Below are 144179 nucleotides of genomic sequence, written 5' to 3' on the forward strand. Positions count from 1 at the left end.
AACAATACTAGAGGCATCTTTTATGGAGACATATTATCTTATAAATTTATCGAATCATTAATTTAATGCATTAACTCCAAATCGAGATAGACAAAGAATATTATATACTCAAAATTATGAATTTATCAATATTTTACTATAAATTATAATAAGCTTTCCTCAAGCAAAATGAATAAATGAATTCATCATTATTAGCTCACGGGGGGTGACAATCATTCCTCGTAAACTGGTTCAAATTCTAATTATTTGAAATTAGAATTAGCAAACTTGCTTTATTTTGGGACCCGCTAGAGAATTTGTATGCGTCAAAGTTGAATGGATGGTGGAAACTTTACGTGAAACACGATCGAGACATTTTTGGCCATATCTAAAGAAAACATTTTCGAAAAATAAATCTCAGGCGAACTGTCTGAAGTCTGAACAGATCATATTCTAAATCCCACAACAATTTCGCAGTGATTGGATTCCTTTTCATAGTTGAAGGAATCCAACTTGGATTTTTTGTTCTTGTTCTTGAACGAGGAAGGTTGGTGGAACAAGGCAGCCATAATTTGGTTGAGCAGTGAGCTAATACTGTGTCCTTTGGCTTTCTTCTTTGACGGCTGTTAAAGCAAATTCAATGAGGTCTGAATTCTTCCAACCAAAGCTGAATCTTAGACTTAACAAGTCTTGGAATGTGGTCCATGGATAAGATGCTATTTCTTTGGACCCCATTCAATCAATCTTCTGTTCATTTCCTAGACCATCTTTCAAACTATTATATTTTAATAACTTTTTTTTAGTAATATTTAGAAAGGCAAATCATTTTTTTATTTCTTTACCTAATTGAATACCATAATATATTGACCTAAAAAAGTTGGTCTTCTTTGGCTAACTTTTAATTAGAACCCCTTTTTTTTCATTGCAATAGCGTGATTTATGGTTTTCTTGACAACTGTTTTCAAAAATAATTTTCTATTCTTTAAAACAAAAAGACAAGAAAACATGTTTAACATTCATAAATCGTTTTCTATTTTTTATTTTTAAAAAACAAAAAATTATATGTTTTTAGAAAACAATTTTTAGTCATGTTATGTTGTTTTTACTTGTTTTCAAATGACCATTTTAAAAAATTATACAAATATGTAGAATGGTTAAAAATAAAGTATTAGTTATAAAAATTATTTTTAAAATATATTTAAAAATATTAAAAATAAGTTAAAAATATTTTAGATTCTAAACAGATTTTTAATTTATAAAACATTAAAGAATAATTTTTAAAAATTGTTCTTAAAAATTATTTTTGAAAATGGTTACCTAATAGGATTTTACTGTTTAATACTCATATTTGATAATTCTATCCACATATTTTAAAAATTATATTTAATGTCTCAGAAGTGGCTTTATCCTTTAGGCAATTCAACACCAAAACCAAAGTTATACTTTGGTTAAATGTACAAGGACAATAAGATAAGCTATCATATTATTTAAATATTAGTAGATTAAAGTCATTGTATATTCTAAAATTATTATTAAATTATAAAAATTGTAACTTTTTTTAAAATTTATCACCCGTTTTTGTTGGTTTTGATGAACCCCACTTGGAAAGAAAGATTGACCCAAAAGGAGAAAATATATTCCCGTCAACCTTTTATATGTTACTTGAAACTTTGACATGTTTTATACTTTGCTACTTTTTTTTTAAAATTCAATACTTTACTCATCAAATTTGTTAAATTCCAACCCTTCTAATTATAAAGTCTTCATAAAATTGTAAAAAATATAACTTTCCTTTTTGCACTTTGATTCAAATGTAGGTAAAACCAACTTTCAATTGACAATTTTGAAATAGAATTTCCTAAACACTTTCACATAATTACTACATTTTTAATTTTTAATTTTAAAGAAATGTTCATATGACTATTTGTAATTTTGGCATGCAAGTGCAAAATGTGATAATTTTGAATTTGGACAAGAAATATTTTTCTTTGCATTTCAATTTTGTGTTTTTTTTTTTTTTTTGCATTTATCAAACTATTTATTAACTTTTTAACAAATTTAAAGGACAAAGCATAAAACACGTCAAATATTATTAAAAAGGTAAAGTAAATTAATATATATAAGAAAGCTTAAAATAAACAAAGAAAATCTTGTGTACCACAGGACAATTAGGTGACTTAAACCTAAATTTTTGCTATTAATTAATTTTATTAAAAGTATTAAAGAAAAATGGTAAAAAAAAATGAAAAAAATGTAAAAAAAAAAACTAATATTAATTAAAATTTTATACATTTTCATATCATTTAATCTTTATATAAAAAGATTAAATTAATAAATAAATAAAAAGTAAGTAACATATAAAAATAATTTATTGACTTTAAACCTATTATTTTTTTATTTTCTTTCTCTAATATTTTATTTCAAATTTTTCTAAAAACAAACATAGCCTTAAATCAAATGTTTAATTGGCTCACCAAACTTATGATTTTATGAGCCCCATAAATAAGTCTTACTAGAGTCAAGGAAGTTTTATGTTTAATTAACTCATTATGAAATCACATCACATCACATCATTGTTTGGTGGATGTTTATTGAATTAATGGCTATAAATTGAGTCAATGTTGTTGGGTAGTGATTGAAAGTTCAACTACTTCAAATTATTAAAAACAAAAAAACAAAAATTGTGTATTTTGTAAAATAATAATAATAATAATTGTGAATGTTTTATTGTTTTAAAAATTTTTAATTTTTAATTTGAAAAATTGAGGTTTTATGCCTTTTATGTAAAAATAATTATAAAATAAGAACCCTACAAAAACTATCAATTAAAGATAGTATTTAAGATGATCAAATATAGTACATGTATCATTACAAGTAATATATGAATTATTAAAGATAGTACATTTGATAAATAAAAAATATATAAAATGTTAATTATTTTTAAATAGTTATTTGAAATTTGTATTTTATAAATTTGAATTCTTATTTTTTGATTTTTTATTTTTATTTTTTATATGAGTGTATAAAAACATAAATTTTCCGATATCAAAGTCTTTTCCATGATTTAGTTATTTTATCAGAATCTTAGTATAATTGGTTAATTATTGTATTTTTGTATGCTATATTCACATTCTTATTTTCAAATAAAATTAAAAGATTAAATGAGACCATTTGGAAAATTGTTATTGGTTTAGAAAGATGACCCAAATGTATGACATGATTGGCTGGTCTCAAAGAAGAGTAAAAATAAAAAAAGAAAAAGGAAAAAGTAAAAAAATTGTATGCATGGAATAGCCGGCAGCGGCAGCCCGTGGTCAATGCTTGTCAAGTCTACCTCTCTCTCTCTCTCTCTCTCTCTCTCTCTCTTCCCCCCACCACAAAAAGCCTCTCCGAAAAATCTGAAAAAAAAATATATGAAAAAGAAAATAGAGAAAAAAATTGTAATAAATTTTTTTATATACAATTTCAAACTCATTTTATTTATTTTAATTTTTTAATCTAAAAATTAAATAATTTAAAAATATATAAATTTTTAATCAATTTTATTTATATTTGATTTTTTTCATATTATAATTAAACATGAAAATAAAAAATATTTTTTTATAATTTTTTAAATATTTTTTGGAACCAAACATAACTTTAATGAAAAGTTTTTTGATCTTTTTTATAACAAAAAATAATTTCCCTTTCATTCTTAATTTAGAATATAAAAAAAAAATATTATTATTATTATTATTATTATTATTATTATTATTATTATTATTATTTTACTTTGAGAACATGTTTTTTTTAGTTGTTTTTATAAAATTGCTTACGGATAGTTAAAAAAATAAAGAATACTTTATAAACTTTTGTATTATTAAATGTACATACTACTAATTACATGAGAGAGATTAAACATTGCACTCCTATTTAACTTCTAACTACACCAACAACTAAATGCCATGTGTGAATCTATTTTAACAACTATTTATAAGATATTTACAACTTAATCATTAGCCTTGTACCTTAGTAGCCCTCCTCCCAAGCTTAAGTAATCCTTTTGGACCATTTTAGAAGACAAATCTCAAAATACAATTTTGAAAATAATTATCAATTATTTTTAAAGAATAAAATTTTATTGAAGAATTCAAATTTTAAAAACAGTTTTCTCTGCTTATTCTCCATGAAATTATTGTATATATTATGGAAGTTTCTAAAATATTCATCTTTTCAATTATTGCTTAGAACAATCTATAACTATTACTTATATTTATTCTAAAAAAGAATCTATTTTCAGAATTAATTCTTAAAAAAAATATTATTTTGTCAAAATTTTATTAAACAAGCTTTCTAAGTTTAAAAAAAAAAATTGTTTTCAAATATTTAAGTAAAATGTTTTCAAGAACAATTATCAAATAGATCTTTCAAGTCTTTTACTTTGAGTTTGTTTCTCAACAAGGTAAACCTATAACCATAGGCAATTTAGTTGCAACTACCCTTAACTACCTAAATAAAGAAGTTAACCAAGTTAATTTTGTCACAATGTTGGCAAGACTTCTATATTTTAGCCTTTGTAGATGAACCGAAAATAGTATGTTGCTTCTTAGGAAATGAAGACATGAAATTTGAATCAAGAAACACACAATATCACAAAATCCCACTAAAATCAACTGTGATCTTCTAAGTTGTAAGCCATAACCCAAAATTCCATCCAAGTATCTTAGTTTCCTTTTAATTGACTTTCAATGAGATTTAAGTGGATCTTACATGGACTATATTCACATTATTAACACAATAGAAGATCTACAATCTAGTAATGGTTACATATTGCAAGACTCCTACTATGCTTTGATATAGTTATGCACTTTCCATAGGCTCACTTCAATAAGTGAAAAATCTGAGGCCTTTTATCATTATTAAAATAATGCTCTTGACAAACTGCATCTTAGTTTTGCAAAGCAAATCCTTGATGTAGTTAGTTTGAGGGAAAATGAAGTCCTTTAATTGTGTGTCTTACTTGAATGTCTAAGAAATAATCTATTTGACCAAGATCATTTCAGGCAAAATTCTTATTCATTTGATTAAAAACAATTTGAACTTCGATCTTCATTATTGCTTTCAATAACTAATATGTCATTAACATAGACTAAAACAAACATAGCATGAACAACAATAAAATAAATAAACAATGATTAACCTGATCTAGCTAAGATGAATCTAAAAACAAGGGATACATTATGTAGTTTCTCAAACCAAACTCTAGGGATTTGTTTTAATCCATATAAGGATTTGTGTAATTTGCATACCAAATTAGGCCACTTACAATCCAAAAATCTAGAAGGTTGTTTCATGAACAACTCTTCAAAGTCCCCATTTAAGAATGTATTGTTAATTTCCAATTGTTTAGCATCCTAGTTCCTTGCTATAGTTCACAACACTTCGATAATTGTTGGATTAATTGGTTGAAAGTTTCATTGAAATCAAAATCAACCACTTAACTACTAACTTAACATTATACTTGTTAATTGTCCATTCAAGATTTTCTCTAACCTGAAAAACCCACTTTTGGCATATTGTTGTTCTCTTATCTAAAAAGCTCATTCCTTGACCTAGTTGTCATCTTGTAAGAATTGCTACCAACTTAAACAGGAGTTCGAACATAATAATCTACCAAAACAATTTCATTAGTAGCAATAAGGCAATCAATATAAATAGTTTGTGGATCAAGATTCTTTTCCTTAGAGGTTGATAAATTGCAATCAATAGGTAACATAGAAGAAATAACATTTTGTAAATCAAAATGTGTTTGAGGCATTAATGTAGTGGAAGATAAAGTAGGATATATTTGAGTATGTGTTTGGGACTAAGCAAGGAGATCACAAAGAGAGAAAATAAGAAAGTAAAGGTGAAGAACTAGAAATCGATGAGAGATATGATGATTTTGAAACTAAAGATGTTTATGATAAAATTGAAACATAGAATAGGAAAAAATGTTCATAAAAAATAACATCCTTGAATGAAAATCTTGTCATTTTTGTGTAAGCATTTGTAGAAGGTCCACCTTCCCCTGGTGAGGGGTGAGCCACTAGGAATGCATGAGGGTATTGATTAGAGCCAAAATATGGGCTTCAATAGCTTATATATGATATGATTTTGCAATATAAAAAGCTCAAATCATCCAAGTTAACTCGAATTAATGCTAAGACCCTAGTAATGGATATATATATATAACTTCTATTTTGAGCCTAATCCCAAGCTTCATAGATGAAAAAAAAAATGGTAAGTGCAAAAGTTATTATCAACCAAGGAAGAAGCATACATAAATGAGTGACTTGGGATTTGTGAACCATGGAGAGTCCAAGAATGGTTGAAATGAGTGAGTCATGGGCATGAAATACTAGCAACGGATGTTATGAAGTGAGATAAAGGGCATGCAATCATAATAAAGGAGGTTTGAAGCAAATGAAATCAAGTTCATATAGAAATTTGGAATTTAAAATCTGACCACAACATGTATTATGACTTTGAGGTGAAATTTTGAGTACTTCCTGATATTATTTTTAGGTATACCATATATTGTTTCGAAGCTTAGGAAGTCAAGAGTCCAATGCTTTAAACGGTGTGCAAATTAAAGCTGAAACAAAAAAAGTTATGGTCATTTGAAGACAATCGTGTAGAGTTGAAGAACCATTTCAAAATGATTTTAAAATTCAAATTATGAATTTGAAATCCATTTGAAAATGACCCCAATTTCAAAATCGCACATTGCCACATTGATGTTTCGTCTCCTCTACTTCAAGAATTGCATCTTGGGCACCCCATCTACCTTAAGTGGACCCCACACAACTAGAAATCATCATTTTACTATTTTTTTAAAGTCATTTTTAGGTAATTATTTGTAATACGTGACCAATGAAAGTGTGTCACATATTAATTCATTGATGATACTATATAAACTATCATGGTTCTAAGGTTTAAGGATCTTTCGAAGAATTTGACATTGGAGGTAGAAGAAGATGAGAACTTTAGTTTGTTTGTTTTTTTTTTCCTTTATTTAGTATATTGATTTTAGTTTTTTTAATTCAAATTATGAAATTTTAGTATTTTACTCTTTTATGGATTATGATTGTAACATCACCCCTATGAGAGGCTAAAAACCAACTTGAGACTTGAAGTATGAAAACCTAAGGGCTTGAAAACGTATAGAAATAATGGGTAAATTATTATACCAATGAGATTAATTATTGATTGAGTTAGAATTTATCGATTTTGTTTTTACCCTATCTATTAGCCCAAGGGTTCTCCTAATCATGTTTTGATGATAACAAACCATGGTTAAGTTACTAATTGGTTTGAATTATAAAAAATTTTAGGTGTTAATTTAGAAATTCATCAAAAGATTTAATGGATGCAAGATCAATTCTTTTGGAAGATCTTTAATCATAGGAAACATATGTAAGATGAATACATGGGTGCACTTAGAATTTACATATCATTTCATGCATCTTTGAAAAACTCGGTTTATGCTTTACAGTTACATTTCCATCAAAATCCGAGATCTATCAAATGAACCTTAGGCAAAACGTTTCAAATTTGACATATAATTTTACTTAAAGACCTTGTATAAGTGCTAGAAGCAAAAATACCAAAAAAAGATAGGTTTTCGGGCCAAAAATGGTGAACTGGCCGAGGCACTAGTCAAACCGGCTCAACCAACTAGGGTACTGGTTGATCGATTACCCATTCCCAATCGAGGTCCAGTCGAGAGGTGCAAAACACACACACACACACACACACACTCTCTCTCTCTCTCTCTCTCTCTCTCTCTCTCTCTCTCTCTCTCTCTTCTAATAACATTTCTTTCCCTATAGAGGGATTTGCCTTCCCAGTCGAGAGTAACGGTCACTTGCCAAGCATTAAATCCTCCAATGGTTAGTGAACCGGTCGACCCCCAACTCGATCAGTCAAGGTTGTTTTTTGGTTTTTTGGCTCCCGAGGTTAAAAACCTATAAATAGAGAGCTCCACTTCATTTATGAGTAAAAGAACACCTGCATTTATTTGATTACCTACTTGTTCTTTCCTTAAAAGTTCTCATTCTTTTCTTGGTGCATTAAATCTCCATTTTCATATTCTTCGGTGCACATTTGTGATTCATCCTAACCTTGAGTTGTATTTGAGTCATTAATTGAGCTAGGTTGAGAGACTTAAACTTCTTATTTTAGTGATAAAGCCTTCAAGTGAATTGAGACTTGAAGAGATTGTGTAAGAGCCCATTAGAGCCGAAATCCAAGTGTAAAGGTGATTAGAAGCTTGGTTGAAACTTCAAGTTAGTGGAATCTTCACTCGGTTAGGAGCTTGAGGAGAGTGGACGTAGGCAAGGAAGTGTCAAACCAGTATAAAATCTGAGTTTGATTTCTCTAACCTTATCTCTTTACATTTGCTCCTCTTGTACTTAAATTTGTTGTGTTTAAAAAGATTTTTTAAATCCCAATTCACCTCCCCTCTTGGGTGTTTTCTCTTTTAAGATTAGTTTTTATTTTCTCACTATCCTTATGAGTAAGTTTAAGGATTCATACAGTAGGTTATTACCCAATACTAGTGATTCTTCGTAACTCTTGATTATTAGTTATCTTAGTATTCCTTTTTGTTATTTGTCTCATAATAAAGCTATAGGGGGTAGAAAGAGTTAAAAATTTAAATCTTATATTAGTAATCCATCTTATTTATTTGATGGTTTTAGGAGTCTGTTTTAAAAAGGAAAATTAGGTTTTAGATGCAATTTTGAGTTTTAAAGTTTGGGTTGATAGCGAGTGGTCAAGAATCCTAAAATCCTAAGATCATGTTACTTAAAAGACATTTGTTTCTCTAATTTCTATATCTTAAGTTGGATTGTGGAAAACCCTAAACTTAAATCAATCGAATTTAAACTCAATATTCGTTTTTTTATTAATTTAGTTTTTTTTGTTTTATTTCATAAAAGTTAATTCCCATATTGCTTTTCATTATAGAATTTAAATAAAAGTGATTCATTTACCTTAGTATTGACAAATTCCATAAGTCAATCATTGAGGACGATAATCGAAGTACTACAAAAGTCACAATGACTCTTTCTCTAGTTTTTCTTTATCATAGTTGTTACGTAAAAATGCTTAATATTTTGGAAAACATAGAATAGCAGTCAACAATGCAAAAGGAGGTTGAAGTTTTGCATAAGAACCAGACATGGAAACTTGTGCCATTACCACCTAAAAGAAAGCTATTAGAGACAAGTAGGTCTATAAGATCAAATGTGATAGCAATGACCAAGTAGAATGGTATCATGCAAGACTGGTGGTTAAAAGATATGCTAAAAAAGAATGTGTTGATTTCAACGAGATCTTTTCTCTAGTTTGAGTAGTCTTGGCTATGTGTGCTAAATTTGATTTACACCTTAAGCAATTAAATGTGAAAATTACATTTCTTCATGGAAAGCTTAAAGAAGAAATTTATATGCTCTAACCAAAAGGTTTTTTTAAAAAAAAAAATAGGAAAAAGAACTTGGTTTGCAGGTTAACCAAATCTTTGTACGGTCTAAAACATGCACCAAGATGTTGGTACAAGAAATATGATTCCTTCATATTGAGTCTTGGGTATAACAAACTTAATTTAAATCATTGTATATATTACAAGAGGTTCGAGGGTGATGATTTTATTATTTTGTTGTTGTAGATAGATAACATGTTAGTTGCAAGCTTCAACAAAGATTGACTCTAAGAATTAAAGGCACAATTGGCTAGACTATTTGAGATGAAAAATCTAGGACCAACAAACAAGATTCTAGGAATGCAAATTCATTGAGATAAACAAAAGAAGAAAATTTGACTCTCACAGAAAAACTATCTGAAGAAAATACACCGCTTCAACATTCATGATTGTAAGTCAATTTCCTACCTCACTTCCTGTGAATTATAAATTGTCCTCAAATATGAGTCCTAATAACGAAGTGAAGATGATAGAACTATCTCAAATATTATATGTATTAGTAGTAAGAAACTTAATATTTGTTATGATTTGTACAAGACCAAACATTGCACAAGTAGTGGGAGTGACAAGTTGGTTCATTACAAATCTGAGGAGAAAGCATTAAATATAGTTAAGAGGATCCTCAGATACATTAAAGAGACCACAAATGCTACATCATGTTTTGGAGGATCAGAATTTATCATCAAATACTATGTTGATTCAAACTTTGCAAGTGATCTTGATTATAAAATAAAAAATAAAATCTACTACAAGCTATGTGTTCACACTTACAAAAAAAGCTATGAGTTGTATTTCAAAACTCCAAACTATTGTGACTCTATCTATAATAGAAGCAAAGTACATGACAGTTATGCAAGCTTGCAAGAAAGTTATTTGGATTAAAAGGTTATTGGAAGAATTTGGGTACAAACAAAAGAAGATTACCTTATCCTATGACCGTTAAAGTTTCTTGCACATTGCAAGGAACCCGACCTTTCATTCCAAGACTAAGCACATAGGAGTTCAATAATACTTTGTTCGAGAAGTGGTGGAAGAAGAAACCATGAATATGTAAAAGATCCATAGATGCCTTAACAAAACCAATTAATACTGATAAATTTAAATAGTGTAGATCCTCTTGTAGCTTGGCAATTACGTAAGTAACATGTGATGGGGATATAGAAAAATAACTTTAAGTGAAAGAATGTTAAAATTGAAGTCATCCTACATTAGAATGAGACAAAAAGGGGAGCTTCCTTGACTTTTTTTCTCTTTTCACATTTTCCTTTTACTTTTTCTCACTCCAATTATTCCTAAATTTCCAAGACTCAAAAAAAATATAAATAAAAATAAATAAATAAATTTCAAATCAATAATTTCTTCACATATAACATTCTACAACTTTAATAAATAAATAATTTAAATATATATAATTTCTTTTTTTGTAATTTTCAAACAATTTTGTTAAAGGTTATGTTTGATTTTTGGAAAGTTATAAGGGGAAAATGATTTTCTCATATTCAGTTCTATTATAAAAAATACGAAAAAAAAATAAATATAATTAAAATTATTAAAAAAATTTATATATCTTTAAATTATTTAATATTAAATAAATAAATAAAATTAAAGTATTATATAATAATAATTTATTAACTTTAAATTTTTTTTTTTTTTTTTTTCTTTGTCTAATATTTTCCTTTAAATTTCCCTGAAACCAAACATACCGGATATATTTTTTTTGGGCGACATATCAATTTCATTGTTATTTTTTTCTACGTTTATCGTGAGAAAAGATGGTCTCATCCAATAGAAAGACTTTCCTACGTAATTATGTGGAAAATTTTCAAGCCCAACACCCATTGCGGGTATGATTTAGATTTCAACTGACAGCCGTTATCAAAATTTATACGCTTTGATGAGTCAAGGACTCAACGATCACCATCACTTATTGCAATGTTTCCAATAAAATTTCCTCCATAATATTATTTGGATTTCCCCCATAATACTTTTTTTTTTCTCTTTCTCCATACAAAATGATCCACCCACGTCCGAGGTTGAAACTTCCAAGTCCAACCTTCATTCCTATTTTTTTTTTCTTTTTTCCTCAATCCACAAACTTCCCAATTAATAATCTAGAATGTTATTTTATATTCCAAAGAAAGTATTATAATTAAAATTAATTAAAACCATATATATTTTAAAATTATTTAAGCTTTATATTAAAGAAATAAATTAAATTAAATGATTTTAAAATAGTATATAATCTAGTAGGAGTTGCTGAGTATTGATTTCTACATATTTCTATTCAATTTTTCCTTCAACGCCTAAGAATCATCTTTCAATTCAAAGACTTCTAAAAGCACTAGAAAGGTTACCTCCTTTCCACAAACATCTTGAAGGTGTTGGATTAGTTTGGTACTATCTTAATTTCGTTTTTTTTCTTTTTCTTTTTTTTTTTCTTACATTTTCCCTTGAAATTTTTTAAAATCAAACATAACATTAATGTTTTATTCATAACCCTATTTTGGTGAAAAGGGTACCTCTTTTAAATAACATATTTTGCTTTTATAGTTTTTCAAACTAGATACGAGTCCTTTCTTTGAAAATATATATGTTTGTAACAGAAAATATTCTTATATTTCATTTTGTATTTCAATGCAACTTTTCGTTTTCTCAAAAACTCGAAAAAATAATTTCGTTTTGACGAACACACTAACATTCGTACTCAAAACCTTTATCCGTTACAAACTTCATACAATTTTCTTTGACAAATGAATAAATTAAGCACAAAATTTATATAAATTAAAACAATATTTATAATATTTATTTCAAAGTTCGGCAAACTTCATTTGTCAGTAAAATTACATCTTTTAAATTTATAAAAAAAATATATATATTTCAACAATTATGGCAAAGTTAGATAAATTTCACTATCCTTGAATTCTCACGAACCCTATTATTAATATTTTTGGAAAAATAAATAAATAAATAGGGGTTATAGGGGAGTAGGAGCAAGAAAGTTGACTGGAGATTGAATTCATACCACGTGGTCAAGACTTTGTTTCCATTAAAGAAAGGAAGACCAAATAGGCAAACGTGTTGAAAGACCAATCTCGTTTGGATTATTTGGATATATTTATTTATTTATTCAATACTTTTAGTCAAACAAATACACCTATCTCAATTTTCAACAGCCCACTTGCCTGAGTTGCCTTCCTACCCACTCACTCTTCATTGTCTTCAAAGGCCTCTTATCCATTCAGTCCCTTTCTTCATTAATTCCTTCTACCATTACTCTACTTATTCCCCACTTCATCTAAAATTCCAATATTTGAATGGGATATTCCATGCCTTTTCTGAAATTTTGGTTGGAACTTGGTTCAAATAGATGTTAGTTATGGATTCATTACCCTTGCCCCTCCTAATTTGAAACATGTCTATTTAAGTAAAATCACTTGCTTCTTATAAGTGATAGAAAAAGTCTCAAAAATGTAAGAAATTTAATATAGGGACAAGGATTCAAATTTGGCTCTCTTGTCAAGCCTTTTCCCCTTTTGTTGTAGATGGGTTTTGGGTTCAAGCCCAACTATCCCTCGTATGCTTTGCTTCCAAAAAAGATTAAAAATTAAAATACGATAATTCAAAATCTGTTTTTAAATTTATGACACTCTTTTAAGTGTTCATAAAAAGTTATCTTTTAAAAAGATAATTCTAATTTTGAATTGCCTTTTTTAAAAAAAATTATATTAAAATCACTTTTCGAGAGATTATGCATATGCTAAAACCATATTAACATACACGCATTCATATATGTATGTGTGTGTATATATATATATATTCGGGCTATTTCCTTTTTGGTATTTTTCTTTAATTTTTTTCATCTGGGCCCGTCCCTGTTAGTTTCGATTTGGGCCGTACATTGGGCCCATGTATTTACAAGCATAGCCGCCTAAAAGGGCATCAACCATTTGAATAAGGAAAATTAGGATTGGAAGTCCAACCCACCCAACCCGTGCCTAACCTTAGGTTTGGATTAATATTATTAAAGAGCATGATATGTATATTGAACCTAAATCGTATAAACTTAAGTTTATGATATGACGAAAATCCTCATGTTCGAACCATATTTGTAAGTCCAAAAGCTTATGGGCCGAGTAACCCGTCTTAAAATATCAAACCATCTTTTAGTCCAGAAAAGCTTCCGCATCAGTATTAACAAATGAGGATACTATTATCTAAAATTAAATATTGTCACCTTCCAATCATTAAATAATGAAGCTCAACGTGGATTGTAAGCTTCTTATGAAAGGAGTAAAAAATGGGCAAAATGGAAAGAGCAAGGACAAAAGAAGCCCATTAAAAGAAAGTCAAGATAGTGGTATGAAGACTGAGAGGATTCATTGCAGCGGCCCCCAAATAGCAGGCCGCATATGGCACAGGTGGGTAGCAAAATGCGTTTTTTTCTGACTTTGAAGCAGTGGAAGCCTCTATATGGGTGTGCCGTGCGTCCTAGGCTACTGCTTCTGCTACCCATGAGACAAGAAATTTGAGCCAAAAGGGCCTCTCCACTGGGTATCTTCATCAGTTCACACTTGACATTCTTGTTAAGTATGCGCAAACAAGAGGAGGGTCAATGCCCAAAACCGCCAAAAAGCAACGGTGCCTACTCTCTCAAAATGGATGCACGAGAGCCCTTGATTTGAGCACTTTGTATTTGGGGAGTGTCTAAATTCTTAAATGGGATGTTTTCCTCTAATAAAAAATATTGTATAAAATATTAGGGTATTCAGTCATTTTCGAAAACAGTTTTCTCTTCTTAAAAACAAAAAACAAACGTGTTTTCAAAAAATATTTTTAATTGTTTTTACTTATTTTCTAAGATTGTTAATATAAAGTTTTCAAATGGACATTTGTTCTACAAAATATTAAAAGAAATTGTTTTCTATAACCGTTTTTGAAAACAGGACCTTCATAAAATAAGATAAATTAAATAAAAGTCATGAGATAAAGATAAGTTTATGAAAAATTACCAAATGATAAAAATTTAAGGAAGAATATAAGAGACTTGATAGAGCTAGAGAGCTCATTTCATCCTTAATATTCTTCTATAATATAATGGAATGAATTACTGAGGATAGAAATGCAAGAAAGAATAGAAGAGACTTGGTAGAGCGATAGCTCATTTCATCCTTAATGTTCTTCTATAATATGATGGAATGATCTTCTATAACATAATGGAATGATCTCATGGATGTAGGCACGGTTATTTTGTATATATTTGTGTGGATTATTTTATCTTTATATTCTTACACTAACATATTGACATCAAAGCTTCCGATGGCATAACGTTATGGTCCTCTAATCGGCTGAAAATTTGTTTATGTTCATCTCTTATCTGGGTCCCTAAAAATTAAAATACAACATGATAAAGAAGCTCAAAGAATGAAGGCTTGATACTAACAAAATGCCTCCCTTGATCCCAGAATCAGACCATACACCCTTTGAGAGTTCATTTTGTCAGCCATGGTCTTCATCCTCAATTCCATAGTAGAAGATGGCCCTGTGGCTGGCTTGAATATATGCATATGTTCGTTAAATTCTGTACATGGTTTTGGACTTTGATAGTGCCTTCCACAACAATGAGCTGCTAAATTACCATAAAATAGTTCCCAAAACATCATAGCCAAACCTCCAAGCTAATTATACTGGGCATTCATAGGATTAGTGATGGCAATGGAATGAAGTTGAGCCAAGGAATGGAAGTTATCAAGAATATTGCACAAGTACTTTTAACTAGAACTAAAATTCTGCATGACTTTAAAATTCATATATACATCAAATAGGTACTATCTAATCTGGGAATGAACCAAGCAGAATACATAAAATTTCCCCCCAAAATGTCTTGTTTTTTTTTTCACCATTTTTCTATCTGAGTTTGGTCTAAAATTCTTCCGGAAATGGCTGCTGCAAGGGCTGCAGTGAAACTGGGATCTCTTGTCAAGGAAGAAGCCATTTGTTCGACTAAGAACTGCTGGACTATTGGCTTTTCTTTAACGTCATGGACTGAATTTTTGGCAGTGTTGTTAGCTAATCCAGGTTGGATCAAGTCCAGAGTTACTGTTGGGCGTGGAGAGACCATGGAGGCTGGGCTGAGGACTGAAGCAGGAGTGGCAGCTCGGTTGAAGCCTAATGACACCTCAACTGGTGAAGGTTGCTGGTGGTTATGCTCCCCCTCATAAGTGGCTATCAGAAGAGACTGATCTTCAGCACTTCTTTGCACCTGAATATGAAAAAATAAAGTCCATTTGATCCCAAAACTACAAATTTTATTTTCTAGGTAAACAAACACCAGAGGGGTGGGGGGGGGGGGGGAGTTTTACCTTCTTTTTGACAGGGCAGGTTGGGGCAAAGGAGCACTTGAAGTAGGCTCTGGGAGAAGGGTTATCTCTGGTGACCTTCTGCCCATACTTTCTCCATTGGTATCCGTCCTTCAGAAGCTGCAAAAACCCAGGAAGAAAACAGGATCGTTCTTAGTACTAATTGATCAGAAATCATGGCAGAAGGAGTACTTCCACCAATTGTTCATAAATTTCTATGTCTAGGCCAGAACTTACCAGGCTATTGTCAGACTTCTCTGTCTTTACAACAACTCTAGAGACCTTTCCCTTGGTGCTTTCTCTTGGCTTCTTACTTGAATCTTCATCACTAGAGATACTCTCAGTATTATTTCCACTACTCCCATGAATATTATTGATATTATCCTCACTTTCAGCCTTCCTCTTCCTTGAATTAAAGAGCTGATGATCAGAGTTCTTTCTCATCAATTCCTTCAAGTGATTGTGCAAAGCATTGTAATTCTCACACATGATTGATAGCAATTCAGTTAGCTTCTTGTTCTCAGTGCTCATCCTACGCAACTCTTCTACCAAACCACCAGTCTGTTCACAAAAGCCACTGATTCAGTACAGAGTTTCAAGTCTTTTAGGCAAGAAAAAGCTAAATATCAGTGACCAGACATTCAAGTGGCGATGATGATCAAGGGATTCAACAATTTTAACACGGTAGTATTATAAATTAATTTGGGCGTATATGTATTAAAAAAGAAAGAAAGAAAGAATTCATAATAAGAAACCTCCCAACTTAAATGGGAATCAATCAGACCCAAAAAATCATGGCTTCATTATATACCCAGGAAGGCTTGATATGAATGTTTTCATCAGTAATTTCAAAACCCAACCACCAAAACACACAAAAAAGTGTAATCCAAGAAGATATTTGATTCACAATTTGCAGTAGAAGTAGTGAAAATTTGAGTGAGAAAGAAAACTCACGTCTTCTTTCAATACTGGAGAGGGTTTCCTTTCCACATCCACATCCACACAATCTCCTCTCTTCTGCAGAAATAACACAGACGAAGATACACCCATCTAAGTTTTAAGCTCCAAACACTTGAAAATTTAAGAATAATAATAAAATAAAATACATCTGGGTTTTTTTTTTTAAGTTTTTAAGCTTCAGACACTTGAAAAATTAAAAATAATAATAAAATAAAATACATCTGGGACTTTTTTTTTTTTTTTTTTTTTTGTGGGGGTGGTGGGTGGGGGCATAAGAATAGCTACTCACAGGAGAGAAGTCGCCAAGGCTGTTCGCAGGAGGATTAGGCTTGAGGTCCAAACCAAGAGAAGTATCAATAAATTCGAATTCCATTGCTGATGAGATGGATGCTAAGGTGGAAGAAGGTGGAAAGATTATCAGTTCTGAGAAAAGAAATCGAAGAGTAATGAAATATATATAGACAGATGAAAGGTCTTGGGTCGGTCTGCAAGGAAAGTGGGTGGAAGAAGAGGGCGAGAGTGTAGTCTCCAAGTTGGAAACTTGTAATCGTCACACTCAAGGCACCTATAATTTATTTGCATTCATGTGGGGGAGAGAGAGAGATAAGGAGGAAGAAGCATAAGAAAGTCATGTTGATTTTTGGCACTCGAAAAATTCCTTGAGATTTCAAATGGCCAGGTCCCCCACCCCACACCCATACCCATACCCCTACCCCTACCCCACCGTCCTTTCCTTGTATTTTATCCGTATTCATTACTTTTCCCATTACCCAACGCCTCATTCACCTCAGTCATTTTATTTTTTTACCCAAAAAAAAATGTGTATTTTTGTGCTTGACCCCATTATCTAGACGAGTCGAAAACACCAACACGGCTTTGAAATGAGATATTGTGTGCTGCCAAAAATTCAACCATTCTAGACTAGGGAGGAGGTGGTACTGGGAACATAATTTCTTCTGTTTCTGTCTTTCTTCTTCCCTTGCTTTTAAAAGGGTCATTGACTTTTGACTTCGCTGTAGGAACCCATCTCTCAGCTTCACTTCCTTCCTGGATGCTGGTGCCGAGCAGCTGATGGGTCCGAATCTTCCTCCGCAGTGATTCTACCCAATTGGGTGTCGCCACCTCATCGCCTCATCATCCGCGATTCAATCCTCAGCGCTGGAGCCGCGTTAAAAAGGGAGATTGAAATGTATGAAGCGTGTGAGACTAGGAACAAGGCCAAGAAATGTGGGGGAGATGGAAGACTATGCTGGCAAATTTGAAAAGGCAGTAGAAGCCTCTCCTCCACGCGGAATTTATAAAATTCAACCCCCAAGTCTACAAATATATGATTAATTTACGTTTCTAGATCCATCTCTTTTTCTTCTTATTTGTGTACGTTACGCGTGAGTTGGTAAATTCATTTTACTGGAACAGTAATTAGAGTCGGATTAAAGGAAAATATAAGGGAAAGAAAAAATATAAGAAATGAAAAAGTTAAAAAAAAAATAAAAAGATAGATTAAAAATTAATAAATTATTTTTTTTATTATTTTATACTCATTTTATTTATTTTAACTCATCGATATAATGATTAAATAATTTTTAAAATACATAAATTTTTAATTAATTTTAATTATATTTGATTTTCTTTTATATTTTTTATAGGATAACCAAATATGAAAAAATCATTTTTCTTTATATTTTTTTCTTTCCTTAATATTTTTCGGAACCAAACATAACCTAAATCAATTTTGTTGTAAGGATGGATTCTCAAGTATTGGTACTCCGTGTATGTAAAGATCCTATTGATTATTAAAACACATTAAAAATCATAAAATAAAAATTTAAGGTTATAAAATATAAATTATAAAGAATTACTTAAAAATAATTAATATTTCATATATTTTTTTGATTAAATATAAGTAATACATTTTAATAATATAGGTATTATATTTGATCATTTTTTTTAATAATATAGATGCTATATTTGATTAGTCTAAGTGTCATCTTTGATCGATGAATATCCAAAAAATTTTAAAGAATTTTTATTTTATAATTATTTTCATATAGTATATTTTCTTTTTATTCTTATCTTATTATTTTTTAAGATAATATTTATTTTAAAAATGATATAAATCTATGAAAAATGCATTTTCCTATGAAAAAAAAAATCACTCTTTTCTTGAGAAAATTCTTTACCATTTATCTTCTCTTTTTCCTTTTCTCCAAAATTTTGTTTAGCAATTTTTTTTCCCTTTAACATTTTTTAAGAGTTACACCTAATATAGATTTTGGTTTTATCAATCTCTATAAACTTGAAAATTCCTTTTAAGCTCAATAAAGATTTTCATATCTATTTGATCAATTTTATCGGCTAAGATAGTCCACTTATTGGTTATAGCGAAAATTGGGAAATATGGTCTCCATAAGTAAAAGAAGATTTTGAGTTTGAATTCTATAACCGATAATATTCTAAACTCACTCGGTATTAATTGTTGTGTGATGATCAATGCCATCATCCCATGATTTGGGTCCCTTTAAGAAATCTTAAGAGTTTGGCCGTGAAAAGTTTCTCAATTATAAAAAAAAATAAAAACTCTTTAGTCAATTTTGTTTTAAAAAACTTATAACTTAAGAAAAATCATAATACAGAAGTTGAGAAAATATTTATTTTTCTAGAAATTTTATTTTAATTAATAAAAAAAACTATCATATTTAATGAAACTTTTACAAAATCAATATTATAATTTAAACTTCAATTTTACCATAATAAAACACAAGAAGTTGTCGCAAATGGACTAGTAAACATTTTAAAATTGCACCAAACAAAATGTTAAAAAATTTAATTTTAAAAAAATTACAAAGTCAAAAAAGTGAAAAGAAGATGAAATTAAAATATTATTTTTGAAATTTAATTTCGGTGGTAAAGCTGTTAGTTAGGTGTATTTTAAAACCAGTCAAGGTTCTTGAATTGAATCCACTTTGAATTCAACTGAAAATGCATTAAAAATTCCAATATAAGTTGGTGGGGTGACAGTGAACCTAGAAAAGCAATACGGATGAACAAAAACCCAACTTGGCTAAGATTAAAAAAATAAAAAATAAAAAATAAATAAAATGGGAATTAATTAAAAACAAAAAAGAAAAAAAAAGGTGGATTACAATCCCCATTTAGTCATGAAGCAGGCACAGAAAAAAAAGGTAGTAGTTAGGACTTGAAAGGATTAATATTATGTCATGGCTTGATGTAATCAAGTTGGCCAAATGCTTACCAAAGACAGCAAAATTTAAGTGTAGTGTAAATGGCGGAGAAACATTCAAGCTAATCCAATTGGGTGTGCGTGTGGGCCATGGTTTAAGGTCCATCACACATTTTTTTAAGGTTCTCATGACCCCAGCAAGTTGTTTAAGTGTTTGTTTCAGACTTTTATTGTGACCCAATTCCCCTCAAAAGAAAATTCAAAGTGGGTTGTTACTTGTCCTTTCCTTTGTTCGATGTGGGACACAATAAAATATTGTTGTCCCAACACACCTTCCTTAGAGTGATTTTGATTATAATGTTTTTGTCGGTAATATTTTTAGTTATTGTTTGAATGGTATTCAATTTTTAAGGTTATGTTTGGTTTTTTTTTTTTTTGAAAGAAAAAATAATGGAAAGAAAATAAAAACAGAAAGTAGAAGAAAAGAAAAATGAAAAAGTAGATTTAAAATTAATAAATTATTTTTATACGTTTTTTTAAACTTATTTCACTTATTTTGTTTTCTTATATAGAGATTAGAGGATATATTTAGCTCCCGGAAAGTATAAGATTAAAAAAATATGTATTAAGAAAATTTATTTTCTCATATTTATTGTGAAAAAAAAATTAAAATTATTAAGAGAATTGTAAAATTTTAAATTATTTAATTTTTATATAAAAAAAGTTATATAAGTGAAAAGAAATTGAAATATTATATAAAAATAATTTATTTATTTTAAATCTATGTTTTATTTTTCTTTATTTTTTTTCCCATTTTATTCTTTTTCTCTATTTTTTTCCCCTTATATTTTCCTTCAAACTTTCCAAAAACAAATATAACCTAAATAATTTTTAAATATATAAAATTTTAACTAATTCTAATTACTTTCATATGTTTTCGTACTTAAACTAAATAAAAAAAATATTATTTTCTTTAACTTTTTTTTCTTGATAAATACTTTTTATAAACCAAACAGGACTAAAAAGTAATTTCAAGAGAAAACGTGAAAAATGTTTTTAAGCATTTTCAAAATCGTTACCAAATTGGCTCAAAGTCAAGATGTGATGGGAAATAATAATAGAAATGTTTATAAATTATACAAGTGATTTTAAATAATTTTAAAAATAATTTTTGTTCCAAAATTTGAAAATGACTTTTTACTGGAATTAATTTCAAAAACCATATAAGCTATTAAGCTTTTGTGAAAAATGTTTGGGAGCATACAAATCATATGTTTGAAAGATAGTAGGTTGATTTAATTTTATTATTATTAAATATGAAGCGTGCATGCCCACGTCTCTCGCTTACTTTATGCCCCCACTATCTTATCGTAAGGGAAGCATGGGAAGCTTTAAACATTAAAATATTGTACAAGACGAGATGTTGCGAGTATTTTCCACCCACTTTATTGACTTTAAATTAAATATCTTTCAAGTAATTGACTTGTCTTTTTGTATAGAAAAATAATAATTTAATTAAAATATTTGATTAAAATGCATCAGGTAATACACATGTTTAAATTGGGGAAACAACTTTTATGTATCTAAACATTTTCACAAATAATTTTATTTTAATATTTTTATTCTTCAAATTTTTATTTAAAAAGTGTTTAAAATAAGAAAATAATACAAATTATTGAAGGGTCAATTTTAATATTTAAAAATGAAAGTTATTCTTAGGTTATATTTGGTTTCTTAAATTTTAAAAGAAAAAGTATAAAATATAAAAAAAATTAAAAATCAATAAATTATTTTTATTTGTTACTTCAAACTTATTTTACTTATTTTAATTTATTGATATAAAAATTAAATAATTTAAAAAAATATAAGTTTTTAATTAATTTTAATTATATTTGATATTTTTCATATACAACTAAATATGAAAAAATCATTTTTTTAATTTTTATATTGTTTTAAATGGTATTTTAAAAGATAATTATATAAAAATAAAATATTGGATATAAAAATTATTTTTAAAATATATTCAAAATCTTATATTAAAAACTATTTTTTATAATTATTTTTAAAAATAATTATCAAATAGGATATTAATCTAGTAAAGAAAAATGAAACTTACGAAAACACCGAAACTTCCGATCAAGCTCCGATATCATATTAAACACGAATTAATAAGTGGCGTCGGTTCGGAAGAAAGAAAAAGAAGAGAAAAGGAAGACTTGACTCACAACTGAAATTAGGTCACAATGTAAAATATCTCTTTGTACGGTTTGTGAAAGGCTTAAAGTCGGTGGGTATGTCGATTGAGATTTGAGAAAAAACATTGGCAATTCATCAGAAAAGACACGAGATAGGTCGGCAACATCAGCTTCAATCAATATATAAATATATATTAATTTGATTGGAGATGAGCTTGTGAAGATTATAAAGGTGATTGTGACCAATTAGACAATAGGGTACAGTGTGAATCAATGGTGTAGGGACTATTTTCCAAAGTGGGTCCAATATAAAAATGTAACTGATCAGTGAAATTGAAACTAGGACGTGTAAATTGTCGTATTCATATAAAGTTATTATAAAGTTTTTAAAGTATGTTTTATATTGTTATTAATACTTTTTTGGATTAATAGATTAAAATGATAAAAAAATCTCAAATTTGTAAAATTAATTTCTTCCATTTTTTTAATAATTTTGACATAAATGTCACCTTACGACGAAATCTAGAAACCAATCACTGATCCAATTTGAGTATTTTTACTAGATATACCTCAACAGACAATTGAACCGTAATAGCAACAAGTGATTGAACATAGTCATTTCTTATTTAAATTATTGACTCTAGAGATATAGTAATATGGAGAAGACAAAATTGTTTCAAGCACCGATAAAATTAGAAGCAACACTTCTATTATTTACATGTGTATTTTAAAGGAAATGATTATTTTTGTAAGAAAAATGTGAAGTGTTAGTTTTATAAAGTGGGGATGATTTCATCCATTTTAATAAATAAATAAAAAACCTCACTTTTTTTTAAGACAATTGAACACAATTTGGGATGATAATATTATTTTTATTTTATTTAAAAATTTTAAATGTATATATAAAAGAAAATTATATTTTTTATATTTGATTTATTATAGAATATATGAAAATATAATAAATGTAATTAAAATTAATTACAAATTTATATCATTTTTAATTATTTAATATTTATATAGAAGAGTTAAAATAAGTGAAATTAATTTAATATAGTAAAAAAATAATTTATTGATTTTAAAACTATTTCATTAAGTTTGGTTCTTAGAAAGTACTAAAAAAATGATTAAAAAAATAATTTTATTATCTCTGGTTGTATTATGTATAAATCAAATCAAATATATTTAAAATTAACTAAAAACTTATATATTTTTATATTATTTAATTTTTATACCAAAGATTTAAAATAAGTGAAATGAGTTTTAATGAACATATAGAAATAATATATTGACTATAAATATATTTTTTATTTTCCTTTATTTTTTCTCTCATTTTTCTTTTTCTCCTAATATTTTTTTCGTCATATTTTCCAAGAACCAAATATAGTATTTTTTTTTTCCCGTCCTTCCACTTTTTCTATTTTCTTTTCCCGTGATTTTCCTCATCCCTTACTTATCCTATTTTCTTTCCCCGTGTTTTCCTTTTCATTCCATTTTTTCTTTTTTTTTTTCTTCAGATTTTCTTTTCCTCGAATTTTCCTTTGGAACCATTCATAGTCTTGCATTTTTAAGATATTGTAACACTTCTCCTATCTTCTTTTTGAACAAGTCAAACAACAAAAATAATAATAATAACTACTAAAAAAAATCAATGTACCCATTTTATAGCAATGGTTATGATACAAATCATCCTAGTACTTTTTCCTAGTTTTTACCATATTTTCCTCTTCATTTTCTATCCAATCAAACAAGAAAACCTTATAACATGAACTTTGTTTTTACCCTTATAGTAATTAAAATTGACATTCATATATATATATATATATATGGTATTGGAGAAGTAGCAGTGAAGAAGGCTCATCGACATTAATAATGAAACAATGGCTAGTTATTGTCTTGATTTCTATTTATTAACGGCAACGACCAAGACTATAACTCGTAAGAGTCTTGGCAAGTTCTTTGTCACGTATTCACATATCCAAAGATATATAGACGGTATGAGCACATTTCTCAAATTTTCTTATTTTCCCGTCTTTTTATATTTGTATTTTTTTTTTCTAGGATAATAGTCAATTGTTAGTCATTTATAATTCTATTCCTTAACTACTTTGCTTCTAGGCCTATCAACAAAATTTAAAATACTCAAAATTCTTTTATATTATATTTAAGCTTCACTAATCTTTCTAAATTTTTATCCTTTTATCCTTTTCTCAAATATTAGACTATGATATCTCATATCATGAGTTCCTTTTAATTATATAGACGTGTTTTAAAATTGTGAAGGTTCTTTTAAATTTAAAATAATTATTATCTATATGATTAGGTACAAATCTTTATATACACACTCTGATCCAACCACCTATTGGTCATAATCATGACAGCCTTGGTTGTGCCATCAATGAAGAATAATCGAAGATGAGAAACTTCTGATTCAACCACCTAATGCTCATGACCGTGACAACCTTGGTTGTACCCATAATGAAGAATAACCGAAAATGAGAAACTTACGTTGTATTTCATTTTTCTCTACCTAACAAATAATACAAAAGCTTCATAGGTACGAAGAAATGTTAACCAAAACCATTTACACACACAAATTGAAAATTAAAAAAGATAAAAAAAAAAAAACACGAGATTTTTAATATGGATCAATGATTGATGTCATTTATACGTCAATGGAATGCACTTTTTAAAAAAATCCTAAAAATATAATAAAATTAAATATATAATAAAATAAATTTGTGATTCATCGTATATATATAACCCAAAAAAAAATGATTCAGACTTCCCGGTCGATAAAAACTTCGTTAAAAACAATTGGAGAAAGGGTTTTAGTTTTTACAATATCTTTATTATTTTTCGTATAATTAAGCCTAAAAGGAAACGTGTAAGTTTGGTACACATGAATTCGTCATCCATGCGCTCATTGCTGATATAAACCATTACCAACTCCATCGAGAAAAAAAATCAATGGTCCTGATTGTAGGTCAATGTCAGATAAGGGAGAGTGGGATTGACCCAAGTCAATTAAAGCCATTTTTTCCAAAGGGTCCCCTCATTCCAGGACACCCTAACTGCCCTTAGCCCCACAACCACAGCTCTATCTGGACCAGATATGTACCTATGAACATATATTATTTGTATTTCTTGGCTGCTTACTGATAGAGATGACCACCGGTGGGGTTTTTCGGGTTTGAATTATCAATTATGTAAAGAAAAATACCTAACCCCGTGGAAGCTGTTGGAAATCAGCGGATTACGTGCATGGATTGCATCACCACCCCTACGTCATGGCTTCAGTATACTTTTCAAAGGAGGGCATGGGATCCTATTCTTAATGTCTCTTTCCTTCTAGTATTGCTCTCTCCTCCACACGTGAAACCGCACACATTTTTATTTTTTTGCTACTCCTACCAATTCCTCAAAATATCCTTACCTATGGTGTATAATATTCATCACAATAATATTCATGTTTTTTTAAATATAAGCAATAAAAATTTAAATTATTATATATATAGAGGAATATGTAACCGGTTAATCAAATATCAAATAAAATATATTATCATATCTTATATTATATCCCGTCAATTAAATATGGTTTTATTAACAACTTAATTATATAATGATAGTCATTTAACCAAATTCATATGCTCAAAAGTGAATTCACATTACTTTTATTGTATATATATGGTAGAACATGTTTAAGATAATCATGATAAAAATATTTTTGGCATTATAACTATATTTTTATTAGAAGGACTTTTATAGCAAGTCTATTAATACTCGGATACGAATAAATAAAAAATTGATAATATTTTTGGTGTATATATAAATATATGCTTTGGGTTATTCTTATTCATCAATGGACTTAGCTAGGACCCAAAGGCATGTATGATAAGGAATTGAACCTCTAACCTTAGTTTTAAGAGAGAAATACACCAACCAATGGATCACACATTACATTTTGAATTGTATTTGCCTCTGAAATTAATCTCTATCCTATTGCCTCCCGCATCCTATTCTTAGCTCCACCCTTGTTCAATTAGGGATATCCTTAGAATGATTGGTACTTTTATATTGAACTCTAGATAATCCATTTTAGCCCAAGTGTTACATTGGATTATCTTCTTAAATTTATCTTTAATGAACACATGTGAATAAATTTCTCGTCTTGTCTTCGAAGGTAGATTATTGAACTACATTACATTCCTATTCGCTCTATGGATTATTAATTTTTTTTTCCTTCATGTATAAAAGTAATGTTTTAAATCCAATCAAATTTATTTCACCATTCATCATTGTGTATAGTCTCTATGACCAATAATTCAATTTATGCCTAATTTTTTTTATTCTTCATGCTTGAAAATTGTTATTGAAATTCAATCAAATTCTTTAAGAATATTATTCCTTTTATTATTTAATTAACAAGAAAATAAGACTTTATTTGATAATGATTTTAACCTAAAAAATGTTTTTTTTAAAAAAATTTATGTTTAGTAAATTTTGGAAAACACTTTTAAAATTTTGAACAATCATTTATAGTATTAGAAAAATCACTTGTAATCTTTTCGAGGGAAACATTTAATAAATGATTTTTTCTAAAAATACTTTTAAAAAAATACTATCAAAATAGACTCTAAGTAATCAATCAATTCAGACGACCATGTTGATGTAGTCATTGCAACAAATATAGGTTAATTTACAAAAGATCCGTGTAGGACCAGCCAAGCATTCTTTCTACAAGAAAAATCTTTTGCATATATTCCTTATAGAGATGCTTTGGTTGTTCAGACAATTATAGTTGGTTGTATGAACGTGTGAAACATAGGTAGGCAACTACACGAAAACTCTTTATTGAAACAAAAAGAAGAAAAAAAATAAAAATAAATGTAAGATAACAAATAGCTGTAAGTAGAAGGAAAAGATTTTCTTTCATTTGACACATTTCTTTTCTTTTGAAACAAACATGATTTCTCATTCCTTTACTGCATGCTTTCATACCTTTCATACCTTAGTCCTTGATATCTAATGTGTATGTGGTATGTAAAACGTTTCTCTTTTAAGTAAGATAGGTTTAAGTGACTGATTTTTTTTTTTATTCTCTTAGCTTTTTACTTTTTGTAAAGGACGTCTTCCGATCCTTTCATGTTTTGAAGTCAAATCACTTTCATCATTAGAGCTAGTGATCTTAATTCACATATAATTTGTTTTTACTTTTCATCTTCTAAATAACTAAAAGTTTAGGTTGAAAGTGCTTTTATAAAAAGAGTTTTAAAAAAACCGATTTTAAAAACTATTTTCTCATATGTATAGAATAAGGGCATGTTTAATAACCATTTTCAAAAACAATTTTGAAAAATTATTTTTGGGCTCAGTTTTTTAAAACCGTTTTCTAATTTTTGTAAAATAAAAGTCTGTTTGAAAACTAAAAATGTTTTTAACATATTTTTAATATTTTTAAATATGTTTTAAAAATAATTTTTAGATTTAGTATTTTATTTTTAATTATTTCTACATGTTTGTATAATTACTTCTTAAAAAGACTATTAAAAAACAAGTGAAAATAATATAAAATAATTAAAAGTTGTTCTCTTAAAACACCATGAGAAAACAGTTTTTGATTATCAAATGTTTTTTTATTTATTATTATTCTAGAGAACATAAAATTATTCTAAATAACATAAAATTGTTCTAAAAAAGGTTCCCAATCAAACCCTAAAATTCTATTTGAGAGATTGAAATGCTTTTGGACCGTTGTTTATAGGTTTAAAAATAATTTTTAAACTATAGTGTTTTATTTGTAATCATTTTCTAAATTTATATAATTATTTTTTAAAACAATAACAAAAAAAAAGTGAAAATAATAAAAAATGTATTTCAAAAACATCATTTTTTTCTTAAAAAATATTTTTTATTTATTTTTATTATTTCTTACCAAATATGCTTTCAATTTCTCAAGAAAAATATTCGATTATTCTAAAATATTGCCATCAAATTCTAAAAATAAAAGAAAAATACATCAAATAAAAAGTTTTGTTCCTAAAGACACAAAAAAAAGTTATAAAAAAATATAAGTACAAACAAATTATATAAAATAAAATAATTAAAAGTATTTTTAACTGTGATTTGAAGAAACATTTTTTTTATATTTTTAGTACTTAAAAATAAAAAATTTTAAATGTCAAAAAAATTAAAATGACTTCCAATATAGCGGTTTTCCCACACATTTTTAAAATTGATTTTAAAAACTAAAAAAAAAAATGTAACTGTTCATAAATAAAGTAGAGACAATTGTGTTTTGAATCCAACTGGACTCAAAAATTAAGATTTGACCCATAAAAGTTACATAATTGAGGGGAAGGATATAAAATATGAAAAAACCAATATATTTTTCAAAACTATTTTGAGTATTTTCTACCACAATGTTTGACAATTTTTTTTATCTTAATTTTTTTTTAATAATTATTCTTTGAAAATTTATTATTTTTAGAAAACTAATTTAAAAATATATATATACATTCTAAAAATATATAATTTAAAAAAAAATTTGAGATATTTTTAGTTATTTTTTATATACACAATTTTAAATATATATATTTTCCAAGATGTTTGATTTTTAAATAATAATAATAATAAAAATAAAAATTTATTTTTATTTTTTTGGAAAATGATCTATTTTTTTTTCAAATCACTAAATTAAATTAAATTTTATTGAGGTTTGCAAAAGGAATAAAATTTAAATTAATATTTTTTTACTTTTTTTTTATAATCAATAAATGTCATTTTTAAAAAAATAAAAAATTCATATCATTCTTCTCAATTTTTATACTTTTTCTAGGTTTTAAACTTAAATGATGAATTTATATGGACTAAAGTTTAATTTTTGGGTTTATACAAAACACAATTTTCCCAATAAAGTAACATAGAACATGACAAAAGGGACAAGAACACATTGGGCATGGAAAAAAAGAAAAAAAAAATGTTGACACTAAAGTCAGCCCAATCAATCATAGGAAACTGACAAACAAGATGTGTGGATTGGTCGACTATGAATATAAGTTACGAGACAAAATCATATAGATGGCGCACTACGTGTGAATATCTGATGATTCTCTCTAAAGTCATAGGAGACCAATTCCAATTTTCAATTTTCCACCACTCATGAGTCATCACACACACCCACCTAACACACGACACCTGCATCACCCATTGCCATTCTTTTTGCGTAACCTTATGACGCATCTCATCTTGTGTCATCGTTACTATTAGCTAAGAGCTTAATAATATGATATGACTTTAGGCGTCGCGGTGGTCGTCAATTGTACAATTTCATGGTCCTTTGGTGTCTTTTTGTGGAAGGCTTTTAGCAAGTCTTGGTCAATATGCTTGCTTTTCTTCGTGTGCATCTACTCATCATCATCTTTTGCCTTTCATGTTGGTTTAATGCACTATTTCCCTACATATTTTATCTTTTATAGAATCGTGGAAGATGCTCTTGGTCTTTTTTTTTTTCTTTTTCTTTTTCTTTTTTTAGTGTAAATTGTTAACAATGGTAGATCATTGAAAAGAAAAGGTAAACTATGTTTGGAAAATGTTATTATAATGGGAAACAATTTTTTAACTTAGAAGATAATAGAGAACATATTTGACGAACTTCTAGTAAAAACCAAATTTAGAGGATTTGTTATGAAATCATGTTTTTATAACAAATTTAAGGTGTTTTCGATTTTTATTTTTTTTAGTCTTTCTGGTGATAATTGAAAATATGAAAAATGTTTTGAAATCTTTTGCATAGTATCAAGCTCAGTTATCGTTATTGTGAACGGGTATAATTGTGTTTTGATGATTTTATTATTTATATAAATTAATTTTTTATCAAGTGATAATGAATGACCATCCAAATTTAGATTTAAATTAAAACTAATTAAATATAATGAAAATTTGCAGAGAAGATTAAAAGATGGATTAACAAACTTTAGAAAATGGTTAGATCAGACATGTTAACTTTAGATCAATGTGAATCTAAGACTAGTTCGATTAAATGACATGTTTTGATCTAAAAATTATACTTAACATTTAAATTCAGATCAATAAGTCTTATTAGACTAATAAGATTTTTTATTACTTGTTCACAATTAATCAAACAAGTTCTTCGTTGATGAAGGGATGATAAAGTATAAATGAAAGCAAGTAAGCATTAATTATCCCTTACTTAAAGAGCAAACTATTAAAGAAAAATTTAATCAAATAAAATAGAACTTGAAGTCAAAAGTAGGAATGCAATGATGCATCGATCAATATTCTATATGGCCTCTAATCATATATTTATCATCCTTGATCCTTCCTCCAATAGAAAAATAGTCATCTTTGTTGGGACGTCATTTGTTTTATCCGGGCAGGGCCGCGGAGTTCAGATGGTACCAGGAGGGCAAACCAAAAGACCTTAAGGTCTCGAGTTCGAATCCTGGGGAGGCCACTTTGTGGGGAAACGTGTAGTCTTCGGACTTGAGCATCCCACAGAGCCAAAATATACTCCGCGGCCCTGCTCGAATAAAACAAATGACGTCCCAACAATCTTCTCACAACGGAGTGCCTCTTTTCATGGATCATATTTGGTTGATGGCAAAATGAAAAATAATAAATAAAGGGAAAATTAAAGAGAACAATTCAAATGACAGAAAAATCTAAAACAATCTCTCTCCAAAAGAGAATAAAGCTATTCAAAAAGCGTTTTCCAAAAACTTACTGAAACAACCATGTCTACTTATTTATTCCAAGTGAAAAAAGACACGGGGGCCTCTCAACAAACCTAACGGGTCATATCATAACAATGAAAATCCATTATGCTAATGAATTATCCAAGTAGTAGGCAAAACATACATACTTGAAGAACAAATTATCGTTTTGATTTGATTTCTACATCTCCAAACACCATATGGGTCAAACTAATGTTAGGATCTCCAAAGGAGAATTTCCGATTTCTACAACACTGAAATCGGTTTGTTTCTATATATGTTGTTTTATTCCCATGTCAGTTTGTATTCACCATATTGAAAACGGAATCAATTTGAATTTCCTCTTTATTTCTAGCTCGCATCATGATCTTCTACCGACCATTTCAACTTCAATCACTCTCCCAACTAACTTTGGATGGCTCTCTCAACTATCATAAGCCTCCATCAGCTTTTCAAATAACATTTCTTTTTAATATTCTTAAGGCTATGTTTGGTTTAGAAGATAGTGGAAAAGAAAAAAAATTGTTAAGAAAAATAACTTTCTTATATTTAGTTTTACTATAAAAAATACAAAAGAAAGTTAAATATAATTATAATTATTTAAAAAGTTATATATTTTTAAATGATTTAATCTATATATAGAAATGTTAAATTCATGAAAAAAGTTTGAAGTTTTATATAAAAATAATTTATTAATTATAAATCTTTTTTTTATTTTCCTTCACTTTTTCTTTCTTTTCACATTTCTTTTTTTTTTTCCTCTCATATTTTCCTTCAAACTTTCCTAAATCATTGTACATTGACACTCACATGCATGTATTAATTTAAAATGGAGACTTAGCATGCATTCAAATTAAAAAGAGATAATCAACCCTCAAAAGTATAAGACTATGTTTGGTTCCCGAAAATTTGAAGGAAAATGTGAAGGAAAGAAAATATAAAGAAAAAGTAAAAGAAAAGAAAAAATAAAGGAAAATTTTAAAAGAAAAAAAATTAAAAATCAATAAAATATATTTATTTGTAATTTCAAAATCATTTTACTTATTTTAACTCATCAATATAAATAAATAAATAATTTAAAAAATTGTAAGTTTTTAACTAATTTTAATTATATTTGATTTTCTTTTATATTTTTCATGGGATAGCCAAATATGAAAAAATCATTTTTCTTTGTAATTTTTTTTTTCTTAGTATTTTCTGAAAACCAAACATTTAATTGCTCCCTTTTAAGGCACTCATTCATGTCCTTCTAGTACTCATCTCTTATAATTTATATAATAATAATAATATTTATTTAAACTAAATTAAATAATTAAAGTATTATAGTTTATTGCTATTTTTTTTAAAATATCATTACTTATTTTTTAAAAAGAATAAAAATAAAAAATATTAATTTCATTTTATAAGCGAATATTAGAGAAAATTTTGAAAAAATAAATAAAAAGAAAAAATAAAGATAAAAATGGGTGGACCAGTGAATAGTATAATTTTGAAATGAGACTTATGAGAATCTTAGTATAAGGGAATGTGCAATAGAGGGTTTTCTTTTTAAAATAAAATAAAATAAAATCTTAAATTAGTATATTTATATAAAATGTAGGATCGCTATTTGTTAATTTATTTTAAAATAAATTATATAAATTTAATTTTTCGGCTTCTTGAACTCCTTTGAAAACGGAATCCTATCAATCGAATACTTTTCGACCCCCCGATTAAAAAAACGTGTCGGACACGTATGTGCAAAGGTTTGAAAAACTTGACATATATTGTTTAGACCATAGAAAATAGAAATCATATTCACACTATATCCGGCTCAAAGTTTGGTTTCCATGATTTTAGTTAAGACAAAAAAAAATGCCTATTATAAAGAATATTAATCATTTTTAATTATCTACCAAACATTAAAAATCTAATTATAGTTGTTATTTAGAGATAAGAGAATAAAATTTTAAAAGGAAAATAAAATTATATTATATTAAAAATTTAGATGAGTAAGATATTCTTTTCATTTTATTTTATTTTATTCCAATTTCTCAAAAGGTTAAAAAAAGAAGGCAAATATAATAAAATATTTTAAATTTTAATTTTTATTTAATTTTTTATTTCCCTTTTTCCCTTCCATTATTTCCAACTTTGATCATATTTGCCTATTTTTCCATACAAACTTTTTTCTTTCCTCTATTTTTTCAATTATTTTTTTAAGATTTGAATTGATTTCTTCTATTCCTCTCGGACTATAATTTGAAGAATTTCATTTTAATTGAAATTTAAAGAGTGTTTGATAATATTTTATTTAATTATTTAATTTGATTTTAAGTTAAATTATGATTTTTAGATTATGTTATTGTGAACCTTATTTTTTATGTGTGTTCTCACTCAAACGGTTATATTCACTTTTTATTTGATGAAAAATATGATTTTTTAGAAATGGTCAATTTATTTATCCGGAAGGTATGATAGTAAATCTCGTATATCTACAATCTTTATTAAACGAATGAAGGAAATTATGAAAATTAATTATTAATCATAGATATGAAGATTAAAGGAACAAATCAATATACACAAAAATGACAATAAAAATCTAATTACAAGAATACACAAAATAAATGATAATTGAATTATGTAAAATGATTTATTGAACTAAATAAAATTTAAAAAAAATCAAAAGAATTAGTCTTCAAGAAATTTCAAAGGATTTTATAAAAAAATAATTTTGAATTAATGATTTTAATTTATTTATTTACCAAAAAGAGTCAATTTATTTTCTCCAAGTAATTTGATTCAATTTCATTTGTATTCAACTTTCAAAAAAGTTATTTACACTTATTATTGTTAAATGAATTTATTTAAAAAAACCTTAATTCTAATATATAAAAAATTCAATTTGGCAACAAAATTTATTTTTATTTGCTTTTATTAAAAAATGAATGATTTTTTACAAATTTATTTACAAAAGTATTTTGATTTATTTTCATTTGAGAAAAGTGGTTTATACAAATTATTAAAAAATATATATAACTTTATTTGCAAAAGAATTTTTAATTTTAAAAAAGACTTTTTTTGCTTTATTTACAAAAACGTTAAAATTCAATTCAAGTTTATTAAGAAAACGACTTTTATAACTTTAATTTACAAAAATAACTCTCATTCTATTCTCATTAAAAAAAATATTTAAATCCTTTATTTCTAAAAATTACTTTTAATCTCATTAAAAAAAAACATTTTTTGGACAATTTTATTAAGAATTAATTTTTGGGACAACTTTATTTACAAAACAATTTTTGGACAATTATTGTTAAAACAAAATTTTTGAATTTTATTAAAAACAATTTTCTAGATTTTCCATAAAAATCACTTTTTTTGAATTTTTATTAAGAAATCTTACTTTTATTTAAAAGAATTTTTTCTAAACTATTATTTTATTAAAACAGGTTTATTGAATTTTTCTTCTTATTCAAACAAAACTTATGGTTTGTTCGATATTCAATTCTATACACAACAAATTAAGGGTCTCCAACGGGCGGGCCGGGCCGTAAATAGGAGGCCCGTAGCCCAGCTAGGGCTGGGCCGGGCCCGCGGGCTTTTTTAAATAAGCCAAAATGGCTTTTAAATAAAGGAAGGGAGAGGGGGGGATTTGAACCCTTCCCCTCAAGCTTAAATTTCAAGGCTCTAACCAACTGAACTACATTCCTTTTGTGCTTATTAAATGAGTTAATTATATATATATAAAAATAAAGTATATTTTTTTAATACTTTTTATTTTTGTAGTTTTTTTTTAAGGAGCGGGCCTACGGGCTCGGGCCGGGCCTAAAGCGGGCCGCGGGCTTTTTGGAGACCCTTACAACAAATAAACATATAAAAACGAATATTTACATAAACCAATAAAAATAAAACCAAATGGTAACGAGAAATAAAACGTTTACGCTAATCAACTTACAACAAGTTCAAATACTCCATTTACAGCTTTCCGAGTCTCACTTTCTTCCATAAAATTTCATACTTCATGTGTCATAAATTCATACTCAATCAACAAAATTATATAATGGGTTCATGTAAAAACAAAAATAAAATAGTTTAAATGTAAATATCTATAAATATGCAAAGATCAAAACAAGTATTCAAGCCCCAACTTCCAAATTTATCATAATGGGCTTCAAAAGCCCAGTCTATTGGGGAGAATCCAATAAGCCCATTTCCCTTTCCCCCATCCCCCCCTTTTTTTGGTGGGGGGTGGGGGAGGTGGAATGAACAAATCATACAATGTTTGGTATCATTTAGAATGATTATGGAAAAATGATAAATACCTACTCAATTCTCCCCTTTGTTTTCTTTGCCTGTTTCTTTCCCTCACATTTAGGATAAAGATATCATTGTAAATATGAGGCCTGAGCATTGATTTCCTAAAAAGCCCAATCCAGTAAGTGACCTCCTTGAGAACTTGGGCTTTTCACATTCTTGGGCTTCCATTTTTTTTTTCTTTTTCATTTTTTCCCAATAGAAAAGTAATACCCACTTTTCAATAATCTGCATTAAATATAAACCTGTATTGGATATAAATCTATATTAAAAGATATTAGTTCTGTTTCTAAAAATATTATAAGATCAAATTTATTTTTTAAAGAATATTTTTTATACATATAATTATAGTGAGAAATGTTATTGTCCAGTAAGATAACTTATAGTACTTTTATTCGAAGTGTTTTTATTAAAAGTGTTTTTTCTGTAGTGTTTTTATGAAAAATACATCAGAAAAAATGATTGATTCTTAAATATGTCGTATAAGTACAAAAATAATTTTAACATTAATAAATTATTAAAAAAATAACATACAATTTAATTAGAAAAATGAAATATTATAATAAACCAAAAACTTTTTATTATGGAACAATATATAAATATTTATATTAGAAGAGTATATGAACATTTATATTATTAGAAAAATTAAAAATAATCATTTTTATGAATACAAATTATCTGATTATATATTAGATTAAAAATAATAATTTTTTTATCATGGAATGATGATGGCATCCACCAAGATTCAAAAGTTTCTTAAATTGCATTTGTCTAAAATTGAAATAGTTAAGTGTTAATTCTTATCCTTATTGTATTTGGGGGGTAAGGGTTAGGGGTTGAGTTATAAAATATAGTTGAAAGTGTAATTTTATGATGCCTGTGATATGTGTAATCTATAAGTTGAGACACCCACATACACATATGTCCACTGTAAACATATGTAGATATTGATTTCTAATATATATATATATATTTTCAATATACGATTTACTTTACAAATCTTGTCCATCTAAAATCGAGAGTAACTTGAAGTAGAGTTCAACGATGTTGAATGATAGTAATAAGATTCTTCAAATAGTAAGGAAAGAAAGAATAAAAGAGTGAAAGAGGGAAAAGGAGGATATCAAGAAATATTTAAGGGTATTTTAAAAGTATTTAAAAAAAATTAAAGTGTTTTTTAAAGAAACACCTCTTAAGAACTTCTCTAAAAATAAATTCAAATATTTTTTAAAATTTTCAAAAATATTTTTTAAAAATAATAAAATATTAGCAAACAATTATTTTATTTTATTTACCTTAAAAACACTTTTAAATATTTATAGAATTAAAAATATATTTAAGAATTACCATCAAATAAGCTCTAAATAATTAAAAACTCTAAACAGCTTCTCCTAAAAGACAAATAATTGGATATTCTCTTTAAAATTATTTATTTTTATTTTTATTTTTACACAAATATCTTATCATTTTCTTATCTCCATTATTGACCCTCCCCTAATCTCTAAGAAATTAAAATTATATATTGTACATTTTTAAATCATACAATTTTCTATCATATTTAAAAATAATTTATTAACTTTAAATATATATATATATATATATATATATATATATATATATATATATATATATATATATATTCCCTTTCTCCTTTCCTTTCCTTCCATTTTCCAGAAAACATGACTATTTTTTATGGCCCATAACGATGATCCAACCTTCACTGATTAAATGACCTTCTATATGTTGTTGACAAAAAAGGTAAAATTATGAGAACGGATTAAAGTCCTACGGCTGCGGTACACCAAGAACATCTTTAAAAATACTATGCCTCCATTTGATGACATAAATGACGTGGAAAAGAGGAAAAAAAATTGAAAGAAATTCTTTTTATTTTTTGGTTTGATTTATCATATAAAATCTAGAAAAAAAAAATTAAATGTAATAAAATTATCTAAAAAATTGCACATTTTCAAATTCTATATTATTTATATAAAAGGTTTATAGGGTATTTAATAAATCAACTTAATGTAACTTAATAACTTCATTTAAGTCATTAAATTGATGAAGTATGTTTGATAAAATAATTTAATATCATAATTTAAAATAAAAAATAATTTTAAATATTTTATCATTCTCTTATATATTTACAATAATTTAAAGATAAATGTATTATAAATAAATTAAGTACTTAAAATTAATGAAAATAAACATAGGTTAAAATTATTGAGGATAAAAATTTGTTAAAATTAATAAAATTAAATATATGAATTTGATGATTTAGAATAAATTTTAAGTTCATTTTATTGAAAAATATTAATACTCAAAGTAAAAAACAAAATAATAAGTTTTGAATTAACCATTTAAAAATAGTTTAATTTAAAATCAATGTAAGTAATTAAATAATACACATTAAATTTTATCAAACACCCACTTAAAAAAATAAGAAATAAATTCTTATATATAAATATATAAGAATTTTTTTTTGTTAAATTTCAACCTTTTTCTTTTCTTTTCTTTTCTTGCAATTCTCCCCTTTGTTTTTTTGGCCTGTTTCTTTCCCTCAAATTTAATATAAAGATAATATCGTAAATATAAGGCCTGAGCATTCATTTCCTAAAATTTAAGCCCAATCCAAAAACCGGCATCCTTAATGGTTTGGGCTTTTCATATTCATGGGATTCCTTTAATAATGTAAATTTATATTAAAAAATTATGAATTTATTTGGTAACCGTTTCCGAGATTAGTTTCCTATAATCTAAAACAGAAAAAATAAATAAATAAACAAGTTTAGCAATTAGAAGATTGATTTCTATTTCCTGTTTTTAAAAATAGAAAATAGAACGTTTTCTAATATTTTTTAAAAATAATTATATAAACACGTAAAATGATGTAAAATAAAACATTAAAAATTAAAAATAGGTTAAAACTATTTCAAGTTCTCAAATAAATTTTCATTTTATAAAATTATTTTTAAAAATTATTTTCAAAAATAATTATCAAAACAAAATGAAACGTCTCTCATAAAAGACAAGTAATGATATATTCTCTTTAAGATTATCCTTTTTATTTTTATTTTATTTTTTTTCACATAAAATCTTATTCTCTTCTTATCTCCATTATCGATCCTTCCCGGTCTCCAAGAAATTAAAAATTACATATTTTGCATTGCCCTACAAGCATACTTTGTCCCTACTCCAATGGATAACATTTAGAAGGATTTTATATCAGGTTTCTGCTTCTCAATCCAAAGTACAGCTGAGATGAGATAGAGGGTGTCAGGTGACATATCAAGATTAATACAAAATTTTACATGTAGCAAACAAAATTTTCTAATATTTAAAAGGTTTCTCATTCATCTTGTCTATATATGTTTTGGCCTATAATGATGGCCCAATCTTCACCAATTAAAATGTCCTACAATTAGGGTAGGTGAACATATAGAGAGACAAGTAATTGAGCCATGCCCCTCAAAGGTAAGACCTAGCTTTAAAAGGTCTGTTGTATAATTATATTAATTGAAATTTATTTGTCTTGTAATATAACCATGCATGTTATCATATTAGTATTGTTGATGGAGCCCAACGTGTAAACGTTTATCTCTCTCGATTTCTTTCCTATATTGTCAATGTCTTATTCTATCTCAGTTGTGATATATAAACATATTTCAAAGTTGTGAGAGTGAACAAAATCTAAGTTAACCACATCCACACAACTCGTTATAATGAATGTGAAACCTTTATTATATAAAGAGAAATAGGATCGTTGTCTTTTTTTCTATTAATTGTTATTCGTCTATTGTAAATGTCACATTCTATTTTAGTTGTGGAAAAGTTTTTAACACTTTAAGACCATGTTTGGTTTGTTGGGAAAAAGAAGTAATAAATTATTCATTTTTTCATTCATTCTATGTTTTGATAACTTATGTGGTGATAGGAATAAAATAAAAAATGATTGTAAAATAGTAGAAATCTCACTTCAAAGTAGGATTTTAATTCATTTATATGAGATATTTTGATTTCTTATTATTTTTAAAAGTACTTTTCAAAAATATATATATAAATTGAATTTATATAATATAAAATAAATTTAATTTGAGTCTTATTAAAACTAAAATAATTTTATAAATATAAATAAATTTAAAATAATAATTTTTTAATAAAATATGAATAATAATATTATAATAAAATTGTATACTATATCTTTTTATAAATATTATAAAATCATAGATATTAACATCTTATAAAAACATAATTGATCTATTTTGTTAAAAATAAATAATTATTATTATTATTTTAAAATTAATAATTATTAATATTGTTTTTGAAAATTATTAAAATTGTTATTTTGTTTTTAAAAATTGTTTTTCATGAACAACAACCAAACAGTGGTTGTGAATTTTTTTTTTAAAAAAAATACTTTTAAATCATATGGATTGATATAATGTGAGAGTCTTTTAAAAATGAAAATAAAATATTATTTAAATTATATGGATTGATATTATTGTTAATTTATTTTTTTATTCATTCTCATTTTTGTTATTACTTAACATTAAAATGATAACAAGTAATCATTCCAACCTTTTATTCTTACACGCATCCAAATACAAGAAATTAGAATCACCAAATTCAATATTCCTATTCAAAGAGAAATAGAAATGGAAAGAAAATTTTTATTTCCATTCCTCTTCTCATGTACCAAACATGACATATATGTTGACGTATTTTAAAATTATGAGAGTGATGCATACACAAGCCATTACAGTGAACCTAATACCTTATTTTAGATAAAGAGAAAAGTTATTAGTACTTATAAGAAGTGATTAAGGAAGATTCATATGGTATGCATAGACATATTTAAATTCACCAGCATAGTGCTAGTGAAAATTGGGAGGATTGACTTTTAAAGTCATGAAACCAATGGCCTAAAAAGAACAATAACTAGGTATATGGGTGTGTTAAAACTTAAAATCATATCTTGTTGATTTGTTTACCTACAAATTTTCACCCAACAAGGCTTATCTTCAACTGTCATTTTCATCCTACAAAGCTATGGCTTCAATATTTTGAATTTTCTACTTTCATATTTATATTGGATGACAAATGGTCAATGCATCTTATCTTCACACTAGTATTTATTCAAACAAACGTACTACTGTTCACATTTTGAATTGAATGATGGCATCTTCATTATGGGCAGATGGCAGTTGAGAGACGACTGGTAGGAAGTAGTTGTATTTTTCTTATTTCTATAAGTTTACTTACACACGTTAATATTCTCCAACCATTGTTTGGTCCTTGGAGAATGTTGCCTTTAAGCTTCTTATCCACTCCATGCCTAAAGTTGAGTTCATCAACCAACAGGTCAATAATTGGAGGGACATCGCCAGAAGAATTCCACCATATATGTATATATCAAAGAAGCTCAAAAAGAGTTATTGAAGACAATGAAAGAAAACTACTTCTTGCCTATATTCCTCACTAGTCACACTCTTCAGCATGTGAAAGCTTTTTCCAGTAGCTATATTTTTCTTATCTTTATCTGTTTTGTATTCATTTCCTTTGGTACATGTCACATGTCCTTCAACTTTTCTAAGATTCAGGTCCACCCTGGTCGATTCAACTAGATTCCAAAGCCTTTACAACTACCAGTCAGTGGGTGAACCTTCATTCAGCTCATGACTTAACCACTGTTAATGATCATTAATTTCTTCTTACTGATATGTGTTAAAAGAATTAATAAAGAAGAGCTATACGTGTGTCATTTGGAGAATGTAATGAGTTGGTACAGAATCTTGTTTTTTTCTTTCTGAATGTTGTTTGGATGACAAGAAAGTGAAGGTTTTGCCCACTTTGCCTCTTTCTTTCCCTTTGGGGATTCCTTGCATTTTCTCTCAGTTGTAAGGTTTATGCCAAACATTTATCTTACTGCTAAATGCAGCCATTCCTTTCCAGTTGTTGTGAGATGAGTTTTCACCTAATTTTAGGTAGAACTGTCCATTCTAATCCACCTGAAAATGATCTGAATATGTATATGAAAAATGGATTCTCTTATGAATGAATTGGGTCTGAATTAATCAAAATAGTGATCCCACCCTAATTAATTGTGGGTTAAAAGGGAAATTTAGTTTAAAACATCCTTCAAATGTAGATAAAATTGATCAATATGTCTGTATATATATGAGATCTACAAAATCATTAGAACAAGCAAAAGAAAGAGAAAACCCTAACTTCTCAATCCAAAAACCAAAAAAAACAAAGGTGGTGAAAAGTGAAAACCGTAGTTGTCATCATGGTTGCTTAATTTTCACATTCAACAATATTGTTGCTAACATTACCATTGTGATTGTCACCTTGCCATGTCCAAACAATGTCTTTCAATGCAGGCCTAACGTCTTCCTCACAGAATTTGGCATACTCCAACGTATCGCCAGCCGACTTCAAGAGCTCGACGATGGCGACTTCAGGCGCCACCTCGAACACCTCCGCCGTCAACGATAACCTCCCTTTCCGGCCCTCTGATTGCCCTTGAAGCTTCAACTTGAAGTCCTTCACCTTTGCAACCCTAAACTTCAAACCCTTGGCCACCAGCTCAATTTTGGCCATGATCGCAGCCGCCGAGCACTTGGAGGTAAACATTGATCCAGCCTTCTTCTGATTTTCAAACAAGCTTGATAAGTCGAAGCCCGATGACATCGAGGAAATGAACTCAAATGCATTGAAGAAGGCCGGGGACGGGGAATTGGTACTCTTTGCAGCTTCAAGCTTTAGTGTATCACTGTCCTCAGGCTTGTCCGGGAATGGTTCTTCTATTGAAAAAGCAACAGGCCTTGAAAACCCTTTTCGGAACCAGGGAACTCGCATTATTGCCGGTATTGTTATCCGTCTTTGAGGGTCAGCTACCAGGAGCTTTGATATTAGTCTTTTGGCTTCTGATGAAAACCATGGTGGGAACTGATATTCAGCCTTGAAAACCTTCCTATACATCTTCATCAGATTCTCTTCTTGAAAAGGTAGAAACCCTGCAAGAAGTACAAAGAGGATAACCCCACAAGACCACATATCTGCTTTGGCCCCATCATACCCTTTCTTCCTCAAAACCTCCGGCGCGACATATGCCGGAGTCCCACACTGTGTGTGAAGAAGTCCATCGTTCCGGAGCTGCTCCGGCAACGCCGACAACCCAAAATCAGACACTTTAAGGTCTTCGTTTTCATCCAGGAGAAGATTTTCCGGCTTGAGATCACGGTGAGAGACGCCACGGCTGTGACAGAAATCGATAGCGCTGATGAGCTGCTGAAAGTACTTTCTGGACTGATCTTCTTTCAGTTTCCCCTTGGCGACCTTGGCGAATAGCTCGCCGCCGCGAACGTACTCCATCACAAAGAAGATCTTGGTCTTTGTGGCCATCACTTCTTTGAGCTCAACGATATTGGGGTGTCGTACTAATCGCATCACCGATATTTCTCGTTTGATTTGCTCCATCATTCCTTCCTTTTTCACATAGTCTTTGTTGATTACTTTGATCGCAACGCTCTCCCCGGACACCATATGCTTAGCATAGTAGACCTTGGCGAAGGTCCCTTTCCCGAGCAACCTCCCCGTTTCATACTTCCCAAACAGCATACTCCTGACCTCTTCCATGGCTTCAACGAGCTGGAACTTAGAAAAACCTTTTCTGAACACAACTGAACGGATCCAAGCAAGCCTGCCTTAAGCCACAGAGCACTGCAGTACCGCAATATCTACCACCAGTATAAAAGGAATCCATGAAAGCACGGCGGATATACAGATATTCATCAAACCCATTAAGGGGTTGAAGAAAATTGTCAAAGAAAGGTGTTGATTGGAAGAGAAAGAGAAGAGGAGAAGAAGAAGGGGTGTGTTAAGGCCATTACAGAAGCTAGCTAGGTGGCTTATTTCTGTGACGAGACTTGGGCTTAGGTTAGAGAAATCGAAAATTTCGTAAGTGAATACTACAAATATATAAGAAAGAAAGAAGGGGTATTAACTATTAAGGGGTGATAACTACAATAAATTGGGGACCCAGGCCCTTCTCTTTGTGACCATGTCTCTGTTCCTTGCGGAGGCGGGTGAATGACGGGTTTGTTTGGTCTTTTGCTTTGGAGGTTACTGTCCCGAAAATCAATGGCACCAGGTGGGTATACGTATATCCATGTGGATCGATCACCTATGAAATCGGATCCAACCACATTTTCTCATCAGATCCCTAGCTTGCTTCCAAAAGTCAATACACCCTGGAGAATTGAAAGAAAGCAAAAAAAAAAAAAAAAAAAAAAACAATTGACTGCGGGAGGTGAACAACGTACCAAGGAAAAGTGCAGGTTCTTAACAACTTGCCCACTTCATATTTTTCATCACCCGTAATTTCTGGTCATTGGTGGGTTGAGATATGTAGCATTAAAATACAATTGCCGACTAAGAAAAACATAATGCAAGTTGTCGATCGAGTTAATTATAGTAATATTGATGCTTTACGTCTGAATCAAAACCCATATATATTTTGTTTTGTCTTTTGAATAATGTGAACATATTAATGGACCCACATGAAAATCTAGAAAAAAGAACACTTGGATTAATCTAAACGGCTGGATTAATATCTGGTTGAGAAAATGGTTGTAACTTTAGTTCATCCATGGAAGAATAATTTGTTCATTTACTATGTAAATCCAATGGTTAAAAGGTCAAGTGTTGCTGTGGTTGTCAACTTGTCGTACATACTTTTGTTTTTACTTAATCAATTGATTGAGATTTTAGAGTTTCCCGCAAGTTTCAACTTTCCAATAGGTTAAATATATGAATTTTCTAGAGAAGCAAATCCCACCGTGATTCATGCATAGCCTAAGCCTATGACCAACTTGGTGGAAACCACTCTTTGCAATTAATTATTTAATTTTTTTTAATTAACTTGTTTTTTATATATCGCTAATTATGGATGCATGTATTAGACTATATATGTTTGGCAGGAGAACATTAAGAGAAAAAAAATATAGAAGGAAAAAGAAAATTAAAATTGTTTGATGTACATAGAAAGGTTGGGAAAAAAAAATTAATAAGGTTATTAAAATACGTTTTTTTTTTTTTTTTTTGCATTTTTTAGTAGAAAAATTTTGGGAAAAAAGATTTCATTATTATTTTAAATTAATTCCTTTTAAATTTTGAATAACTTCCTCTGGGGTCTACTAATGCAAGATATGCCAAATAATAATTCCTTGCTACAAAAGCATTGAAACTTCTGTCTTTTTCCTTCAATTCAAAACTTTCTCTATTTTCCTAAACTAAATGAAAATTAAGAGGACTCTGGAACTCCATTGGCTTCGCGGTGACTTCACAACTTATACTTCATCACTTGACCAGCAGAACATTATTGTTGACCGTCCATTAGGTGGACCATCAATACATTGTTCACCCAACAGTGACTTAGATTTGATCAGATGGTTCATCAGAACCCTCCTCCTTCCAATCAATAAGGTTATTGACCATTTGATGACTTAATCAACTCACCCATTTTGACCCCACATTAAACAAAGATATACAATGGTGGGTTTTGGGCCCCATAAACCATAGTTAATAGTAGTTGGCATTGTCATCATGTATTCTTTGAAAAATAATATTAAATGCAAAAAAAAAAAGAAAAAAAAAAGGAATATTCCACCAAACATTCCCTTTATTAAGCTTTACTTATTAAAGGATGGTGAGGCTGAGGCAGCTTTTGCTACATTTGTAGTGGTCTCTTCTTTGTAAGCAAGCTTTTTTTTGTATTATCATGAATAGGGTTTTGATGTAGTACTAGAATAGTATATCTTCTTTGAGTGGAGGGACCTCCTACTTACCAATCATGCTAGCAAAATATCATGGGGTTGTTGAGGATCAAGTGCCTAAATATTTTAATTTCCATTTTTCCATCTCGAGGGTTCATTAATTAAAGGCAACATTAGGTTCTAATTCAAATTGATAACTTGTATTGCACGGCACCCATCGCCAAAATTGAAGATTTGAATTCTTTCTCTTTTAATTTCCCTTTTTGTCATATTTGGAATATTTTTGTAAACTTTTCTTAAAGAAATGTCAAATTTGTCCATTGAATTAAGTGTTCATACGAGGATATAAAAATTTAAGATTACAATCATAAATAGTTTAGATAATTAAAAAATGGTCCCACCTTAAATGCTTTGTATCTCCTCTTAATCATGATTACACATTACATAGGCTTACAAATATCTTAGTTCAATCACAAAAGTAGAAGTCATTTCATTAATAATGTGTCACGCGCTTTCTCAAAATGGGGCTCATTAGATATCTAGAAGTGACCCTAGAAGATATCTTGACAGCTGCCTCAAAGAAGAACAGCCACGTACTAAAAAAATAATTATTATTATGGAGGCCGTTGTAATGATTATTTCACCTACATGCTACCTATCTTGATTTGAAATTAATTTCATTTTTTTTCTTTTTTGCTTTTGTCTCTTTTTTTTCCCATTATTGTAGGTGAATTAATTGTAAAACTATAGAAATTTAGCTTTTAATTAAAATCAACTTTTTATTTTAGATTAATTGTGTTTGGTAAATAAATTTAATGATTTAAATTAATTATATTTGGTAAAATAAATTAATATTAGAATTTAAAATTAAAAATGAATTTAAGTATTAAGTTAAAATAATTAATTTATTCTTTTTTTTTTTCTTATTTACCCACAAAATATATTTAACAACTATAATTTCTTCATTTTTTATGAAAATAAATATTAGTTAATAGTTTTAATAATAAAAATTAATTACAACTAACGAGGATAAATATGTCAATTTATCTTAAGTTAATTTTATCAAACAAAAGTAAAAAAATAAATAATAATTCTTTAATTAATAACTTTAAAATAATTTAATTTAAAATCGATTTAAATTATTAAGTAATAAGTAATAAGTTTTATCAAATACCCATTAAAAACCCCTTCTATTAACATAAATAAAAACTTTTACTAAAATTTTTTAATAAATAAAAATTCAAAATGTTTGTCTTCGTTTAAAATAGAAAAATCATTTTAATATAATAAAATTTTATCTAAATATGAAATAATTTCATGTATAAATTAAAAAATGTATATAAAAGTATTATCATGACTTTTATATTCAATTATTTTTTAAAATAAATATCATGTTATTTGAATCATTCAAACACGTAAAAATTTTTATTTAACATAAAAAATAATTAAAAAGAGCTTTTTGTGTCTAATAAAATAACCTATGTGACTAAGAAAGAGTATACCAATTGCATCACTGGACCATGACACCAAAACAACTAATTAATTTATTTTGAAATGTTTTAGGTTGGTGATAGTAGCCTCAATTCAAGTATATTTCCATATCTTTCAATTAAAACAAAATGACATTTTTGCTTCAAAATATAAAGTTTTTTGGACTGTTCTATATAATTAATTAATTAATTTTTCAAATAAAAAAATTAAAATTTTCTTCATGAGTTTGTATTTTAAATTTTTAATATGGAAATGACCATCCACATATAAAGACTAAAGTAGTGTAGATTAATAAATCTTATGATATGGGTAGTTGCGCATGCTTGGTCTGCCTATTAATTTATAGAGAGTGGATTGATTCATGCCTCATCTTTTGCCAATTATTTCCTATTAGATAAGGAAATTATTCCTTAAATTAATTATTTGTAAATTCAACGAATATCTTCATGATTATCTAACCTAAAAGAAGGAATTCAAAAAGTGGGAGATTTGTTATTTTAAAGTAATATTACCCACAAAAGCTTATTTGTGAAACTTGTCCATTTGTGTTTATTATTTCTTTTCTAGTAAAATGATGATTATATATATGCATTAATAGAAAAAGTTTTAAAAAATTATGCACATCTGTTCAAAGTCTTATAGAAATAAGAAATTTGGCAACCGTTTAGTAATTGTCTTTTAAAATAATTTTGAAAAATAGTTTTTAAAAATTATTCTTTAATTTTTGTACAACAAAAGTGTGTTTAAAAACTTAAAATGTTTTTAACTTATTTTAAATATATTTTAACAATAATTTTTATATTTAGTATTTTACTTTTAATCATTTTATAATAATTATTTCTTAAAATAATTCTAAGCAAACAACAAAAAATAACAATTTTTTTTAAAACATAAAAAAGAAAACAATTTTTAGTTGTCAAACATGTTTTCTGTATGTATGTATGTGTGTGTTTTTTTTTTGTCTAAAAAAAAATTATTCTAAAAAATAGCTACCACTTCATTATATTAATATTTTTCTTTAAAGTATATATTTTATCCCTTTAGTGTTGGGGTCTCTCAATTAAAAATCTAATTATTTGCATCCCCTAATTATTAAAAAATTAATTGGTTAAAAAACATAAAACAATCTTCATATATATGTGAATCTAACACTTCTCATATTTTTACTTAAAAAATAACCTATTTTTGACATAAATTTCATTTGTTATTCAAATTATTTACATGTAATTTTAAAAGAAAATATTATTTTCATTGGAAAAAAGTGAAGACTTTTTTGTTAAAATAAGATTAAAAAAATAAAGGGTTAAATTTTTAAATATGGGTTTTTAATGACTCTTTTAATCAAATAACTCATTATTAAAATGTCTCACTTCATATTTTTAATATAGCATTTATTTTCAATAACAAAAAAGTTCACATTAAATTCACCCAAAATATGAAAGCATAATAAAGTGTTTTAATTCGTGGGTGACTATTATACCTCTATATTTTGAATTAAGTACAATACATGTGAATTTTTTTTATTAAAATGAATAAATATCATCCAAAAAAATATAAGAAATATATATATATGGGAAAGAAAATAGAGAAAAAAAAATAATAAATAATAATAAATTTTATAAATTATTTTTCTATATAAATATTAAATAATTTATAAATATACGAGTTTTTAACTTATTTTAATTATTCTAATTAATAATAAAATCAAATATAAGAAAATCGTTTTTTCTATATATTTTTTATTTTCTTAATAAATATCAAGGAAACCCTTAAATTTGGTAAGTATTTTTAAAGGTGTATTCCATAAAAAATATTTTCTATCTTAATTCATTAAATAAAATTTTAAAACCCATAAAAAATGTTGTCATGGTCATGTGGAGGAGTGAAGCCAAGTTGGCTAGGCTTGGACACCACACAATGGGAGTAGCAAAGTGTCGGGTTCCAACTAGACATCTCCACGCGCCTTCATGTGGTTCAATCAATTTGCCCATCCATTCTTTCCAGCCTGATTACGTGGGCCTAACTCAACGCAATATGCTTGTAGCCCCTTTTTGTGAATGCTACAAAATTTTCTTTCTTTTTTCTTCTTTTTCGTTCTTTTTTGGAAGAGCCCCATCTTCACAAGCAACAAAGTCCCACTACATCAATGATTTAACACACTTTTCCCTGATTTTATCACCACTTTATTCCACATTAACGTGTATGAAGACTTCTCAAATCATTATGTTTGCTTAAATGCACCTATGTTATATGTAAAACTCAACCCATGTCGATATTTTTAGGAGTCTTAGTTTACATCATGTAACCAAGTGTATTGATGTAAGAAACTTTTCTATAAAAGAAATCATTAAAAATGAGTTTTTGATTTTTTGATAATGATCCAACTAAGAAAAGATTTATTAATATGCATAGGTTTGTGCATTGTTAAATAATAGGATTATTTTTGTTGTGCAAAGAATTTCACGTCATTAAAGTATGTGAAGAGTTATTCGCTTAAAAGGAACTAAAAATTACCCTCATCTTTGAAAATATGATATATTTTTTTTTGTGAGAATGCCTTCTTCCATTAAAAAATTTTCCAAACTTATTTTTTTCTCTCATTTATCATCTTCCTTTTATTTCTCTCTCATTTAACAACAATGAAGGATAGTTATATATTTGCTTTTGTGCACTAATGGAGTATGTGAATCAACCTTTAATGGAACACTTCTATTCAATAGTGTCCTCATATCGGATGGTAGGTTACCTTTCGAAGACATAGACACGAGAGTGTCTCAATACATAGATTTTGATAATAAGCTCAAAGAGTTACAAATTCTTACTTTAGTAGCATGAGTAGGAATTCTAAAACAAGGAACAACTTTAACAATTAACTAGGAGTGAATGGTGCATAATTAGTATGTCAATCATAGGTTTTTGGAAAGCTTATTGTCTTAGCTGTCATATGCATTTTGAATCAGGAGTCTGCAATTTTACAAATAGAATTCCATATTTTGAGGTTTTTTCTTAAATGTCGTATCTCTTTGAGTTAATTTATTGAATAATAAATATTCTTAACTCTATATTCTTTATTGTATTATTTAGGGTGGTGTTTTTTTGTATCCCTTTGTGTTTGTAATTTGGGCGACGAGTTATTTATGCCTTGTGAGTTGTTGTTGGGACAAATCCGACATTAAACATTACTCATTAGCTAGTATGTCACTCTTAATAGTTTTAATAGGATTGAAAGGGACTTCCACTTATTCAAATGTCTCAAACAAGTTAAGATTTTTTACTTTTTCTTTATGTCAAAATCATCCTTTAAGAAATTGATATCTTGTAACTCAATTTCAATTACTCTTGTTTAATGTTCATCAAACATTGATTCATTACAATATTTAACAAAGATATACTTGCTTTAGGGCCAAGTTTGTAATATTTATGGGAGCTAACACAAACACTCTATATTCTCGGGTACCAAAAATGACTTGAGGGTAAAGTTATTGAAGTAAATTATTTTCTTGTTAGATGAAAAATTCTTGGAAGGATTTAGGTTTCAAACTTCTTTTCGATGCAAGAAAAGATAAGAACAAAGAAAAGAGAGAATAGCAAAGAAGGAAATATGTGCTAGCTATTTACATCTCTTGACCCTCCTTTTTGTTGCCAATTTCCTGCACTATTTTGACTTTTTCGGAGAAAAAAAGGGTTTTCAAAAGCAAAATCAAACATGGGATGGGCATTTGTTGGGTCCCATGGATCTCACTAAATAAAGGATCTTTCTTTTTAGATTCCCACTATCTCTAATAGTCAATGATTCATTCAATTTCATTTATGTAATATAAAAACCTAAATCTTCTTTTCCTCTAAATTTTGAATTGAATACATAACCTCCAATAACATTTTTAAATATTTGTGTTAGAGAATAAAAATAAAAATGTAGGTAAATTATAATATTCAATGAAAATATGAGTCCAAAATCTAATATAAATAACTTTCAATTTTATTAAAAAATGAACCTTAATTTCAATTTTTAATCTTAAATTTAATAAGTTATCCATATTGGGTACTTGAAAAAAAAAAGTTTAACGGATAAGTACTTTGAGTTATATGATACCCAAATAACTTAACTATCTTAAAAAACATCATCATAATGATCATCCCTTTCTGAATGATGAATTGTCATAAATAAGTTTGTTATAAGTCATAACTGGATGATTCGAGGACCGTTATACAATATGAAAAAATAAATGTTATTAATAGTCAATAATTAAACGTCATATATTAAACGTGCAATAAAAAGGCACTCGTGAAATTAGGGAAATATTAAAGATTTCTTCCTACAAAAGCAAACACATAACTTATAGAAGGAGCCACACAATTTAATCCTTGAGGAAGCTTTGTCAAAAAAAACCTTCCAAGTTACAACTTAGTCATCGGAGGGGTTTGCCCGATTAATCCAACATATCTTTTTCTTGCAGGTCCGTCCAACATAAGAATAGACGCTGCTCATAGGGAGAATTGTTGACTAAGGACCAACAATCCAAACACCATAATTGATAAAAATAAAATATTTTTCTTATTCTCATGTTGTATTCTAGTATTTTGTTGACACGTCCTACCTCTTATTAGGTACATAATATGAAAGCCAATGGGAGCATTCCATGTTTCTATGACATGTCTATATATTGTAACGTCCTTTGCTTTTAATATTCCTATCCAAAGTTCATTAATCAAGAAAAAAATATTGAAAAGAAAGGTGTTTATTCATATTTTGTCCCACATCGTCTGTGGACCAATAATTCACGGATGATGCGATAGGTCCAGGCCCATTGAACTTGTGAAAGGATTCTCCCTTCAAATCTATCTGTTTGGTTACAGTCCTTGTCCTTGTTGGGGACAATTTCTCCAATTATAGAAATTTCTCACTATTTATTCTTATTTTTTCCTAACAGTTAGAAGGTTGAAGACGAGACGTCAGCTAGGTTGTTTGAATGTAACTGTCACGGACCCCAGTCCCACCCGGCCCAATTTTAGGGTTGGCCCAGACCATTTTTAGAACTAGCCCAGCCAAATTTGAACAAGGCTTGCCGTTGGACTCAACTTCTATCATGCTGCCTTAGACTAGCCAGATGAAGCCCAATTTTGTGGGCTCAATTTGGTTGGTGTAACATTAGGTGGAAACAAGCCCTTTTAAAATTTTCTATATTGCTTCTGTATATACACTCTATTTTAGGTCATTGCTAGTTATGAGAAGTGCAACATAATTCAAATGTTGTGTATAAGATGGAAGGAAAAAAAAATATTTTGGTAATTATAAAATATTATAAGACTTCACAGAGTATCTTAGAATGATGTGTTTGAAATTTTTTTCTTAAATTGTAGAAGTCTTCTCATTTTAAGATGGTAGGACATTATGCTGATAATGTGTTAGAAACAAAAACAATAATGAAGAATAAAAAATAGAGTTATGAAATAATTTAAACAACTCTTTCTAAGAAACTCAACAAAATAGTCTAGTAACTTCGAGATGAGGGGTGCCTCCTCACAAAGGGGGTCATAGTGAGTAGGTGGGGGCAACTATTTACCAAAAACATAAGTCTCTGCAAAATCGTAAGACTATCTATGGGGGTTGATATTTACCTAGTGTCAAAAATTCTTTGTCGGGTAAGTTATGAAAGAAATTGTGAATATAGTATAAAAAATGTCTAATAACTTTCAAGACAAAAGTTATCTTATAAATGTTGTATTCATGCTTGTTCGAAATACAATATATGTATTCTCATATTTATAGGAGTTAGAAAAAACAATTAATTATGATATTTAATTTTTTACAGAAAAATAAGCCATCATGGGTAATTGGGAAGTCATACACATTTATTATGACAATATATATTAACTTCTAAACATAATGATAAAAAATGTGTCTTGAAATCATAAATCAATGAAAACATTATAACCCAAAATAAAATATAAATCATTGAAAATATTATAACAAAAAAATGAAATAATGAATAAAAAGTTCAACCAAAAAGGGATTTTTGTTAAATAAATAAATAAAAATAAAGTTCAACCAAAGAGGGATTTTTGAGAAAAAAATTATTTTAAAAATGTTTTTTTTGAAAAAAAATAAAAATAAAAATAAAGACCCCATTTGGTTATGTTTTCTAAAAATTGTTTTTAAGTTAAATAACAAAAAAATAGTTTTAAAAAAATTTATAAAATTGAGGGTGTTTGAAAAGTTATTTTAAAAAATAGTTTTTAAAATAATAAAAAAAAAACTTGCTTGGATAAGTTGTTTTTAAATTTTATTTTGTAAAAATATTGTAAATTTAATTTATATAATATTAGCTAAATTTAATTAAAGTGTTATTTTTAATGAAAATAGTTTTGTAATTACAAATAAATTTAAAAATAAATAATTTTTAGTAAAACATTAATATTAATATTATAATAAAATTTATAAATTATATTTTCTACAAAAAAAAAACTATTTTGGTATGTGTAAGAAACATATGGATATTAACACATTTACAAAAGCATAATTGATTTTTCTTTTATTAAATGAATAATAATGGTTAATAATATTTTATTTAAAATGAACAATGAATAAATATTAACTTTTTTAATATATAAACTAGCCAAGTTTTTTATTGCATACCCACATTTAATATTCAATTAAGAATATAGTATTTCAAAATACTTTGATTTAATATGTAATTAATTGGATTAGTTTTTTTAATTCAAAATTATTCTTAAAAATGAAGAGATTCTTTTTATAATTTAAATGATTAATTATGTCTCACTTAATTTAAAACTTATTTACCTAATAAGAAAATTAAAATATATATATATATATATATATATAGTTATGTGTATAAAAGAAATGACAAAATCATTACTCATAATATATATTAATTTTTGTCTATTATTTTTTGTAATGGTTAAATCTATTTTTTAAGTTTCAAATTATTTTACATTTTTTTAAACTCATTAATAAATTTAATATAAATGTCATTTGATTTGAAGTTCATTTATCATGTGAGAAAATTTATAAAAATATGATTATATGCAGAAAAAAAAATTCATTATTAACCAAATTTTATTCATAAATTTTTTGTATTAATGGGTTCACTATTTGAGTTTTTAATTATTTTTACAAATTATTGGACTCGTTAATAAATCCAACACATTAAGACTTGCTTTAATTTGATTTTTATTTGTTTAATGAAAAAAGTACAAAAATATGATTCTATGCAGAAGATAAACAATAGGTTATTTTAAACCAATTTTTGTTCATAAATTTATGGTATTAATTGAGTTACTATTTGATTTTAAATTATTTTTATATATTATTAAAATTGTTAATAAATCAAATGCATTAAATTTCGCTCAATTTGGAGTTCATTTGTCTAGTGAAAAAAATGCATAAAAATATGATATATGTAATGAATAAACTAAGAAAGTAGTTTTAAATAAATTTTAGTGTATGACTTTCCAATATTATTGAATTCTCTAACTTTTTGGTATAATTAAATAAATTTTTGAGTTTGAAATTATTTTTAAAAATTAATAAATTTTATATATCAAGATAATTTGATTTATAATTTATTTACTTAATAAAATATTTCAGATAAATTAAAAGAAATCCATAGCATTACTTATAATTTAAAAGAATATTACATGTAAAGATTTTTCATATTAGCATTCCATGTACAAAGAGAAAAATAATGATATCATATTCAATTTTATTTATTTTTCTAAGGTTTTTATAATTTTCCCCTTGTTTTCATTTTGTTGTTTAAAACCAATAAAAATAATTTATATTCATTTTCTAAAAATTATTATTTATTTTACTTTATTTTTAAAAATTGGAAATGGAGAATAATTAACAAGTAGTGTCTTGATATTTTTTTTAAACAATTATCTATTTTTAAAATAAAAAATTATTTTATAATCACACGATCGAAACTAACTTTAATAGTTTTATCTTGTTTTTACATTGTATTTTTTTAAAGTTTTAAATTGAAATCATCTTTTAGACTATTCTTCGAAGACAAATTTTAAGTAGAATTTTAAATTATGATAATTTTAAAATTATTTTTGATATAATTATTACGGAGTGGTTAGCACCTCGATGCCCCATCCAGAATCCTAAGGGTTTGACCATGAAAAATTACCTATAATAATAATAATAATAATAATAATTTTTTGACATAAAGTTTAAAAAAAAATGATTGTATTTGTATGAAAAAGCCCAGTATAAAAAAAGCCCGTAAGATCCAAAAGAATTAAATTAGGGGGCGCCAGTGAAAATTCCGAGAAAGAAAAAGAATCACGGACCCTTGCCCTAAGGTCGATATACGATTAGGAAACCTTCCCCTGGCGCTAGTTTCTGACTTCTGAGAGGGACAATGGAGGAAGAAGAAATAGAGAAGGCAGTGATAGCGTACCTGAAGAAGAAGGGGTTCAAGCAAACAGAGCTAGCTTTTCAAGAGGAGCATCATCAGCATCAAAATCAACAAACCAAGAACTCATCTTCCTCTATCTCATCCTCCACCGACCCTGATATCGCCAAGCACATTCTCTCCTTCTCCGAGTACGCTTTCGTTTCTTTTACCCATGTGTGAAACATTCTTCGCTGTTTGGAATAATTTGAATTTATTGAACTGTTTTTTTCTTTCTTTTGGAGCGTTTTGATTTGCTGTGTTTTAGTTTGAGAATGTGAAAGTTTTCAATTCTGGAGAATTCAGAACTAGGGTTTTGTTGAAAGATTTAGCCAATTTTGGCTTTCTGTCCTCCAAATTGCAGAAGAGTTGAAAGCACTCTTTTTTTCCTTTGCAAAGCTTGAGAATGGGGTTGGTGGGGGTGCTCTCTTTCTCGTTTCTTTTTTTCATGGGAGATATTGATATCCAGACATTCCAACCAAAACCAATTGATGTCTCCTATAAAATCTGGAAAATTGTTGGGAAAATCAGAAAAAAATGATTGATTGAATATTCGCAGTCTTTTGACTGGCTAGTTCTAACACTATCATCACCTTCACTCTTCAACCATTCATAGCAAGGGAAAGTATTTTCAGCAAGTCTTGCTTCATTATACTCTCAAAGTCTTAACCTTCTTCTGCGAGGACTCAAATTTGAGCAAATATTTTTGCTGATTGAATATTCGCATAGTCTTTTGACTGGCCAGTTCTTATACTATCATCATCTTCGTCGCTCTTCAACCATTCATAGCAGGGGAAAGTATTTTCAGCAAGTCTTGCTTCATTATACTCTCAAAGTCTTAACCTTCTTCTGTGAGGGCTCAAATTTGAGCAAATATTTTTGCTGATTGAATATTCGCATAGTCTTTTGACTGGCTAGTTCTTATACTATCATCATCTTCATCGCTCTTCAACCATTCACGGTAAGGGAAAATATTCTCTGCAAGTCTTGCTTCATTATGCTCTCAATGTCTTATCCTTGTTCTCTGAGGGCTCAAATTTGATCAAATAAAGTCCCTACCTCTTGATTTGTTTCACTAATTTTCCCCTCCTTCAAGACCATTGAACAGAGGTGGCAGAATTGACGTGTATGGTCAAAGATTGTCTATGGGATGTGCAAATGCTTCAGTGACAGGAAGTTTGAATCAAATTTTGAAAGGCAACCAAAGCCCCTTGGACATATCAGACAGTAGTATTGGAAGAAGCTTTTGAACATGGAGCAAAGTGGATTGAAAGAAAAATTAGTTTGTGCACTTGATTAGACTCTGGGAAAAATCAGAGTTGAAGTTGCTGATTTTTATTTTTATTTATTTATTTTTTATTTTTTTATGCATTCTGAAGATTATTTAGATAGAGAAGCAAGTTTGAGGAACTAAATTAGGGAATAATTCTGAAAAAATATATTGAACTCCTCTCTAACAATTACAATAAGCCTTTAAATAATGTTTGTAATGCAAAAATAAAGGAAATAATTGAAACAGGAAACCAAGGTAATTGGAAAGTAGGAAAACTAGGAAAGAAATAGGAAACTAATGATGAGCCTAAAATGAAAACTAATAATGTAGGAAATAGAAACTAATAATGTAGGAAACTAAAAATAGAAACTAATGGAAATAGAAACTAATGATGTAGGAAATGAAAAATAAAAACTGATGATGATCGTGTGTTGTATCACCATTTTGACTGGGAACCATCTACTGAAGAAAGAAAGGTGCTGTTTGTGAAGCTTAAGCTGAAGGTCCAATTTGGAATGACTTCTTGGAAGATAAAAAACTCTTTTTAATCTTAACAATAGCTTTTGTATGTGCTTGGAAAATTTTATTTAAAGAGCTTATAACTTAAAAGGGAGCTTGTCAGGGAAATAGAAACAAGGTTACTTTTCATGTGACACCTTTTTTCTGACTTATGTATGAAGCTATTGTCCTTTTAAGATTATGACTTTTAGCTTCAAATTTAGGTTTTAGCTAAAGTTAAAAATGAGAAGTTATCCCAAATGAGATTGGAGGATACTGCAATTCAATGGTGGAATGGGAATCAAAGGACAACATATTTGACTAGGCAATTTAAAAAATTAGCACATGGCAACATATTTCTAGAAGGAATTTCTACTGTGGATCATGCAATGGAGTTTTGTGAGAAGTTCCACTCATTGAAACAAAGACGGTTGTCATGGCTCATCCTCACTTTGAATGCAAAGCTTTTCTCTTTTTCTTTACTTTTTTCCCCTGAAATTTTGTTGCAGGTTTCTTTTCTGAAGTTTCTTAGGAGCTTTTTTCTTTTAAATTTTTGTTTGAAATTTATCAATGAATACAAAGTTAGAAATGTATAGGTTTTGAGCTCCTTTTTCTTTTTGGAATTTTTTAGTCTGAATTTCTTACTAAAAACAAAGTTTAAAATATCTGTTTTCTAAAATGCGAATTATGATTTTTATTATTATGATAGTTCACAATGCCCAACAATACAAATGAAAGTTGAGTTCTTTGATATCATTACAGTGTTGGGGTACTCTTTTTGTTGGGTTTCTGGCTTAGCAAATCAAATGGTGGATTTTTTTTAACTAAAAGAGGAGCAAAACTCTCGGTGTCTTTTGTGGGTGATTTTTTGCCTCCTTGAATTGTAATTAGTAAATTTTTGGGTTGTTCTTGGACCTTTTTATTTCTTTGTCAAGCATGCAGCTGGTATTTTCCCTATGTGGAGTTTTTATTCATGTTCTTTATGAAGTTGTGTATACTATATAGATGATGTCTTCTTCTTTAAATGCTTACTTAGTCTTGATACTAGAAAAAAAAAAAAAAAAAGAGAGAGAAGGAAAGTTAAGTCTTCTTTTTTGGCAAGCATGCCTATCTCGACTTCCAAGAAAATGGAGTACCCACCTCATTGGGAACACATGCCATCCTTTGTATCCAATAATGGTATCTCCATGGTCTTTATACTCAAGGCATTCAAGAATTAATTGTCACTAAGCTCATTGCAACTTCTAAATTTAAGACACTTAGTGATTTGCCCTACATGGGCCCTTCCAATTGTGCTAGGATTTTTTCTGTGATACTTGATCTAAAACTCATTGTCTTTAGGAAAGCTTTTGCAATTTTCCTCTTATGGTCTTTAGATAGGCTTTATTGACTTCCATTTAGCCCTAGGTTGCCCAATAAAGCTGTCCAAAGGTGGGGGACCCAGATAACCTTGATATGTGCCCCTTATCTTTGAGGGTAATAAATCAATTTCCAACCAAGCAAGATTATTCTAAATGGAACACCTATACGCACCTTGGTGATAAGCATCCATGGAGTCAAGATAACACAAAACCTTCTCTAGGTCATCCACAAATCTACACTGTCCCAGATTCTAGCATTCTTTGTAAGCTTAGTTACCCATAAGATAGGTAGGATGGCTTCTTTCAACAAAGATTTCCATTCCTTCTAAGGTTTGAAAAAGAAGGTAGGATATAACCAACATATCTGCAATATCTGCTAGGGTAACTTGCCACACTATGCAAAGCAACGTCTGTCAAAGCTTCATAGCAAAGAGGCTATTAAGAGAGAGGTGATTGGCTAATTGCTCACACCTCAAACATAATTGAGACTCATGGCTCTATAATGCCTCCTTATCTAAAAGTGTCTTTTAGTATTTATCTTGTTAGCTAATGACCAAAGGAAAGTTTTGACTTTTTTAGAGGGACTCAATGAACTTAGCTTGAGGAAACATAAGGGTGGACTTTGATTTTGACAGGCCACAAAAGAAAGATTTCAAGGCTTCAAAGCCTAATGGCTCCTTTAGGAATAAAAATAAGAGAACAACATGCTGCAAAAGCATTAGGAAGAGAGGTTTTCTTGAAGCCTCCAAAATACATAGAACTCAAGGTTCCAGAGGGAGACTTATGAGAGAGCAAGCATAGGGTACAAATAGGGTAACCTCTCAATTTGGAAAGAAGGTTTTTGATGTCTTGTTTTGCAAAGTCTACATGGATTAATCATTGTGTGTCATGTGCTCAACTTATGATATCTAAACACCATTGTGGTATACCAATTACAAAGTGTCACCATGCCTTGGACTTAAGTGGTACATGTTCAAAAGAACTTTTGACTATCAAATACCTAGTGCACCTTGTCCTTGATGTTTGATTCATGGATGGACTCATGTTCTTCTAGCTTATATCCCGCCATTATACCACATCATTTGGACATAGATGCCTATCTCCAAATACATCCTTGGTTCACTTGTATGCTTATGGAATATGGATGCTTGCTTGTGGTGGATGCCAATGTGGTCCATCCAATTATACCTCTTGATGAAGTTGAGATTATTTGCATGAGAGAGAGATAATTGTTCCACTCCTATTATAGGAAATAGTGTATGTTTTCTCCATACTGGTTATGGTTAGATGGCCTCCTATACCCTCTAGAACAGATCACCTTGGACATTGATGCAAATACGCCTACCAATTCAAGAGTAGTGCTCAAGAGGTCTAAAATGGACTTGATGTGTCTCAATGGTGGAGTTAGCCTTCCCACCATTGAGTACTTTGAAACTGGTTTGAGGGTCTTGATTTGGTGGTTAGAATTGGAAGCATGCTAAGGCAGGATTGAAATGCATTGAACCTATTTTGGCTAGAATAAGAGGGAGGGGGGACCATCGTGTCTTTATGTTGTGTCATTTCTAGAGGCTTCCATATTATTACTGAACAATTAATGTTTGGCCTTCCATTTTGGGGCACTATAAAAAATTCCATTTCTTGGCAAATGAAAGAACAAAGAAATTCCTGCTCTCCTAAAATTCTGTCCTTGATCATATTGCCACTCTTTCCAACCTTCATCCATCTTTTGCTCTGCTTGACTCTCCTTTCCAACTTTTGACACCTCATCATTCCATGTGGCTAGCCTCCTACAGATAGGAATCTTACACAGGTGAAGATGAGGAAATTGATGGCATAGATGTTAATCACCCCATTACCAATCTTCCTGAGAAGGATCAAAGTCCCATTATTGAAAGTCTGATGAATGCTGATGAATGTGTCAAACTAATTGTGGGGCTATCACTTTATAAGGACACTACAATAAAATCTGGACCATAAAGTTAACGTCCCACCCATTACGATGCAAACTCTAAATGCTCATAATCACCTTATGCCACAAGGAATCAAGCTTCCTAGAGCACCACCTCAACCATTCTGGTAAAGGCTCCATCTCCCCTTGAACCTAAACAAACCAATCAAATGGTCTAGACATTTGATGCCTAATTCTACCCCTAGGGTCCAACCTCCACCACACCTAACTTTATGCCTGTACATCTCATGGTACCCAATTAAATGGTCTCTCTCACCATCACCATTTCTAACCAACAAAAAGTCACTTTGCTTTTCCCATTATTGTAGTATTGTTGCCCTGTTTTTTCCAATTATTTTGTGCTATGGCATTCACAATGAGTTAGCCTTTAGGTAACCAAATTCATGGAAGGACAATATGTGGTAAATGCATGTTTCTTTTGTCATTTGCATTTTTATGTTATCTTACTTCATCACTTGGGTTGCTATTGCCTTGCGTAAAACTGCAAGTTTATAAATATAGTTTGTGCACTACTAGAAACTTTCTTTGTCAAAATTCCAAAATTTCCAATCAAGATCACAGATATCTCTGTCCTGATTACAAGAATCGGTGTTTATGGAACTAATATTAGTGGCATCTATCTAATAAGGACATGGGGTATTAGTGCATGATACAGAAATCTCAAAACAAAATAAATTGCAGCTCGAATGTGAAGGTCCAAAGTCTAACATCCATGAGTATCATACACTAATTAAAAAAAAAAACCATCCATGAGTATCATTATAGCTAATATGCTGAAAAATCTTATTGAGTGTGATGTGCTTTTTCCTGGCTTATATTGTTGGGCTTTTAAGAGTGTACTTTGATCATTCTAGTTCATTTCTTTGTTTTTCAGGTCAGAGAATATTCCAGCAAGATACCATGAGGGATATAGCAAATTAAGATCGTGGACTTATAGTTCACTAGATTTGTACAAGGTAACTAGCTATTCATTTGTGTTTTCATGAGAAACTCATGATGGTTAATTAAAATTTTTTGTTTGCTTGTGCATTTATTGTGCAAAGAATTAATTCAAGGAATGTCATTCTACATTGCTGAGATATTTTGCAGCACCTTACTTCTCTTACAGAATTTTTCTAAAGTGATCTCAAATGATATTTTTGGTTCTCAAAAAATTTGAGGAAAAATGCGAGGGAAAAAAAATAGAGAGGAAAAGTAGAAGCAAAGAACAAGTGAAAGAAAATAAAAAATATATTTAAAATCAATAAATTATTTTTATATGCTACTTCAAACTCATTTTACTTATTTTAGCTCTTCTATATAAAGATTAAAGAAAGATTAAATGAGTTGAAAATGCATAAATTTTTAATTAATATTAATTATATTTGATTTTCTTTCATATTTTGCATAGCAAAACCAAACATCATAAAATTGTTTTTCTTAGCATTTTTTTTCTTTCTCAAAAGCAAACATAGTGGTGATATGATTTTCTACATAGTAGTAATATGATTTCTAGTTGGATTATCTTTTTTGTGAAATTGGTCAAAAGTTATATGTTGAATTTAGTTGGATCCAAGTGTGCAAACCAAAGGTGGAAGGAGGGTTAGGGCTTGAGAGCATTTCTTTAAGGAATAGGGTCATCTTAGGGAAATGGCCGTGGAGGTTTCCTAAGGAGAGTACTGCTCTATGGCACAAGGTTATCTTGAGCATTTATGAAACACATCCAAATGGTTGGGATGGAAACGTTTTAGTTAGATGGTCTCATAGTTGCCCTTGAAAGGCCATTGCTCAGGTGTTCCAGGATTTTTCTATTCACACTCATTTTTTGGTGGGTAAAGTGACAAAGATTCGTTTTTGGGAAGACAAGTGGTGGGAAGAATAACCTTTTGGCTTCTCAATTCCCAAATCTCTATAGAGTCACATCTACCAAAAACACCCTTGTTTAATCTCTCCTTGGACTTTCTTTTCCTTCATCTTGGGACCTTTATTTGCAATGAAACTTCACTGATTTAGAGATATAAAGAATCTTGAAAGTCTCATCTCTATTCTCAATTATGTCAAATGTGAGAGCATGGTCTTTATCATCCTGTAGTTTTTTTTTGGTTAAATCTTTCATCTTAGCTTTCTCTAATCAGGATTCTCAAGTCCTCTTCTCTCCAACAATTTTCATATGGAGAGGCTTGAGCGACAGTATAAGAGGGTGGCAATGAAGTGGTGGCTGAGAGTAGAGGGAGGGAGAAAAAAAGCGGTGGGGGGGGGGGGGTTAGGTTGGTGGCAGTGGCTGAGAGCCGAGAAACATCACTAGTGCTGATGTTGGAGCATTGTAGAGTTGCTTCAACATTTAAAGCCCTTGAGGCAACTAAGAGGCGTGAGGGGAGCAGAGACGGTGCTATGGATGAGAAGTGAGGCTCTCTCCAAGTGTTTTTGGTAGATTCTCGTGTAGCAATCACCAACAAAGCTCTCATGGTAGAGGTGAGCAGACATCCTGGGTCTTCTTTGCTTTTTTCCTTGAGACCTTTGACCATTGGATGCCAACCTTTAAATATGATGCTTCAAGATGGTACTTTGTTGGAGCTTTCAAGGAAGGAAGTGATGGGGCCTTCAAGTCAGGATTGAGGAGGTGGATTCACTTAGAGACTTGGACTTGGGAGGTATTGTAGAGAGGGAGGAAGTTGTTAGCTTTCCCAGTGGTTTTGTCAAGTTTAGTAACTATTTGGGGATGCCAGTCGTGGGCTTCAAGAAGGAAATCAATTCTCTTCTTAGGAAATTGGAATTAAGAAAAGGGCGTGGGGTTAAGGTGTCAGGGGGAAAGAGAAAACCCTTGGCTTCATCTGGGTTTGAGAGGGAAATCCAAAAGCTAGAGTGCTAAGTCAATTGCAATTTATTTTCGACTGTTGTAAGGGGAAATGGGAGGGGTGTTAGGGATTAACAAAAGGGGGCGTAGTTTGAGTCTAGGGTTTTTGTCCTTGAAAAGGGTTGCCCTATTTGATAGTAAAGAGAATGGGTCTGTCATCTTGGGGGTTGGCTGTTGTTAGGGTGATGGGTATTGGTTTTTTTTTGTTCTTCTCTTGCTTGCCTTTTGGTCGTTTTTGTATACTCCATGTGTACTTTGTTATGCCTTTTTGCAAGCGCTTTTAATATATCCTATTTATTTACCTATAAAAAAAAAACTATGGAAATAAAAAAACTCCATCCAAGGTTAAAGCATTTGCTTAGTTAGTGGCCAACAAAAAGGTTTATACCAACAGTTTGCTTCAGGTGAGAAGGCCTTTCAAAGCCCTTAGCCTGAATGTTTGCTCTCTATGCATGGGCAGTGGAGAATCAGTAGATCACCTTTTTTTATATTGCCCGACAACTTTGAAATTATGACACAAACCATTTAGACTAGTTAGTTTGGCTTGGGTTCCTCCTCGAAGTGTTAGTGACATGTTGACTATTTCTTTTAGGATTTGGGGAACACTTCTAGAGGCAAAGTGCTATGGAAAATCACTTGTTTTTTTATTGATTTGGATAGTTTGGAGGGAAAGAAATGTAAGGATCTTTGAGGACAAGTGGAGGTCTATCGAAATGATATGGGATCTAGTCTACTTCCATTTGTCATTTTGGGCTTCTATCACTAAAACTTTCTAAGGCATTCCTCTCAACATAATTCAACTTTATTGGATATCAACATGTAGATCCAAAGGGTTAAAACCACATTGTTGAGTTATTTTTTACGTATTTTGGGGAGTATTTCTTTTCCTCTATTTGATAAGGTTTTGTATTGTAGGGAAGGGTTTCTTTTCCTTATCTTGTACCTTCATTTTTAATGAAAATGTGTTTGTTTCTGATTCAAAAAAAAGAAAAAAAAATGGTTAGTTATCAACCTACTTCTTTGGCATTTAGACAATCAAAGTTCAAGCTAATTACTTAACTGATGGCATTTATGGAGTTTCTTTTATTGGTCCTCCAGCTCTGTTCTCTGTTTTCTTATTGAGAGGGCCCCTTATTCGAGATAGCAATGCTAGAATCTTGGGTGTTTATTTCTTTGAAGAAATTACAAGGACAAATGAAGTTGAAGCTTAATTTCTGCTAATAATTTGCTGTCTATCTTTAGAGTACCAGTTCTTTTGTATTATCTTAGCATTTTTCATCAATGCCTTTCTCATTTTGGGGCTACTGGACCTAGCATTGCAGAGGTTTTTTTTTTTTTTTTCTTTTTTTGTTTTGCCAAGTGGCTAGTTAGGTGAAGGCAATTGGTTCAAGTTCTTGTGGATGGGTATGACAGATGTGTGGCAAATAAGGCTATGATCCTAGAGAAAGGAAAGCATTTGAACATTTAGGAAGGAGGAATGCTTGACATGTATGTAAATTTCTAAAATTGGCAACAAAAGGACATTTATTAAGCAACACCAAAAAGGGGCATCAATATAGTACGTAAGCAGTATATGAGCAGCATCCTAAAGGGGCAAAAAAGAAAACAAACTGTTGAGAAGGTCTTAGGCTTCCTTGACCTATTATATTATGGTAATTTGTGAACGACAAACTGCCCTCCATTTTTGTTCTTTAACCAATCAAAAAGTGATTGGAGAATAAACATATTATGCATTTCTTTTGCCTACAAAGAAAATACATAATGTTTGGAAAAGGCAAATCCAATGTATATACTGTCTAGAAATTGTGGGAAAATAAAAATAATTTTTAAAAGATACTGGAACTGTTATTATGTATTTTTTATGACATGATATGATAAACAAATGTATCATATTGGAGTATCATACAATTTTCAAAGATTAAAACACTAAATACTACTGTAAAGGAATTTCATTACATGAGCTATGTTGGTTGTGACAATATTGTGTAAGATTTAATACCTAACTATTAAGTGGTAATGTGGTATCCTCACATTTTGTCTGATTCAAGCAACTTATGGTATATTTTCAAGTTGCAATAGAACTATCCTGAGATAATGACTTTCCCTATTGCAGAATATTGTTATCCTTTCTAATGGTCATCTATTTATTTGTTTCCTTGGGTGATAGAATCCTACTATTGTTGGATAAACATAAGTGGGGATGGCAATCGGGTGGGCTGCACACACCCCTAATAGGATGAGTTTGGAAGAGGTTTAAATGGGCGGGTTTGAAAATTTTTTCCTTCCTTTTTTTATTTTTTATTTTTATTTTATTTTTTATAATTTGATTGGGTTTGGGAATTGTTCCACCCCCCATGCCAGTTTGTCATGTTTTTATATAAAACTAAAAAAACATTAATTAATTAATTATTTTTTTTCCATTTTCCCCCTATTGGACACATTTAACATAAAAATGTAAGTTTACTTCCCATTTAAGTAAAATACACAAATTTATGAAAATTAATGAATTAATTTGTTAATCATATTTGTTTTAATATAACTAAAATTTAAAAAATAATAAAAATGCTTTAAACAGAGGGGGGGAGGCGGGTGTGGAAAATTTTCCAACCTGTCCCTATCCAGTATAGGTTTGGGATGGGGATGGAAAAGTATTGAAACAATTGGGGCAGGATTGGGATGAGGGTGACCCCGCTTGAATCTGCCCTGTTGACATCCCTACAAATTAGGTAGGATATCACTAAATACTGTTCAATTATGCTAGTATAATCTATCTATCAATATGTGTCAGGCTGTGATATTTATTGTGATACATGAAGGTATACTTGAGAATTCCTCCACTTATGAGATCTGACCCCTTTCTTTAAACTGTCACAGCGTTTGATTCATTTCAAAATACCAGTTTTAAATGTGAAGATCTTCAGTAATGACTTATGACTCGGCTTTTCAGATTCATATTTCATAATAAAGCTGTTTTGAATATATTAACTTTGATGTATAACTTTAACTGGGAACTGCCCACATGCAGAATTTATTATAAACATGTTGGCCTCTTCGTAGGTGAATATCTTGTGTTCTCCCATCACCTTAATTTTATTTAGACACCAACATGGCAACTTCAAACAATAAGATGAATGCTTCATGGAAAGATTTTGAACTTGCTCTGGACATGGAATCAGTTGTGGAAGGTTAAATTAAGACTAAGTGTGAAAATATTAATAATTAAAATTGGTTGTAAGTTAAAATATGGCCAGTCCAGATGGAGAATTTATTTTGTTGAAATTCATGGAAGTCAAAACTATGTTTTCTATTTTGAAAACCATTATTCAATTAATCTTCTCACCACTGTAAAGGAAACTGTGTCTTAGATGTTGTTTTCTAATTCCTTTTTTTCTTAAAAAAAAAAATTATTGTGAAGTATTATACTATTATATACAAACTCTGGTTTGATGAGTTTTGATCAAAGTTTGTGATCAACTGACCTAAACCAGCTGAAAAGTTTGTAATCTCTTGTAGTTTGTTATCTTCTGTACATATGTATTTACTTGGCTTAAATTTGTACTGTGCAGCATGAGTTGCTTCGAGTGCTTTATCCAGTATTTATACACTGTTTTATGGATCTTGTGGCAAAAGGGCATATTCAAGAAGGTAAATTCTACTTCTTTTCTTTCATAATATGTTGCATCTAGATTCCGGATTGACTTAATTTGTTCATTTGTGTAATAATTTTATTTATTTATTTATTTATTTATGTCTTTATTTTATACATCACTGCATTTGATATTCTCAGCTAGGAACTTTTTCAATAGCTTTCGTGAAGACCATGAAATGATGCATTTAAGGGACCTTCAAAAGTTGGAAGGAGTTCTTTCTCCTTCACATCTGGAGGTTAATTACTTCCCTCAACCTTCAGATTGGATTTTTTTGAATGTGATTACTGTAGACATAAAAAAAATTGGTGGATTAAATTACCACTAAATTGATTATCTGAAATTTGTGCATACAAGTACAATCTTACAGAAGCATCTTATTATCATTACCTCTGTTCAGGAAATGGAATTTGCTCATTCTCTGAGGCAAAGCAAAGTCAGCATAAAGATATGCCAGGTAATGTCATGTGTGTGTGTATCTGATTCTTCATGTTTCATGTGTCTAGATTTTTTTATTTATTCAGTCAACTGAAGCAAGAACTTCAGTTATGCTTTAGAAAAATTTCGACCTCGACATTCTCAAACTCCATAAAATTCATGTTACTAATGCAAGGTTTGTTGTCTGTTGAAACACTTTCATTGCAATATTTTATTCACCTAATAAGGGGTCACATTGCATTGCATGTTTTCTTTTTTGGATTGGTAAAAAAAAACATTGCAATTATTTACAAGCTTTGCATGTAAATAATTTTCAATGAGAAAAGGTAAAAGAGTTCAATATTTCCAGCAAAAAGTCTGATTCAGAAATCTTAAAGTGAATCTCCTCTGTAAATCTGAGAACCAATGCATAAGAAACAAATAGAATATACATGCAAAGATTTGATCTCTGATATTCTAAATTGCCTGCTTCTTCATACAATCAATTATGAAGTGAATGGTTGATTGACTGGGTGAGCAACAGGCGAGAGTAATTGGAAGACAAATAAACCTTGAACAACTTATACCATTGTTATTGATGTTGACTGATACTAGAAATTAGGTATTTTAACAATTCTGTTTCAAACATGAAATGGTTCTATTTTACAGGATGGGTGGTGGTAAAGGCCTTTCTTTTTAAGTTCTGGTGACCTCTGCTTGTTAAGCATTTTAAAACTACATTCATCATTTTATGGGGTGTCTTTTTTGTTGGTGGTGCATAGGGTACTTGTCAAAAAAGTGGTGCAGAGAGTATATGTTATTAGTTTTCTGTTCAAAGCTGCTTCTAAAACGCGTTTGCCTTAAGCATTGCATGTTGCAGGTTGAAGTATTTTAAATACTTGTAGCACCACTCTAAATTGAGATTATCCCACTTTATTTCTGTTTGTTTGTATTTATTTATTGATCATAATTAGTTGATGTTTTATAGCGCCCCTTAATTAAAAGTTAATAAATTATTATTATTATTTGTTATTGTTTCCAAAATTCATGTTTTCTTGCTTATAGGACATCTTTTTTAAGGGTTGATCTAATGTTGAACAAGTGAACAAACTGTCTTTGCTTTTAGATTCCACAATGATTGTGAGGAATCAACTATTATCTACAACTCTTATCGGTTTTTAAATGATATACTTAGCATCGTGCCTATACATACATGCATAAAAAATGATGTATATGTGTGTTAATTTTGTTCTCAGTACTCTTATGAGCTTTTGCTGCAATATCTACATAAGACACAATCCATCACCATGCTTGGGGTTATCAATGAGCATATTAACTTCCAAGGTATAGCTCTTAATATTTGAATTGCTTATATATTGGATGTTAGTAATCTTTGTACTGTATATTTGTTTTTTTCTTTTGCTAATTTTTTTTTTTCATTTCTATTAAGAATTATATTTTGTCGATCATTTTTATCTGTTTACAGTTTCTCCCGGACAGCCCGCCTCAATTTCTGATGACGCTGAGGTTGTGACACTTATTGGCAGCAGCCAAGATGATGCTAATCAGATCAATCAGAAAGAAATACATTGGGGGGTGAGTCAATGAAGCCACCTAGTTACTATCTTCCAATGTTCTTGTGGATTTGGATATTGTTTCGATCTTAATTTTTGAATGTGCTTCCGTTTTAGAGGTTGTATGCTTAAAATATTAACTATTGCATCTCTTGTTTGCATTTTGAATCATTTTTGCTACCTCAAATTCTTCTTATGTACTTCCAATTTAGTTTGCTCTGAAATGCTTTGTTCTTCCAGGCCTTTAGGGTGAAGTTTTTTGTTTCGGGTTATGGTTTGTTGTTTCTTTTCCCTTTTGCTTGTATTCGGCTGCCACTTGCATACTCCGTGTGTACTTTGCGCACCTTTTCTAAGGGCTTTTAATATATGCTCTGTTTATTTAAGCTCTTATGTTAATTATCTCTTCTTCATCAATTGGGAAAGATATGAGAACCGGGATTCAAAGACATTTGAAGGTCAGGATCATCTTTGTGGGGAAAACATCAGAGGCCTATTGGAGTTGGAATTGAAGACAGGATGATTCCATTAAGTCATAGATTCTTTTTATCCTGAAGAGGGGCCTATTTGAGGATGGGGCTTCTTGTGTTTCTCTACCCCTTTTTTGTTTTTGTTCCCCCCCCCCTCTTTTTTTAACACTCAGTGGGAAAACTGGATTAAAGTTGGGGTTGGGGAGGAGGTTCAAATCGAGTTCATCTAGAGAGGTGAGGTTCTTCGTGCATGGTCTTCCAGGATGGGAGTGTGTTGGTTTCCTAGAAAATTTCTCTCCTGTGATGAACTTTGAGGCTAATAGAATCAGTGAGTCCTATTCTGGGGATTCCTTGTTGGGTGCTTTTTCTTTGGCTTTTGGTGAGGAGAGGGGATGGGCATTGAGCCTTCTCCCTGGCCCTGGGTAAACAAAAAATTGATGTCGTTTGGTAAGAATTTGGGGTTCTTTTTGTGGAGGGCTATGGGAAATCCATTATGAAGACTTTAATGAATGTGGGGATGAGATGTGGACTTTATTGTTCGACTAGTTCAAAGAAGAAGGGAGGGGATCCAGTTCAAGGGAAGATAGGGAACTCAAACAGCTATCAGTTTTGTTTTTTCTGATCAAAGTGCAGGGAAGACAGCTGAAAGTGCTGTTGACTGTTTGTCTTTGTGAAAGGTTTCTAAACGAAGCTAACAATTGTTTCTTGGCATTTAAGAGACTTGAATGGACTGGACAAAAGGAAAATAGTTAAATCTCTTTAACCTGATTTGGTTTGTTTTCAAGAGTCAAAGATGAGCTTGATGTCCTTTGCAAGAATAGGTAGTTTGGGTATGGGTTGGAATTTAGGGTGGAGTGCACTTGATGCTTAGGGGGCTGCTGGCTTTGTTTTGATGCTATGGGATTTGAGAGTTTTGGAGTGTTTGCAAATGGTGGCCGGGGCTTATTCTTTATCTTTCTAATTTAGAAATTACGACAATGGCATCATTTGGATTTCTTTGGGGATATATGGTCTACTAATAGGGTTATGGAAGGAGCCACAATGCTTAAGGAGGATTTCAATGTTGTTTATTATCTCTTTGAAGAAAGAAACAACAGTTGGATGTCTTCTACTACTTGAGAGCTTTCTTGAAGTTCATTGAGGAGTTTGAGCTATGTATCCTCCTTTAACTAAAGGACTCAAAGATTAAAATATCAAAAATCATGGAAATATTTTTTTTTGATAGGAAACGACGAAGGAATGTATTAATAGAAAAAAGAAGTACAAGAGAAGGATGAGGAATCCTCCCACCAAAGAAAACTAAACTACAAGAATACGAAAACGAGAAAATACAATGTAATAACGAACAAACTCTCTAGACTAGACCAACCTAAAGGATTTACACGCCGCTAGCCAATCAAGTTGTAACACAATAATGGGAGTCCCCTTAAAGACCTTGGAACAAAAAACCCAAAGAGAAGCAAAGAAATGAATAGAATCCCAAAGGTTCTCTGAATTCCTTGCTTTATCCTCAAAGATCCTCGCGTTTTTTTCCCGCCACACAACCCAGATTATAGCTATGCATGCAGCTTGCCACAAAACTGTCCATCTCTTAGATAAATCAAAACCATTGTAATTGATGGACAACATGTCGGAAATGCTCCTCGGGGGAACCCAATCCGTCTTGGCTAATTGAAATCATGGAAATATCAGTGGTTGGATTTTAAAGAAATATTAGGAAATATTAGACAGGAATTTTGAAAAAATATATCGATAAGAAATGATAAAATAAGTAATAATATACATATTAATGTTGTTTTACTGAAAAAAATTATATATATATATATATATATATATGAATTAAGATGTTCAATAATAAAATATGTAGAAATCGCAAATATATTTAATATTAAAATGATAATTTATTAAATTTAAATATATTGGATATAAAAAAATTGATAACGTATATAATTATTTTTTTGTTTAAAAATGTTTATGACTTATTTATAAGTTTATATTTATATATCATGTGTTTAATTATAAAAATATTCATTTAGGAGGTTTCATGATGTTTTTATATCATCAATAATTAGTTAAATAGAATTTAAAAGTGAGATAATCGAAATTATTTGAAAATGAGATAATTAAATTTAATTAATTAATTAATTATAATTTTATTTATATTTCATTTTTTTTATATGGGAAAAGATTTAGAAGACAAAATTACTAGATTTTTTTTTTTTTGGATAGGTCAAAATTAGTAGATATATAATATATCTGATATGTATTACATGAGGGCAACTTGGGGCTTGTTTTGTAGGCAGGAGATCTTGGATTCAACCCCCAACCATTTCATATGGTTTAAAATTTTGAAAGTGGCATGGAGAGTGCTGTTGATTCAAGCCCAAAAAATTGGTGATAATGCTGAAAAATCTGGAAAAAAATCCAGAATTCTTGGGAAAATGCTGAAAACTCAGTGAGACTCAATTGGACTGAGTTTCCATTGTTGATCTTGTATCAGCCATGATCAAAATCCGATTTTTTGGGCGAATTTTCGTTCTTTTTTTCCTTTCCCTTTATTTTATTCTTCTAGGGGATTGGAGGGTCACTTTTCTTCTGTTTCCAAGATAATCCTGCCTTAACCCCTGTTGGGCCCTTCACCTATTTTTTTAGGTTGTTTTGGAGGTGGGGAAAGGAAGGACTCTTTAAATTTGAAAACATGTGGTTGAAAGTTGGGGGTTTTGGTGACTTGGTAGTGTCTCTGTAGCAGAGCTATGATGTGCTTGCAAAAAAATTGAAAGCTTGAAAGAAGATGGTCATTGATTTGATTTGGACATGTTTCAGGACTGAAAATCAATGTCAAAACAGTGAGATGAGTGACATTCATCAAAAGCACGCTTTCAATTTTACTGATTTATTTTGTCTTTATTTATTATTCTCAGGAAAGTAAGGCCATGTATGGAATGCATTCATTCCATGTGGTTGTTTAGGAGTAGGAGGGCAGTCTTTTGTAGGGAAAGAGGTATTTTCTAGTGAAATCATTTTACAATTCTGTGTTGTAGGGGATTGCCTAAGTTTCCTGCTATCAAGGTTGGGGGTGCCCAACTGATCTTTTGCTTAGGTGGCTACGAGGAGATGGACTAAAGTGAATAGATGCAATCTTTGTAAATCCAGTGTAGAAACAACAGACCATATTTTAGTTTACTGTTGTAGAGCCTGATTGTTGGGGGATGCTGTATTTGCAATTTTTGGGCTTCATTGGGTTCTTCCCAGAAATGGTTAAGGATCTTCTATTGAGTTGACATGTGTGTGAGGAATTGATAATAGAAGGAAAATGGTGTGGTGAATGACTCCCTTTTTTTTTTCTTGTTTTAAAGTACTTGGAGGGAGCTCAATGGGCAGGTTTTTTTCTCAATGCGTTTTCTGACCTAGGATTGAAGGTGGTCCTTATCAAATCACTTTTGGAATTGATCAAAGTTCTGTGGGAAGTGGTGAATCATTCTTTGTTAGATTTTATTAATGGTCTATGGTTGAGGATAGTAGGATTTTTGTCTAGTTTGTTTCTTTTCTTCTTTTCCCTTGTGCAGCCTTTGTATACTTCTTGATTCGTTCCCAATTGGTGTTTCAGCTGATTCATGTCCTCTCAATGGTCCCTGACAGTGGTGCCATTTGATTCGTGTCCAGCTGATGTCCCTTGATTGTGGTCCTCAGAAGAGAGTAATCAACAAAATTTATAACCTATTACACCATGTACTAGGATAGCCTTAGCTAGCATAACATAGTGGCTCTAGGGTCGTTCACTGGGATGAGTTTTCACTTCACAATTGATATTAATTCAAGAGCTGAATTGGTGCCTTTTCATTTCAAGGTTAGCTTTAAAAGAAGACATAAAGATGTTTAAATGAAAAAGGTTTGGTTTTAAACTAACCAAAAATAGTAACTGATTTTACTTACAAAGAAAAGTGTTTCTTGGAGTTTAGATCACTAGGCTCAGGTTCCTCATACAAAAAGGAGAGTTCCGGTCACTTGTTTCTTTTCCTCAAATTAGAGAATTAACATATAGTTAATTCTCTAACTGGTGCGGTACAGATGCTTCCCCTTAATGGGTTTAAACACTAAATCCCTCTCACTGATGCACCTTGCAATGGCTCGTGCCTCTCACTTAGCATTTACCATTCAAGGTGATCTTTAACCTTGGATTACCCGTCAAAAGCTCGCAAGAGATAACTAATGGATGTCTCCGTGGAGTCCAAAAGCTTACCAAGTGTTGGCTATTCTAGAAAATCTTACCTCTAAACTACCTCCCAAAGGCTCGCAAGAGATAAACTAGTGCATCTCAATGAACGGAGATCACTTGCCTTATCAAGTGTTGGCCCAGGTGAGTTAAAGGCGTTTTAAGTTAACTAAAAAGATAAAAACTATTAACGGGTTACACTTTCTCTTCATTAAAAACTAAAACAACAAAACTTCCAATTTATGCATGAGGAAACTTACCCGACTTTCTTTACTCCAAGAGACAAAGAGCCTAGCCGCTCATCCTCTGAGGAAAAATCCTCAGAGTTTGATTGGTTAGAAAGAAAACTAACGAGAAAACAAAAATATGAAGGAAAAACAGAGCAAGTGCTCTGTAAAATATATTTCTTCCTTATACAAAAAGGTTGTTTCCAAGAACAAGCTCTCGAGATCTATCCAGATCTATATGATTGTAAAGAAAATTACAACTATATATAAGAGGTTATTCACCCTTTTGTTCTTACTTAAAGACTAAGGAATCCTATGATAGGTGGGTTACAAGGAGACTTTGGGGATTTAGACAACAAATATCTAAAGCAAAATATCTCAAGATGTCGGTCGGAAATATCAGGAAGCTTCAGGAGAACTCCGCGGCACTGTATACTGAGAGAAAAACTCTCCGGGTAAGCGCTATCAGAGGATCCGGATATGTCTGACCGGAGAAGTTGAAACGTCCTCCTCTCCTATCCGGCTGTGAGATATCCCACGCCGCCAGGCTATCCGGATCAACTCCATTCGGATTCCCCCCGGGTGGAAGGAGCTATGTCGCTAGGGGGACCGTCTGCGCATGCAAGGTGTAGGGACCCCTCTCCCGGATGACACGGAGTGCGCAAGGCTATCCGGATCAACTCTATCCGGATTCCTCAAGAGGACATGTGGCGCGCTCCCCTCTCCGGACTCCCTCAGGGAGAAGCACACGGCACTCGTGAACATCACACCCGGACGATAGCATATCCTATCCGGATATGCTGTTCGGATCATTGATTAAAGTGAGTAAGCCTTGCTACGTCATTTGGACAGCCTGCCACAGACCATGTTCCGCCGCCATCCTGTCCGGACACCCTGTCCGGACATCTTTTACTCCTTACATTCCGGATTTGCTTATGGCAAAGGACTTCAAAGCTTCGGTTCTTCATGTTTCTGACCTTTCCCTTGCTTTGCCATGGATTCCAAAGAACTCTCCTCAATCTCTGATTGCTTTGGTGATCAAAAAGCTATCAAAACACCAAAACTTAACACAGTTTGATTAGAATTGATTGCAAGGGTCTTTCATATGTTAATTGGGTTAAAAGGTGATAACTACTACTCAAAAGTGTTTAAAAGAGTTAATTACAAGCTATGAAATAACACTTTTTGAGTAGTAATCACTTCCCATGAATAAGGGATGCAACCCCCTTTTCGATAGGTGCTTCTTAATGAATCTCTATTTGCCTATCAAACAAAAGAGGGGGAAAAAAGAACTTAGGACAGGCAGAAATTCTGATTGTTATTGGTACTGCTATTATTATTGTTCTTATCAGTCCGAAATCACTGTATTCTTCCAAGTTTTCTATATTGTTTTATCTGTCTTAGCCAAATTAATGAACTTTATCTCATGTTCGTCATAGTTGCTTGAAGGGTCTTTAGAAGAACGGTTGGAGAAAGCAGGGGGTTTGCTTTCAGATTCTGAAAAAGCAGAAGGAGAAGTGAAAGAGACAGACACAGAAGAGAATAAGGTAGCATAAGCTTTGAATGTGTGATTTTTTTTTTTTTTTTTCAATTTCTGCATATTATTATCTGGATTGCAGATATATTATCAGTATTCAAAATTTATATATTGTCGTTTAATTAATAGTCATGTTTCCATTCTGATTGATTCTCTTGAATGTTTGATCCTTTTGTTTAGTATTTATATTTATGTTTTGGTACAGAAAAGATCAGCAGAAGGAGGAAAACAAGGTTCTTCAATAAAAAAGTTGAAAAAGGACAAGGTTGTTGGTGCAGCAGGAAAAACTGCGCGCCCCGAGGCTAATGCAGTATCCATGGCACCACGAGTCAAACCGGAGCTTGCTTTGCCCGTAATGTATTTTCCAAATCCTTGTTTCATTCTTTCCCCTTCAATATATATATTAATGGCCTATGGATGTACACTACTGATGTTGCTTGAGCTCATGAGGATAAGAAACCAAGTTGTAGAAGTATTGACTTGAATGGAGAAAAGTTTCAAATATGAAGGATTAAAAGCAATGTTTTAAAAACCAGATTGGATCAGTTGGTTCAACCAATCGAACTATCGATTGGACTTTGGTCCGGTCCGGTTCACCTTTTGGGCCAGAAGGGGGATTGGACTGGCACTGAACCGAATGAACCGGCGGTCAACCGCCGAACTAGAGAGAACTAGGATGGTTCGGTTCAACAAATATTCTCCATCAGGTTTTTAATTTTTTGGCGAAAATGGGCTTTTGACTGCTGTTGGGCCACACATTCTTTCATGGCCCAACGGTCACTTATGATGCAATGAGTGAATGACGATCTTAAACCTCCTTTTATGTTCTTTCTTTTCTGATGTGGGACAAGTATGGTAGCTGATTTAAAGAAACATCAGCATTTAAACATGCATGAGTTGGGGCTTGAGCCTTGGACCAAGGATTCAAGATAAGCATGGTTGCACCAACCCACTGCTCATCAGTTTGTGCTAAGAATTGTTAAAAAAAGAATAAAATAGATATATTATTTAGAAAATTCCTCTAACCATAAATATGCAAATAATATAAGTCAAATACCTAATATCTTTTTGAACTTATAAAATAATAAGATATATTTATATATATATATAAAATTACATAATACTCTTCCATTTTCAATATATATTTTCACATTTAAATATTATATATGTTTTATTTAATAAAATTTAAAATATTAATATATTTATATAAAATATGAAAAAAATAAATATTATTAATTTTTAATTTTATATATATTTATAAATTTATAAATTATTTTTAATTTTATTAAAAAATAAATTATATATTTATAACATCACCGGTTCGATTGCGGTTCAACCACCGGTCGGACCATTGAATCGTGAACCTGTAATTTTTTAGGTTTGATCATCGGTCCAGTTTTTAAAACATTAATTAAAAGAGATTTTGAACATGTAAGTTTTACAATAATAAGGGACATGCATTGTGGCTACAAGGATTTGATTTATATGTGAATACTTATTGTGTGGTTCAAATGGTTAGGGCAGAGTTTTGTTTGGGACTAATATGAAGTGGTTTATCTCAAAATAGTGCATGTATGAAAACACCATCCCCACTATTGTCAATATGAATTTATATTGTGATTGAAGAATTTGGTTTATATTTGTGAAGACATTGTATTGTGTAGGAGTGATGAGAGAACTAGTTTTAGGATTTCCATGTCAATTCTCTATTGCGATCAATAAGGAAGCTTAGGTCCATTTACTGCTAAGGAGGCACTTTCTCTAGGAATGTCCTCCTTTTCCAGCTTTGATTGTTTGTGTTCTAAGCATCCCATCTAAGGTGTATTTCTTCGTCTGGGGGGTGGCTGGAGCAGGTTTCTTACATTTAATTCATTAATGAGAGCAGGTTGCGTCCTGGTGAATTGGTGTTTTTTATGTTGTCAGAACAAGGAGCCTGCCAACCTTATGCTGTTTTGTTGCTTGATGACTCAAGCTCTGTGATCATCACTTTTTTTCTGTCTTTGGAATTTTTTGGGTTTTGCCTTATTCTGTGAGAGTCCATTTTTCTTCTTCTTCTTAGACTCAACAGAAAGAAAAAGAGTTGGTCATCTTTGGGGGAGAAACAGAAACAGTAAACAATTTTGAGATATCAGAGCAACCAGATTGACACAAAACAAAAAACAGGAAATAAAAAATTAAATGTAAGATTCACTAATTTTCTGTGGAGAAAATGATGGAAAAGAAAAATGAGAACTTCCATTTAAATGGTAAGATCCAAAATGTTCTTTTATTTTTCTATGCTACCCAACAAAGGTTAAAGAGAATGGGCTTGAGGATTGAAGGATGACAATTCTCTTTGATTGAGAAACAGCCAGAAAGGTACTTGTAGCTCACACTGTTTTACATGGAGAACTGTAGGTCATAATTCTTCAAAGAGCAAATCATGCATGTGGGAGCAGATTTTTTTTTTTTTTTTTTCAGCAGTTTTAGAATTATTTGAATAAATTTTTTTACTTTTCCTTGGGATTCCAAATTTAATCTTCTTAGCAGAAATTTTATTTTTTCCCCCTGTTAAGCTTAATCTTGGAATGAACCAACCATTTGGTGTGTCTTAGGTTTGATGTTTATAAGCAATTCTCCTCCCTACTTCCAGCTACCTACATACAAAAGATAAAACATAGATTGATAATTGGAAGAATGTACTTTACTTTTATATCACCTTTGTTATAGAACCAACTTTCAAAGTTATGGGGAATTTTTATTGGAAGATATAACCTAGAAACTAACCATCATTATGCTTCATGATTTTAGTAATTATTGTATTGTGTGAACTGAGGTTATAGATGGTCACAAGGCAGGTGATAAAAACTCATGGATGTTCATTAGGTTAGAATATATGCTTTGCCATTTATTCACCTTTTATTGGTTGTGTCCCAGGCCAACAGAGGTAGAGCAGTCTATTCTTGAAGACCTGCGAAACCGTGTACAGTTGAGTAGCATGGCACTGCCATCAGTCAGCTTCTATACGTTTATCAATACACACAATAGGTAATGGTCATAACCTTGTTAGTTTTACGTTTATCTTTTATTTGATTACTTCTGATTTACGTTTGTGCTCAAATTCTGATATTTGTTGCAAATGTGTCCTTAGTTTAAACTGTTCATCAATATCCCATGATGGATCTTTGGTTGCTGGTGGATTCTCAGACTCATCATTGAAGGTTGTGTTTTACCTCATAACTTAATGCACATCTGATTGTTTTATTTTTATTTTTATTTTTTTATTGTTTTGAACCTTGCCTCCACAGGTTTGGGACATGTCAAAGCTTGGGCAGCAAGCTGCTACTTGTAAGTTTGCAAGTGATTATTTTTCTTTCTTTGTGATGATTCATTATTATTGGGTTTGGTACATGAATTATGCAATAATTTTTATTTTTCCTCATGAGTTTTCACTTATGGTTACGGCTTATTATAAAAAAAGTTACCACTTAGTTAATAGCTATACTCTCTGTAAAGTAATTTGAACTGATGCTTTCTGAATGTTGGTTGCTTGATGTGGCTTCCAAGGCCCTATGTCATTCTTTGGGGAATCCTGTCATCTCTGCATTGTACTTGACCAAACAAATAATTGGTTCCTGCAACATGTAGTCCCAATCATACTTGGATCACTTTGAAGAACATGGTTCACTTGTTATCATCATGGATTCATTCCTCCCCTGATGGAAAAATTGGGGAAATTGAGGAAGCCCTTGACTTTAGCCAGGGCTCTGTTTTAATGGCATATTTTTTGATAGGCAAACAAGGATATACATATAGAAGAAAGTGCCAGGAGAGAGCACAAGAAGGTACACATGATGCATATGATTAATGCCAAAAATAGGCTAGCAAAAAGAAAGAGAGAACACAAAAAACAACCTTCCTATCCTTTTTTCAAACTCAACCAATCTTCAAAGCCTATCATAGACATGGAATGATCTTCAACGTGCATTCTAACCTAATTCACAAAAAAATACACAAAGGATAATTTGATTGCATGATCCAACTGTTCAACTCCCTCAAAAGACCTCCTATTTTGTTCTCCCCATAATGTTCAAAAGAGACAGAAGGGAGTAGCTCTTCAGTCTTTCTTTCACTTCTTTCCCACGAAAGAACCATACCAACTTAGAAGATTGCCTCTTAACAAAAGAGCGCATCTCCCAAGCCACTTCAAACAGAGAGAAAACCAAATGCCATAGGTTATCGCTTTGGAGTAGTGGAGAAGTAAGTGCTCAACCAATTCTTCATCCCATTTACACATGTAGTATCTAAAGTGGGAAGGCTGCCAACTTCTTACTTGGGGATCCCTTTGGGGACGAATCACAAGTCCGTGGCCATTTGGGATGGGGTGGAAGAGAGATTTCGGAAAAGGCTTGTCATGTGGAAAAGACAATTTATATCCAAAGGCGGGAGAATTACTCTAATTCGTAGCACTTTGTCAAGTATGCCCATATCCTTGATGTCTTTACTACGAAGACCAAGAGTGGTTAGTTTAAGATTGGAAAAAATTCAAAGGGATTTTTTGTGGGGAGGGGGAGCTTTAGAGAGGAAGCCTCATCTAGTAAAATGGGATACCGTGTGTTTGGACAAAAGGAAGGGTGGCTTGGGAGTAAGACGTTTGTCTACTCTCAATAGGGCCCTTCTATGTAAGTGGAACTGGCGCTTTGCAAATGAAAGGAAGACTCTTTGGAGGCGCGTCATTAGTAGGAAGTTTGAGGAGGAAGAAGGGGGATGGTATACTAGAGATGTTAGGGAGGGATTTGGAGTAGGCTTTTGGAAGGAAATAAGGAAGGAAGGCGCTCTTTTGCAAAACAATATGATCTTTTCTGTGAGGAATGGTAGGAGGGTTCAATTTTGGAAAGATAATTGGTGTGGGAACTTCACTCTCTGTAACTCCTTTCCCTTTTTGTATGCCTTTGCATCATATAAAGAGGCTTGGTTAGTGGAGTTGTGGGACCATTCGGGAGAAGAAGGGGTTTGGAGTCCTAGCTTCTCTAGGCCCTTTAATGATTGGGAGGTGGAGGAGGTGGAGAGATTACTTTTGACAATCCGGGGTAGGAGGCTTAATCCTCTTTTGGAAGATAGAATGCTGTGGAAAGAGACTAAGGATGGGATTTTCTCAGTTAAATCTCTTTATAGTACTCTAGCTTCAAGAAGAGTTGTTCCCTAATAGCATTATTTGGAGTCCTTGTGTGCCTACCCAAGTGTGTTTCTTTGCTTGGGAAGCATTTTGGGGCAAGGTGCTAACTTTGGATCAACTTAAAAAGAGGGGCCGGTTTCTAGCTAACAGATGCTTCCTTTGCTGTGAGGAAGAAGAGTCAATTGATCATATTCTTATTTAGTGCTTCAGGGCAAGAGTGTTATGGGAGTTATTGTTTGCTCTTTTTGGTGTTTCTTGGGTTCTTCCTTTTTCAGTTAGAGATACCCTTAGTGGTTGGTGTGACTTTAACTTGGGCAAGAAGCGTAGAAAGGTGTGGAAGGTAGCCCCTTTGTGTATTTTTTGAGCGGTTTGGAAAGAAAGAAACATGATTGCTTTTGATAATGAGGAGCTGTCGATTCATAGGTTGAGAAATTCTTTTATATGTAACCTTTGGTTGTGGACTAAGTCGGTTGTAAATGATGGTCCTCTTCCTTTACTCAGTTTTTTTTATTGACTAGGTGCTAGTTGAGGGCTGGTTTTGTATTTCCTCTTCTTTTTTGTGCCTTATGGCGCCTCTTGTATACTCCCTATATGCTTTTGGGTTAGCCTCAAGGTGCCCTTTTCTAATATATACTTTTTGTGTGTTTGCCTATCAAAAAAAAAATGTAGTATCTATTTGGAATACTCTAATCCTTCTAAGTTGATCAGGAGTTAAAATTGTTCCCCAAATAGCTTTCCAAGGAAAGAAACTCACCTTCATTGGCACCTACAGATTCCATCCTATACTTGCAGGAACGACTCACTTCCTCTCTGAGCTAATGAATTATAGAAAGATTTGATTAAGAACTTGCTTGTCTTGGATTCCATCCCTTCTAATTGTAATTGTTTGTAGCCTATGGAAAAATACCTCCAGTCGTTTCAATTCCCAGTTGTGAAACTGTCTATGAAAACGGGAACTCCCCCAACCCCCTTCCATAACCTACTCTCACATATATGCTATCCAAGAGTCTTTATCAATGGCTAGAGAAAATAACACAGGGAAAGACTCTTCCAAAGAACTTTTCCCCGATCATCTATCTTTTCAGAATTTTATCCTTGTACTATTACCCACAACTAGTTGTGTTTTACTCCTAAAATCTTTCCTCCCGTTTCTAATAGCCCTTCACATCTCCACCCCAATGTATTCCTAACCTTCCTTGAGCACCTACCCATTTCTTTTGTCCCATTCTTTCATGAAATCACTTGTTTCCAAAGTGAATTACTCTCATGTGCAAATCTCTAGCTCCATTTACCAAGAAGAGCCTTGTAAAAAGTGTGAAGATTTCTGATACTAGGGCCTCCATTTTTTTTTTCCAATCAAACGATAGGTCATTTAACCAAGTGGGGTTTTCTCTCAAGTGCTCCTTTTCCCTGAAGAAAATCCCTTTGGATCTGCTCTAGTGTTAAGCTCATCCTCCTTAGAATGGCAAAAAGAGGCATGAAATAGATTGACAGACTTGACAGTGTGCTTTTGATCAAGGTGGGTCTTCCTTCTTTTAATAGATATTGTTTCTTCCATAAGGTAAGCTTTCTCTAAAATCTTCCCTCCACTGAATCCCCTCTCACTGATTTGTAGGGAGCACTCAATGGCAGGCCCTAACATGCAGTGGGAAGACTACCTACCTTGTAACGCAACATTGAGGCTAGACCCTCCACATTTGCAACCACCCACCCCTACTGGAATATTCTCGCTCTTCTCCATGTTTACCTTTAAACTAGAAATAGCTTCAACCCACATGAAAACCCAACTTAGATATTCTAACTGCTCTTGGTTGGCGTCACAAAAAATGAGGGTTATCGTCAGTTAATAACAAATGGGACACTTCCATACCTTCCCCACCTCTTCCTCCCACTTTGAACCTCAAGATGAAACTCCCTTCATTGGCTTTCCTCAGAATCCAATTGAGAGTCTCCATAGCCAAAATGAAGAGATGAGGGAAGAGAGGGTCTCCTTGCCTCAAACCCCTTGAACTTTGAAAAAATGTTGGAAGGGACGCCGTTGACTAAAATAGAGAATTTTGTTATTGAAATGCACCATTTAATCCATCTCACTCATTTTTTACCAAAGCCCATTTTCTCCAAGACCAATATTAAGAAGTCTCAATTTACATGATCATATGCCTTTCTCAATGTCTAGTTCACAAATGATCTCACTATTTGTGCTCTTAAGCTTGGAATCCAATATCTCATTTGCAATGAGGCCTGCATCCAAGATATGCCTGCCATCATCTATGAAGGATTGCTGGTATATTGAAACCACCTTGCCCACCGTCTTTTTGAGCTGGTTAGCCAAAACATTAGCCAGGTGCTTATACAACCCTCAATTAAGCTGACTTAATGGCAAATGTTTCCCAAGAGATAACAACTTCACATATCTATAGAAAGATCTTCCTCAATTTAAAGAGAAATTTTGTGCAGCAAAATATCTGTTAAAGCTAGGAAGGCAGTTTTAAAAGAAAGATTTTCTGGGATGTCTTTTCCTTGTAACAAAAATGATGACTAAGCAAAATGATTTTGTGGATACAATTTCTTGGTAATAAACTCTATTTTCTTTTGTTCCTTAGTGAGTGAATGAAAGTTAAAAATTGTTGCATTTCTGTAATGCTTGAACTAGGAGGGTGAATGTTATCAAAAAAAAAAAAGATTTGCCACAAACTGTGATTAAGAAGTAATATTTTAGTTAAATATCATCTTTTAGAGAATGTGAATCATATATCATGCTTAGTTTTGATAATACTATCAAAACATTTTAATGCATTTTTGACATGGTTTATAGATCTCATGACAATTTTGCAATTTTTCTGAAAAAGTAATAGTCATTGGAAAGCTAAAACAATTCTCAAAGAGAAGTGAGAGAGAACTAAATTTGCAGATGTCATTGAATTATATGTATATGCACAACTAACAGATATACCTAAATTTGCAGATCTCTTTGTATCATAGGTTTATACATATTTTGTAAAATTATATAGTTCTAGTGAACAGCTCAATACAACAAAGTGTTAGTTCCAACTACTTGGGGTTGGCTACATGAGATTTGTTTTGTTTTGATTTTTTTTTTTTTTTTTTTTTCTCAGTCAGCTTAATCTAAAGCCATATTCTCTATTGGATTCTTAGGGATCATGTTTTTTAACGCTCACTCTATCATGCCTCCTTTTGACCTGTTTCTCGTCCCTTTGGTTCTTTCATCTTAAATCAAGCCACTCCTCAGTATTGCAGATTGCTGAATTATCTTAGACGACTTTCCCTGACCTTGTCCTCACTTGCTGCTACTGTACCTTCTTATGTATGCACTTTCTTGTTTTGTCTTTACTTCTGTTGCAACTCATCTATTTTAATTTCATTTTTACAGCTGCATCCACTTTCTTGAATTATGTTTCTTAGTTGCTCAATGTTATCTTCTGTTAAGCATAGCTGGTCTTGTAGCTGTCTTAATCAAATGATATATTTTTTATATACTAAATAATCCTTGTAGCTAATATAGGAAAAAATGCAACTAATTTACGACTAATATAGATGTGAGGATCATCTTTTCCATAGGTTCCATTCCTCATTCTGGAAAGCTAAATACCTACAAAGCCTTCATGGTGCTTGTATCACAAGTGCTGTCTCTGTTGCTTCTGATTAGTGGCTGATGTTAGAAGAAAAATTAAACTCTAGTCAAATTGAAGATTTATATAGCACTCTTTGAAATCAATCTAGTTGACCTATTTTTTGGTTTTATCAATACATTTTAATTTGAAGCAGTACATGTTAAATTTGCTTGTCAATTCATATTTGTTTAGTTTTACAAAAGCTTTAAATCTCCCTCATAATTAATCCTGTTTTTTAATCAAATTTTGTAATTTAAGGCTCACAACATTATATCACCTTTGATATGTTTCTGCTTTGGGTCATAAAGTGCTTAATTAGTTTAAAAGATCTCTCTTGGATATAAATTGCTTCATATGTCTGTTTTTCGCTTTTACTAATCTGGGTAAAGAGAAACTTTGGTATTAAACATGGCTGGTGTCAGCTATTATGCAGGGCGACAATGATTTGGCTCCTACCGAACAAATTCTTGGAACAAGTGGTGGAAAAAGATCTTATACATTATTTCAGGGTCATTCGGGTCCTGTTTATTCAGCCACTTTTAGTCCTCTTGGGGATTTTATTCTTTCCTCCTCAGCAGACTCAACAAGTACTTGTTCCTTGATTCTTATCTTATTGCTTTTTCATCTATCATTTTTCTTTCCCTTTTTTGCTCCCTTGTTCCATTCTTGCCTACATTTGGTTATAAGAAATAGCCCCAAGTTTAAAAACTACTTTTGACTGAAAAAAGTACTTTACACCACTGCAGTTCGATTGTGGAGCACAAAACTAAATGCAAATCTTGTTTGCTACAAAGGTCACAACTACCCTGTTTGGGATGTTCAGGTAAAAAATTGACTTTTTCTAGTTCATCTTGTTTAATGTTAAACTGCTTTCTCTTTTTATGCTGGAAACTTTAAGTGTCAATGACCTTCTGATCACCTTCTTATGGAGTCCTATTGCATATGTCAACTTTCTCAAAGCTGTTCTAGCCGGGAGTGAATCTACAACATGCTTTCTGATTGCATGAGACACAAGCAGTTCTTTTTTTTTTTTTTTTTTTTGATAGGTAAAGTAAGATATGTATAAATTAATAATATTAAAAAGTACACCAGAGTACAGAGGGTGTATACATGAGACACTTGCAGTTCTTGTTGTTTGATTCTTCATTTTCACCATCATGTCCATCATATGTTGGCTCTAATGACCTTCTGATCGCTTTCTTATGGAGTCCTATTTGCTCTTTGCTTGGCATACAAAAGATCTGCTAATAAAAACAGTCAAATTCTGTGGAAAGCTTTTTCTTGTTTTTGCATAACTAATTGTCCATTTTCAAGGTCCTGTCCTTGATTTTTTGGAGATCATGAAATTTATGGTCAATTCACCTCCCACTTGGACATAGTTAAAACCTAGTGAAGTACTTGTTATGGCTTTAGCCTGATTCGGCTTCATATACATTGTTAATGTACATTATCCAATGGATTAAGCTTTTGGGTTAACTTGGTAATTAACATGGTACCAAAGCTTGGTTTACAGGAGGTTATGAGTTTTAATACTGCAAAATATTTTGTTGCCCTAATTTCTGGAGCCCATGTGCAAAGCCCAAGGAAGGCTGCCTTTGAGGTGGGGTTGGGGTTTTAGGGCTTTTACCCAAATTAGCTTGATTTTCATTGTCAGTGTGTAATGTTTTATGCTTTTTACATTGGCAAGGATATTTTTTCAATTTTATTTTGTTTTATTATTATTTTTTTAAGGCAAATGAAAAAGAAATATTTTTGCAATTCTTCAATGTGGCGGTCTGAAATTAATGCCGAACGAGCCTAAAATTTTTTCTGGACTGTGCTACTTGATCCTATCTAATATCATAAATTCTAATACCACATCTACTTTTGATTTATTTATTTTTCAGTTTAGTCCTATGGGACACTATTTTGCCAGCTCTTCGCATGATCGAACAGCCAGGATTTGGTCTATGGACAGGATACAACCCTTAAGAATAATGGCAGGGCATTTGTCTGATGTTGATGTGAGTAGTTTTTGTACTCTTCCCCCCCTTCTTTCTCTCTCTTTCTTCCTCCTTCCCCCTTAAACCCTCCTGTGTATATGTGTCATTTTGTTGCTTATATAATTGTTGAGTGGAAATTATTGCAACCTATTCTAATCCACAGACCATTTACCTGTTGGTTTACCCACTTCAGTCTACATGTTTACTGAATCCAAGAGTATTGGAACCATAGTTTACTGAAATTGGACATGGAGTTATCCTATTGAGTTTAGATTAGGTAACTTCTAAGTAGAATGAATGAGTTAAATTATCTCTTTAATTTGTAACCTATACAATGGATAAAAATTATTTTAATACAAACTAGAACCTGTTGTCTACCTCCAAGGACTTTGCTTAAAGATAGGGGATGGTGCACTGGAGGTTTTTTCCAAAGTTCTCTGTGCTGCTATAGTATGGATGCTTTCTTAGCGAGTTCTCTATCTACACCATTTAATTGTTTTTCTACTTGCACTTGTAGTACAAACAAGTTGACTCAGGAAAAGATATTATTTATTTTCTGGAAATAAATAGTTTTTTTCAGTTTTGGTGTCTTTCTTGTTTCTAATATTGAAGTCAGTCATCTTCCCTCCCAAACTCTTGTTAAGATGAAAAGCTAACAAAAATTAGGACATGAAATGTGTTTGAGGTATTTTTTTTTTGTTGGCATATACTTGCTACTAGACAATTATCACTAGCACTGGAATGCCTCTGAATTAAAGTGAGAAGTGATGTTGGAAATGGTACCTTGGAGACAGCAATTTATCTATAACTACTGCTAGAAGATATGAATCAAAAGTTGATCCCTGATTTTGTATACAACATGAGCTGTTTCAGCTCATTTCCACCTGCCACTCTTCTCTAATTATCATGTTTTGCATGTCCAAGCATTAATGATTAGATAATTTGGTAATTTGAGTTCTCTTTTCACTGTCTATTGCAAATTAGTTGGGTTTGGAACTGCCCCCCGCCCGCCCCCCCCCCCCCTAACTGAAACAGGGAAAAAATGAAATTCTCTTCATTGCTATTTATAAGGAGGCCAGTTCCAACCCATTCTTATATGTATATGAAAAGGCCCAAAAAAGTGTTTACATGTTGCATGAGTCCTACTGAAGTTATATGCACGTTCTGGCTTTGGAAAATTTTGTGGTCCAGCTCTATTGTTTAGAACCTTGGTTCTTTTGGTCAAGTTTCATCTTCGTCTTCTTAAATCAACTTAATTTCTAAATATAAGTTAATGGTTCAGTAACACCTGTTTTAGACTGATAAAGAGGTTTTTTTTTATGATGCCATAAAAAAATTAAAAAGGAGTGTTGGTTAGGCACTCAGATCACATTCTTATTTTTGTTTGATTTTTTTTTTTTCTGTATCAACCTTTCCAAGTTTGAGTTTAGCCTGATGCCATACTAATGCCGTAATTGTACTTATTGCTTAATGCAACATAAACTTGGCTTGTGATGGCCAATTTGAACTTTTAATATGTGATCCGTCTTATTGGTAAACCTTGGGAACAATTCTTCTACCTGTAGTCCCCATTCATTTTTCAGATTCCTGCATTCTGATAATTTTTATCCTGATTTTCCTCGTTTTTGGTATGTGGCTAAGAAGATGGGAGATTGGATATAGAAATCCTTCAGTGTTCTCCGATGCTTGGTTGCCTATTAGATATAGGATAAGTGGGTGGGATTCTACAGCTCTACATGTGACTTAATAATCCCATCTGATAGATAGGTATATCTTATGAATCATAAATTCCATTCTCTTATTTTATTTCTCCATGTGTTCAAAAACTTTCTTTTTCATGTCATTTTTGTGATTAAAAAGTTTGATCTAAGAAAATTAAATTTCTAATTTCAAGAAAATAACTAAAGAAATACTTTAAGATAATATTAATATATAATAAACTTTAATTTTTTTATTTTATATAAAATAGTTTTTTATATTTATTAGATGTTATAATTTTTATAATAAGAGTTTGATATACAAATTTAACTATCTAGCAAACATGGGCTATGAGTCATCCCATCCATCAGTTTCTCATTCAAATCTTCTTCAGTTTGTGAACTTATTAGCTGCTGTCTGATCCACATAAAGATTTCTTCCTTTTCATTTCCTTTCTCCTCTTAATGCATGAAATGACAAGCATCATTCTAATAACATTTCTGGGACAACTATTATTCCCCGCAAGAGCAAGTATTAGTTTTTTCTTTAATAGGAGGGAAATTAGTTTCTGACTTTTTTGGGTGTTTTTTTATTTTATTGTTTTTTATTTTCTGTTGGCTCCTTTGGCTCTTTTATATTGTTGAGTTTTTCACCCTGCTCATGGTACATGCCAGGCTAGCAGAATGTTTCGTAGTTAACTGGATCACTTGAACTTGTGTTGTAATATTTTAGGACAGATTGTAATGAGTTTGGATTTGTTTGTTCAGTGTGTACAGTGGCACATAAACTGCAACTACATTGCGACAGGCTCAAGTGACAAAACAGTTCGATTATGGGATGTACAGAGTGGGGAGTGTGTTCGCATTTTCATTGGCCACAGGAGCATGGTTCTATCTTTGGCAATGTCACCTGATGGTCAGTACATGGCATCCGGTGATGAAGACGGCACGATCATGATGTGGGATCTCTCAAGCGGTCGCTGTGTCATGCCTTTGATGGGTCATATGTCATGCGTATGGTCACTTGCTTTCAGGTGGAAATCGATTTTCTTGCCCCTTATTATACACATCAACATATAGTACACGGAAGATATCTGGAACATTTTAAGTTATAATTCTTCTCATCTTTGTTGAACATTTTAGTTGTGAAGGCTCGCTCCTCGCATCTGGGTCTGCTGATTCCACTGTAAAACTGTGGGATGTGACCACAAGCACAAAGGTGCCTAGAAGTGAAGAAAAGTAAGTATATTATCCGAAACAAAAATAGCTTAAAACATGGTAATTAATCTCTGCATCGAAACTTTATTTTATTTGGAAATTTATATTATGTATTGCATTCGATCAGCAAAAGTGGAAACACCAGCAGGCTGAGATCATTGAAGACTTTGCCAACCAAGTCTACACCAGTGTACTCGTTGCGGGTAAATTCCAAGACTGCTCAATTTTTGATACCCTTTAACTGCTGCTAGTGATTCAGATGGGTTTTCCAATCAAGTAATTTATGTTTCTTCTCACGTGCAGTTCTCCCGGAGGAATCTTCTATTTGCAGCCGGGGCGCTCTCAAAAAGTGGGTAAAATCTTGGTATGCCAGTTGTAGTTTTAGGTAAACTTTTTGAATCCTAAGTGTTTTAGGTTTAGACCATTTTTCCTTATCTATTAATGTAAAATTTTGTTCCATGAATGAAACAATCTGAGGAAAACTAGTTAATTTGTGCAGTGGTTGAGGGGTTTTTGTAGTAAATGACTCTAGTTGGACAGACTGCCAAAATTCTTGACATGAAAAATGTGTCTTAAGCAGGATTTTGATACTTGACATGAAAATTCTCCTGTACATCCATCTACAATTTTGTCTGCCAATCATGGTGAAGTAAAGGACAGTATTCCTCCACTAAAAAAATTCGTCGTTTCCAGCAACCAGTTATTCCAGTTTGGGCAGAACCCAAATATCAAAGGCTCAAATCATACTGATTATTTTTGGGCTTAAAAATGGTTTGAAGAATTTAATCCAGACTACTTTCTCGTCTGAAAGTGATGCCAAATTGCAATGGCGATATGATTGAGATTAATCTTCGAGGTAAATCCCAGAACGATAAAATCAATTTCGTGATATATGGTTTCATTTATTTTTTTACAATTTTTCTTTGGGAAATTAAATTGACCAAAAATATGAAAAAATAAAAATAAAAAAATTGTTAATTTTAAATTTATTATTTATTCATTTCTCACTTTCTATTCTTTCCATTCTTTCTCAAGTTTTTCAAGAAATAAATATTTGGATACGGGATAGATTCCTTTTCTATTCAAACCTGCCAAAGTTCTACTCTAAAATGCTACATCTGCAACCAAAAAACCCTGGATCAGTACAAGCTCACGCTGCAAGCTCAAAAATTTGGTAAATAAAATAAGAATATCAAAGGATAAAAAGCTGTTGTAATTTTTTCAAACTGACACACACAAGGGAATGCAAAAAAGTAAAGGGACAAAAAAAAACTGTTGGAAGTATTGAAAATCTGCAGTGAAGTGCCCATTTAAATTATTGATTCAATCAACTTGGAGCAGAATCCAAACTGGCCTACATTGAAACTTCACAAAATTTGAGGCAGTAGTCAAAGTACAGCATGACAATCAGTAGAGGGGCGTGGCCGGAAAGACCAAGGACAAAGAAAAAGTATTTATTAAAGTCTCTACTTTTTTGGTACAACACAAATGGTAAAAATAGTACTGACAATTACTTACTCCACAGTAAACATTTCCCGCCTCACCAACCAATGCAAATTGCAAAACGCTACATTTACACTACCTTCTTTTTCACACAAACTCGCAGGAAAATTTTCTTGCTGGAGAAAATCATGGGAAAATTTGCTGAGAAAAGCCACACCCAGATGTACAGTCTCTGGTACACATTTATGTATAATGCATGCCCAAGTTGGTAGAAGAAAACCATTCCTCACATGCAATGTTTTTCTCGTCTTCCCCCACTTGTCAGGATTTGGTGAAGCATGCCAGAAACTGTTGGCCCTTCAGTCCTTGTGAAGCTGCTCTATCAATGATAGCTTTGTACCCACAATTTTTGGCCTTTTATTCCTTGAAAATCTGATAAAATGATGGGGAATTGATCTGTAATTTTCTCTCATACCAAACACCTTAGTTTAAATATGATAAGCTGTATCATTCAGGATTACCATGATGAAAAAGATTAACCATAGTCTGAAGCCTAAAATAGAAGGAAAGGCAGTTACTTGATTAAATTAATGCATGGTTTGAGCTCACCTTCTCTGGCCCAGTGAGTAGGCATCTGCTCCAAGACCATGGCCATGTGCCTGAAAAATAGTGGTAAGATCATATGTTGTAAACTAGTCTCTGGTTATTAAAAAAAAATTGAGCACACTGAATCTTTTACCTCCAACACATGACATCAATGAGATTACAGGTTTTTCTATGGCTACTACACATTCCATTATTTGGGGAAAAAGAAAGATCTGTATGTATGTCAATGCTTGGCAACATCCATGGGAATTCCATATTCAAGAGAAAAGGCACTCATATCTCTTCCTAGTTGTGCTGCATCAACTTCCAGCTTTACATTCTTTGTAAATTTTTGTAGAAATATGTTTCAGTTTACTCAATAATGAACATAGCCATTTTTCTTTCAAATCTTTTTTGTGTAAACTTCTTTTAGGTATCAGAGCAGCCATTTGCTTTGAACATGACTATTTCTGATGAACCATGTCTATCTATTCAATAAGCCCTACCAATTTCCTTCCATGGTGAACCCAAGTACTGCAATTGATACTAAGAAGTTTAGGAACAGCTCATTATACAAGGACGAGTGCGAAATATTTCTGAGAATCCTCATTTTATGACCTTGATGAACAATGATGGACTGATCTTAATGTCCTGGCTTCTCTGTAATATGACCGAGGAAGTTCTCAGCATGGTAATTGGTACAATACAGCCATAAAGATCCGGAGAATGTTGGAGGAGCAGCCGTTGCCTAACACTAAGGAAAGTGAAGAAAGATTGAGAGACTCTCTTTACACTAAGGAGGGGCTCTCAATGTCTTGATGAACACATCAAGAGGTTTAAATCTTCATGTGACAATTTAGCAACCATCAACAAACCCTTGTCAGATGTTCCCAAAGTTTTTCAATTGGCCTGTGATCTTGGTTCAAAATACCATGATTTTTGAACCAAAACCACCTTATCCAGCACCAAGTGAATTTGCGTTCTCTCTACAGAGTTATGAGCAACAGGTCATTTCCAAGAAAGAGGAAACAAACACCATGGATCACTCAACAATGAGGGAAAAGAGGAAAAAGACAACCAAATAATCACAACTCTCCACAAAAACAAAACAGTGGTCAACAATGAAGAAAACCAGATGGAAATGGGCAAGGCAGTAACAAACCAGCGGGTCTTTTGCCAATAGCTGTGATTATGCTTACCAAGAAGGAGACACACCCCAGGTCCCTGCAGTTATGAATGTAAATAATAGCAATGACCAACATGTAGGTAAGTCCCCCGTTGTTTGGTAAAACATAATGGTTATATATTAAAAACTTAAATTGACTTTAAGATAATTATTTTTAAGTTGTTAACTTGAAACTTATTAATTATTTTATACTTTAGATATTAAGGTAATTTGATAATTAACTAAAAATTTATTTAAAGTTATTAAATTAACATATTTATCACATTAATTATAATTAATGTTTATTATTAAAAAAATTAATTAATATTTATTTTCATTAATCTTAAGTAATAATTTTGTTTATTAAACATCCATACTTATCAAATATTATTAAAAATTAACTTTAAATTGTAATATTAAATTATTTACCAAATATGTTTACTCTATTTAATAACTTAAATTAAGTTACTAAGTTACTTTAAGTCGGTAAACTGATCTACCAAACACCTTCTTAATCTTATAAAGTCTACAAATTAAGATTAAAATATTATTTATGTTAGCAACGTAATAGATTGAAAAATGTCTTTATAGTTCCATACATGAAAAGAAAAACTTGCTTTCAGGTTAGTCAACTTATTTATAAGTAATGTATTTTTTAATTCAATTTTAATGGTTTTGTGTCGAAGGATCAAATAAAAAATTATTGTCAAAAGGGTATGAATAGTGGTGAAACTACAAAATTTGGCTAGCTTGACCCTTAGAAAAATTCTGAATTATACCAAATCTTGATAAATTTTCATATTTTAGAAATGATACTCTCACTAGTGTCATTTAATAAAGTAAACAATTATTAATATTAATTATAAAAGAAAAAAGATATACAATGTATCAAATAAAATAAGTAAAAATGTTTGAGATTTTATTAAAAAAAATTCAAACAACTTTTTTCAAAATCATTTAAAAAAAATCACTATTTTTTAAAAATAATTTTAGCAAGCTTTTGCTACAATTTTTTTTTTTTAAATCCAATAATTTCACAAATAAAACTTTTGGAGCTTTTCAAATTAAAAAAATATTAATCACTTGATAATGATTAATTTTTTTATTGAAGAGTTATCTATAATATGATAATATAAGTTTTGCACCACCATCAACACATATGTGTTTTGATGGTTAGCAATTTGGTGAATTCATAAGTATCTTCAAATAAGACATTTAATATTTATTATTTATAAGTTAAAGTACCCTAATAAAATATATGATATCTTATAATAAAGATCAAACATGAAACCATGTTAATCATTAAATAAAATAAATTTTTATGAACAATTAAATAATAATAGTTATGCACTGTAAGGTAATAATTCAAAATCAAACAACCCACTACTAAAAGAACAGTTAATAAATATCAACTTACCAAAAAAAAAAAAAGGAATTTTTAAAATTAATTTATAATGTATACTGAAATTAAAAATAAAAACAAACAAATATTTTATAAAATCTATTTAGTGCCATACTTAGCCTATTGTTCTTTCCTTTTCTGATCCTATTTTTTTTTCTCGTACAAAATTAATTTTTTAATGAGGGGGACAAGGACAACTCTATGCACTTGAAGAGTTTAATGAAGTTCTGCTACAATCAAGGCCGAGACAACACCAAGTGGTGTTTGGCACCAAAGATTTGGTCATCCCCACTCAAAGCATTTTCAAGTCCTAGATAGCAAGATTGTTTTCAAAATTTCAAATTGGTTAAATAAGAACTTTGTCTGAACAAGTTGTGATTTAAGGAAAGGATGCAAGATTTCTTTGTAGAAGATACATTGGAATTTATGGGGGCTTCTCCTAGTTACTTCTACTCAAGGATTTCATTATAATACAATATTTTTTGATGATTTTATTAGATTTACTTGCCTATAGCCTTTTAAATTTAAATTATCTTCCCATGGTTTTTTTATGAAGTTTAAAAAATTAGGGGAAGACCAATTTGAAGGAAAAATGAAGTTATTTCGTTGTGATAATGGATGATAATTATTTTGTCTAGGCAATGTTTTTAGTAACCATTTAGCTTAATGTGGAATAAAACGATTAATATATGTTCTGAGTATAGTTTAACAAATTAATGGCTTGACAAAAAGAAAGCATAGACATGGATCTTACCCTACTATTCGATGCCAAAATGCCACTTAAGCTTTTGGTATAGATGTTGTTCTAACTACTACCTATTTCATAAATGGTTTTTCTTCTTTCTCACTCAAAGTGGAAACTCCGTTCTTCAAGCTATTTGGTAAGAACCCTAATTAAAGGTCTTTGGATGTTGTCATTTTCCTTATTTGAGGTATTCAAACATAAATAAATTAGAAATGAAAACCTTTCCTTGTATTTTCATTGGTTATGGCTCCTCTCATAAGCGGTATCAATGTTTGCAACTAGAATCAAACAAAGTCTATATATCACGATGTGTTTGATGAAAGTGTTTTTTCTTACTTTTCTAAAGCTTCTCCTAGCTCTCATACCATCTAGAACCCATTCCACTCAAAACTTTTATAGATTCATATGAGTGGTTTGGTAAGTCATAAAAGTAGCAACCAACTTTTGAAACCAATGTCATTGGAAATTCCTCATAAGAACAAGCTTCAAAAACAATAATTAAAATTGACTAATGCGATATCACTAATCAAAATCCTTGCAAACTATAACAAGACTAACACAGTAAAACTTGTACAAAATTTGGAAGCACCCATGTAGGAGTCCATACATGAATTAGAAGGTGAGCTATTCATTGAATTATCCATCCAATTAAGAATATCCTTGTATTCTAAATCTCCTCAACAAGGCTTGGACCAGATCTTAGACCAAATCACTTTTCTCTATTGGTGTCAAGATCTATTTTCATTAGGTTGACATCTTTGAATCTCCTAAATCTAGGAATTCCTAGTAATACTTGTCTAGTTGTATTCCATTTCCAATGTGAAAAATAAAAATGTTGATAAAATCGATAAGAAGATAAGCATTTTCCTTTTCCAAATTTCTACTCTTACCTTGAATTTCGTTTACTTTGTTGTAACTTAGAAAGTTTCTTTCTATGATTGTTTATCAAGGAGTTGTTCCATCAATTAATTTCCTCTAATATCCCTTTTACACAACAATATTGTAGTTAACCGCAACATATATAATGTTGTTGGATTATTAGCAATCTCAATTTGTATTGCTAAAACCAATTGAACTGAACTTAGTTGATTCTAACAAACCAAATAGCATATGCACACCATAATGGTAGAGGTTGAACGATTAAGATTATATGATCCCATAAATAAAGAATGAATGATGGAAAGTATAGGGGTTTGGGATAGTTCTTCGAACTGTTAGGCATTTTGGAAGGTAGTCTTGAAAATGAATAATGTAGAGGATTTAGTTTCATGAATTGGAATTTTCTATCAATTTACAATGAATTATACTTTAAGTGGTGATGCATGAAATAATTTCCATGGGATAATTTATGTTTTTAGATTTCTTATTTTGTTAAAACTTTCCATTATTCCCGTATCTTTATTTTGTTTCATATTTATCTCTAGGTACCATAGTCATTTATAATTAACATTTGTTTCCTATTATTTTGTGGCTAGATTGTTTATAAAAACTTTATTTTAGTTTGGATTTGGAGACATTATTATTACTATTTCTCAATAAAATTAGTCTTTTATATGTAGACATTTTCTCAACAATTTTATTCAAAGAAAAATGGTGTTTTTACTTGGTGTTCTTTAGATCAACAAGACTTTAGATTCCTTCATACTTAGCATTCTTCAAGAAAATCAACAAGTTTCAGGGAAGGCGGCATGTTACTCAAGCGTTTCCTTTTATGCTTATTGTGTCAAGTGGTATCAAAGGAATAAGTTTAGGTCATGGTGAAAAGGACATGAACAATAAAAACTAGTCAAGGAAATGAAGATTAATCTAAAAGGCCAAGTTGATCAAGATAGTTCATGTAATGGTATTCTTCATCAACTTACAATGAATTCTCTAAGGATGATGAAAGGTCATGCCCACATTGATTAATTTCAACCTATAGTTTATTGGATTAAACAACTTATCTTTTACAAAGAACCATTCATCCCCAAGGAAAATTTTATTTCATCAATTTTCTACAAAAGCTTATAAAGTAAGAGTATATTTTGATTATCATGTTACTCATTACTTCAATTTATTTCCTTTATAACTCATTAGAAATTGGATTTTGTATCACTTGTGAAGTCTTCTCCAATTAATTAAATGAATATTATAGCAAAACTAGGAAAGTTTAAAGTTAATCATCAATCATCACACACAATGTTCTATTTGGTAGAAGAACAAAATCAAATATGAAGATACTTATGCACCCTTGAGCATTAAATGGTCTTGTGATTGTGTTGACTTTTGGTGAATTTAATTAGTATAGTGTTGACCACTAACCTATCCTAATCACCATTTCTAGCAACACAACTATAAAATAAAAAATTATCTATAATTAATTCTCATTTATAATAGGAATTAACACAACATTCTTAATGGAATCAGCATAACATCCTCAACACATCCCCTCAAGTTGGTTCAAATTTGCAGTCATTCCCAACTTGCAGATTATGGATTGAAATAATTATCTTAGAAGGCTTTTAGTGAAACATTCTCTTAGTATTCTTTTGTTGAGACAATTATACAAATTAGGCCATTATCTAGTTTTTCCTTATTGAAATGATGATCTATCTCAACATGTTTTGTTCTTCATGCATGTTGAACCAAGTTATGAACTATGTTAATAGTTGTTTTTTTGTCACGATACAACCTATAGACCCACCACAATCTATTTTGAGTTCATTAGAGATTTTAACCACATCAATTCACAAATTCCTTGTGTCATACACCTCGACTTTAGCACTTGATCTAGTCACAACTTGTTATTTTTTACTTCTCAAAGTCAACAAATTTCCTAGAACAAAGGTGCAATACCCAAGAATAGATCTTCTATCATTTATAGAGTTCGCTTAATTTGCATTAAGGTAGGCTTCAACCTCTAGATGACTATTCTTAGTAAAGAGAAGAACTTTTCCAACAATCCCCTTTAAATATCTCAAAGCATTCATGTGTTCTTCATTTGGAGTATGCATGAACAGACTGACAAAACTCAAAAAAAAAAAAAAAAAAAAGACCTCTTTTTTTATCCAACAACTTCAATTCCAAGAAAATATTTATGTCACCCAAATTTTTTATTTCAAACTCCTATGAAAATAACTTCCTTCATCGTTCCATTTTGCTAGTATCATTACTCGTTAAAATTTGTCATCAACATATATGATGAGAATCATAATTTTGTCTCCCTCAACATGCTTGTAGAACATAGTATGATGACGTTGGCTTTGAATATATCCCATCTTGTGGATTGATTTAGTGATTTTTTCAAACCATGCCTTGGGTGAATGTTTCAAGCCATAAAGTGATTTCTGTAGTCTATAGATTACCTTTTCTTTTAAAGGTTTCTTCGAATTTTAGAGAGAGTTCCATGTACACTTCTCAAAATTGTCATGAAGTAGAGCATTCTTTACATCTAATTGGTATGATAGCCACTCCAAATTGGTTGTAAAACATAACATGCACTATGTTCATCTTGGCCACTTGTGAAAACATCTCTTGATAATCAATCTCATAGGTTTTGGGTAAACCATTTTACTACTAGTTTGGCCTTATATCTATCAATGCTTCCACCTACTTTGAATTTTACTATAAACACCCATTTACAACCCACTACCTTTTCACAATGTTGTAGTTTTACAAGATCCCATATTTGTTTCTTGTCTAAGCCCTCATTTCTTCCAGCACTGCCCCTTTCCACTTCCGAATTTCTAAAGTATCATGTGTAGTTTTAAGAGAATTAACGTTGGAAAGGTTCGTAGGAAAGTCCTTAAAAAGATGAATTTAATTTATGGTAGGAGACGAACCTGGCAATAGGGTGTTAAGTATAGTGCCTAACACCCTTTCTAAGGGTTATTAGCACCTTAAGATCATTACTCAAGATAGTGTCAAAGTTTGACTCACCATAGTTAAATTCCACCACGTCATGACTAGATGATTGGCCATGTTGAGGAAGATTTTCAACTTTTTTTTTTCCTTTTCAAGTATACTTGTTTTTGTGATTCATTGGGAATAGGTGTGCTCTCCTTTTATAAACATTAACATTCTCAAGCATACTCCCCCCATTTTGACCCTATGGTACCATTGATATAAGACTCACTAGTAAATGACTCTCAAGCAGAATAAGTAGAACGAAATAAGTTTGATCTTCCACTCTCCTCTTTCTTTGCAGAAAAGTTTAAGTAAAGTATGGCTTGTCTTCAAAGAGGGCAACATCCATAGAGGGCAACACCCATAGAGACAAAGTATTTCTCAAAAGGAGGATATAAAAATTTACATCTTTTTGGTGTTAGAGAGTATCCAAGAAACAATCACTTCATAGATTTGGGGTTTAACTCGCTCCAATTGTGGTTGTGAGCATGAATGAATGTATAACACCCAAATAACTTAGGAGGAATAAACAAAAAATAAAGTTTGACATGGGACAAGATTATATTTAAGGCTATCAAGAAGAGTTCTAAATTGTTGCACTTGAGTAGACATTCAATTGATTAAGCATGAAGCTATCAAGATTGCTTTACCCTAGTATCATTTCAGTACCCACCGCCCCTTTAATCATCAAGGCTCTCACAAATTCAAGTATATGACAATTTTTTCTCTAGACTATCTTATTTTTTTGAGGCGTATGAACACATGATGATTGATGGAAAATCCTATTTTTCTCAAGGTACGTGGGTCCTCAATATTTTTTAGAAGTATTCCTTTCAATTTTAGTTTTTAGGATGCATACTTGGCTTGAAATTGTGTTTGTTTGAAAGGTCGATCATTATTTTAATTTGAGAATATAGGCCCAATGAACTCTTCTATGACCATCGATAAAGGTAACAAACCACCTAGCACTCATGAAATGAGTAACACATGAAGGCCCCCACAAATTAGTATGGATGAGAGAAAATGGGTTGGTTCGCTTATACTTTTGTGCAACAAAATGAGCTCATTGGTGTTTAGCTGGGATGATCCAACCTAAAGTGCCACAAATTTATTTATTTTTCACAAGATAAAGACAAAAAATGTTCATACATTAGAATGTGAGAAATGACTGATAGCTTTGGATTTCTCTTATAGAGTAAACAAACTATCTACCTCTTTAGCATTGTCAATCCTTTTCTCTGTACATAGCTCTTAAATTTCATCTTTTTAGCAATAGAACCTTGACTATCATCAAGCTTCACTAATTTGATGAGCCATGACATGACCATAAGTGTTGGAACTCGTATTGTGAATTAGATGCCTTCTAAGAGCTATACAACAGTCTCATCTTCCTTTTATTTTTGATAAAAACTTCATAAATTTAGACGATCATAGAGTTGTATTTGTTGAAATTATAGGAAATAATCTAAATTGTGGGGCTATCATTATGACTTGGGGATTGCACTTTTGAAGTATAAGCTTTTTGAAGTATAAGCTTTCTAGAAGCTACTATAGACATCGAAAAAAAAACAATAGACAAATAATAGCAAAAAAAGTTAGAAACCCTAGATTGAACCTAATACCTTGAAGAAAGCTTTAGAGAAATTCTTTCTTGCTTTTTTTATGAAGTGCAATCCTTTATATAATATGGAATAGTTTGACTAAGTAGAGCTAAACAAGGAAAAACAATTAGCTTACTCTACTTACATTTTGATTTCTAGGAATACAATTATATGTTCCAAAAGTATTTACCATCTAACATTACAATAGGAATTAATGTAATATTCTAAATAGAATCATCATATTATCCTCGACAAAAATATCTAAGCAAGTGAATGGAATGAGATAGATGTTTTTTTGTGCTCATTCTAAGTTTCATTGAATTGCTAGAATTGGATTTCTCCATCACTTCCCCCTTACTAGGAGTTGCACAAACAAATTTATATGTCTCTTGTTCTTAATTTGTTGTTTTGCACAATATTTGATTACATGAAATTGTTTGGTTGTTTCAATTGGATCTTAGGGCCACTTGGACATGAACAGGTCTAATATAATAGGCACTTAATCTATGGATCTAATTTCAATGCAAATGACCCAATTGCTTTTGATAACAATATTCACCCTCTCTTAGTGAATCTATACTATCAAGTATATCCACACAACCTTTGAGAAAATGATGATGTAAATGTGTTCTTGCTCATTTTTCCTATTGAAAAGCATCTAAAGTTCCTAATGTTGGTATGTATTCTTGTTTAATAAAAAAATATTGTATAGAATATTTTCTATGTTGCTATTTGAATATAATATTAAATTTCATTATCAAATAAAGAAAGTTACTAAGAAGTATCTTCATAAATATTCTAATCCACGAGGGAGAAAAGCTTTGAGATTAAGATGAGTTTATGAAGACTATACATAATAGATAAAGACACTAGAAAGAAGGATAGACATTCGACAAAATACAGCCTTATGGTCAAAGTGTAGATATAAAAAGTGGAGAAATATTGTAGGATATTTTAAGGCTCAATAGTTGTATCTGTTTTTTTTATACTCTGTAACATTCTTAATGATATAGTGAAATAATTCTGTCATCTATGAATGTAGGCACGATTAACCAAATGATCATGTTAAAACTTTTTAAATTTTTGTATGTGGATTGTTTCATCCTTATGTTCTTAAACTAACAAGTGGTATTAGTCCTTCGGCCTACACAACTTCCCACTAGGTTGACTAAAAAGGTTGCAAGATCTAACATGAGAAAGTTAAGGATATTTGTTTTGTTTGTTGCATATTCATGTGGAATATGGTAAGATGAATTGAGTAGAAAGGAACATCCAAGTAATTAACTAAGCATGTAAAGTTAGGTTAAAACAAAAGTCCAGACTTTAATCAGGAATGACACTAGAGTGGTTGTTTAAAGAAAACAGTGGCAAGAAAAAATAATTAAAAAAACATGATATCTTATAAGTGATGAATAATTTTTTAGCAGTTGTGCACTTACAATATCAATTCAAGATATGAGAGTGATATTTGAAAACATAATTACTTGAAACATGTTCATGACTTCTTATAGGTATTGGGGGCAAATATATATATATATATATATATCATGCTTATTTAGGCTTTGATACTACGTTAAACTATGACCTAAAAGCTTATTCGAAACTTAGCCCTAACACTTGGGATTTGTTACTACCATGATTGAATAAAATTTGGATATACTATAAATTTATTTTATCATGGGTTGAAAGGTGCTAGACAAAAATAAGTGCAGCTGTTAGCCATTACTCCTCACATGAGAGCTAGTAAATTAACGGAGATTAAACATATATTAATAGAATACGGGAAACAAATCATGCATGCAAACGGTAATAAATAACCTAATTATAATGTACAAAGCTAACCAAATGATACAAATTTAACCATGCTATCAGTAAGTGCACCAAAGGATACATGATTCGATTAAATAAAAAACTTAGAACTATCCAAAATCAAGCTTCTATCCAAATTCATAGTATACAGGAGTCCTATAATGTACAAATCTAAAGCAGTACACCAAATATCACAAACAAGCAAGCAAAAAAAAAAGCATGATCAGGCATGGGAAAACAAGCTAGCACTAAAGACAACATGCTTTCAGAAGATCAACACCAATAATGCTCTTGAGGAATTAGGCTGACCTAATAATTCTTCTCAAACTCGAAAATTTTTGTTTTGTCCAGAGACACAAAGATTTAAACAAACTAGCTAGAAATATCAAAATCAAGCAAGCTACAATTATTACAAATAAAGCAAATTGCATAAAACACGCTAAACATTCAGACAGTCCGAATATCTCAAATCAACTAGGAACCATTTGTTAACTATAAAACTAATTAAAACACCTGATAAACGTGTCCAAATCATTCCTGAAAATCCAAGAGAAAATCTATATCCAATAAGAAATTTGAAATACCTGACGACATTTGAGAAATGTAAATAGGAACTTCATGCTTGCTCCGATTATCTGGTCATCAGAAAGTAAACTGCAATTAGGATTTCCATTTAAGTCCTTGATTCAATTCATGTTTGAATTTTTCTTGTTCAAATAGAAAATGCCAGCAACTCTTCCCCTCCCCCTGCACCACCCCCGCCCTTACCAACCAAAAATCCAAGTTTGTTCACAAAACAAGGCAATTGATCATTTTACTGTCAAACACTAAATTTTAGTTATCTCAACGAGCAAGATTTCTCTTGAAATTTTGATAAATGTCTAGGATGAAGTGTGGTGGATGAAAATATGAGATGAAAATATGTATCCTATATCTGGCCTAAAAGTTTAATCACAATCCACCATCAGTTGTCAAGGGATGTCTCTTATAAGTTGCAACCAATCAACTTCTCACAGTGCCTCTTATACTCATTTGAATTATTGTTGGTCCAAAAAAACCAATATTCCAACCTTAAAAATTCCGGTATTAAACAGGCCATAGGACTCAGTTCTATCTTTAAGAAAGGAATGAAACTCTTCCTTCATGGCACTGCAGCAATAAGGTTAATTCCCTTATGGGAGTGCCATAGGAAGGATAGTCAACCATGATACCAACGCAGATAAACCAAAGATGAGATCCTTTGACCAGATAACACCTTTGGTTCCAAATTATGGCCTCTTGAGTAGTAAAGTAATAGCAAATATAGGTGGTGGGAAATATATATGATAATGTATTAGACAAGGAAAAATGCCTTGGCTATTAAACTAGATATATATATATCAAAGTGTCCTGTGTTCCCTTTGCCTATAAATCTTCGAGTCTTCAATACGTGGCTGCCATTAAGCAAAGGTAATTGATATAACAGCAAGAAAACTAGACAAATGACTATTAAAGGAGGGCAATGGATTTAGGGTATAGTTTACATCAGTTATCCAAAAATCAATTTATTTAAATATCAACCACAACCATGATTTGCAGAGGCATGTGCCACCATTAGAAGAGGGAACCATGAAGGCAGATTGGTGTGGACTGATTTTGCTGATTAGTAAGGCTAAGATGGAACTATGGCCAAGTAAATTAAGATATTTCCACTCCACTAGGAAGATGGGGACAATCTTCATTTTAACCCTCTCATATTGTCCACATGTTTTTTCTGCACAACATGTTATCTATACCATTATGGTTTATTTAAAAATGAAGGAAAAAAAAACTGTTAGCTTGTTAACAGCGAATCATTCTCTGATAGATAGTAATAATAATAATGGAACGTTTTAGGAGTATTTCTCCATTTCATTATCCTTCTCAAATACAACATGTTGGTGTACTGCAGATCCTCAACCAATAGTAGCAAGTGCTATCTGCATATGATGCAGCTCAGCTTGGATTGTTTAATCCTCTACATGCTCAAAATTAAATGCTTCACGATGGAAGCGGCACTTGATTTTCCTAGTGATCAAAATTAACTATAAAGAGAAGTGTCTGTCCTTTGTGCTAAGTGATGTGCTTTATAAGTACAATATACAGGTGGCCCAAACTAGTATGCTAAATGGTAGCAATCCTTATCTGCGTCACTATATATGCAAAAGGTTCATGGGCAATAAAGCATTTATTAGAGCTTTTAAAGGCCAACTTTTATTAATTACCTTAAGACAGGCAGTATATTGAATGCCAAAGTTCTCAGATGATTATGGAAAAGTGTGCTGTAAATACTCCATATGCATTAACCAACAAAATGGAGCTTAAAACTAAATACAAATAGCAAATAGTAGTGGGATATTGATCATTAGGGTAATTCAAAATTTTTGTTAATTTGGATTGCCATATTGTATGTCTAAGAAAGTCAGCTGAATGAATATGTGATAATATCAAATATGGAAGCAACAAATGTGTATATTTTAGGACAAGAACTAGGTAGTCAAGTACTAATTTATTGGATATATATAAGGCTAACAAATGTAACAATGCCCACAACAAAGAGCTAAACACACCTTCCCAAGGTTGTGAAAAAGAATGTGTAGTGAAAATTTCATAAATTATACAAATGATTCCAACTCAAAGACTTATACATAGTTCTTTTTTTTCCTAATATAAACGTATGTACATACATACATCGATAAATAGATATATTATATCATTTTTCTTGAATAACTTCCACAGTATCACTTCATTAGGGGAGAGTAATTGATAGCAAAATGGATATTGAAGACCAAAAGGAAGATACAAACCTAAAGGTATTCCGGTTAAAAACTCGAGGAGCATGAACATGAAGTAAGATATCATTTCAGTTACACTTTATATCTCAATTACATAACAAAGTAAACATAGTTCAAAGTTACTGGCTTAAAAACCTTGAAATCAGGCTGCTCATGCCTACGAGTTTGAATTTTTAGATCCAACTGGACACGGTCGACGTTCTTCTATGCCTCACATAAAATTATCACCCAGTATCAATAAGAGATAATCTTGTATCATCATTTCTCAAAAACATCGGCAATATATATTATATTAAATAAACTTATGCATGTAAAGCTAATGCATCCACCAACCACTGTGCCATTTCTGGGACCATCAGCCAATTAATTAAAGCTCCATCTAGTTGTTGGTTAACAGCATCAGACAATAAAATAGAAAAATAAAAAATAAAAATTATAGAAAATTAAAGACATACAGAGAAGACACGTCCACATAATGTGAACAGAAGCATACACCACATAATAGGGCATATAATGCTGAAATACTTTAGAGAAAAAACCACCTACTGAACTCCAAAGTAGCTAGGGATTGATAATTCCTACTTATGGTGTCAGCTTCTCCAACCTCAATAAGACTTTTAGCCCATTAATATCCGACATTAATCAAATTATAAAACCAAAAAACAGGCACAGGTAGAGTTCTTTTTTGTATCAATTTGATGATCAACTTCATAGCTAACAACTCCAAATAATCAATAAAGTTTTCTGCCTGTTTGATTCACCAGTACAAGTACACAACCAAACAAAATGAAAAAAATACATAAATTAATAAAATATTTATAAAGCAAGTTATGAATGAAGAATGTTTACCTTCTTGTCCAATAATGATGTATAATAGTGTCCCATAGGAATTTTTCTCTACACCATTTAATGGCATGATTGAACCTTTGAAACAAAGCGAAAATGTGTGATTTGCATAAAATCTTGAAGCTCTCATCATAAAATGATTACATAAGAAAAGGAATACCAATGACCCCCCACACAAAATAAGGGCCAAATATGTCTGGATGCAATGAAAAAGAATATGCAGATGAAATCAGTTCAAATTCCATGTATGTATATTGCAGTGGAATGATTTTCTTTCCACGGGAGGTGTCAGCCACTTGAACATATCCAGCTCTGGCTAGAACCAAAAAACAAAGCCTAAAGCGGTTCAATGAGGACCACATTAAATTTGGGTCAGAGATGTATTAATAACATAGTAAGAAGAAGTAATTTCTTTGCAACATAGGAATTAATAAAATGAAAAAATCCCATGAGTTATATATCATAGAAAAGAAAGGTGCTTACCCGAAATCATAGCAGATAAGCCAAAGATTTTCCACTTGACACTGCTAAAATCACCACCGACAGCTGCTGTAGGACCATATCAAACCAAGTGAACCAATAAAATAAACACAAAGTAACACATTCAAATTACAAAATGGAACCTTAGCTGCACCAATATCTGCTTAATGGAAACAATATGGTCATGGTCAAGAAGAGTAATGAAGTTTTTTAACTTTGGAAAAGGCTTCATACATGAAAAAATCAGTTGATGTTTCCATCAACAAGCCAAGTTGATCTGACAAAAGAGAAAAAGGGAGAGAAAAAAAATCCCCAAACAAGAGAGAATAGAAGTGTAGACATTTTTCTATATATCCAGTTACCATCATAACCATCACCTAATCAAGAGGGTCTACTTATTCTACACTCATTACATCACATCGCAACAAATATATATATCTATAAAAGAAGGAAATAAAACAAATCCCATTAACTTCAAGACCCATTTGCAGCAGTGAGTGTACAAGAAACCATACTTTGTCTTGATTCAGGTCAAAAATAAAACTGTCTGCACCGAGATCAAGTGGATTAAGTCAAAAACAAACTCATATAGAAGAAAGAAAGAATCCATTTGCAGTAAGAACACAAGCAACAAGATATTGACTAGATTCAGGTGAAAACCAGACTCCAAGCAGAACAAATCTCTGAATCTACATCGCATGCGCAAGAATAAAAAAGGAACATGAAAGATGATAATAGCAAGAAGCTGAAGGAAAGGGAAAAAAAAAAAAAGAAGAGGTGTTTAGCTAGGGAGGACCATACTAGTTAACGTGACTGGTCCCATGCTAATACAGTTTTCCGTTAAATCCGCACAGTAATTTGTAATACATTCACAAAGAAACAACATCAAAAGTCACGCTTTCAACCTATTGAGCCTATAAAATATAACCTAAAACAGTTTATTTTCTTTTTACTTAATCAAAACGTAGCAGAGAGAGACCGGAGCTTTATTTTTTGTGCACCATTTCTCCCCAGTATCTTCTCAGGTGTTACTGCCTTGGACTTCAACACCCAACACCCACCACCCACTACCCACCCACAGGCCCAAAAGAATTGAGACAGACAAGAGATGAAACAAGATGATCGGGGAACGGGGAGACAGCACCGGAGGTAATTAATTCCGGCACTGGAAGCTGACAGAAAGAGAAATGAGCACGCAAAAGCAAAAGCATAAACTTATACAATTGCCTCTGTGTGCTCACTCTCTTCTGTCAGTTTTCAATGTGCCCCAGAAGAAGAAGAAAGAAAAACAAGAGTAAAACCCAAAAACGGAATAAAAAGCAGTGAAAAGAAGAGGCAAACGAGTCAGATCTGAAAATGCATTTACACCCATTTAAGGAAAGACATCAGGAGTCCCTAGAAACCCATGATTTATACTATTTCAGGTAAGAGAGCGACTTTAAAATGAAAAGAGAGAAAACACACAGATCGCATTCGGACGAGGGATGGGGTGTTGAATAAAGAGTTTATGAGGATTTAGGGTTTGTTACAGGCCAAGTGAGATCAAGCTCAGAAGATAGCCGCCCCCATCTCTGCCTTTTTTTTCTCTCTCTCACTCTCTTTTTCTCTCTCTTATGCTGCAGAAGCAGCAGTACAGGTGTCGGTGACACGTACAAACCTGGGCTATATCTGAACAAATCAAACAGTGCCGACGGCGACCATCAAGAAAGGGACGAAAATGGCAAAAAATAAATAAATAAACAACCGAAAAAGGAGAAAGAGAAATCAAAAAGGGGTTTTGTGTAAGAGGAAGAGAAGCAGAAAAAGGGCTGATATGGGTGGTGGGGGTAATTGAAGAGTCACTTCCACTTTCTTATCACTACTCTGTTGGGTTCGATGGGTGGGGTTTTAATAGGAACACAAGTAATAACAAAAGCTTGCTTCGAGACGTGGAGAGGGGTGATTGGTGGGCTTCGATAGTTGGGTGAGGGTTTACGCGTGTAGAGATGAATGATTGATTTGTGGCCGTGGGATAAGAGCCAAACCCAAGCGCCACCGCTTGTAGGTGGTGGTGATGGGCGGTTGTGGTGGTGGTGGTAAGTTGAGATGTTTGTTGTTTTTATTGGAAATTTCGCCGATGGGACTGCGTCAATTAGGGGAACAGGTTTAATGAGGGTGGGGTTTTGTTATTTCTAGAAAACGTAATCACAAAAGTTCTCCTGCCCTTCCACTCTTCACATTTATCCATCTCTTTTTTTTTCCTTTTTTCTTTTTTCTCTCTCTTCTTTCCTTTTTTTTAAAAAAAAAAAATTATCTCAAGTTCCTTTCCCAACCATTATCTTAAATCAAGGAAAATGTTCTTTCCAAGAGTGAACATAGTCTCTAAATTTTTGTGAGCGCATTTGTTCGACCCATTGGAATAAGAACATGCTATCAAATGAAATTAATAAAATATTATTATAAAATGAATTTGTTAAATAAATGTCTAAAAAGTAAGAATATGTTTACATGAAAATGAAATGAGAGGAATCATTTTTTTTTTTTTTTTATATTTCAAATATTTAGATCATATTTTTAAAACTAATTTAATGGGTGTCAAATAATGGAAAAAAAAATATTTCTCCTAATGTTTTCACTTCCCAAGATATCGATTAAGTTCTTATGTTGTAAAAATTTGGTTAATATACTTGTTTATATTGACCTTTAAGGGAAGTTTTCATCCAACCTTTAGTAATTTGGTCTATAAAACCTTTTGAAAATAAAGTGTAATTTTACATATGTCATAATTTTTTCATTTACCTCTACATCAAATAAGAGAAAAAAATTTTAATGTTATGTATTTATAAACTTTTTTTAATCATATAAACACGTTTTAAAGTTATGAGAGTCTTTTTGAGCATAGAACAGATAATCTCATATAATACAATAAGAATATTATATCTATATAGAAGATGATTGTAATATCTTATATCAAATAAGGAAAAAAAGTTTTTTATGTTAAGTCCAAATAAGATAATCTTATAGGATGAAAACATTATTCCTACTTAAAGATGATTAATTGTGATATTTCACGTAGAAGAGGAAAAAAGATTTTTATGTTAAACTTAAATTGGACAATCTTATAATATAAGGGCGTTGTGACTATATGAATAATTATAATATCTTATATTGAATAATGGAAAAAGTTTTAAATGATATATATTTTCCCCTTTAAGTCACGAAAGTCCCTTTCGACATAGACAAACTATAACCCAATCCAATCTTGTGTCAAATCCAGTATGATAGTACTGGATCTAGACTTCAGTTTTTTTTGCTTAGATTTAAAACCATGCCTTGAATAGAGAAAAAAAAAATTAAAATAATAATAATTTATTTATTTTCGTTGTATTTCCTATATTTTTTTAGCTATTGGGTAAAATATTTAGCTAAGGCCATAAAATATTGTCTTTAAAAAGCCTTTTTCTTTTGCTTTTTCTTTTTTCCAATATCCCTGCTTTCTTATTTAAATGTAATGACCCATTCTCACCCACCTTAGCTCTATTAATATGGACATTTTTGTTGATACTTTTTGGATTGATACTTTGTTTTGCTCTGGTGTAGTTTTTTGGCTTAAAATATTCCATTGTTACTTTATAGTTGAAGGTTTCGACAAATGACGTATTTTGATTTTTGTGGTTTATGATTTATAGTATTGGAACTATTTATATTTGTTATTTATATCATGTGCTTGTGCGGTATACATTTTGATTTATATTAGTTAGTAAAAATATATTATAAATTTTTATTATTTATGAGTTACAAATTGTTGAATTTCTTGCAACGATTCCCGGTAAAAAAATTAGAAAAAAAGGAAAAAAAAAACACAGATTTAATGTGGTTCAACAGATTACCTATGTCCACGGGAAGAAGACTTTCACTCTATCTTAAATTAAGGTTACATAAAAAGGTATTTATACTAATTTTCAGGTAATAAAATTTCAAAATTGCCCCTGAACTGTACCGCCCCCCTCCTCAACCTATCGTTAACCTTCAATAATAAAAATACAAACTTGAATGGCAAATGTCATCACTCCACTCTGCTCCAGTATTTGTCTTTTTTCTCCATGTCTTTCACTCAATATGAGTTACATATTACAATACAAATCATTGTGAAAATTTTTTTATAGGATCATCAAGTGATAAATAAAATAATTTATAATCTTGTAATTAATAATAATTTTATATTTTATATTATATAAATCCCTTCATCTTCTTATTTTTTTTAATAAAATTTTTGTTGGTTGACATATATTGACTTCACTTCTTCATAAAATATGTTAGTTAAAAATATTGATATGGAGAAAGAGAAATAATGGGATTCAATATTTTTTTTAAATTGTATTTTTAATTTTTAAAATTTTTTATTTTATTATTATTCAATATTCTGAAAGTTGAAAAAAACACTCAGAAATAAAAGGGAGACAGGCTATTTATAATTAAGCATTTACGTGTTTACTTATTAATTGGTGTTATTAACATAACAAGTAAAAGTTCCCTTCATAAAATAATTATTTGACTTATAAAAGCATATATATATTTTTAAATTGATAAAAATAAAACTGATTTAGGGTTTTTTTTTTCTATGTACATTTTTTAAATTAATGAGTGATAACCCACTTTTCTAGTAAAACTTTGTCTCCAATATATTTTCAAAAAAAAAAAAAAAACCTTGTTATAATATTAATAACAAAAATGTTTGGTTGATAAAGCGGCTAAACTTATGATTATCACATAATTTGAGAAAAAATTATAATTCCTCTAGGAGGATTTTGAGAGGCAAAAATATTTCGTGAACAAGATTTGGCAACAAAATAAGTTTTTCAATAACCTGGAAGGATAGGTTAGGGAACAACCTTTCCTGATTTTTTGTTGACAAAATATTTTGTTACGAAAAAATTTCATGATACTTATCATGATCAAGCTATAATCTAGCAGGCAACATTCAAAAAGTTCATAAACAATATTGGAATCCGAGGATTCAAAGATTTTCCAAAATAACTCCGCTTTAAAACATAGTTAAATGTCTCTAGCACCCCTAAGTGACTTTCGAATACTGTAGTAATCAATTAAGTTAAAGGCAATCCTTAAACTTAAATGTAGTAATAAATTTATTAGCCACATCAATTGGACTCTTTACCATAATGATCTTTTTATTAGTGACTAACTTACTTAGTAAATAAATAAGTAAATTTATATGAGCATATCTCGGAACTGGTTTAATTTGTCTCCTACTTCAATCTACCTTTGACCAAATTGTATTATTGCTATTGTAGTGCATTGTTTTTATATCGAGGTGTTGTGACTTTACTAAGAGTTTCTTCTTTATGGTTCCTAAAGTTTTAGGGTTAAACTGCACCTTTTGTCTTACACCAGGTTGTTTTCTAATCAAATTGTTCATTCCTAAGATCTAACATTATAAGCTCATCAAAGGTCACCCTCATGCTTAATAGAAATTTAGAAGATTTTGAATATAGGATGCATAACCTATACCTTTCAATTACATCATCTCTTACTTTAAAAGTATGCACTTCCTAACCCTAGTTCCAACATACTTTCATTTACATGAGTGTAAGCAAGACAACAAAATTTTTTAAAATTTAATTAATTAGTGGGAGAACTAAATCATACCTCGGATTCCCACAATTAATAAAAATTGGATAGATTTATTCCAAAAAATAACAAGCTAAATTAATTACTTCCATTAAAAATTCATTCGACAACTGTACACTTGAAAGCATACACTCTATTGTCTCTAAAAGAGTTTGGTCATCTATTAAGCAATATCGTTTTGTTGTGGGGTATACCTTAACTATGCAATGTCTCGTAATATTTTCATTCTTGCAAAATTCATTAAACTTTTTTCTACCAAGTTCCATGCTACTGTTAATTCTCATTCAAGTACTTGATTTGTTTTCTTATCTTCTTCTCAATCATGACTTTCCATTACATGAAACCTAAACATCATTCTTATGTTTTAAGATATATAATCAGATCTTTATAAAGTAATCATCAATTAAAGTCAACATATATCTTTCATCATTATGTCATATAACTTCAAAAGGATCTCAAAAATCTGAATGAATATAATCTAAAGTACCTTTATTCTTATAAAGAGCTACAATAAATTATTACTACATTGATTTTTGAACACCTAATGCTCACAAAAGTCCGACTCTCCTACTTTTTGCACACCAAACATGTCTGCTAAAAATTTGTAGGCTCCCTTTCACATATATACCTAAGTTGCATATGCCACAATTTGGTACCCTCTGAAATTGATTTTGTGGTTGAAATGGCAACTACACCTATAAGCATGCTACCCTACATTTATAAAGACCACTTTCTTTTTTTTTGTCCTTTTGTACCACAATGAGCATTGTAACCATATCTCCAATTTTAAATGTGCATTCCACTAGAATCAAATGTATTCAAAGAAATCAAGGTTGTTTCGTGGTGTTTTTTAAAAATTATTTTTGAAATAGAGAACAAAAAATAATTTTTTTTAAATGAGTATTTGGTAAGATGTTTTAAAAAAAACAGTTTTTTACAATAAAAAAACAAAAAGTTTGTTTGGATTAAAGAATTTGTATTGTTTTTAAAAACAATGTCTTACTTTATTTTATAAAATTTTTATAAATTTAATTAATAATAATATAAAATCAAATTCAACTTAAATCTTATTAAAAAAAATAAAAAATAAATCTACAATTATGTATGAGTTAAAGACAAATAATTTTTTTTAATTCAAAAACAATTTTTTTAATCAAAAAACAATTTTTTTTTTTTATTCTAGTGAAACAAAAATTACTATAAGATAAAAATAATTTTAATATTCATTTTTAATATAAATAAAATAAGTACTTAATTAATTTTTTTTTTAATTTCTTGTTTAACCATGATGTTTTATGCTTGTTTTTAGAAAAAAAAAATTAAGTTAAAAACCAAAAAAAAAAGTTTTTTAATGTTTTACAAAAATAAGGATATTGGCAAGTTGTTTTTATAAAAGGATTTTTTTTAAATAAATAAAAATTTGTTTGGCTATTTTTTTTTAAAAAAAAAAATTATTTTAAATGTTTTGTTTTTATAAAAAATAAAAAATAAACTCAATTTATATAATATTAATTAATTAAATTTAATTAAAGTCTTATTAAAAATGAAAATAATTTTTTAATTACAAATAAATTAAAAAATAAATAGTTTTTAGTAAAACATAACTAGTAATATTGTAATAAAATCATAAATTATATTTTTAATAGAAAATATATTATTTTATTATGTGTTAAAAACATAAAGATATTAACATCTTTGCAATTTTTTTTGGTTAAAAATGAATAATACTAATTATCAATAGTATTTAAATTAAAATGAATAATTAATAAAGTTTTACTTTTTTAACATATAAATAAGCCAAGTCTTTTTTACATTTACACACATTTAATACTCAATTTTGAACATAATATTTTAGAATGTTTTTATTTAATCTACAATTAATTAGATTGGTTTTCCTCTTCTTCTTCTTTTCAATTATTAGATTTATTTTTGAGTTTAAAATTTTAAAAAAATTAAATTCATTAATAAATTTAATAAAAAGTGTCACTTGATTTAAAATTCATTTTTCTAATGGGAAAATTTATAAAAGTATAATTATGTGTAGAAAAGAAATAATAGAGTCATTATAAATCAATTTTTATCCATAAATTTATGGTAATAATAAATTTATTATTTGAGTTTTAAATTATTTTTAAAAATTATTAGACTTGTTTATGAATTCAACATATTAAATCTTATTTAATTTGGATTTTATTTGTCTAGTAAAAAAAATGGAGAAATAATAATTTTATATAAAAGAGAAACAATAGAATCGTTTTAAACCAATTTTTATTTATAAATTTTTTGTATTAATAAGTTTATTATATAAGTTTTAAATTATTTTTAAAAATTAATAAACTTGTTAACAAATCCAACGCATTAAGTCTTGTTTAATTTGAAGTTAATTTGCCTAATGAAAAAATAAAAAAAAATAATAATGATTTTATGTAGAAGAAAAATAATAGTGTGTTTTTTTTTTATTGTTTTTAAAAATAGGTGAAAATAACTTTTACTTGTTTTTTAAAAATTGTTCTCTATTTCACTTTGTTTTTAAAAACGGAAAGCAAAGAACAATAACAAAACAATGAATTTTTAAAAACTATTTTTTCCTTCATCATTCATCATAATTCAAATTATGTCAATCCCAATAATCTTACATATTACATTATTTCAAATAAGAACCTTCCTACTATTTATAAGTTTATAGAAACTAAACCAATTCATATTGGTTAGCGACATATGATAGGAGCACCTAAATCAAAGATCCACTCATCATTACTCAATTTCCTAGTAGTAAAAGAAAAAAAAATGTAGTATCTCAATTTTCTTTTACAATTGTTGCATCACTAGAATTAGAAGTTTTCTCCTTTCCTTTTCCTATTTGTTTTGGACAACTTCTCAAATAGTATATTTACTTATTATAACTGAAACACTTACTGTTTTCCTTAAGACTTCTTCAACAAAAATATAGAATGATCTTTTTTATCATTATTTCTCTTTCTTGCTCTCCTTCTAACTATTAAACCTTCACTTAAGCTTTATTCTCTATTTTAAGACAGTTTTTTCTTCTACTTCTTAGAGTTCAAAGTAATCTAACATCCTCTATAGAGGGAGTATCTCTTCTATACATAAGGCTATCCACAAAGTGCTAATAAGGGTTTAATCGGAAACATATCAAAATTTTGACTTATATTCATCATAAATTCTAATATAATATTCCTCAAAACTATAATACTTTTATTGAATTCATGGAGATGGTCTTTAATGGACGTACCTTTTTACATTTAAAGAGTAAACAACCACTACGTCAAATGCAAGTGATTTGTTAAAGACTTTATTCTGTGCAAACTTTTCAACTTCAATCATAACTTGACTGTCATATCCCCTTTTATAACCTTACAAAGGATAACATTGTATTTTCATCTATAAGTTCATTATTCTCTTCATTAGACATTATAATTAATAAAGTCTCTTTTAACGTTTTGTGTTTTTTACAACCCCTATTGAAACAAAAAGACACATTTTTACACATCATAAACTGATATTGTTTCTTCATTGAAATTCTCAATCTTGAACTTTGTCATCCTTCTAAGTCTAACAACATAATATTTAATACCAATTTGTTATAGAAAACCACAATAAAGAACAACAATAAGGAGAAGAAAATATGCAAATGATGACAAAAAATATATAAAATAGACAATAATTTGTGTCATTTGACCTAAAGCCTACATTTGCGAGTGAAGACCAAGAAGAATTTTCACTAATATTTCAAAATATTACAATCCTAAAATTCTCAAATATCAATCCCAATTAGGAAAAAAAAAAAAAAAAAAAAAAACCTCTCTTTCTATCCAAATCAATCTTTTCCTATATTTTTTTTTAATTACATATGAAAAAATAATTTCATAATCATAAAATATTAACAAAACCAATGATTTACAAATTCACTCAATATAAAATGTTTTTATTGAAATAAGAATAATTTGAATATTTTCAAAAAAAATAAATAAATAAAAGTAGATTTATTTTATATTGGTAATTTGGGTTTGACCCAAAACATAAACATTCTTGAATTAAAAAAATATGAGACTCACGTTAAAAAAATTTATCCAAATACATTCAATAATCATATATGTGAGCTTCAAATTCACCTCTTCAAGCATACGGCTTGAGCTCAAAATGATAGGGTTGGGAGAAGAAAAAAAAAAAGGACCATGATGTTAAATCATTAATTCTTTTTCCATCAAATCTGTCTTAAATAGTGAAGTGGGAAGATGAAGCCAGAAGGAATTATTGTCCTTTTCATCTCCCACAAGAAAAATGCCAAAGTCATTGAGGACTTCGAGCAAGCATATATATAATAATATAATACTATGGTTTTAGAATATTGAAGATATATGGCCCCATTGTTGCATGCAAATTGCAACAAACTGACACCTGTCACATGGGGTTGCAAACCAAAAGCCCCTCTGGGCCTCTCCCCCCTTGTCAAGATTCCCAGACAAAGCCTCCTAATGCCATGGATCTTGGGATTTATACCACAGACATTAGCATTAAACCTTAGCCTTAGACCTTGTGTGCATGGGGTCCAATATATATCACTTATAAAAATGTAAATATATCCAAATATTAATGTTGATTATGCTTCCAACATCACATGAAATTCATATTTACATGTATTAATTTAAGCTACATGCACATTATTCCATTAGTGGTTTTCACAATACCGTCACATCTATATGTACTAAACATAGAATGCAATTTCATTGTTTGCGCTAGATTACAAATTTTCTCTTGTACCATCACCTGTAAATTTTGGTGGTCCAACAACAAGAGCAAGGGGAATATTTATATATACACATGGTTGATATAAGGACCAGTTGAAATATGCCAATATAGATAGATCGGGTTTTGATTACCTCATCTAAAAATCAATTAGTATTCAATTAAGGTAAGTAAAGTCTTTTTATGACACTCATCACCATCATTTAGTCGACTCATCTACCCGAATTAAGAGCGACGTTATTATATTCCAACATATCCCATTAGAATCAAGGTATAAGAAAAAAAAGTTTGTTTACTATATTTTCCTAGCTAATATAAATTAAGTTGTTCCCAATAGAGATCATCCCAAAGATTTCTATCAGTCTTGTACTGGATCCTATTTCATCTGCATTCAAATCTGAATTCAGTATTGAGTGATTATCTGAGCATGAGGGTTTTGAAGTTTGAAAGGGTACAATACAATGTCCCTTTAACAAATAAGTTAAGTGGAAATGAGAGCATCGTTAACCCTGAAAAGGTTGAGAAATTCTGTCAGGCTTTGGCTGTCTACATCTGCTGGCTAGTGGTCCATGGCCACCTTCATTTTCAAGTGAAGAACAATCTCATAATGGCATCTCTCTCCGTTTAAACATAAAAGATACACAATTTTTTTTCTTTTTTTCTTTTTTGGCAGTCCTGCTTGTGGCACAGTTACCAGAAAGCTTTTTTTTTTTTTTTACTTTTTTTTTTTTTAAATAACATTGGAATCCTACTGTTGGAAATCATGCAAGCCAACATCTTATTTGAATGATGAGGGTGTAATGGGAAAGAATGAAGTGAGGGTCACAGTCTCCATTAATATCCGATTACTACAGTTTATCAATGATTTATTCAAGCACTGACGAGGAAGACATGGAAGAAATCTAGCTAGGAAAGAAAGGCTGTGTGTGTTTTCCAGTGTCAAACTTAAACGACCTCCAATGGAGCTATATAATATAAGCCCATACAAATGCCTAATTATCAACTTTAGTCCATAATTTATTTTTTTATTTTTTTATTGTTTGAATGAATTTATTTTGGATAGAAAACCCTATACAAATGCCTAATTGTCAACTTCGGACCATTATTGTCTTTTTTTTTTTTAATTGTTTGAATGAATTTATTTTGGATAGAAAATGTCTCTCTCTCATTAGTTGTTGGAAAAATTAACTAATAATGCTTTATTTGGAATAACTTCCTTTTTTTTCTTTAAAGAACGTCAAAAACCAAATCAAAGTCACAATTTAAAAAAAAACAATATTAATATTTTAAAATTTTTATTAAACATGAAAGAATTTTAACAAACACTTATAGAACTTTTATTAAAGTCATAAAATATTTTAACAAAATTTAGTAAACGGTTATAAAAGCTTTTATTAAGCTTAAAAAAATTGACTTCTCATATATCGATTTAAACATAACCTAAAAATATATCTTTTATTTTATAATCTTATTAGCAGAGTTAAAAAGGTGATATGATATTATAAACAAAGTAATAATTTGTAACTTCCACTCATTTTTTTCATAATGCGTTTACTTTGCAAAATTAAAATTATATTATCTAATCTCTAGAAGAATTTTATTTAAGGGGTTTTTTTATGTTTTGTTGATAAAGATGTGTTTTAAATCAACTTTATCTTTTAATTGGAATCTTATCTTCTACATCTTCTCAAGTCACATCTCTTGCTATCTTTTTCAATTTCCATCTTTGATTTGGACTATATAAGAGTTTTCATAAAATGAAAATAGCAATAAATTAAGTTTACATAATTGTATAATTTTCTTGTGTAAAAAAATTATGAAATATGTTTTGAATTTTCTTTATTGTTTCCTCTTTTACTCTATTTTGACTAAGAAAATGAAAATTATAAATACATGGAATTGATATTACATATAAATATGTAGTTAGAAATAAGTCATATTCAAAGTATAATGTGGATTAATGAAGGGGTCTCACTTGTAGTTGGAGCCAATGCCCAACTCCCCATTAATTGTACCCAACATTATTCCACCACAACCAATCTCCCACCCAATCATTATATTATCCTCAAGTAATTATAACTAATAAAGAATCTTAAGGCCCCTATTAATAATGTGAAAATAAAAGTGGATCAAAATATGGTGAAAAATAGAAATAAAAAAATCAATTTGTAGATTAGAATAAGTTTTGATTTTATGGGAATGAACTTTTCATTCCATTCTTAATTCATATTCAATATTTTAAAATAGTGCTCTAACATTAACATAAATCATCATTTATAATATTATATGGGACGCCCTTTTTTTGTTTTAAATCTAAACAGATGTTAATTTAAGTTTTAATATTACTTTGCTTTAAAACTTAAGTCATTTTTAAAATTATTTATTTTTTAACTTGTAAATTTTTCTAAAACAAATTTATCTTAAAAAATATTTACTTATTGTAAATTTTAAAGCAATTTATTTTAAGGCTTAATTATGTTTAAAACAAAAAAAATAAAACAAAAAACAAGTAAACAACACACCCTCGTTTCGTCTTATTTTTTATTTTTAAAATAGAAAATATTGGTAATTTTTATATAAAATATAGCATTTTTTTAATAAAAGTATGAACTTAGGCTTTTAAAAATCATTTTTAAAATTAAGTAGTAAAATTTTTTGAATATTTTTAAAAATTATTATTCTTTAAGGTAAATCTTAGAGGGTTCTTGTTTTTTACAAAAAAAAAGTTATAATCATTAAATGACACCTAAATTTTCATTTTTTATTTTTAATATTTTCATTGTAAACTCTATTTTGTTTTAATGATGCAATATGTGACATAGCTTCTTAAGATATTATAAAGAAGAATAAAGCTAGCCCCTTGGATGCCTCAAAATATTAGAGATGGTGTGCTAGCCGTTAAGAACAATAAGTTTTTAAATCCAGATATTAAAAGTGATAATAAATAGTTATGACAAAAATAGTAATATTCCTAATTCTATTATATTGTTAATGAAATATATTAAAAAGATACTCAAAACTTTAATATTTGTATTTATCGTCATATTATAAAGAAGTAAATAGAACAACAAATTGTTTTACTAAAAACGGCATCTATAATTTAAAGTTTATCACTTAGAAGTTAAATTTTTCTAAAGATAATATAAAATCTTAATATTTGTATTTATCGTCATATTATAAAGAAGTAAATAAAATAACAAATTGTTTTACTAAAAACGATATCTATAATTTAAAATTCATCACTTGGAAGTTAAATTTTTCTAAAGATGATATAAAATTTGGTTTTAAAAAATTATTACGATTCTTCTTTCAATCAAATATGTAAATGTTCTGATTTGTAATTTCTTTATATATATATATATATATAAAAGATCGACTAGCCCCTTGTGGGCCTCCCATGACTCATTATGAAGATCATTAGCTTCATAATTTATAGTATATTAATCGTGCCCCACATGACTTGGGGGATCATTATAGCTTCATGAACAAAAGTTTAATGGTAAGTTAGCAGGCGTGTAGTCGTGTAGATGATGAATACCATATACATATATTATAAATATATATAGCCAGGAGGCGGCCCTACTCCCAATCTCCTATACATGTAATCTGACTTTGACAATTACAGATAGATTATTTATCTTTGTTGTGACTTGTGAGAGGAGCCAAACCACCTTCCCTTGATGCCACCATCATTGATAAAGTGAAGTAGATCAAAATCTTTTGACCTTTTGTGTATTGTCCCTGGATAAAAATGATCTCTACTTTTTGACTTTCTCCTATCTAAAACCTAAGCCTCATACTTCCCATACACATTTTTGTTAATAATAAAGGGTGGTGGAGGTTCACTATTCATTCATTGAATCAATCCCTATGCTCTACGCATGGGATTCTATCATGAATGGTTTTAGGAATAGGACAAGAAGAAAATTTTGAGACTCTCATTCCTCTCTTAGTTTCAATAATTATCACTTTATTTATTTTTATTTAAATGAAAAATAAAAATAAAGTTATGGGCAAACAACTAAAATATAAAAAAAAAAATTAATAAAAATTAATTTGACAAGATAAATTATTATAACAACTTTTAAGTAATTGTAATCATTTAAATGAATTAATTAACAACAAAAAATTGTCAAACAAGTTTTTAAAGAGATTTTTGCAATCAAATATTTTATTTAAATTTTTAATGATTTAATTTTTTATACTAAAGATAATAAAAATGTTTCAATAAAATTAATGATGGTGACAAGTTTTAATTTTTTTTTTCTTCCAATAAATGAATATAAATGTATGCATGGTTTTTAAATATTAAAGTACAATATATTTTCAAATAATCTAATTCAATAAAATAAAATTTTTGCCAGTACACTTTTAAAATTCGTAGTTTTTATTAGTATATATTTTATTAACGTCCAATATCATAAATTTTATTATATATATGATAACTTTAATATGTATATTATTTTTTATTTTATTAATTTTTTTTAGTATCTTTAATGTTTTTTTATATTTTAATTAATTTTCATTCTCTCAAAAATTTTATATGATATTTCCATAAAATCTTACTATGATATTTCACAAATTTTCAATATTTTCATTCTTGCTTCATAAATTATAAAGAAATTTCATATAAGTCAATTCCTTGGTGAATATATTTGTATTGTGAAAGTTGAATTAATAGTCATACTTGAAATTTTAGGGGTAACCTACCTTCAAAAAGTAAAATAAATTTCTTAAATCAAGCAATCATCAAGTTACATGATACGATAAGTCTTATCCCATAAAGATTTGATCTGATGCAAAAAATATATATATATATTATTCAAATGCACTTTTTAAAAATAATTTTTTAAATCATTTTCTTTTAAAGATAAATCTTAAAGGATTTGTATATTTTATGTGAGACTGTTTTTAAAAATAGCAAACCTAAATATAAGAGTCTATTTGGTCTTGTGATTTATAAACAATTTTTTATTTTTAAAAATAGAAAACTATTTTTAAAATTTTCTAATATTGTTTAGCCCTTATTCTAAAATAATTTTTAAAAATAAAATGAAATAGATAACATTTAAAAAAAAATAAGTAGAAATTGTTTTCACCAGTTTTTAAAAACAAAAGGAAAACATGGTCCGTTAACCATGTTTTCTAAAACTTATTTTTAAAAATTACTTTTAAGTTAAAGAATAAAAATAATTTTTAAAAACAACTTTTAAAAAACATGAACCAACGAACTCAAAGGAGAGATATTCCACCCGAAAGGTCTGGGGACACGAAATAGATCCTAAACAAATTTTTAATGGAAGACAATCCCAAAGCAATTAATCATTATGTCAATAAAAATATCAAAATGGTGCATAATCTCTTAAGAACCTTTGCCTTTAGCCAAAAAAACAAAACATACATCACATTATAGCTTTATAAACGTTATCTCTTAAACCCTTTTGGTTCATTTTCAAGATACTCAAATTGCACTTGTCTGCGACATTTGACCAACAAAATTAATATACAAATGAGGCATCAAAAAAAGAATTTTTTTTTTTTTCTAAAAAAAAAAAAGGAAAAGATAAAGGAAGAGAGGAGAGTGACAGATCCCAACCACCAAAAAACAAAGACAGATTAAGACTAGACAATATCTCTGAGATGAATATATATTGGGTGAGTGGGAGGCAAGAAGATGTCGCCATTGTCATCAAAGTCAGAGCTGTGGATGATTCCACCAAGAAAGCAAAAGAGAAAGGAACAATGTTGTTAATTAGTTTACGTAAGTAACAATTTCATATATGTATAGTGGTGATTAGTGGTTGTAGCTTGTAGGTGGAAGTCATTTTCTCATAGGAACCGTGTGTGGGTGTTGAGAGTCAATGCAATAATACAAAAAGGAAAGGAATGAATAGACCACCATTATTTATTTATTTATTGTGTGGACTTTGGAATCCATGTCACTCAAACGTATGGAGGCATTAAGCTCTTGGTGCTCTTACCTTTTTTACTTGTAACACTACTATATGCTTAAATTCACTGTATAGTTTATAATAGAAACTATTCCATACCCAAATGTTGTTGGGTGAAGTTGAGGATGGAAGTACTCTTTTATACATTACAGACGAATATAACTTCAAACTCTAATAGGCATTTAGTCTGCTATCAAATTGAATACGACTCAAAGGCTTGTTGAATTCTTGGATGAGATATCATGTCATGCTATCAATTTGCCCATCTCATCCCAAAGGATGTTCTAAAAATCATCATTTAGGTTGAAGTGCAACCACCAAGTCTTAAACCTCGTTGCAATGCCTAGAGTCAAATATTGCCCAAAGACCCAGCCAACAGGTTTACTCTTCCACAACTTGAGTTGTTTTAAGGTCACAGGTGAACCTTGTGGTTAATGATCAACATAGGTGAAAGTGTAAACAAAAATATAACACCCCCTGCAGTTTTCTAAATTTAGAATACAGCGATGAGAGAAGCCATTTTCGGGGTCTGTGATCTGTGGCGTTATCTATAAAAGAGCATTTGTTTAACAAAGCTAACGAGTCCTCAGAATAACATAAATCCCGACTAAAAATAAGAATATAACGATAAATTAACTTACCCACCCCTACAATCAGTATAAACTAGACTCTAATTAACTGAAAATGTGACAATGCTAGCATCGATTTTTGGACTGGCGCCAAAGACGAGAACAAATACCAAATGCATGGCTTAACGTCAACCCAAGCTCTCAGAGAAGGCTGCTACAGATGGATGCAAGGTTCCATGGAGGTTTGTAGGATAGAAGAGCAAACATCTTTCCCTGCACAAGGTGAGTGAGAAGCAGCTGAGAGTCAATTATTATTAGCTCTTCACTGCTCTTCGCCGCTTCTTTCCACTCTTTGTCTCACTTTCCTGCTCCTTCAATGTTTCTTGTGATTTTCCTTTGGCACTTTCAAATGATTTCCCGGAATCTGGAGATTTCTCCTTCACATCCACAGTTTCTTTCCCTTTAGCCGAACTGGATTTCCCCTTGCTACTACCATTAGCATTAGATCTGCTACCACTTTTGAGTGGTTGACTCTTGGATTTGGAGACAGTTTTTGAGCTGTCTTGCTTGGATTTGCCAGTCATCTTGGGTACATTAGCATCTTGATCCTTGGATTTGCTGGCTGTTTTGGGAGAATCATATATTAATTTACCACCACCTTTAAGCTTTTGATCCTTGCGATTACCACTGTTTTCATCGTCAGATTTACCAACATTCTTCGAGCTGTCCTCCTTGGATTTTCCATCAATTTTACCACTGTCTCTGGATTTCCGACCGGATTTTGTGACTGAAACTTTGGATTTGCTGGAGGAAGCTCCTCCACCCCTGGTAAAAAAATTAGGACGCTTAGAAATTTAAGCGAGGATGATGAAAAGAATCCAAGTAATGAAAATTTACTCACTTTTTAGGTGAAGCATCCATCTTTCCTTGCTTAGATGGCACATCAGAAAACTTTGCTTTCTTCTTCTGACGCCTGGTTGTATGGTGACAAGGTAAAGTCAAACCAGAAGCCAAATAAACAAAGAGTACTTGCAAGAAAACAAATAAGAAAACAGGGGGGCTACCATAAAACCCACATAACATCAAAGTCAACAAACAAATGCAGGGATATCTGGTGTGTCTCTGTGTGTGTGTGTGTAACAATGTAGAATTTCACAAAACCCAATCTCTCTAACCAAAAGACTGTCAATAAACCAAGAAACTTCCTCCTGATTGCATAATCACAACTGTGAACATTCAGAAGGTAAGAGAACAAATATAATGATGCAATATACATCAACCAAATGGCTTTAGGAGGCAGTGTGAACATATATCGTGCAAGTTCAATGACCTATTTTGTAGAAAATAAGAAGAACAAGAAGAATAGAGAATCAATGGAGACAAAAGGTAAGAAACATCCAAGGACATCTTGAGAAACCAAAAATGATTAGCAGATAAGATCCTATCATCCACTTTTACCACCACAAATGTCGTAGAAAAATGTAGTTACTGCCTGGTAAACATTTTTGTTGACCATATCATCCCACATCAGAAATGGAGTAACAGAGGACACACTAACATAATAACTATCTAGCAAATGAAGTAGGGACTGTACTATACATCATATTATAAATTTCAGCACTATTAACCAGATTTTACATACAGAGTACGTTTTTTTTCCTGAAAGGTATACTCCATATGTTAACCAGTTTGAGACGTGGGGACAAAAGAACCTCTTTGTTTCTGAAACAATGTCAATATTTCTGACATTGCCCAGCTTCAATACTGATATTAACTCTCACTTCCATTTTGAGTTCACACAAAACACTGGCCAATCATTACCATTGACCTACAATAGTAAACAACAACCAGTGAACTGTAACAAAATGCCTAGTTGGATCCAGCATCCATCAACAATGAATGCACTGGCAGTCTCTGGCAAGTATGAACTATGTTAAGACCCCTTTTTTTATGAACCTTGCTTTTTACTTATAATTGGGATGTTTTGTCCCAAACTGCATAACAAGTTGCAACCAAAAGTCATAAACCCAGCTGAGACTATGGCTGGTGGAATATCAAAGACCAGATAGGATGATTCTAACTCAAATTTAGCATACAATAATGGTTCATTATCAGGAAATCAACAGCACATAAATTGTTTAAAATGCCAGAGCTACTATCAGAATTCGATTGCATCCAACAATAGTTTCAAAATTACAATTACAGAATATCAGCAGAACAGACTAAAGCCAGTAAGCAGTGCGTACATTTCAGAGCCATCCAGACTTGGAGTCTGAGTTGCTTCTTCCTGTTAACAGATTGTATCAGCCAAAATCCCAAATATAAGACTAAGTAAAGCTAGCAAAAGGAAGTAATGCAATAACCCACCCCATCCGACATAGTGACGAAATCAAACTTTTCCTTTTTCAGATTTAGTATCTCTTCATCACCATCAACATACAGAACCTATACAACAATAGGATATGTGAGAAATTTTCATATTTCCAATTAAACAAAATGATATTTTTCAGGAAAATAAAGATTTTCATTGAAGTAGCACCCAACAAAAAGGATGACACATTCCAAGTACACAACAAAAAGGATGGTGCATCCCAAGTACCCAGAAAGTATACAAAGGTGATAAGAGGCAGGAAGAGATAAAAAGCAACTACCACCATGCTACCAAGACCCAATATAATCAGTGGCATACTGTTATATTTTAAATGAAAGACTAAATGATGTAGAACAGGGGAGAACAAGAATATAGGGAAGAAAAATAGTAGAAGAGGGAGATTCCAAAGAAATTAATAAATAAAAGAATACACTAAATAAATAATAAATGACAAATCTATCACTACTTATATTTACACCTAACATAAGTGAGTTATTTAACATCATTATCTCCATCTCTAAGCCTCTAGAACAAGCCCATCACAAGCAGAAAGAACGTGTGCAACACACACAAACAGAAAACACACCATCCAAAATCAATTTCCCACCTTATGCTTCTTTTTCTCAGAATCAAAAGAATCAATAACACCTTCATAATACCTGCAAAACAATAATCAAGACATTAGAACACAAATAACAGATCTTCATGTGTCACATAATTGATGAAATCCCTCCATCAAAGTAGAAACATCATCACTGAACAATACAAAAAGAGATAACCACTAGATCTGTTCAGTTACTAGTCGATAAAATAAGTAATCACAGCCAGAGCTAAGGACAATAAGAAGGTAACTAGGAGGCAAAGAAAAGGTGTGAACTTTTTCTGGCTCAAGTTTAACTGCCAGCCCAATAGTGAGACAGCCCAGATTAGGAATTTCTTGATAGCAGAAAACAAACACTGTTAACACTTATCAACATGAACCCAATCAATGCAACAGCACAGAGGAGAAATTTGATTCATGTCAAAGGTGAGCAATGGTATGTGGCAGATGAGAAGTGATTTGATTGCCAAGGATTTGATGAGAAGTATGACTCTGTAGATGGAGCATCCAATCTCAAATGGTTAGGAAACATGCATTGTCAAGTTGTTGAGCTATTGAGTTCAAAGCATTGCTAAAGGAAAGGAAGTAATGACTTGAAAGAAGCGCAGGAAGATGATGACATATGCAAAATCTACTAAGCATGACCATTAAACAACGATAACTGCAACAGAGAATGAAGCAATATATATGCATCTGTACATGGAATTAGAAATGCTACAAAGAATGCAACAAAACACACACACACACAAAGATGGAAGTAGAGTTTACATTTGATCTTTCGGCCACCAAACTTTAATCCTCGAACCAACCAGATTCTCACCAAAATCTACAGTATCAGATGCCTGACAGAAACAGTAATCACTTGATTAGAGATAGATGCAAAACTATAATAGTGTTTATGCACACTTCAAGCTAAAAAGACCAATATCTGCAAGCACATGTCTTGAAGAGTTGTTGATGAGAAAATTTCAAGGTCTGAAGCCAACTAACAAGATATATTGCAACAAGATAGATCCAATTAGCAGTTAATATGAAAAAAAATTTCCACTATCCTTATAAGGTTGATAATGCAAAATGCTACAAAGGACATAAAAGGACTTATTGACAACATTAAGTATAGAATCTTTACAAGCATAATGAATAAATGTTTTATGTGATTCTACGAAGGCAGGCAAGAGACTTAAAAACATACAAAAGAAGGATTAAAAAAGAGAAAAAGGAAGGAGAAACAAAAGCACTTGAATTACTTAGCAGGCTCTTTGCCAAACTGGAAGTGAAACTGATTCATGGAATAAAACATTTTTGTACTTGCACATGATCATCTCACTGAAGCATAACCCCAATCTATTGCCTTATTACATATCAATTTTATAATTGCTTAGGGAACTAAGCATATACAGCCTTCAAAATGCTTAAATTCAAAAGTGTTCTCAAAAGATGTTGTAAAACCAAACTTATCACTTGACAAGCCATTATATGAGTTGCTGAATTCCTTCATACATACATTTGAACATTAAAAAATCCCAGTAATCCTTATGTGAGAAATAATGACAAGAAAACACTACAAATGTTGACCAAGAGCAGTCAATGGGGAAAAAATCACCACCCGCTTACAGACTCAAATGGTTTGATGAATCAAAACCATTCCTAGACAAGTCATTACACAATCCCCTGATTTGTTTCCATTTGTATGCTTGAACAGCAAGATGATTGAGTTTCTCTCAGCAACTAAGAATAAAAAACAACATAAACACATATAAGCAGCAATTGGAGAACTCTATTGCACTTGATTGATCAAGAAAATTCATTACCGATACCAACACAAAAATAAAAGAGCTATTTGTCAAATACTGTAAGCAGCTTGAAAACTTCTTAGAAGATCCTTGTCTTCACAAATACCACATCACATAGCACTATTTTGCAAGCGCACACAATTTTAAATGTTTTGACATTGTACACAGGACCAACACAACTACCAGGAGTCAAACATAGAACACCTCAGAACAAGGGTTTTTTGTTTCAATATGGGTAAACATATATATATATATATATATATATATATATATATATATATATATATATATGATAGGAGGGGAAAATGGAGAGGAAAAAGAATGTGTCTATGCATCTATGCCAGTTTGTGATGGGTTTTTCAAAGGTTATCTCTGTCTATCAACATTTGACCTATGTTTCATGGCCCTGCAATATAAATTTTGTGTCACCTAACTTCCAGGTGGGTCCTGAGAAAGGAAGCTTCAGGGATGTGAAACAAGACCACAGATTTTCTATAGGATAATTTCTCACTGAAAATGATGTACCACCTCCAATATTCTAAGCAACAAAAATAGTAACACAATTCAACTGTCCGTGGAACAACAACGGTCCCACAGTGACACCAAGAAAATTACAAAGCTATAAGATTAACTGTCCATCTTGAATGAATAACATTGTCTACTCAAGATATAACAGTTCAAATGTTATATGTTACAACATGGTGCTGTAGCATGAAAGGATGACAGCATATATTTAAGAAAGGGGAGAAGCCATAACATAACAAGCCTAATATTTCGAACAAGACAAAATGCCTGTAAATACTACAGCTACTTCTGAAAATTAAAATGAGAAAAGTTAGGACACAAAACTCAGTTGTATGTGTTTCAAATTGAAAGCTGTTGCAAATAGTTTCTCCTCAGTTTCAGATTCAACTATTGAAAATCATGAAACTATCAACCAGTGAGGAAATTACAGTCCTTTCTAACTACACATGACAGAGACTAGAAGGGTGTCAACACTCATCATGCACATGATAAAACCAGAGCTTCAAGATAAGTAAATTCAGCCAATTTAAAGTGCAAACCCAACCTATGAGCCCCATGCTAGCAGCCAACACAATGAACATTTGTTAACACTTTAATTGGGTTCAACCAACATTGTCTCGTTAACATTTAATTCTATTGAACCACAATGGCTGTAATTTACCAGTTCATTGGATATAAACAAATGCGAGGAGAGTAACAGCAAACATCAACATGGAAAAGTACACAGTCACTTAGCAGAAGAGAAGAGAATATTTAATGTTTGGATGGGAAAATATTTGGAAAAGAATGGGAATTAAAAATAAATAATTCAAGGGGGAGAACACTTCTGTGACCTTGAATCAGAACATGCCAGATGTTTGAGAAGATAGAGGTATCAAAAATTGAGAGCAAGATGAGAAAACCAACTAGCATGGTTGGTCATGTAACTGGGACGATGGTAAGGCCAAAAGAATGTCTACCAAGACTGCCAGAAAAGACATGATTCATGATTTAAAAAATATAGTAGAAAATGCTGAATGAAAAAAGAGGATTTACTTATTTATTTATTTATTTGGATAGGTGGAAAAGGGGGATTAAAAGCCCATAACTTGCAATAAGTCCTAGTTGGATAGGATCAGCATGCAAAATGTGTGATTCTGAATTTTTTATTTATTTTTATTTTTTTGATAGATTGATTCTGAATTTGAACCCTTTTTTTTTTTTTTTGATAGGTAAGAAAAGATTTAATATAAAAAGAGGCACCAAAAAAGCGACTCAAGGTATACAAAACCTATACACCCACCGCCAAAACGGCCAAGAAATAAGAAAAACACCCAACTGGCCCAACAAACAACCTTAATTAGAACCCAACCAATCAATAAAACTAACTATAGTTAAAGGGCAATCAACTATAAACAACTGGGCCTCTGACCAAAGAAAAAGAACAAAAGAGTATTTGAGTCTCTGGATTGACAACACATCATCCTTGAAGGCCAATCTATTTCTCGCCTTCCAAACCGTCCAAAAAATGTAAAGAGGAGTTGCTCTCCACACCTTCTTGCGCTTTTTGCTCACAAAAGAACCATGTCAACTAAGGAGAGTCTCTCTAACTAATGAAGGCAACACCCATGACACCCCAAACAAATTAAAGAGCAAATCTCATAAGACCCTTGTTTTTGTACAATGTAGAAGAAGATGGTCTATCGTCTCCTCTTTCTCAAAGCACATAAAACATCTATTTGCCAAGGCCCATCCTCTTTTCTGAATAAGATCCAGGGTTAAGGTTTTGCCCCACGTAGCCTCCCACTCAAAAAAGTTAATCTTGGGCTGCACCCACACATTCCAAATGCAACTAGAAGGAAACAAAGAAGGGCAGCCCACTTCTAGAGCAAGGTAGAGGGACTTGACCGAGAACTTTTCATTCTTTGTTTCGGTCCAAAACACCATATCATCCACATCTCCATGCACTCTCTTCCCATAAAGCCGCTCCAAGAATCTTTCCACCTCCTCCACCTCCCAATCATTGAAGGCTCTTGAAAAACAGGGATTCCAACCCCCCTCAGCCAAAGGGTCCCAAATATCTGCCACCCACACTTCCTTATCAACAGACAAAGCAAACAAGGAAGGGAATGACACACACAAAGGGGAATCCCCACACCATCTATCCCTCCAAAATCTCACCCTCCGCCCATTACCTACAAGGAATAAAATCCTAGAGCCCACAAAATCCCAGTCCATCCTTATTCCTTTCCAAAGCCCCACACCATGCGCCTCTCTCACTTCCCGAGAGCACCATCCCCCTCTTTCTTCCCCATACTTCCCTCTAATCACTTGATTCCACAAGGCCTCTCTCTCATTTGCGAAACGCCAATTCCATTTACAAAGAAGAGCCTTATTGAGATTGGATAGACATTTGACCCCCAAACCCTCTTTCTCCTTAAGCACACCAACTTCCATCTTACTAAATGTGGCTTTCGCTCCAAATTACCACCTCCCTAAAGAAAATCCCTTTGAATTTGCTCTAGTCTCTATCTAACTGAGCTTGGCAAGCACAACAAGGACATAAAATAAATGGGTAAATTCAACAAAGTGCTTCGAATTAGAGTTGTCCTCCCTCCCTTGGATATGTATTGTCTCTTCCACATAGCCAACCTTCTACAGAACCGTTCTTCCACTCCATCCCACACTATCACTGACTTAAACAAAGCACCCAAAGGAAGGCCCAAATAAGTGGATGGTAGACTACCCACTCTACAACCAAAATCCAAAGCAAAATCATCAATATTCTCCACCCTACCTACTGGAATTAGTTCACTCTTTTCCAAGTTTATTCTCAACCCCAACACGGCCTCAAACCACATAAGTAACCAACTAAGATAGGTCAAATAATCTTGAGAAGCTTGGCAGAACACCAAGGTATCATCAGCATACAACAAATGGGAAATCTAAACCCCTTCTTCACTCCTACCCTTCACCCTACAAGCCGACAGAAAACCTCCATCCACAGCCCTTTTAAGAAAACAGCTAAACACCTTCATAGCAATCACAAATAAATAAAGCGAAAGTGGATCGCCCTATCTCAATCCCCTTGAGCTTTGAAAGAAACCCATAGAGGTGTCATTAACCAACATAGAGAAGCTTGCAGTGGAGATGCACCACTTGATCCACTCAATCCATTTCTCCCCAAAACCCATTTTTTGCATAACTGTGAGAAGAAAAGATCAGTCCACATTGTCGTATGCCTTCTCTATTTCAAGTTTGCACAAAATACCATTCTCATTATTCTTCAGGACCGAATCAATGGCTTCATTAGCTATCAGCACTGCATCTAGGATTTGTCTTCCCTCCACAAAAGCCCCTTGGGCCTTAGAGACCACCTTTTTTAGCCTATTGGCTAACACCTTGGCCAGCCACTTGTATAGACTTTCCAACAAACTTATAGGCCTAAAATCCCTTAAATCTTTAGCCCCTACTTTTTTTGGAATTAAAACCAAAAAAATTGCATTTAGACTTTTAACAAATTTACCGTGTTCATAGAATTCCCTAAAAAAACTCATCACATCATTCTTCACAAAGTCCCAAGCAAACTACCAAAAGGCCATAGAGAAGTCATCAGGCCCCGGAGCTTTGACCCCACTACATCCCAGCAGCGCACCAAGCACCTCCTCTTCCGTGAAGAGCACCTTCAAAGCAAAAGCATCCAGATTCTCCAAAGTCTCACACTGCAGCTCGGATAAAGGAGGACGCCAGTCCCCCGGGTTGGACAGAAAAGACCGAAAAGCATTGACCACCCCTTCCTTGATTTCATTCTCCTCCGAAAGCCAAACACCATTAATCCTAATTTTGTCCACATTATTCCTTCTTTTGTGAGTATTGGTCATCTTGTGAAAGAAACTCGTATTTCTATCACCCTCTTTCAACCACACTTCCCTAGATTTTTGCCTCTAAGTTATCTCTTCTAGCAAAACCCATTTTTTATATTCTTCCCTCGCTTCTTTTCTAGCTTCCAACTCCTCCAAAGACGGTCTGTTTGTCTTCTTCTTAGCATCCCAAAATTCCACCTGATTCAGAGCCAAATCCTTCATGAATTCAACCCTGCCAAAAATATCTCTGTTCCACTCCTTCAATTTAGACTTCAAGACCTTTAATTTTTCCGCCAAAATAAAACTTGAAGAGCCACTAAAACTGTCCCCCTCCCACCAAGACTTCATAAGATCCTTAAAACCCTCCACTTTTAGCCATAATTGGCAACTCTATTTCAGACAACCATAATAGCATCCACAGTTTGAAACATGCAAACAGCAATCTATCTAATCATTGAATTATTTTTTTTTTAAAAAGGACAAAAAAGGCAATTCCTCTAACCAAATTAGTAGAGGCCAAAATGCTCATCAGTCACAAAAATCCATGGAGATTTTCTAAGAGAAAAGTACATCAGTCAACTGAAAAAGAAAAATAGGAAAAGCATATGGCAAGCATAAAATGTGCTTAGTTTTATAGATAATATTCCAAAAAAATATTTCAGAATCATTCAAACAAAGTATGATTTTAAGAAACAAAGACTCCAAATGCTCTCAAGGCAAGAAATACAAATATGCAATGATAGGATTAGTAAACATACTTTCCGCTTTCCAGAAGTATGCTTTCCCTTAGAAAGCATCTTAGGGGTTTCCTCTAAATGACTTTCATCTTTTACTGATTTTCCAGCAGACTTTGGGGAAGAAAGCATTTCCTGTATGGTTCATATTCCAAAAATTATTCTCTTAAATAATGAGTTTAGTGTTGGAACAGAAAAATAACAATTGCAAAGCCAACAAGAACGTACTTTTTCATCATCTTTAGACAAGAATTTTGTCATTTCTTTCTCCAAAACAGCTTTACCACGCCCCCGTTTTTTCCTATCTTCCTGAGGCTTTAAAGAGGATCCATCCTCATTCTTGCTTGTGTCCACTTTCTTACCCGACTTCTTCAGTGGGTTTTCCACTGAGTCAGTCATGGTGGCCGAAGTTTTATCCTCCTCAGTAATCCCAGAACTTGCCCTTTTCCCAGGTCGCCTTTTCCCCACTTCCTGATTCAAGTTGTCTTTCTTCCTTGGACGTCCAACCTTCCTAACATGACTCTCATCAGGTAGGCTCCGGCTTGGAGATGGAGAAGCAACATATGAAGACTCATTCTCCAATGCCTTTGGTGAGGAAAGCTGAGTAGCAGTCATCTTTTCATTTTCTGAAGGCACAGCTGCCTCCATAGATGGAGGGTCCTCACAAGGGGCATCATGACCTGCCTTGCTTTGATTTTTTTTATGGTCTGACAGTTTCTCAGACTCCTCCTCACTGCTAACACGAGAATCAGAAGGTTCTATCAAATTCATTGAAGCATTTGGCTTTCTTCCTCTTTTCTTAGTAGTTTGTTCTGGCTTAGATTCTTGTTCTACCTTTCCAACATCCAAACTATCAAGTTCAACCTCACTTGGTACTTTGCTACTTTTGGACTGATTAGTACCATAATCAGGCTTCTTTGAAGAGTTTGAATCCACTAAAGAGTCATCATTCGCAGCCTGTTTGATGCCATTGCTCATAACTGACTTAGGAGATCTATCCATTGCTGGATCTGCTTCTCCAGGACAGGCTGCTTCAATTGAAATCTCTTTATCTACCTGATCAAAAAACAATGAGGTCCGATTTCAAGTCTCAAATTTTACACAAGATAAGCTATGATATATGAACCATAGAAGTTTATAAGATAGCAAAAGGTATTTAACAATAAAAAAGACAAACAAAACAAAAGACAAAAATCAATTTAGAAAAGGAGACGTACCTGGGCTGCCTCATCCGAAGATGCCCTTAACAACTGGCTCTCTTCAACCTGAAGCAGGTTTATACAAAAATTAATGGGAATGAAGAATCAATAATGATACATTGTATAACATCACTAAAAAGTATTAGCATCAATCAAAGACCATGTAGCTATTCCTTGCGAAAAGATACATTGCATAAGAGATATATTTTATATACAACAGAAAACAAACCAAGGTGTAATGAACATAAAATTAGATCAAATTTGCAGTAAAATTACATGGGCTATGCTAAAAGACTTATTTACAAAAAGTTGCTTAATCAAAAGAGCATGTACATAATGCAACAAAATATTTTTTATAAAAAGAAAATCCATGTGTAATACCAATTGGGTTAAAATAGAAAACATATTGTGAAAATCAATATATGTACAAAACAGGGAAATTATGTTGATGCATGCACCACAACAGCAATCATCGAGTAACAAGCTTCTAAAACTCCGAGAGATTCAACCATATACCCAATAATTGCACATATAAACTAAGATATAATTAAGAAAATCCCAACAGAGATTTCTTCTAGGTCCCTGATTATACAAGTCATGAGCGTATTTGAGGTTCTCATTACCTGAAACAAGTGTATTTGATCTTCACTGAAAAATGCAGGAAGAAAAAATCTCAATAGAGATGATAATTTTTCACAAGTTATCTTGAGCTAATTTTCTGATTTGGCTTATTTTGCATAGCAATGCATGTAAATTGCTACCAGTTAAATCATTCGCATCAACCACAGAAATAATAGTCTACAATCATGCCATCAATGTTAAAAGATCGAACATAAACTAACAATTAATAATAACAATTTTTTTGCTACAATTCAGAATCTTCCACCAAACAAACCGCAGAAATACAATGAATACTCCACATTGCTTTAAGCAGCTGGTAATTGATTCAAGACAAATAAAAGCAATCATTAATAAATAAAAAGAAAGTTATAATCATACTGTATTTTTGCCAGCAATGTTGTCATCTTTCTGCTCTGGAGCACTATCATCATTCTGCTGTGGACCACTGTCATCATTCTGCTCTGGAACACCGTCATCATTCTGATCAGCAGTACTAGATGTTCCTTGGCATATAGAAGAAACTACCTTGCTGTAATCATCTAAAGAAATGCCCAAGGATTTTACTGCTTGCATCAGGCAAGGTTTAAGCTTATTAGCACAGTTTTCAAAAACTTTCTCCCCCAGTTTCCGAGCAATGGGCAGGACCTCCTGAAAAAGAATAAACTCAATCAGTGAAGTCATAAAGGTGGAAAGATCAACAAAGCAAGTGGCAACCCAAATGACAATTGACCTGATTGTCCTTCTTTATGCTAGCCAAGATAGGAGAGAGTAGCTCTGTTGGAATGTCTTCACTTTCTTCTAAGACAAGGGTCATAATTGTCTCCATGGATGTAAAGACATTTTCTGGATGATCATCCCTGAAGGTGGAACCGAAGTCATCAGTTGCTAAGCTTCTTACAGATAATTCATTTTAAAGAACAAAAGTATCCCTTGAAATTAAAGCATCTGATACCCATGGTGTAAAAGATCTATACAAAGTTCCATTATTGCAAACTACCTTGGCCAAAAAATTTATAAAAGCAAAGCTATTAAGAAACATAAGATCTAAAGAAGAGGTGATAAAAAAAGGCATACACTAATACAGTGAATTAAACTTCACAAAATAATTCAGCATCAATTCATGGATTAACAGCCTACTAAATGGGTAAATCCAGAGGCACATGGTGCTTAGTGGAAATTAGTTCTTTTTTGGAACAGTTTTCATTTCATTGAATGAAAAAGTAGGTATAAATAAGGACAAGATGCCCTTAAGAACTAGACTTTCCAACAGGCACTCTCTGAAAAACCAATGACAAAAAAAAATATTTAAACATGAACTTGCATTTTTATGCTTTTCCATTTGCTAAAAGAACAGGAGATAAATACAGGAAAGAATATGCCTAATTTTTCGGGAAAAAAGAACCTTTTCAGAAGAGTTTTTAAAAAAAAAAAAATTATGATAAATGTTGCCAAATGTGCTTTCTATGTCATTTTCACACTTTGAACTTTCAATAAATAAAAAAAAAAGGGCTGTTCATTTACAATACCACACAATCTGTACCTATTTTGCAGAACTACACAACCTTAAAGCAGCCAGATCTCAAAGAACTGAACAGTAAACGATGATAGAACACCCCATCCCACCTCATTAATAACAAAGCATCTCCATCTTCCAATAATTTAACTAATACACTCCTTGCATGTAGAATCATCGCCTATAGTTAAGAACCACAACATGCTGATCATACATAAGAGACATGGAAGACCCAAAAGAATAAATAAATAAAAACACAAAGAAGAAAACAGCAATCTACTGTAGTTATGCTATTTTGGAATTTGAAGATAAAAGTCCAACCCCACAAGGGGGAAAAAGATATTACAGAAAAAAATACGATTGCAATTCACCACCAGACCAAGATTACCCTCAGTTCACTTCCATACCTTATTGCATTGAGGAAATGCTGGAACATTTCAATAATCAGTGCATCACACTCAAGATCCAGCATTACCACGCAAGACCTGACCTTTGCAACAGTTTCAAGAATCGAGGTCCTCTTATCATATGATCGGCTCGATCTGTCAGATAATTTTTCAAATGATGATACAATCAACTGAAAGATCTCCTGCATACCCACAAATAGAAAATCACAAAAAAAAAAATAAATAAATAAATAAATAATAATTAAAGAACTGCCATGGAAAGATTATGGCTGCAGTCAGCAAGTCATTAAATTTGTAGAGTTTCCTAAAAAACAGAAGCAAATGAATAAATTCAAGGTACCTTCATTTGGTCATCATCATATGGGGCATCTGGTGCAGTAATTCTTGTAATTTCACTGATGCAAGCTGCAACTGCCACTTTCACATCAATATCAGAATGTCTCAGAAGTTGATCTGTCACCAACGCCTTCAGCGATGCTGAAAGGGCATTTTGCATCGACATGGAAGGCGACTGTTCCACCTTTAAAAGACAATTCTCAACTTGCTACAAGAACAAACCAATGACAATATTAATAAAATACCTTGATAAAAAACAATAAGATGTAAATTCAACCATCCTTCAATCAAAAAATATAACAAAATTAACATTCTCACAACAAGCTAGGGGTGTGACCAATGGACAAAGAAGCATCTAAAGTTCAATAGGTTGACAGCCCAATAGTTGCATATTGTCTCATTGTTGATTTGGCAATGATATTTAAAGCATTAGTGGCATACCTAGAATATCAGAAATAAGGGAAAAGAGACCATATCTGAAACAAACACCATTTGTAGTTCAACAAGTACATAAGTGATGTTCTCGGCCATGGCCTTTTTAAATTTACTTGTACTTCACTTTATTTGGCGAAGAATCCAAATTAGTAATGGAGACAGCCATACATTTATGCATATGCAATTATGCGAGGACTTCATTTCTGGTATGGCACATGATGATGTACAGAATTCAATAGATCTACGAAGGAAGAAAAATGCACACACAGAAAATAAAACTCAATTCAACAAAGTCTTAATCCTAACTACAGTTAATATCCTAGCTTCAATAGTTGGTCCAAATCCAGATAAAGGAGAAGGGTTGCAGTAAGTCAACCGCCTATGTAAAACTTAACAGTCAAAACTTATTAAGCAACAAAGAGAGAAACACAATTAGAGAAGGCCTGCTAGTGATGATAAAGCTTAAGATCACTATAAGATCCAGTTCAGCCAATCTTGGTCGAAATCACAAATTATAAGTATCATAATTTACCAAAAAGAAACGACACTCTGGCATTAAAAGAGACAAGTGAAGCTACTAAATCTTTTATTTTCAAGAATATAAAATATGAATAAATGATCAGCTCATTCAAAAAACAACAATGCCCTTGTAGGGCAGGAGATCTCTAAACTAGTTCAAAATCCCAGACTTGCAACAAATTTCCCTTAGATTTTAATGAAAAATGTTTTACTAAAGTTCAATAAAATAAAGTAAAAAATATCCAGATTTGGAATAGCACCTGGTCAATCATCAACCATCACAAAGTCCATTTTGAATAAGAATGAAGCATATTTTCTTTTAAATGTGTTCAGACTTCAAATGAACATATTTCCATTGTACATCGATATCAATTGTAAAGTCAGGAAGATAAAATAAAAATATGTTTGCACGGAAGTATCTCAAATTCCACTGGGCTCATCCTCAGGGACTTAAATCCTTAATCATGTGGCTCGCATTGGGTACACTCTTCCCACCTCCAGGCTTTCCTCATGTATTCTTTCAAAATAAAATAGAAAGAAAAATATAAGGTTTATGAAAATCTAATGTTTTAAAAGGCTAAAGGTGGTCTTGAGGTGTTTTGCCTAAATGAGGTGAAGCCTAAACCTCGAGATTGAATGAGGCTTAAGCCTCAACTTAAATAAATAAATAATTCTCAAAAAATAAAAAAATACTCATAAAGTCACAGTAAAATTAAATAATTAAAAAAACATAAACTTCATAATGATAAAATTAATTATTTTTCATTGTTAATAGTTCTAATTTAGTTCCTTTTTCTAACATAAAATTTAGCTATCTCACATGGTTTTACCAAATAATTTTCAACATTATTATTACTATCACTAGGATCCTCTAAGAAATATAATCATATCCAATTGCTATATTATCCTCCCCAATGGTGTTAATATCCACTCATTCTTCTTCTTTGTCTACCAATTGTAGTGGTATCTTTTTTTAACCACTAGGACAATCAGCAATTCTCCTATTTTTCCCAATCTCTCTTTTTCCCTTCCATTTAAAACGTTAATTGAAAGTCACGTGAGCCCTTAGGACTCTCCATGGGGACCCAAACCTCGGGGTGCTAACCACACCCACAACAACCAACACCAGATAAATCAAGGTATCATCAATAGCAGGATTTGAACCTGGGACCATGTGCCTCTTATTAGGACCACACCTCCCAACATTCGTCCTGACCAACTAGGCTACCCTAGCAGGCTAAGTGAGCCCTTATTTTGTAAAAGGTTTAACAAAGAAGGGATCTAATACAAAATTCATGAAATTTATATAAGAAGTTAACAAAAGCAATAGATGATAGAACCCGTTAAAACTCATTGAATATTGAGACTTAAGACTCTTATAAAATATATACCAAAAGCATATAAAGGCTGAAAACCCTTTGGATATTTGAGGCTTAGGCCTCAATAGCCTTGAGGCGATAGCCTCAAAGCTATAAGCCTCGACTAGGTAAGGTTTAAGCCTTAATTACCCTAACTGAGGCTATAGCCTCAAGGCTAATTTGTGGAGTCTTGCCTTGAGACACGCCTCGAGGCGTAAGCCTCAATAGCCTTTTAAAGCATGAAATCATTGCAAGCCCTTTTCAATTAAGTGTTTTCCTAACCTTTATTTGCAACTATGATTATGAAAGAAAAAATTAAATAAGATATAAGATAACATACGGAAAATAAATAACTTTGTTTACTTTTGTCCATGTCTGGAAATGAATATAAAAAAAATCAAGGCAGAAATATGCGAAATAACACATTCTGCCACTGTCTGCAGTGAAAACAATGTGTAAAGCAAGAAACTTTCTGTTACAACAATGTCATATCCTATGAATCATCTAGGAGAGAAAAGTCTCCTTCATGAAAGCCTCTCCTATTCCCATTTCCTTTTCCCCCATACGTTTGCCTGATCAAAACAGGAGATGGTGAAATCCAAAATTCAACATGCTTTCTTTCCTCCCGAATCCACAGTTTCCAACACAATATCAATGGATATCAAAGTTAACTCATTTTGAAATATAGTCTTCGCCGCTAATTGTCAAATCAGTTACTAAATTAAAAATCATCAATATGAATCATTTCTGAACAACATTTAAATTTAATAATTGTAGAAAGATGAGGGATATCATCTCATGCAAAAGAGGTATCATTTTAAAAGTAACATAAAAAAATGCATTTCCGAGAAGAGTGAACTCTTTCTAAGAACATGGACAATTTCCCAGCTGATCCAAACACCAAAAACGTTCATATAAAAACCTGCAGCAATGCACACTTATCAAGGGAGAAAAAACAAACCGCTAAAATTAAGTTCCAAAACACTCTGTCCAAACACATATTATGGATAAATCACAAGATCTCGTCATAAAAAGTAATTCTTCGAAACTCGGAAATTGGCCATTGTTGACTCACTCAGGTAAAAAAAAATTAGAAAACCAAAACACCGGCGAGACCCAGCATATGAGAACATGCAAACACCTATTATAGAAACAGCATGCAATGCACAAAAACACGATTAAAGGAACCCCCACGTCACAAGATTCAATGCTAAAGATTTGGCAAACCCCTGGAGGAAAAACAATCAACGAGATAAAAACCACCAATCACGAACCATCGACGTGCCAACCCGCCACCACCACATCAAACAAAAAATCCAGAAAAACCAAAAAGATTAGGGCTTACGTCAAGCAGCGGGAGAAGTTCGTCGACAGAAGCCGGGGGCACCAAAAGCTTGTTCCCAGCTTCCATGAGCTGTTTCTCAAGCTCTCCGTCCGTGGACGCCATTGTTCCTGTCTGTGCCTCTAGATCCTTCAAAAAATCTCAAAACTTGGGCGGCAAATTCACACCATGGAACCGCAGAAACCCTAGAGAAAGAGAGATGAACCCTAGATAGAGAAAGTTAGGGCTCTTTTAAAAGAGATAAAGGGATCGGAGGAAGGGATAGAGAGAGAAAGTTAGGGTTCTTTTCAGGACGAGAGGAGAGGGTGAGGGACGGAGATGAGCATACAGTGAGAGCGCATCGCCTTATACTGCTGAAAAATCTCCACTCTTAATTTTTCCACTTTTGCTTTCTAGAGAGAGAAAGTTAAAGAGAGAGAATGTGAGCGAGGGCGCTTTAAAAAGGAGAATCCAGCGAAGCCTGGGCTCGGATTCCGCTGCTTTCTGGAATTTAGTTCAATCTTGTAATTGGAGTCCGGGGTACCCTTGCCATTTCCTTTTTTTCCCTTCTTTTTTTTTCTAAATTTCTTTTTCCTTATTTATATATTTTGAGTTTGTGATGGTTTTTTCAATTGATTTGGAATTATATAAATGTTTTTAGTTTTATAAAAAATAATATATTATTTGAATTTATTCAACAAAAAGCGTTTAAAAAGCAGCTCTAAAAATGTACCTTTACTGTACCAATATTTTTGAATTAATGATATTAATAATAATAGCAAAATCTTAACATATAACTTATAATAATAATTAAGCTCAATTTTCGATATTATCCTCATTCACATTTATCATCCAATGATTAAAGATTTACTACCTTTTCCATCGATCATTAAATATAATGTTTATATTAATTAGACGATTATTAGTACATGTATTAATATCACTAGAGTTCTGAATTTATGGTTTTTCACACATAAAAAGCAAAAACTATTATTTCCCAATCAAGTTTCGGTTCAATGGTTCACTAGTTGTTAGACGATAAAAATATAACAGGTGATCGTTTGACATTTTTAAGAAATAATAAGGAAATAAAAAAATATAAAGGGAAATAGTTTTCTTATGTTTTGTTTTACTATAGAAAATATAATTAAAATTAATTTGAAATTTACATATTTTAAATTTATTTAATCTTGCTATAATATAAAAAAAAAAATAGGAATGTATCAAAAAAAAATTATTAAATTAAAATATTTTTTATTTTATTTCACTTTTTCTTTTTTTCTATTTTCTTTCATTCACATTTTTTCTCAAATTTTTTGAAAACCAAATATAGTCTAATAATTTAAAGCATTTTTCATAAAAACTTGGCTAGTATCGTCTACAATATAAATAAAATTAAAAGTTAAGATTAATTATAAAATATACAATTAGAAGAAAATGGAAAAACAAAAATAAAACTAAAAATAATATTTAGAATGATAGAAGATATTGAATTCTACTCAAAATTTACTACTCTCTTAATAATAAAATATGAAAATAATAAAATAAACATAAACAAAAAAATGGTAAAAAAAATTACTTATGCTTAAAATTCATGATTCTATCAATATTGAAAAACTAGAACTATGGAAATAAATTAAAATGATAAAAAATAAATAAATAAATAAATAAAATAAAAACATTTGTTCTTGCTACTCACAACTATTATTCCGTGAATATTTATATATTTGTTGGTTCTTGTATGTCTTTTTTCTATTCAATATACTCATGTTTTTAATTAAGAAATGTTACATTTAATAAAACATGGCTAAAGACTCACTAACAAAAAGTTACTTGAATCATTTTAATTTTCTCCTCGTATACACATATATTATAAAATAAAACTAATTAATTGGCAAAAAAACATCTAAGATGGGTGAATTGTATAATTTAAAACTTCTTGAAAATAAATAATTAAAATAATAAAATAAGTAATTAATAAAACAAGTTATTTAAAGAGTAGAAGGAAGAGAAATGCAAATGTTTTTTTATAGTGGTTTAGTAATTTGTTTACTTACACTCTCCTCGATCTCCTTGTCAAATGATGATTCTATTATCCAAGGCTTCAAACAAACCTTCATTCTATCATGCTTTATTTGGAAATTATTTTAGAAAACCTTTTTGAAAAATGGTTTTTTAAAATTGTTCTCTATAAAAATATGATCTTTAAGGCTCGAAATAGAGTATGAAAGTCATGCATGGATGAATTTTAAAATCCTAAGTGCACTCAAATGAACATCTTAATAAGATTCCTAAGCTTGAAATACCTTCATACATACTAGGTCTTGTACTTCTTTTAACCATTTGATAATTATCTTGAGCTTTTTTTTATCCTAACTTCATTTTTCAATTGAATTTATAAAAAAAAAAACACTTGAAACTCATCTTGATTTAAAATTATTAGTGAATTAATCACGATTTTTATCATCAAAACTCACTCAGGAGAATCATTGGGCTAACATAACTCAATACAAAAAGTAAAAAATAATAAAAACACTAAGATGATTTCAATGAGTGCAAAAAAAAACCAATGATAATTTCAATGGGTGCACTAATAGATTTGCAAGTGAAGGATTCAATGCACCTTAATGAAAAACTTTGAATAAGATAAAATATTTGAAAAACAATTCAATATAAGTGTTCTTACAAGTGCTCGATGGGCTTGAACACCCAAAACTATATAGGAATGCCTCAATCGCTTAAGCTTTGATTCAATCTCATCAGTTAGGTAGTCATTAAAGCAATTAATGTTCTACAGGTCACCGTCAATGATTTTAATGTTCAATCAAACCTTAATCAGATTTTGACTAGTCAAACAACAACCATTGTAAGAGAGCGATAATTTTGTGCAAGCTTAATCGGAACTAGTTTGACTGGTTTAGGATACCCTTGATCGGTTGCATAAAAATCAACCCAAAACGTTTTTGTTTTAAGTTTGATTCTTTTAGTAACTTGAGCATTTCATTTAAAAACCTTTATAAGACTTTGTTTTATAAAATAATTAATAAAACACATATTCATTCGTTTTAAAAACATTATTTTTAAATTATGGCATTCAGGATTAAACTAACCATTCATTGGCGTTTATTTGCTAATAAGATTCATGAACAGAGTCATAATTCAATGTACTGCACTCATCATTTTTTTTCTCCAACCTATTAATCTAGGGATGGCTTTAGTTTTTTTTTTTTTTCACATGTGACAATAAAATCTGAGGACAATTTTCTCTGCTCAGCCTCACATCCAGGATAATCTTCAACCTTTTTTCCACAGTAGAATAAGGGACTTTTTTTAATGTACATATTATATTTTAAAATATACACTCTTCCATCTATTCATGCAAATTTATTTTTCATAAAAAATTGAATATTAATTGATTTTTTTTAATAGGCTAGCATATGTTGCACACCATTTCGGGATTGGGATAGGGCAAAAAGACCTAGATTTGAATATTTAATATTTTAAAAATAATTATACCTAGATTTGAACAAAAATGTTTGGAAATTTAGATACTTAAAATTTTTAAGTCATTTAATATATTTAAATATTTTTAAAATCATTAAAATTATAAAATGAATTATTAAAAAAATAAAAACAAAATCATATTAATATAATATTAAAATAAGATTTATTTGAAAAAAAACAATAAAAATAATTTTTTAACACCTCAAAATCAATTACTCTCACTCTTATTCAAAGGAATTATTCAAGTTTTTTGGAGGGAAATCTCCCAACAAACAGTAATTCTGCATTTACATTTAAATCAGATTATCATCGACTCCAAATTCTAAATATTTACAAGTAGATTTTTTTATTTAAAAAATATTATTTTTACAATAAAAGAATGAAGATATTTTAGTCAAAATGTGGTAAAAAAGACAAAACGTTATATTTTCAAAATTAGGTTTTAAATTGTCCTTTTAATCAAATAGCCCAATTTATATCTACAACAGTAAATCGTGTTCTAATGTTTGGAACAGTTTGAAAATCGTGTTCTAATGTTAAAAAAACATTTTTTTTTTTGTTTTTTTATTTATTTTTTATTTTTTGTTCTCATTGGTAAAAAAAATATAAATTAAATTTTAAAATATAAAGAATAATATCAATATAAATAAAATATGATGTCAGAAGTGAAATCAAATATTATATCGAATTAGGTTTGTTCCATGTGCAAGGCAAATATTATAATAACTAGGTTTGTTCCATGTGCATGGCACATGGACAGGCGGGCAATGAAGGTCATATTATGTAATTTTGAAATTTTAATAAAAATTATAAA

At 30.9% G+C, this 144179-nt stretch overlaps 4 protein-coding genes, 1 long non-coding RNA gene and 1 other non-coding gene across 7 annotated transcripts; 1 reads left to right on the forward strand and 5 right to left on the reverse strand.

Annotated features, from left to right (window-relative positions):
- Positions 1-15250: 15250 nt before the first annotated feature.
- On the reverse strand, positions 15251-17416 carry LOC100264507 (probable WRKY transcription factor 40-like). Of its 2 annotated transcripts, NM_001281019.1 has the most exon segments (5): positions 15375-15743; positions 15844-15960; positions 16078-16401; positions 16795-16857; positions 17090-17179. In NM_001281019.1, coding segments are annotated over 5 exon segments (954 nt in total). In that variant the 5' UTR covers positions 17174-17179; the 3' UTR covers positions 15375-15377.
- Positions 17417-41324: 23908 nt separating this feature from the next.
- LOC100259329 (CBL-interacting serine/threonine-protein kinase 25) lies at positions 41325-43143 on the reverse strand. The gene is given in 1 exon segment (NM_001405847.1): positions 41325-43143. A coding segment is annotated over 1 exon segment (1344 nt). The 5' UTR covers positions 42846-43143; the 3' UTR covers positions 41325-41501.
- An 11584-nt stretch (positions 43144-54727) lies between these two features.
- Positions 54728-89200, forward strand: LOC100254222 (transcription initiation factor TFIID subunit 5). Its single transcript, XM_003631713.4, has 19 exons — positions 54728-55049; positions 60873-60954; positions 66398-66476; positions 66619-66716; positions 66879-66935; positions 68152-68239; positions 68382-68491; positions 74816-74923; positions 75119-75270; positions 77830-77940; positions 78044-78113; positions 78201-78240; positions 84123-84287; positions 84447-84523; positions 85587-85703; positions 88148-88413; positions 88523-88618; positions 88725-88800; positions 88901-89200. The coding sequence occupies exons 1-19, from the start codon at positions 54865-54867 to the stop codon at positions 88952-88954; spliced, it is 2031 nt and encodes a 676-aa protein (XP_003631761.1). The 5' UTR covers positions 54728-54864; the 3' UTR covers positions 88955-89200.
- An 838-nt stretch (positions 89201-90038) lies between these two features.
- LOC132253624 (uncharacterized) lies at positions 90039-107208 on the reverse strand. The gene is made up of 5 exons (XR_009465481.1): positions 105375-107208; positions 104895-104969; positions 101817-101867; positions 90650-90699; positions 90039-90472 (listed from the first exon to the last, which is right to left on the reverse strand). It is a non-coding gene; the product is annotated as an uncharacterized LOC132253624 (long non-coding RNA).
- MIR156B (microRNA MIR156b) lies at positions 106533-106634 on the reverse strand. Its single transcript, NR_127733.1, has one exon. It is a non-coding gene; the product is annotated as a microRNA MIR156b (primary transcript).
- Positions 107209-122224: 15016 nt separating the features above from the next.
- LOC100260975 (sister chromatid cohesion protein PDS5 homolog C) lies at positions 122225-140352 on the reverse strand. The gene is made up of 14 exons (XM_010650379.3): positions 139886-140352; positions 136233-136436; positions 135893-136074; positions 134703-134829; positions 134351-134620; positions 133370-133417; positions 132381-133208; positions 132177-132287; positions 126027-126100; positions 125265-125316; positions 124654-124731; positions 124533-124573; positions 123188-123259; positions 122225-123111 (listed from the first exon to the last, which is right to left on the reverse strand). The coding sequence occupies exons 1-14, from the start codon at positions 139985-139987 to the stop codon at positions 122601-122603; spliced, it is 2700 nt and encodes an 899-aa protein (XP_010648681.1). The 5' UTR covers positions 139988-140352; the 3' UTR covers positions 122225-122600.
- Positions 140353-144179: the final 3827 nt, after the last annotated feature.

Source organism: Vitis vinifera, chromosome 4, assembly GCF_030704535.1.
Source record: "Vitis vinifera cultivar Pinot Noir 40024 chromosome 4, ASM3070453v1".
Classification (NCBI taxonomy): domain Eukaryota; kingdom Viridiplantae; phylum Streptophyta; class Magnoliopsida; order Vitales; family Vitaceae; genus Vitis; species Vitis vinifera.

Coding starts and splice junctions, on each gene's coding strand:
- LOC100260975 (XM_010650379.3), bottom strand. CDS start 139,987: ATGGCGTCCACGGACGGAGAGCTTGAGAAACAGCTCATGGAAGCTGGG. Junction 136,075..136,232: donor ATGATGATGACCAAATGAAG/GTACCTTGAATT, acceptor GTGGGTATGCAG/GAGATCTTTCAGTTGATTGT. Junction 134,621..134,702: donor GCATAAAGAAGGACAATCAG/GTCAATTGTCAT, acceptor ATTCTTTTTCAG/GAGGTCCTGCCCATTGCTCG.
- LOC100264507 (XM_010649972.3), bottom strand. CDS start 17,173: ATGGAATTCGAATTTATTGATACTTCTCTTGGTTTGGACCTCAAGCCT. Junction 16,402..17,089: donor GCCTTGGCGACTTCTCTCCT/GTGAGTAGCTAT, acceptor TTTTGTGAACAG/ACTGGTGGTTTGGTAGAAGA. Junction 15,744..15,843: donor CCTGCCCTGTCAAAAAGAAG/GTAAAACTCCCC, acceptor TTTCATATTCAG/GTGCAAAGAAGTGCTGAAGA.
- LOC100254222 (XM_003631713.4), top strand. CDS start 54,865: ATGGAGGAAGAAGAAATAGAGAAGGCAGTGATAGCGTACCTGAAGAAG. Junction 78,241..84,122: donor TGGGCAGCAAGCTGCTACTT/GTAAGTTTGCAA, acceptor GGCTGGTGTCAG/CTATTATGCAGGGCGACAAT. Junction 88,801..88,900: donor CACCAGTGTACTCGTTGCGG/GTAAATTCCAAG, acceptor TCTCACGTGCAG/TTCTCCCGGAGGAATCTTCT.